Source organism: Ictalurus furcatus, chromosome 22 (assembly GCF_023375685.1).
Source record: "Ictalurus furcatus strain D&B chromosome 22, Billie_1.0, whole genome shotgun sequence".
NCBI lineage: Eukaryota > Metazoa > Chordata > Actinopteri > Siluriformes > Ictaluridae > Ictalurus > Ictalurus furcatus.
In genome coordinates this window covers 15642020-15763915 of record NC_071276.1, presented here as the reverse complement: position 1 = coordinate 15763915, position 121896 = coordinate 15642020, and the positions used below count along the sequence as shown (strand labels likewise).

Genomic DNA, 121896 nt, shown 5'->3' with positions numbered 1-121896 from the left:
TCTACTGACTCTGAAAAACACCAGAAGAAAGATGTCTAGGGTTCCTGCTCACCTGCGTGAACATGCCATAGGCCTGCTGCAGAGAGGCATGAGGACTATGTAAGACTAATGTAAGACGCCTAAGATAGTACTACAGGGAGACAGGAAGGACAGCTGATCGTCCTCGCAGTGGAAAATTACATGTAACCGTGTGTCCCCCTCAGACGTGATCAAGAACTTGAAAATTCCTGGGTGGAAGAGTGGAGGAACATCTCACAGCAAATGACAAATCTGGTTCAATCCATGCGGATGAGATGCTCTGTAGTACTTAAAGCAGCTGGAGGCCACCGCATACTGATTGTTCCTTTTAATATTGACCCCCCTCATATTTCTGTTCCTCAAACGTCTGTGAAACCTGTTCAGTTTATGTCTCAATTGTTGAATCTTTTTATATGAATACAAATATTTACACATGTTAAGAAATTTGCTGGAAATAAAAGCAGTTGAATGTGAGATGACGTTTTTTTTTGTTTGTTTGTTTTTTGGGGTTTTTTTTTTGATTACATATAAATGACCACCCTGGGTTAGTTTCCTCAAAACCTGCGTGAATGACTGAATCCTCCTACCCTCTCCTCGTTACTTCACTACATGTCAGAAGTTCAACTCTGGTCAACTTTTTTCTTTTTTTAAATAAGGCAATCCTCGTACCCTCTCCTCGTTACGTCACTACACGTCAGAAGTTCAACTCTGGTCAACTTTTTTCTCTTCTTTTCAATAAGGCGCGTAGCCTGTATTTCACGCATGGGCACGCACTGGTGCGAAGTGTCTGTCAACCAAGCCCTTGTGAAGGGTGGGGTTAAATATACTCTCTCTCTCTCTCTCTCTCTCTCTCTCTCTCTCTCACACACACACTCTAAAGCTCCACATTGGCCATAGGCACTGGTCCTAAGAAAGGCAGGGCTTTAATAAAACACCATCAATCAGAGTCGAGGGTGTGTCCCATACACACTTCATGATGAACTGAGCTTTCGTTCCTTCTGACTCACTCCATCGCTTCTGTCCTCTTCTCTTCTCTCTGGTTCTCAGAGTAAAGCGACTCTTTGTGTTTCCTCGCAGAGGGAAAAACTTGCAGCTGCTCTTGAAAACTTTTCTCACACTGAAGCGACTGGATATATCGCTGATTTGGTCGCGATGGGGGATTTGATCTCAAGCCACCTGGATGAAGGCAAACGGGAGATCATTACAGGTGAGTGTTTCTGTAGAGGTTTCTTGCATTTCACCAAAACAAGCAACAAACACGCGGGATACTCTGCGTTTGGATTAAAGGTGTGGACGGATTTACATTGCTCTCACATCTAATGCCCAAATAATCTCATTCCGAACACATAATGCACTACTTGGGCTCCTTTTTTTCTTCTTTTTTATTAAACGCTTAGTGTACAGGGCGCGTGGATCCGATTTGGGACCTTTTCAATGCGGCGACGTGGCGCGCGCTGCTTCTCTTCCTTAAAAAAAAAAAAAAACAAAAAAAACAGCACGCGCTGGAAATATATAGTGTTTAATGGGATCTCCACTTATCCACGGGTTGTGTTTCAGACGTTTGCATTGTTGGACACTAAATTTAAAAACAAAACAAAAAACCCTGACCCACTTGCATGAGTCACCTGAGCAGCTGGAGCCACAGTTTCCTCAAACTCTGGCTGCTATAATGAGGTTTCCAGGGTTACCTAATATATATGTTGCTCGTGCAGCATTATTGCAATGCTCTTGGCCTTTACAGACTGCTGCATTATGCAAATCAATCCAAATGTTTTATTATCTGATGTGCTCATCCAATCTAAACCATTCCTGTGGGTGTTTCATGAATCACAACACAATGCAGCACTCATAAACCGTTTTAGACTGAACGAGGTATGTCAATCTTTAACCATGTCTGATCAAAGGTTTACTAATGTGTGTGTTCCAAGGAATATTAATCTTAATATGAAATGCTATAGTCACATTATACCCTGCTTGCGAAATGGTGTCACTTTCAGGTTTAGGAGTACAATGCAGATCTGTACTGGATTTTTGATCTCGCTAGGATTTTAGGGTGGGAAAGAGTAAAGCCTTTTAAACATATATTTAAGACGGCATGTCAGGAATTCATGGATTTACCACTGAGGGAGGAGTGTGTCTGGATAGTGCATCACTGGACACATCTGTTGCAGGGGGTGTTTGGACATAGTCCAAGCACTGGCTTTAAAGGTTCTGCCAAAAAATCCAATTTCAATTGACAGTTTTAGCTTATCAGCGAGGATGTTTAGTTTGTTTCCAATCTAGTTGAGTAATGTTATCATTGAAAGGGTGGCACAGCAGGTGATGTTGTGGTCTCTGTGCTCCAAGGTCCTGGATTTGATCCTGAACTCTGGTTACCGTCTGTGTGGAGTTTTGCATGGTGTCTGCTTATCCATGTTGGTTTTCTGATGGTTCTTACAAAGGTTTCCTCCCACTGTCTAAAAACACTCCAAATTGATCCTACTGTTAACCTAATGTGAGCAGTTGCGCAAATGGGTGTGTCGAGATACTTGGAGATAGACTGCGGTTTCATTGAGAGTGTATCCCGGTCTACCACACACTTTTCCATATTTAGGGAGTGTATGTAACATGACTCTGACCAGGATGAATTAGCATGCCCAATTGTGTCAAACTTTGGCCCACAGGTCCTACCTGAATCTGTGAATGCTGCCAAGCTATGTTCTGACACAATAGGTCATTCTAACTTCCAAGATGTTCCAAGATGGCTGCTACCACTCTACAACTACCTGACAGACTTTTGTCCAATTTTACTGATAACCGTATGAAATACAGTATCAGAACCAACATAAGCATGTATGAGACTTAACTCAAGGTTTCAGGCAATGTACACTGTTTTCATGATGCTAAAATGAAGATTATAAGCTTCCCTTCAAATAGAAAAGATTTGACACCAACATCTCTTAGATGATTGACTACATTTAGGAAGAGAACAAAATAATTTCAACTTAATTTATGGCCCGATTATTGCCTGGTGAGTGGAAACGGCAGTGGGAGGTTTTTTTGGGATACAGCCTCAGAAACCACTTCCTGTCCTTGATACGGTTGGACGATGGCCAGAACATATGAATAAGCCATAACTGAACATTTAGACCAAGTTCTTGCAGTGTTGTCTTCTTCAGTCGTCTTCCGACCACAAAATCCAAGACTAAACAGCAAGAATTATTCATTCTTACCACCCTCTGTTGGCTTAGACGATGAGGTCATCACCTAGAGATGGATAGGAATAGAAGCTGACCCCAACACTTCCTGTGTAGTTGCCCAAGAGCTTGGTTTTGTAATATTTTTTTTTTTTTTTTTTTTTAACACAGCGCTCATTACTACAAGATTAGGCAGAATCTAATTTGGAGCTTGTTACGCTGGAATTTACGTTCATATGCAGCTTTAAAAGGTCACATGTCAAAAATAAGGCAGAGCTTCGACAGGAAATACCACAGTAGTGTGTTTGCCCCAAGGCCAATTTTTTTTTGCATGGCACTAGTGGGGAGGGGGTGTTATTGCTTCATGAAGCAAGACTCTAACTATTTGATACACACAATTCTTGCTAAATGTTGGACATATGCTGCAACATGGTGTTGCATAATGATCATCCCTTCCCCCATTGTCAGTTTTATCAGTGTAGCCCTCAAAGTGTAGGAAAATGGCTGTTTTGTTCATTTTTGTCCAGTGAGCAAATTCTTAGTCACTAACCGGGCTGAATGGAAGTCACTCAAAAATGGCATGCTGTAGACATCCTTGAGCTGGAATGACAAAAGAATTGTGAAAATGTAGCCTCTAAAGCTAGAAAGAGGATTATGAGCAGAAGAAATGGGAACAAGCCATGCCATATCCTTGATAGCGCCTTCATTAATGTACGTCAGTGTACTGTGTTTGGAAGTTTCCGTGGTGAGGTCAAGCTTGTGCTCAGTGGTAGAGTCAGCACTGGTGAGGCTCTCGGGACAATTAGTGCATGTGAAGAGCTCAGCAAATTAACAAGCGAGCGTCCGGACAAAAACAAGGCCGGCATTAAGCAGATGATGAGCACTGGCTCGTGAAATAGTAGAACGATCAGATAGGAGCGTCTCTACCTTTCATTTCTCGTGTGGAATTTGGTGTTAATCTCAGCTTTTACATACCTCTTGGGTTTAGTGTGTCGTTTTGTACATCTTGTAACGTCTATCTTGTAAAACCCAGATAAAAAATTTCACCCAGAGTCTGGAGGTTATGTCCAAAGTCTTATTTTTAAGTATGGTCTTCATGTTGAACGCAACGTTATTTTCTACAGGAGAGCTTCATTTTTCTGTTTCTTTGCTTTACAATAAGACATAATTTAATTGGCGTTCGATTGATTATTCTGTCTGACGGAGTTCGCTGGGAACGCTCCACACATCTGCATCATTTTTCGGTGAATTCTGCAAAGAAGTAATGGTTTTGGAAAATATGATACTAGAGCAGGCAGCAGTAACTGAGCACGCTGGGTTAGAGGCTAACCTAAGGACACTTTGTTCACAGCCTGAAACTTCATTTGGGATTTCCTGCTTGCAGAGAGAGCTGATCTCCCTCAGAAGCGCAGGCTTGGAAATGAATTTAACAGCACATGGATGCTCAGTTTGCTGACTTCAGTAATTCTACAGTATCCACAGGCTCATTATAGAATACCTCTGAATGTCACTTTTAACCATTGATATAATAAAACTGTTTGGTTATTAATAAAATGGCATAAGGGCATCTGTGTCTTTATTCTCATAAAAGAATGTTAACAGCTAGGAATGTACGTGAAAATAATGAGTCTTTATTGGTCACATATACAGTAGAGCACAGTGAAAAATTCTTTTCAGCGCATGCCGCAGCCTGTTAGGAAGCTGGGGTCAGCCATGATACGGGCCCCTTGAGCAGAGAGGGTTAAAAGCCTTGTTCAAGGGCCCAACAGTGGCAGCTTGGCAGTGATGGGGCTTGAACACCGGACCTTCTGATCAGTAACCCAGAGCCTTAACCGGTAAGCCACCACTGCCCCCCAAATAGTATTTGGAAAGACCTCCATGTTCTTCTAGTGTTTCCAGAAGTAGCCAGATAGCTGATGAGCTAGCATCCATTTGTTAATACAAGTGGGAAGTCTGTGAAAATACACCATGACATAGAGCTACTGTACCATTAGCTAAGTAGCAATATTCACTGAATTGTCATGTTCATTTGCATATCAAAACATGAAGATTTCCTGAAGACTCTTCCAGTCATCTTTAGACATGGCACCATACTACTATAATTCCCATCCAGAAAGGAGACAAGAAGCAGTGATGGTGAGGAGTTGGGAAATGTACACAAAGGAAGCAGGGACTGAATAACTTGCTTTTATTGATTGTAAATATCACCAAGATTGTTTAAAACAAAGAACTAAGAAGTGCATTGGTGGGACAAACATTGCTGATCAGTGTTTGGCTGTTGTGAACAATGGTAATCAGTGATCAGTGTTTGGTTGGAGGGAAAAAATGGTGATTAGGGATTGGTCAATAGGATCAAAGATCATCAGTGATGGGTGGTTGGGAACAGTGCTAATTAGTGATTGGTCTTTGGGAACAAGGTTAGTTGGTGATGGGTCATTAGGGACATAGGAACAATGGTTATTGTTGATTGGTCATTAGGAGCAATGGTGATTAGTGATGTGAGCTGGAGAGACATATCAAGTGCAGGGGAGTCTCTGACATCTGCTCAAAAAGTTTCTAGATTTATCTCTAGGCTATTTTTTTATTATTATTTATTTATTTATTTTTTTTAAATAAACTTGTTAAAGGTGTGAAAAAAGTTGCTAGATCTCACACAAGTTGCAAAGGGGGGGGGTTGGTTATGTTGTGTTTACACGTTTGACCCAAACGCTGGTCTATACAGTATAATGACCCAACCCAGAGGAATGTAGCATTTTAACCATTTTTGTGTAGTTAGGACTGCAGGGCGGGTGGGCCAGCACAGTGCTCCAAATGCTGCATAGGTTATTACAGTCTCAGTTGGGCTGATTATTCTATTTTCATAGCATTTGTATAAATTGCGCAAGACACGGAGGTGAGTGTGGGAGCTGAGAACAAATGCAGATGTACAGAGAGAGGATCTGTTTATATGTTAGGATTAATCTTTTTCTCTTAAAACTTCACTTCACTTCCTGTGCTGGAAATGGTCCTTTTACTGCTTACTGGTTAACACTGGTTAGTGTTCGGCAGGGACGGAGTGCGTCAGAGAGTATCCTAAGTATCACATGAAACTAAGTCACTGTGTGGTGTGTGTGTGAGTCACAAAAACACACACACACATTCTCTCTCTCTCATTTAGTCTCTCCCATTCCCGAGGCCCTTCTCATGAACTGTAGTCCCTGCTTTGTAATACTGTTTATTGTTCTCCAGTGCTTTTATAACTCAAACCCTAGTTTGCATTCAACATTCTGAAATGAATACAGTGCCCTATGAAAGTATTGGCACCTTGCATGAAAGCAAGCAAAAACTTATATATGTAAAGAATAACACGTGCAAGAAGTTATATTTTAAAGTAGTAAAAGTACTGCTTTCAAAATGATCTGCACCCTTACCATTAACATTTCACTTTTACTAAAAGGAAACGTTCCGTTGTAGGGTCGAACCTTTTTTTAAAAAGAGTTCTTGTATTGCATTGTAAAGGGGTTCTTCTTGGAACCTTCTCTGAAGGGTTCTTGGCGTTTTAACAGGGTTCTGCTTGGAACTTATCTGAAAGGAAGACTAGTTGTGTCCCAAGTGATGTACTATACACGATGCATTTACACTATGCACTCTACCGTCTAGAGTACAGTATGAATTTTAGAAGGTTAGTATCATCTCAATGGAACACTAAGGTTTTTTATTAACTGGAAGTATAAGGCTTTTCCCAGTCAGTGGCCGATGACGTCATGTTACATCAATGTAACCTTTTATGCCCAGCATGACCTTTTTTGATTCTGAGCAAATTTGAGCCAGTGTCAGCACCCTTCTTCTGCTACATATGCAATTGAATAAGTATGCAATTTGGGACACGCCTTCCGTTCTAGCCATCTAAATGGATTCTTAGCATTTTAAGTTGTTCTACTTTGAGCATTCTCTGAAAGAAAAACTCCACTGTAAGGGTGAAACTTTAAGGATTATTAGCATTCCAAAAGGGTTTCTACTTGGGGACCTTCTCTGAAAGGGAGAAACTGTTGTAGGGTTGAATCTTTGAGTTCTGCTTGGAGACTTATCTGAAAGGTTAAATTCTGAAGAATTCAAGTTCATTCAACTCAGAAATCCTTTTTTGAAAAGGGAACTTTCTGTTGTAGGGTTGAACCTTTTTAAGTGTTCCACCAAGAAGGACAAACGGATAAAGATGCCAGATGGATCACTCTTCCTTGCTGCACTGAGTCCTAGGCCTTGTGTCCCTGCTTTTTGTGTGTTACTGATTGTTTGACTAGCACTGTCAGCGAAGTCCTCAGTCATCCTCTATTAAAGCAGCACTATCAGATAGATGTCTTTAAAAAAACTGCCTAAAACACTGAGGCCTGGTTTTATTCTTAGCTAACAGTCCCATAGCTCGGGGCTCAGAGCACCTGATGTAGAGCTTTTGGAGACGTTTGGCTCTGAAAGCTGTTTGATAACACTGCATTATTTGTCTTATGTGATGAGATTTCATTACTGTAGGATAGCGCTCACCTTAAGTATACAAAGTAAGTCATTTTTGTATAGGATTGGCAGCACAATGGTGGTTAGCACTCAGTACACCGAGCAGACATTTCACACAAACATCCTGAGTGATCACGCTGAGGTATGACTGACTTATCCTTTCAGATGCCTCTCTCCCACTTCAAGAGCATACACACACACTGCATGAGCTTAATGCCATATATGGCTTTGGGTACGATTTCCAGTGTCTTATAGAGGAAATCCTGCATACACCTAGTGTTCTTATTTTAATGTAATAAAAGGAAATTTATGTACTTCATGTTAAAAATGTCATGTTCTGTAGTATTTTGTAGCACCTAGTTTGCATCTATTATCCTCTGCATTTTGTTCAAAATGTAGGGATTTTCTATATTAAAAAATATAAACACCTACATTCATTTTATAATGCTAGAGTTTGGGAGAATTTTTCAAAGAAACCTTTATTTGTTCAGTCATATTTTTATGTCGGCTTTAAAACTTTAAAAAGTTTTTGGTCAGTTTTGTCTGAAAATCTTCAGTGGCTGAAATTTCAGTGCATCCCTAATTTTACGTTATGTATTGAGCCCCGCCAGTAACGCCCCTAAGGCCATGACTTAATAATGCATCGGAACAAGATCGTACAGTAATGTATAGCCACTACATATAAGGCATGGAGATGATCTCATTAAGATAATTATGTCATAGCCACAACTTGGTAACAAGAAGGAACGACATAATCAAGTAATGGCCATGACTTAGTAGTGCGAAGGAATGAGATAAATAAGTCATGGCCATAACTTAATAACACAAAGGCATGAGACACTAACTAATTTAAGTCATGGCCACAACTTAGTAACTCGTGGGAACAACATACTAAGTCATGGCCACTAATGGATTAACACGAAGGTGTGTGAGAATTCAATTATGGCCACGACTTTGTAACATGAAATGATACTGAAATCTTATAGAAATGTAACTTTTATTTATTTTTTTAATCAGAATAAAAATCGAAGATGTCTTTACTTGAAGGCTTTTTTTTTTTTTCTTGTATCATTTTCAGAAATGTCGCAGTGAACTGACTTCAGAACAATAGAGTAGATCTCTTACTGTTAATACATTGTCTATTTTAGGCCATTATTGTAAATAATTAGTGCTATTTGATATTTGTACACTTTTGGGAAGTGGTGTTGAAAAAGGATAGTGATATTTGTACATTGTGGTGAAGTTCGCCTCATACTCCTGCAGCCACCAATGAAACCCTGGTCTCTATGGTAAACGGGGGGGGGATTATGTCGACGCCCCGCCACATCCAACCAATCAGGACTTGGAAGCATCTTTATCTGCTTGTCAAACATGTTTCCCGTCAGTGTAGAAAACTTAGACTGGAATGAAAGTTTGGATTTTAGACTTAACCTTTAAGTTTCTGGTAAAGTCACAAGTCAGGAACATGCAACTGTCATTCTTGTTTATAGTGATCCGTCGTGGTTCTTTCAGCAAAGCTGGAATTAGAGTTTATTATTTTAAAGCTTTTATTTCATTGGACAACTTCAACTTCACTGCATCTATGAATATTTTTTTTAAAGAAAAGTTGTGCTTTCATGGTGCTGGATGTTTGGCAAGTATCTTTCACCTGATGTACTTTATACAGTACATGCTCCATTTTGATGTTTATTATAAATGTGTTTTTTGCCTTAGTGGTGACTCCTCCTACAAAAAAAATAAATAAACAAATAATCACTATATTCTCCGCTATAGTGAGACTGAAGTGAAGAAATGGGCAGTGAACATTTAGTCCCGCTCACGTATGGCCTCTTATAGGTTTCACAGTGCACTTCATTATACTCTCCCGCCTCATGGAGTAAGTATGGATGGAGTTCACATGAACTCGTCATGTCCGAGAGACGTTTCATTATTTGAGCGTGATGAGTTTCAGAGCAGGGGGGATTGCTCTCGACTGTCTGTCTGCCTTAACTTCTGCTTTGGCATTAATCTCTGAATGAACAGTGTTTCATGCTACACAGAATGTAAACGGTCTATGAAGAGAAAGGAGCTGTGGTGGAACCCCCCCCGAGTCCTTCCCTGTTTCACCCTTTCCCAGAAACACCCTTAAATATCAGTGACCTATTCATGTGCTTAATGACTTGAATGTAAATGATAATTTGATGTGAAGTAAATGCTTTCAAAATGTAATCGTTTAAAAGTGCTTCAACTACAACTATAATTTAAGGTTTCGAAACAACGTGCAAGAAAAACAAAACAATGCACGTTGTAAAAATGGCTTGGTAGTAACAAAAAACACAAGTTAAAAGCATGAGGTTTCAGGAATGTGAGGGGGAAATGGCAAGCAACAAGTTTTTTTTTTTTTTTGGACTTAACTAAATCACTTGTTACTGTAACAATTGAGGTCCGTTTCATAGAAACACTGAAGCTCAAGATATTCTTGAAGTGTGTTGTGCAAGTAATAAAACATCATGGGGGTGATGTTATAGCAAAATAATCAATGACTGGTTCAAGTTTTATTCCTTTTATACCACAGCAGTTTGCAAATAATTCAAGAACACGCCATACTTTACCTGTAGTTATGTTTGATGATTGTGGTGGAACGTTCTAGTTGTGACCTTTAGCAATTGTAAACAGTTGTTCCAGTTAATGAGATAAAAATGCAGCATATCACGTTACAGAGAAACCAGAAAGCACAGTTACAGCTTTACCCCTGACTGATACGAAGCACTGACCGTGGAGAATCTTTCCAAAAATGTTAAATAAATGTCTCCTCACAGATTTAAAAAATTGTCCAGGGATGGTGTTATGCGCTGCTGTTCTAGACCATTCATCAACACCTTTTGACCAATCAGAATCAGGCATTCTACAGCGCTGTGGTGTAGGACGTCATGTATCATCGTGTTGATGTTGTATAATCATGCCTGGTAAACCGTTCAACTCGTATAGTGTAAATTTGTCTAGTAAACTCTCCATTTTGCTGTCCGATCATTACTGACATTTCCTGGAACTTACTACTTCATACTTGAAAAATTGCTATCTGAGGACAAAATGTGACCTTGATGACCTTTTATAAGATCCCATCCTACAGACCCCCCATGCATCCAGATTGCAGCTTTGTTTTCTTTCCTCTCTGACCTGCATTCATCATGCTCCTCTCTTGCTGAAGGCATTTTAAACAAACGGACAGGAATGTTCCCTCTCCCCCACGCTGGATCCCCACCAGAGCCTACACCCTTTTTAAAGAATAGTTTCACAAGTGAGGCCCTAAACACAGATTTGGAACGTCTCCCGTGTGAATCTTGTGAAATTTGGCCTTTTTCAGGAAAACAAACCGGTTAATAAAGAGCTGGCTTCGTTCCCAATGCTGAATCCAGTGTTGGCACCGTGACTCATGCATGCGAGTGCCCTGAGCCGTGAAGTTCAAGCACTGCAGACTGTTCTTTTTGATCAAATAAAAAGCGCACAGTGTGAATCACTGGTAATCTTTGTGGATGCGCTAAACCTAGTCGAAGGCATGGATGGTGTTTGTTTGTTTGTTTATTTATTTATTTAATATTTGTAATCCGCATCCTACCACGCAAGGTTGGATATGAGTTAGTGTCACTGCATGACAATTCTTCAAAATGCTCATAATGTGTTTTTTTTTTTTTTTAAGCGTATACCACCACAACGTTGAACTCTTAAATCTTCAATGATCAGCACACTCCTAAGTGTTTTATTTCCACCTCACATATCTACCTGTTCCTTCTATTTAAATTTCATCTGTGTGTGTGTTTTTGTTCAGCGAGGACGGCCGTAGTCCTGGACGAGTTCAGGCGTCTCTACGAGCAGCAGTACGCCGTGGCCCTTTTTAACAAGGTGCGCTATGACGTTGAAGGAGGAGGAGGACCTCAGCCTCAGCTCCTGCACCGCAAGGTAACGGCTCCATCTTCTCTAATCCCTTCTTTTTCAGTTCGCTATGACTTGCTAGAAGTGTTCTCCTTCAATAAACATTTTTACCAGGAAACCCCTGAAGTGCCATCTATGCAAAGTTTTGAGCTGGCTTTCTGTCTTGACGGCACACCAGGATTCACTGCATTGCTGTAGATGTTTCAGGGCTTAATCCTACTGCAGTGTGACTGATTTGTGATTATACAGGTATTTGGTCAGATTGTTCTCAAGTTGAAAGGTTCATAAAACAGAGTTTTTCAGTACTTTATGTTTAAAATAACTTGTGGAGTGCCATGTAGGTGCTTAGCGTGTGGTCTGATGAAAACTGCTGCAGAATCTGCATGATAAGTGGGCTATCTAACTAATTTACCAGATGTTATGATAACCAAAATAGGTTTAGATAGTAATGGTTATATTTTGACATGTCTGGTTAGATAAATTGCTAAGACTTATCGACTCTTATTTAACAAAAATTTGTAAAGTTCTAGTTATGTAAAATTTCGTCCGGATAATCAACTAACATGACTGAAGGGTTCCGTAAATTGCCTTTTAATGTTGTACTATTAATGATTAGTTTATGGCTATAAATAAGATATCTTGTAGTGGTGGTTACCACTGTTGATTAGTGCCATGGGCTCTGAACAGATGTGCTTTGAAATTGTCCGTTCGTCTTTGAACGCTGTTTTCGTCCTTGAATTTTCTCTTTAAACAAGCCATCTTGTCAGTTTGCTAATCAGACCAGAGAGGGTAAATAAAATGGGGGCGGGGGCGGGGGGGGCGCATCTATGAAAGGCTTTGAAAACTCTCCCCCTTTTTTCAGATAAATGCCTCTACGGTAGCTAATCTCTGGTCTTGATTAGCTAAATAATTTACATGAATACATGTGATTGAATAAATCATGACAACACAACAAAGGATCTGCTACAGAGGTTGGTTCATGTTTTAAAAAAAAAAAAAACACACAACTAGAGTCGCTGAACTTTTGGCTAGTTCTTCTTCTTCCTCCTCTTCCTCCTCACCCTAGTCCTCCAGATGATGACCTCTGCTCTAGCAGCTAGCACTGTCAGTAAACACAAGTCACAATCCATTCTCTTGGTCTATCAACAATTCATATAATATGCACATTCATGCATGCTCTTTCCCTAAATGTGTAGATATGTATTTAGGTTTTAGTAACATTCCAAAACATAATAAAGACATTTTTAGCATAGATTAGTTGTAATGATTTGAAATGATCTATTTTGGGAAGCATAAAGATGAAAAGTGTGTACCGTTTATTCCTCTTGAAGATTTGTTCATTTGAGCCAATTATCGTGTGTGTGTGTGTGTGTGTGTGTGTGTGTGTGTGTGTGTGTGTGTGTGTGTGTGTGTGTGTGTTAGTGTTAGTCACATGATTGGATGAAAGTTAAGGGGAAAGTGTCTGTCAGTGGGTTGGTACACATTTATATAAACAAAGTTCAGGCTTAAATACTCCCAGTGCAAATGTCTGTGTACTTGTACTGTATAATTACGGGGGAAACAAAGCATAATTTCTTTTGTAAATAACATTCTGAAGTTCTGTAATGGAGCAGAATGGATTATAATTTACTCTTATTGTGCTCTTGCAATGTTTCCAGGTGCCTCTAGAGAACAAGTCCATCTTCTCAGGGATGCTGCTTCAGTATATCGAGGAAAACAAAAAATGGAGGAATCGTTTTCTCTTCGTCCCAGATTCGTACACGATCAGCTATTATGAAAGCAAACAGGTAACCTGCATTTGGGGGGTGCAAGAACAAAGACAATTTATTTATATACACATACACACAGGGGACAAATGGAAAAAAACACACAAAAAAACACCAAAGGTGTGTTAGTAAGGTGTTTGTCCACCATGCGCTGTGAGAAGACCTTCAGTATGCCTTGGCATATATTCTACAAGTCTCTGGAACTGTACGGGAGTGATGAACACCTTTCTTCCAAAAGATATTCCCTCAGTTGGTGTTTTGATTATGGAAGTGGTGAGTGCTGTTTAAAAAGTCACTCCAGAATCTTCCACTGGATTAAGTTCTGGTCACTGTGAAGACAAAACATAATTTTCATGCTCATCAAACCATTCAGTGAGCCTCTGTGGTTGTGGGTGGAGTCGTCCTGAAGAGACCACACCCATCAGGATAGAATTGTTTTGTTGTAGAGTAAAGGTGATCTATCAGGAGATGTGCAGTGGCACTTCATCCTAAGTGGACTGAAACCATGCCAGCAAATTAAATAAATGCCCCCCCACAATATAACGTTTTTGCTTTAATTTGTCACCTGTCCGTATGTGAAATGTCTATACCGTATCTACCAGGTACGAAATTGTAAAATGTGAAGTCTCAATCATTGTGTTGTGTTTTTTTTGTGTACGTGTGTGTTTTTGCTGCTTCCTGTAACTTAAAACAATTTACAAACGCCCGTTTGTCAAACTTTTCCTGTTGCAACCGGTGTTTCATTAAGTCTAGTGTAAAGACATGTCCCGTTGTTGGCTGCATTAATTCCCATGAGTCATTTTGGGACTCAAAACAAAAACTTTTTTTTTTTTTGTTTTTTTAAAGTATAAACACCGGTTTTTATTCATGTCATAGTCATCCCGGATGCAGCAATGTAATGTCACACATCACTAATTCAACATTTCATTTGTTGAGCAACCAGCTAAGCCAACATGATGCCAATGCCAACTTACCCAGCTGAGGCAATGCTTTAACTCACTTCTGTAAATATTGCATTGTGTGACTTCAGCCTTCATTATTACAGTGTATCAGTGCTCAGTCACCTGTTCTACCCTGTCTTTTCCTCCACTGGAAAGAACACACCATACACAAGCTTAATTTAGGGCTTTGTTTTTCAGAAAAACACAGGAACTGTGATAAATTTGAATACAATATGTCTAATGCTATACAGTCAACTTATTGGAATTATTGGCACCCTTGGTAGAGATGAGTAAAAAAGGGTTGTGAAAATATGAGGGAAATCTAACCTTTAATTCAAGTAAACATAGTCTAAGAAACTATAAAGGCACCATGTAATACTGACTCTATACTGGAGGTGCTGATTCTTAACAGCTAAGTTCCAGCGGTCTAACTGTGATTGTGTTTATTTGTATCCAGGCCCATGATCGAGGCCTTCAACCCAAAGGAAGTATCAACTGTGCTGGTTACAAAGTGCTGATCTCAATGGATAAGTACCTGGAGCTCCTGGACACCAGCCTTCCTGGTAAGACAGTAAGAAATTTAAGCAACAACTCTTGTGGGGGCGGAATGTGTGTTTCCGTCCATGCCTCATAGGACTGACAGACATTCATTAAGCTGATAGTATACGCAAGATTTTATCAAGAGCCCCTATTAGTGGCCAAAGTAGTGTGTCTTGAGTGAAGCAAGCTGAAAATGTGCTAGTGGTGTGAATTGTGGGTAACAAAAGTGAGAGAAATAAGATGAAGGGTTGCAGATTGAGAAATGGGGCACAAGGGAGTGAGAGAAGTCCTGGTAATGTAGTATGTAATCATATGGGGCATGGCCCTTGACCATCCTACACCAACTGAAGCTGTTATAACGATGACAAACTGTTTTTTATTCATTTACATTTCTGTATTTTTATTTTATTTTTTTTCTCCCTTCCTCGCCAAGATGTAAAAGCCAAAGTGGGCAGTTCTCCTTTCCTGAAATGTGCTACACAGTTCCCGGTCATCCTGTGGCACCCGTACGCACGCCATCACTACTTCTGCGCAGCCACAGAGAAAGAGCAGGAGAAGTGGCACGCTGTGTTTCAGGATTGCATCCGACACACCAACAACGGTGAGTCACTGAATAAGATGATGCAGTGTATTTCAAATACGCATGTGGAAAATACAGCGGGACTTTTTTCTTTGATGTGCCTCATTACGTGCCCGAATCTGAGTAATGTCTTCTGTGAGCCCCATGTGCCAAGACTTGGCTTGACTGCTTATCTCATTTCATCATGACCCTTTATGTCTACAACGATGAATCAAATAATGCAGACAGTAGATTACGGTGATAACGCTGGATTACATTACAGGCCACGGGAGTTTTTTGACAGCAGCATTTTAACAGGAGGGAAATGTGATCAGAGCTTTGCATGCCTTTCCTTTCACATGCTGGAGAATAGATAAATTCTGTAGCTCAAGGCTGAGAGAGCGCGAGAGAGAGAGAGAGAACATGAAGATGAGATCAGTATGTACAGTACTGTAAGCATGCAGGAATCGGTGCTTGTTTGAATCATCACCTCTAAAATGTCATTAATGTTACACTAACATTTTAGATTCTGAAACTTTCATTGTTTAATTATTCCTAGAAGACTGACATTTTTTATCCCAATAAACTTTAACTACACACTCACTATCCACTTTATTAGGTACACCTGCACGTTCATGTAATCATTCAATTGGTCAATCATGTGGCAGTAGAGCAATACATAAAATCCTACAGAAATGGGTCAAGAGCTTCAGTTAATGTTCACGTTAAACATCAGAATGGGGGGAATAATGTGACTTTGACCATGGCGTGGTTGTTGGTGCCAGACAGGCTGGTCGGAATATTTCAGAAACATCCAGTAAGCACCACTTCTGGGCATGTCGGAGGAAAATGACTAGACTGGCTCGAGCTGACAGGAAGGCTGCAGTTAATGAAATAACCATTCTATATAACCGTGATGAGCAGAAAAGCATTTCAGAATGGTGAACCTTGAGGAGAATGGGCTACAACGGCAGAAGACCACATCGAGGTCCAGTCCTGTTGGCTGCAAACAGGAATCTGAGGCTAGAGTGGGCACAGGCACACCAAAACTGGACAGGTGACATTTTTACAATCAACTGCTCAGAGTGTGTATTTGAGACTTCCTGTCCTGTCAAACCAGTCTGGTCATTCTCCTCTGATATCGCTCATCAACAAGCCATTTCGCTGGATATATTATGTTTTCCACCATTCTGCGTGAACTCTAGAGACTTGTGTGTGTGTGTGTGCGCGCGTGTGCGCGTGCGTGCGTGTGTGTGCGCGCAAATCCCAGAAAATCAGCAGGTTCTGAAATACTCAACAACCACCACCAACCACACAACGGTTTAAGTCACTGAGATCACTTTTTTCACCATTCTGATGGTTGATGTGAACATTAACTGAAGCTCTTGACCTGTGTCTGCATGATTTTATGTATTGCTCTGCTACCACTTGATTTGCCAGACGGGAGAATTGCATGACTGAGCAGGTGTACGGGTCTAATAAACTGGACGTTAAGTGTATAATTCTTTGGTAAATTCTCATTAATGTAGTTTTTCCATAAATATATTAGGTTAAAAATGTAGCTTTAGGTGGGAAGTTCATGTGTTTTTATAGATACATGTATGTCATTTTATATAAAATGAAGGATATTATTGTTAAACATAGAATAACTGCTTGGTGGGTGGGGCGTCTGAAAGTTATAAATCAAGGCTAATCTGGAGATGGACACAATATTTTGGTCGTATTAAGTTTGTAATCTTATTTGTTATATATTAAATGAAATGTAATTAAAAATAATGTTTGCTTTTAGATCATCGGTGTATATTTCATCTTTCAGATTGAGTGGCACTGAAAAGAGAGCTGTTACAGTTTATATAATAGGAAATGTCAGTATCTCTCCGTGCCACCCTGTCATGCCGTTTGCGAAAGTGATCGTCTTGTCTTGTCTAAACACGGTGTTTGGTGAATCTTGGCCCAGCGTGTTGCAAGTCTTGTTATTGCTACTGAGACGCTTTTCGGAATTGCCTCCCGTTCTCACAGTGAGCTGACTGACAGCAGTTTTTCTGAGTAACACATAAACAAGCCCACACTTGTCAACCATAGGTCTGAATATATGAATCTTTCCCACATTTCATTCATTTATAACTGTTACTTGAAGATATCCTGAAACCAGGATTGACATTTGACCTTTTTAGCTAATGTACCACATCTTATTAAGCACAATTCATTAGTATTAACTATTTAAAAGGTATACAATTTATATTTTTTCTGTAATCTAGCATTAAAATGGAATTGCTTTGCCTTTGCATAATTTTTTTTCTTAATTTTTTTTTTTTTATTTACCGTGCAACATGTACAGATGGTTAAAAAAAAATTGACCAATAGTACGATGTAATATTATCCAATCCAATCAGCAGCATATTTATTGAATTGTATGTTTAACTTTAGTATAACGATCAATTTCACACACTATTATACTTTGCTACGTTCGGCCTTTTATTTGTTATGTTTTTAAATTTTATAAAAATAAAAAAAAATTCAGTTTGCTTCACTAGGGATTTGTTAGTTTATTGGTATCTGCATATCTTTATGAACGAAACCAGTGACTTAGCATCAATGAGGCATCTCTGTCATCATAACTGCTTGTTTTGACAATAAGAATGAGCCTGGATTATGAGTAACATTCTACTTTGGATACTTTCTCGCTCTTAATTGAATTATTGGGATACCTACTTTTCCATCTACTTTTTTTTTTTTTTTTTTTAAGTAACAGAAAATGATAGCAGCCTTTCCACGATAAAAATACGTCAGTGTAAGGTTACATTTTTGTCGTCCATGTCATATTATTTATAAGAAATGTCTTAACATGGATTATATTGGACTTTTTTGGAATCGGGTGACACAGCACCACCGCTGGTCGTAAGAAAAAATACACCGAATGCAGAACCCAGGATTGGTCTGATTTCTTTCTAGCCCAGACTGTAGATTCCTGCAGCCTGTCCGTGACGGTCGTGTGAAGTGATTACACAGAGTGAAACATCCGCTAACTTTGGGCTGATATTTGCATTTTTCAGGCTGCTTTTTTTGACGCACGTCAACAGCAGTGATGACGTAAAATGTCGTCACAAAATACAAATCAAAGTACGAATTACACAAGAGGAGAGTGGAGAGTTAGTGGTTTCAGTTTGTTTGTTTGTTACAACGTTTCAGTTTATCGTGTTTGGTATTCAGAGGAAACATGACATGAACCCAGATGAGCATTACAGACTTTAAACATTTAAAAGAAATCAGAAATCATGAACGTCTATATGCCTTTACGTCTTTGTACGTATTAGACTTAAACTATATCACGATATTTCACAGTATCTTTTGCGGTTATGATATAAATGACTATGAAAATAGTAACATTCAACACTATCTTTTTGGCGACAAGTCACATCGGCATACAGTGCAGTGTTTTTGCTTGTGGTGGTGGAACAAATTTGATGTTTCCACCCTTTTATACGGGTTTTTGACACACTTTACAAATCACAGACGTTTGATTCACATCTAATATTCTTTATCTGAGCCACTTCCATTTTACGGAGGAAGCTCCTTTTGGGGGGATTAATTCTTTTTCGTCTTGGGTTGGAACTCTGCCTCCTGCCGTGCTTGTTCTCGTTCTACGTGCGAGATGCCCACATTGGCTTGTAAACACGTCATCGACAATATTGCAGGATGACAATTTCTTATCACGGGCAGGAATTGGACGATACGATATGGCACAGCACTAGTGTGTGTGTGTGTGTGTGTGTGTGTGTGTGTGTGTGTGTGTGTGTGTGTGTGTGTGTGCGGACGTGTTCGTATGTGGTTTTACCAGATTAATCTTATGTCTTCAATGAGACCTTGTGATATGTGCATGTGACTTGACCTTGTTAATTGTGCCATTAATTCAGACATGAAATAGATTACAGTCAGAGTGAATAGGCTTCAGCCTCCCAGCTAATACCAATCAGTAGCTCGACAATGAAACTATTAGGGCTGAGCAACGCTTTATATGATGTTCTTTGGGCAGTGCATCAGCTGTATTAACGTTTACAGCATGCTGCTGGACTATTATACTGCCTCGTCAAATGTTTGCTGGGAACAGTTTCGGCATGAGAGAAAATACAAGCGCCGGCCTTTCTAGCTTTGTGGCTTGCTGCTCTATAAATTCTAGAGCTAAATGTTTTTGTTTTTTTCCTACTCTGCCTCTCTGCTGGAGTTCAGATTCCTTCGTTCTGTCTGGGTGGGAGGTTACAGAGAAGGGAATGCACACTGGCACTGGGAAAAGTGTGTTTGTGTGTGTGTGTGTGTGTGTGTGTGTGTGTTTTGAAGGACATATTTTCCCAAAAAAGGCCTGGAGTGAGATCTCAATTTTTACCCACCCCCCTTTTTCTATTCTTTTATTGACTTAAGGCTTTTTTGTTTTTCTTTTTTTTTTTTCCCTGTTTGTGCTTCTTTTCACTTCAGTGTTTTTTATCCAGCCATCACAAAAGATGATAAAATAGTCATCATGGCATCCTCTAAGTGTCTGCATGAATCTTTCCTGGATTTCACTCTCTGATTAATTACTGCTGAATCGCTACATGCTTGTGTGAAAGAGGCTTAAGTTCCATTTGAAAGATCTAAATAATGTAATCTAGATCCACGTTTCTGTTGCTGTTTAGAAACTCGTGCCCGGCTCTGATGTGTACACACATGCGCACACGCACTCGGAGGAACTGTGCCAAACTGGCAGCACTAGGCACACTTTACTGAAGGTGCTATGAAGTGAGTGTGTGTGTAATATCTGCAGTGTCTGCTCACCTCTACTATCCCTTAAAGCTTTAAGCTCTACAGCACACACTTGATGCAACATGTTCAGGCAAAAAAAGAGGCAAAGCCCTATAACTCAGCCCTAGTGGTTTTACTCAGTGCCAACAAAAAGGAAGCCCTTTGTTTTTCAGAGTTTTTTTTTTTTGTTTTTAGCTCATCTCCATAGCACTGTTTGAGATGTTTTGTATGACTGACACATAATCATGACTGTGTCTCACCCAGTGATGTCCACTTCCTTTTCTTCTTGTATTGTTGTGGGTGTTTGTTGGAGGATTAAGTCATAATTAAGTTCACGAGTCATGTTTAAGAGCTCATAATTCTGTTGCTTGTGTGAATTACACAGCCGCTCGGACATGCAATGTAGAGCGTGGATGCTTAGGTTGGAGGCTTGCCAAATTAAAATCTGAATCCAAATGTTTTACTTTGAAGTTTTGGTATCAAGCCTACTATATTATTGTGCTACAGACACACCTAACATTAGCTTTAGGGCTGCAGTATAAACTTGTATGACATCAACCAGGGAAGGTGAAACCAAATGCTTTCTTAAGAATAAGTGCAAAATCATTATTGTATCCTTAATTGTTAGATTCAGGATTCAAGATTTTATTTTTCACATACACCATTATATACAGTATATAACATAACATGCAGTGAAATGAAAACCTGGGCTACTCCTCCTTAGACTGTGCATTTAAAAATACAAAATGGATAAGAAATACATAGAAGTCTACGGGTAGTGCAAAATGGAGAGAACCGAAGTATGCTACATGTAGTAACAATGCAGTGTGTGGAGTGTCCATGGAGTACAGAAATAGAAATGTTATGTCTGGTAATGCCTGTTGATAATGAACTAATTACAGTAAAGAATCTCTCTTATCACAGTACTATTGAATTCTCAATTCTGATTGGTCGGAAATTGCAACTTTCAATTTTCCTTCTTGGGAAAGTGTTCAAAATGCTGAACATCACACTCTTCTGGTGCAGGAACGACTATTTTGTAACTTTTATAACCGGAGTCACAACAGGAACACACTTGTTTTGCAGACGTTCCACTATAAACTGTAAATCTATAAAATGTTTGATTTTTTTTTTTATGATCAAATTATCATTGGCAACCTGCTGTGGAATAAGACGTACAAAACACTTCATGATCATCAGCTTGTTGATTATTTTCTTATAACAGCACGTCAGCGTATTTTAATCCTTACATGTCCTTACTTAGGACACGTACTTTGTTCTCTTTTATATATATATATATATATATATATATATATATATATATATATATATATATATATATATATATATATATAAAAATCTAAAAAAAAATTTAAAAAGTCCATTTATTAAATTTTCTTTCTAAATTATTTAAATGAAAAAGTAAATTAAAAAATAATCCAGATGCATCATATCAAGAATTTATACGATTTTTCCACGCTGAACTGAAATCTAATCAGATTCTGTGCTTCTGATGTTCTTACCCCGAATATATACGGTCCCATCTGAAAGTATTGGAACAGCAAGACCAATTCTCCCATGAATATGAGACAGCAGATCATGGTGGGGGGGAATAGAAGGTTTTAGACTGGCCAAGTCAAGTAATAGACCTTAACCTAGTTGAGCATGCAGTTCACCTCGTGAAGAGGAAATTGAAGGGAGAAACCCTTCAAAACAAACAACTGAAAGAAGCTGCAGTATAAAGCTGGGAAAGCATGATGACGTCGGTGGGTCATATTTTCATACAGTTACTGCAAGCACGGGATGTGCAACTAAATATTGTTATTTACTTTAAGACTCTCTGTTCCTATACTTTTGCTCACCTAAAAATTGGACGCCACCAAAGTTGCCATGTTTTAAGTTGATTAACACACTTAAATGTAAATATCTGGAAATGAAAGTTGAAATTCTACTCCATCATCTCCTATTCATCTTTTCATCTCAAACCCAAGTGTTCAATGTATAGCGCAAGCAATAGAATTGGCCTTGCTGTTCCAATACTTTCGGAGGGGACTGTAGCCTATAACGGAGGTTATAGTATTGCTATGGTAAGCAGTATTGCTTTTAGGACCCCCACTTTTTTGTATTTAATTATATGATTGAATTATTAATACAAAGCTTTTAAATAAATCTGAATGTATGGCATTAATTTTTATTTATTTATTTATTTTTTAAAAAGACTTGTCTTTCATCAAGCATTTCTTGGTGAATAAAAACCTCGCAAAGCGCAGTGAGACAGATTTATGCTGCATGATTAAAAAGCAGAACATTTTAAATATGGATTTATCATTTTAAAAGTGTGAATGTCATGAAATGTAATTGAGCAGTGGAATGGTCCTGACAGGCTCTTATGATGATGGGAGTGATTTTATAAACGATCAGGTCGTACCTTTTTAAACGTATGAAAAGTGTTTTATGATGCACATTAAGCTAGTACTGTAGGTTATTAGACAAGTACAGCTGTGATGAGTGGCCCTTATTTAAATAGAAACTCCTGGGAAGTGAAGTTGTAATGCTATAAAATAATAAATGAGTATTTTCTGGGAATTTAATGGGGAAACTGAAGGCATGAATCAGGAGTGGGTTTTATGAGTCATGCAGGTCTGTGTGAAAAATCTGCACAACTGCATGACTCCCCTTGCTTCTCTCTTTAAACACCCGAATGCAATGTGTAACTCAATACATGAAGTACACGCAGTGGAATGTGGCGGTATCAGTCATTCCAGCGGCATGTTTGGCCCGGGCTCGACTTTCTCAGCGGCTCTTCTGAACTGAACAAGGGGTCGTGTTATTGTTGAAATGCAGCTGGGCTTCAAAAATATGCTGGCAAACTTGAGGGAGGGATATCGGAGAAACTCTTGACTCAAAGGATTCTCCAAGTCTAGCACATGATTTCACTCATGATGGTTTGACTATTTGATGAGTTCAGTTGGGTTAAGTGAGAAATGAAACCGACGAGCTGTGTGGTTATAGGAAAATAATCAACGCATTGATGGTGTGATGTGGACTCGCATGAAGCGAAGGTTTTTATTCCTCTCGTAGCACAGCGATTTTTCAATTGTTAAAATAATTCAAACCACATTAAAAACACTGAGGTGAATGGAGTAACATTTTGATTATTTTATTACAATGGCACCTGCTACCTATATTCGGCAGCAAAAGAAAAGTCAGTTCTCAAAGTTGATGTGTTGGAAGCAGGAAAAACGGGCGAGCGTAAGGATCCGAATGCAGCTACAGTCATGAATAATTAGGCATGTATCTGACTTGACCCCACAGCTGAAACACAAAATAAATACATGTTGAAATTTGAGTAAATCTAGTTATGTGCAATAAATTAGGAATCCTATTAAGCCCCTTGATGATCTAATTTTCCCCTTTTAAAATATGTGAGGACAAAGTCAGTTGGTCAGTTTAACTCGGTTGTTTAAAGATCTTTTAGACCTTACAGTAACTTATACAGTATGTTCATTAAACAATTAATAGTGATTCAAAGATAATAAGACCTCGTATAACCTTACTAATTGGTGCATACAATGTGGGCAGTGAGGATAAATAGGATTATCAGCTAATGGTGTAAATGCAAGAAGCCATACGTAATCCCAGCGGACACTAACGTCACCGTTCACGTTTCCATTTCCTGTGAGAGAGATTTATATCCACTTAATATCCATAACATTCATATCCCTTTAACGATTATATGCACCAAATATGGTAGCTGTATCTGTGTTTACAATCAAGGTGTTGAGTAATTTTCCTTTCACAGAGCTGCCAGGTACATGTGTAAAGTAAATAACTCTGGTCATGTGACCACTTGCACCAAAATGATCATTTGAAACCAATATAGCTTATCTTTCAGTAAAAAACAAACAAACAAAAAAAACCAAAGCACATAGAAAACTGGATGGTGCAGTGAGTATTGTTGCTGCCTGACAGCTCCAGGGTTCTGGGTTTGATCATGCGCTTGGAGTATTGTATGTGAAGAGTTTCTCAGGTTCTTGTTACATGTCCGTGGTTTTCCTCTGGGTTCTCTGGTTTCCACCCACTGTCCAAAAACATACTCTACATTGTATTTCGGTGTGTATCATGGATTTCTGCCTCACACCCAGTGGTCCCGGGATAGCCTCCGGATCCTTATCAGGATAGTCAGTACTAAATATTAATAAACATCTTTTTATAGGCTTTACAACCTTTCGTTCAGGTTTATGGCTGGTGGGATTAAACGGGCTAATATCTGTACTTGGCAACAGGAATTTGCTTTGAAAACAGAGTGACAGGAATTTGCTTTGAGACTAACAAGAACTGATAATGTGTAGAACAAACGGTCTAAATAGTGCCTATGCCATGAACCGTGCATCTGAGTTTATGTTCTGTTAGATTGGCAGTGTTTAATGTGACCATGGTTACAATCCCAGTTCTTTTGTAGTTTTTTTTTTATCCAGTGGCATACATTTTATATTTAAAAAAAAAAAAAAAAAAACTATCATACTTATTTGCCTTAAGCATGCTAACATGAAGTGAAACTTTTGTAATAAATGGTAATTAATTACTTAAAGTATATTACTTTTCAGTTTTTGAAATATATTCACTCTTAACAGCTTTACTCGCTCTCTCTTGTGCTCTCTCTCTATCTATCTATATATAAAATATATATTATTATTATTATTAGTAGTAGTAGTAGTAGTAGTAGTAGTAGTAGTAGCAGCTTTTGAACTTGTTGATCTATATAGATCAGTCCATTTTTCCATACCACTTATCCTAAACAGGGTCACATGGGAGCCTGGAGCCAAGGGCACAACTGCGCACACACCTTCATATTCTATTATGAATTCACACACAACAATTTAGGGATGCCACACAGCCTACAACGCTTGCCTTTGGACTGGGGGAGGAAACCAGAGTACCCGGAGGAAACCCCTGAAGCTCGGGGAGAACTCCACACACGCAGGGCGGTGGTGGGAATCGAACCCCCAGCCCCGGAGGTGCCAGGCAAATGTGCACCACCGTGTTCCCCAAATCGATATATTTTTAAAGATGAATTGAATCTGTCATCGTCATTATATGTAAAACCACCCAGATTCTCACTCCTACTTATGAAACCATGAGCTAAATTATTTAGCTGATGGCAGCTCATTGGATTAGAGACGTTACCTCAGAATGGGAAGAGTTTTCACATTATTTCATCATTTGTTTGTTTTTTTAGTGGTAATTTTGTAAACAAGTAATTGGACCATTACTACTTACATTTTATTTGAATACCCCTTTATATTTGCTTTCTTCTCTGCCCATGTTCCGGGATATGCCATTTTGCCATGCATGAATGCACACATACATATACACCCACCCACACCCACCCACCCACACACACACACACACACACACACATACAAAAGCACAGCACAACTGAATGTATGTGTGAGTGTGTGTGTGTGTGTGTGTGTGTGTGTGTGTGTGTGTGTGTGTGTGTGTGTGTGTGTGTGTGTGAACTTCCTGTCTACACTCCTCCAGGCCCCACACCCAGCCCACTTCCAACTTACTTCCCCTCTTTGTCACAAGTCATACACACACACAAGATTGCGAGCTGGTATTTTAATTATGGATATATATTTGCTGTAACCATCAATATACAAAAGCAGTTGAAAACAGTCAACATCTGGAAGTTATTTAATGTCTCAAACTCTCAGTCCTCCAACGAAGGCTGAATTTGCATGTAGACCCGTGGCACTGTTTAGCTGATAATTCCACATGACCGACACAGAGGCAGCAGTTCCCACAACTGGAATGTCCTGTAGTCATGCTATGTAGAATTTTTTTGTTTGTGTGTGAGATTGTATGTGTGATTGTGTGTGCACATGATTTGAGTTAGAAAGAGTTTCACTTTCAGCTATTCATACCAATACACATGTTCAAATACCATTGCTCTTACTTCCCTATTTAGGTCATTTTTGGGAACTAAGCCACAACCTGTTTGAAACATCACCCTGCTCATTATTCCCTAGACACTGTGTAGTCAGGATCAATAAAAGGGTTCCTCAGGGGATTGTGGTGCACTACAATTATTCCATCGAGCAACTCAAACAATGCACAGAATCTTTTATTTATTTATTTATTTATTTTTGTAAGTCTGTAATGTAGGGATCATCATGTAATGGTGGACTCTATTTAAAAATATATATATTTTTTCAATTAATAAAACGGACTGGGGACGTGTTGTCCTCAAAGGTTTCCTACGCGGGTTCTACTTTGAAAGCAAATTCTTGCGTTCTACATAGAAGGGGTTTTTAGGAGTTTCCCCAGAGAACAAAGAAGCCCCTCTGGGCCTATTTGATTTTTTTTTTCTACTGCAGATAAACAACTGTGTGAAACTGCACCTGTTCAAAAGAAGTCGCAGATAATATCCACAAATGCATTATAGGTCAGGTCTTTAGACAGAAAGTTCCATTTAGAAATCCCTACCGTAGGAACCCTTAAAGGTTTAGAACCTTTAGGGTACTTGGAACCACTTCTGACAGTGAAATAGTCTTTTGTAACGTTAGAACTGTTAAAATGCTTGCCTTTTTCTTTCTTTTTTTTTTTTTCTTTTCTTTTTCCCTCCCCCTCACTTAAATAGTGCTAGCTGGAGCATCTTTTGTGCTGATATGGAAAAGGGGATCATGTGATGTGTACATTGTAACCATAACAATGCTTTTACCAGTCCTAGCTAGTATCAGTCAACGAGTACAGCTTGCTATCTACATTAGATTTATTACTAACAGTAATAAGTAAGCTAAAAATGAGAGTTTAGTAAATCAGTTAAAGATATTCAGGAAGTAACTCTGCCAATGAGGATGTTGCTTGCCTTCGCTGTAGCTTAGGAGACAGAAAATCAAGAAAATATGAGCTGCTTGTTCAACTTGATGCAGCCACAGCTGTACCAGTGAACGTCCCAGAATAGACGAGTTGTTTTAACATGTACTGCCAATATTTTTCTTTTCATTGCAGTTCTCTTTTCTTCACAGTGCTGTTTGTCATTTTTAGTGAAATGGCTACGAAATGCATTTTACAGGCTGTAAATAGTTTCCCTTGTTTTGTAATGTTACGGTGTTGTAGTGTTTCATAAGTGTTAAGGTTGTTTGTTGTTGTTGTTGTTGTTGTTTTTATCACCCTGTATATTGCAATGGTGGAATATTGGTAACAAAATATTTTCAGTTCACCGTGTCTCCTCATATTCACTGGAATTCACTCCTCAATGTTTGTTTTTCTCACTTGCCCTCTAACTCCAGGCCTGATTGGTCGGGAGGCAAGAAAAAGAGTTTCACGTGACTGTGCTTTTACAAAAAAGGTGTGGCCAAAAAAACAAACAAGGTGCCCACTTGCTATAGGACTAAATCTAAAACATGCACTGAGGGTTGGGGAGGGGCGGAGGTGGGGGGTGGGGGGGGGGGGGTGAGGAATGGTGTAAACACACCTTTTAAACTTCTTTTTTTAAAAAAAAAAAAAAAAAAAAAAAGCTTTTGAGTTAATCTTTTGAGCCTGTATGATTTTAATCAGGAGTCCAAAATGTCACTCTAATAATCGGACACTATATTGTGACTAGACGGTGGATTTAAACACAGCTGGGTATTTTCAGAAAACTAATAGTGGGGAGGAGATGATGATGATGATGATGATGATGATGATGATCTCATTCTTAAGCTGTTCATTTCTCCATTTCTTTCTCAGGCCTGTCAGAGGAATGTAAGGTTCAGACCCCGGCGTTTACAGATGCAGTGCGACTTTACCGCCAGGCCCACGGCCAGTACGGCACCTGGGACATGATGTGTGGCGTACCTCCCCAGGTAACATACACACCTTCACAACAGTTTTACTATAGTTTTATTTTTGTCATTTGCCATTTTGTTTAGCTTTTTGTTAGTTTTAAGATTAGGTTAGAATGTTCTTGAGCTTCTTTTCCTGTCTGATCTGAGTCTAGACGTCTAGGAGGAGAAGAAGCCTTTATTTGTCACACATACCGTACATTATAGCATTATTATTATTTCTTTGCATATCCCAGCTTGTTAGGAAGTTTGGGTCAGAGCACAGGGTCAGCCATGATACAGCGCCCCTGGAGCAGAGAGGGTTAAGGGTGTTTCTCAAGGGCCCAACAGTGGCAGCTTGGCAGTGCTGTTTCCATACATACACAGTGAATTACATACCAGGCTGACATGGATGTACTCAGGAGTTCTTGAGTGTGAATGTAGAAAGGCATGCTTGTCATTGGTGTTTGGTGTACTGACATATATCAAATGTTCATTTCAGGGATTGTCTTAGGATTCTATTAGTTTTGTTTGTTTTTATTCTTCTTTTTTTACTTCTTTCTTTTTTTTTTTGCCAAATTAATCACAGCACATTTGGTTAGCACCTCCAGGGTTGGGGGTTTGAATCCCGCCTCCGCCCTGAATGCGTGGAGTTTGCATGTTCTCCCTGTGTTTTGGGGGTTTCCTCCAGGTACTCCGGTTTCCTCCTCCAGTCCAAAGACATGCATTGTAGGCTGATTTTAGCATTTCCTAATTGTCCATAGTGTGTGAATAAGCATGTGAATGTGTGTACGATTGTGCCCTGTGATGGGTTGGCACCCAGGAGTTTCCTGGGATTGGCTCCAGGCTCTCCACGACCCTGTGTAGGATCAGCAGTATGGAAAATGGATTAAATATTATATATTGTAATATTGAAAATGGACAAAAAAATCTTTATTATAATTAAATAGGAAATATTGTGTTTATTTGCTCATTTAGTCATTTATTTGTTCAAGAAAGCATGCTTATATAAGAGCTAATTTTCAGAAATTCCTCTACCCCAATCGCTTGTTTTCTGCAAGGTCGCATTTAGTACGTTTTAATGTTGCAATCCAAGTGCATACAAAAGCACTAACTAATCAATTCGTACAGTTTTAAATCTACTATTTTTAAATTAGTTCGTTACGCAGTTTATTTTTCAACTGTGTTAAACCATGGCATTTAGTAACCACTGTGAAATATTCAGTATCAGGTGCACAGATCAATAATCCAGACCAAGCACGTTCCACACCCTGTCCATTTGTTTTTCATTCCTAGTTACTAGATAAAGTGCAGAAGTATTTGCACCATCACCTCACAGTTAAACACATCAAGAGGAAATAAAGTTGCCAGGCTCAAATGCTATCCGCCCATGCCATTTTTTGGTGACGTTGTGTTCCATTGGTTAGTTGCAAGATAAGAACTATGCCTCCTTAATGGTCTACCTCCTGGAAATCCACATTCTAGTTAGTTTTCCTTAGTATGTATTTATGTACTCAACTAGCTAGCTTGCTATGTTATTTACACTACGTTAGCAAGTAATCAACTTCCAGGCAACCAATATTATACTTCAGAAGATAATGTTTGTAGTTCCTGACTTGTACATGAGCATATGGTCTTCTCGGGTTTAGCAGTACATGTACACATGCGCACTCGTTCTGTTCTCACAAACAAACACTGTCTTCTGCACATTGCATTCATACTCCACCATTTCTGTAGGAAGGAAGGGTACGCGGAGGTCACTTCACTCAGACTGCCATAAATCAGGTCCTAATGGGCTAGAAATAAATGTCATTAAAGCTTCTAATGAGCCACATCAAGCAGCCCAGTCCCCCCCCCCCCCCCCCCCGAGCTTTGTGTGAAACTCAGAGAGACGTGAGTGTGATTAAAAGGGTGTGGCTCACTGGTTATCAGGAATTACCTGGGTTTTGTATTTCCTGTATGCACCATGTGATACAGATCCCACCTCCTTTGTGAGGAGAAGTGAAAGTTGAGGCATTTACGGTTTCTTTTGTGCTAATATCCCCACACAGCACTGACCTAAAGCTTCATCACATACTTGAAGCAATATGTTATTTATAACCTATTTGGCTGCTTAGAGCGTGTTTCCCCTTATTGTGAAAGGATACGCTGCATGATTTTTAGTGGGTGAAAGAGCGAGACTGCGATCCCCGCAGGCTCTTTTCCATCAGGGTCAGGATCAGGTCCCTCAGACAAATGTGCAGTTGTGTGCAAAAGGTGTGTTTTCGTGGCTGTGAGAAATGTTGACGCATTTAAATGTGAGGAGTTCTGTGCATTTTATAAGCTGTTAATGGAAGAGCACAAGGTCTACATGAATCAGTTAATGACTGGTCTAAATTGTCTAGTAACAGCTTTCTTATTTTTTAAATCAAGTAGCTTTTAAGCGGTAAAGTAAAGAGTAGAACACTAGAGGGTGTGCTGTTGTAGGACAGTCATCAACAACAGGGTGGCGTGACATGAAGCGAAGCTACTGTTACCACCCTGAAGTTGATTATTTTCCAGTAACGGCACATTTTATTCCTCTTATACCACAGCAATGTGAGCAATTTTTAAAAATTATTATTATTAAAGAACATTTTATAGATACGTTTTAATAAAACAAGTTAGTTTTGGGTTTGTGGTCAGAAAATGCTTGATTTTGCTGCAGCTTTTTTTAAAATTTGGAAGTTTTTTGTGCTTTTTTTTTTTTTTTTTGCAGGAAACTACTTGAATTGGCGAAATTGCAGTTGCACAAAATTTTGTCTTTCGCAGTGGTTTGTTGGTAAATGAGACCTTTTAGCTGTACTCATGTCCGGCGCGCGCATATTGAATGCTTCAAGTTTTGATGACGTCACATGATGCGCCTTGGCCCAAATCTGCGGTAATTTTGAAAAATTGCAAGCTCCTGTGAATATTGCGACATTTTCTTGATTTCGTGTTAATTTCTGCGATCATAAAATCATGAAATCCTGGAAGGACTGATTTTGAAAATAAACTCGTGATTTGAATTACAGCTGGGACTATTGACCGCGCTTCTGTTATAGAAAACTAATTCAACAGCACTGTGGTATTAACTATTTTTGAAACTGGAGTAACAATTCCATTGACAATGTTTAGAAATAATAATAGTATAATATTGGTGTGATCAATATGTGTAATATTTGGTGAATTTTCAGTACTAAAAATACAATATAGTTTCAGCAGTTTGAGTAAAATGTGTCCGGTGTACATCAGGACAATGAGGTATTTATCTGTCAATCGTGTTGTCAGTCGGTTATCAAAGCTCCGCCTCTTACACCACGATGCAGGCATTCCATCCTGGGCAGGATTTGGGATGTTTTGGGGCTTTAAGGAAGAATTTTGAAACTGACGCCAACCAAAACTACTGATTATTTAGCGTTAGCGTATACAACAGAATGTATATTTTTAAGTCTGTCATGTAACGCAGCCTGGTGGTTGGAAACACAATTGACTTAATATTTCTGGCTTCTGATGAATCAACTCTCAAGTCCATTTACTGGTACAGTAAAAATGTCATGAATATAGGCAAATTCCACTAATATGTCTCTTTAATAATTTTTTTTTTTAACAAATGTAAGATTAAGTCTATTTCTAGATTTTTTTTAAAATCATTTTAAGCTTGAAACTTAGCTTATTTCAAAAAGAAGTAAAATTATCTGCCAAAAGTATAAGAAGCTTGAAATTAGTTAAAATGTCTGGGAAATGGTCTAGACTGGTGTCGTACTGCTTATGTAACAATCTCATAATGAGACATTATATCATTTTTCAGATATCAGATATATGTCCACTGAATATCCTGATTATTGTTGTAAAATCCAGTTGTCTAAGACTTTTTTTTTGAAGTCTGAGAGCATTGTGACTCTGATTTTAAGTTATCATGGTCTACATGAGCTCTTGAGTAATCTCTGAGTAACTCACTGTTCTGTAGAAAAACATGCTTGTGGATCAGATATCTGAGCAGATCATCTGATTTTTGATGAATTGTTTTCCCCAAAACTTCAGGCTAGATTAATAAATCCATTGCCATCCTGGTCTTACGGTTGTGAATTGAGCCTCTGTTTGAAGCAGTTGTTTTGTTTCTGTGCACAACGTTATTCTGTTGAATGGAGTGTTCAGCACAGCATTACGCATCACGCAGTGTTCTCCTAACAGCCCTTAGGCATGTTTGTTCCTGCTCTGTGACTGTACCAGTGACCTTATGAGCAAGCAGCAGGTGACCTGTGTGAGTTTGAGCAATTATTTCATACCACAGTGCTGCTGAATTCTGGAATCTGATTGGTTAAAAAGGTGTTGATTTTTATTTTCTATAACAGCAGCTGGCTACAAGGTTTATATTATGTTATTGTTTCTAATATACACGAAATTGTATGGTGGACAGTCCACATAAGACAAATTATAAATGGACTAAAAATAAAATGTTTTATTGAATATTTATGGAAAGAGTCTCCGGTGTCAGTGCTTTCCGGGGGTAAGAGAGAATGGTGAGGTAACAACTGTTTATAACTGCTGTAACATGTGATAACAGAATCTAGATTGTTTTAAATGGAAAAACAGATAGAAAATTATTTTAATTAACAGACACACACACACACACACACACACACACACACACACACACAAAAAAAAACAACAAATTGGTGTGGTGTAAGAAGAATAAAACACGTCAGGACATGCTGTTATAGGGAAAATAACTTTTTTATTCCTTTATATGGTTTCTAAAGCATCTATTATTGTTTCTGTTCCATTCCTACCACACCTTTTTATAGTCTCTTACTACAGAACGAATGATTAAACCCAATCTTTCTACCAAAGAACAAGTTTTTCCGTAGATATTCGGAGGTCCCTGTTGCAAAAAAAGTACACAAGCTAGATTGTTGGATGTACAGGTAGATGTTAGTAAGCTGGGAGGAATACAGGTGTGGTCTTGAACCTCTTCAGTTCAGTTACATAACACTATTTGTTTGTTTGTAGCATGGCTGTAATAAGTAAAGTAGCACTCAGTGAAGAGCCGTTATCCCCGTGGCTTTAACCTGTGGTTGGTGGTACGCCTGAAACACTCAGACATGCAACATGACCTTATTTGCTGTCTGAGAGGCTTATGACATGATGTTAATGAATCATCACAGCTCCTAGGGTGTACACTGGGTATCACAAACCCTTGCATTTACTGTAGCTTCTAGATCTTTCTCCATGCTTTTTTTTCCCCTAACCGGATCAGGTCAGTTTGGTGAGGAAAAAGCTGCAGGTCAGATCATCACGACATGTTAATCTCTAGTATCTACAACATTTTAAATAAGTGCAAACGTAACCGCAATCCTTTGTTTTCTTCCAGCATTTTTGGGGGATTTGACCCTCTGGTGTGATATAACAGTTTGCACTTTTAAGAAGTACAAATTGTTTATTAGTTTGGGAAAAAGACCAAGTGATATTTTCCCACTTTTCAGCTGTCCAGGTTTTGGTGAGCTGGTGTTTACTGTAGCCTGAGATTCCTCTCCTTGGCTGACAGGAGTGGAACCCTAATGTATTCTTCTTCTGGTGTAGCTCATCTGCCTCAAGGTTTGACAGTGCATTCTGAGATGCTTTTCTTCTCAGCATGGTTGTAAAGAGTGGTTATTTTGAGTTCCTGTCAGGTAGAACCAGTCTGGTCATTCTCCTCTGACCTCTCATCAGCAGGGTGTTTCTGCCTACAGAACTGTCGCTCAGTTTTGTCTTTTTGCACCATTTTCTTGCTAACGTTATGGGAGGCTTACAGCTACTGTTTTAGCATTGTGCCTCCTGTTTAGCACGTGCCTCCAACTGACATGATGTGAAGTGAGAGGATGTAGCTTTGAGGATCTGTAGCCCTCTCTGATAATAATGTTATTGTGTAAATTTGTAACTCATGGAAGAAACTTTAATTAGATTAACAGTTCTGTTTGTTTGTTTTTGCACGCTTCTTTTTTTTCAGATCCTGGCTAACTTGGTGATGGAGAAACTGCTTCCTGAGCTGAGAGACCTAATCAGCCCACGCCTGAAGGGAAAGCTGCAGGAAAGGCAGAAGAACTGGACGCTGGTAATTGACCAATTAACTGAAATTAGCAGCACTATTAGAATAGATGGTATTTGCAGTGCTGTTAATATCCACATATATTCTAATGGTTTGTGTGTGTGTGTGTGTGTGTGAGATCAGATTTCGGACGCCGTGTACGGTCTGGTTCAGAGTCAGACGCAGTCCCAATACGAAGCCATAGTGCAGAGCTGTGAGGCAGGACGTCCCCCTCTGGAGGCTTCCATACGCACGGACATGGACCAGATAATCACCTCCAAGGAGCATGTGACCAGCAAGATCAGAGGTACTGCTGGATCTGGAAACACAGTCAGACATTTTTGCCAAATGAATTCTCACTTATCTACCTTTTTATGTGTTCCTTTTTGTAACAATTAATAAATGAATCTTTTTGGCCTGCTACCCCACATTTTTCCTGCATGATCAGTTTGAAACCAGAGCTGCAATACTGCATTCCATGAGTAGTTATGAGGGGGCAGGTTGGGCTACAGTTACCTGTTGGATACGCACTGATTGAGGAACAGGCTGATAATTCAGACAAGTTTAGATGTACAAAATATTTTTTAATCCATTGTTAAAAATGACTGTGCTCTCTGGGTGGGAGGAGCAGGATAGTCATTGCCCCCTCTCAGTCACATCATCACCAGTCAGCCATATGTAAGGCTGTGGTGTCGGGCTGTGATCTGATGTATGCAGAAGAAGGTAGATAGCACTTTTTTTCCTGTTCGAGGACGGGGAGGTCTAGGCGCTGCTAATTATTTATAGTGTACTGCTAATGCATGGCTGATTCACTAAAACTGATGAAAAATGAAGCGTGGAATGTTGGATGCTTTTTGGACTCAGCAGTCACAGTAGAAGGGGTGGAGCCACCAGATGGCACTGTGGGTTATAAATGCCAGTACGCCAAATAAGAAAGCTGCTACATTGCCAACGCAAAGTGAAAGTTTCGAACAAAATTTCAAATCGGTTTTATTTGAACAGTGATTGATTTATTTATTTATTTATTTATTTATTTATTTATTTATGAACTATACACGTCATTACAAAGCAGTGTTACAAAAATCCTTATTGAGCAAGCCAGAGATGAAATTTTGGGGTGGTTGTTCTTGTCATGGTGTAGTGGAGTCATGACTCAAATCAAACATTAACATTATGTACTACTTACTGAGGTGCAGGTCAAAGGTCAGTCCCTGATCAGAGTTAAGATAACGGTCATTTCAAAGATATTGGCTTGAGTTCCAGGTTTTGCAATACCTGGTAACTGCATTTGTTACTGATTGATTTCCACAGAATTTAGGGCATCATAGATCAATCCGGATATTAAGCAATACATTTTCCTGAAAAGTCAAATACATGTTTTGCTTGATCTTAATTCATTCAATTCATTTATTGTATTTGCCCAAGGAATGTTTATCGTTAAAAGAATATTGCTGCCTAATAATAATAATAATAATAATAATAATAATAAAATAAACATTTCTACCCCAAATGTAATGGAAATGTTTGGGGTATAATGTGACGAGATATAGAATTTTCAAGCATGATGATAAATGCCTAAAATGTCAGGTTAATACTCTTATTCAATTAAATTTTATTGTACTCTTCTAGTAAGGAATATTATATTTTCTATATATTTTCACGGTGTAAAGAGCAGCAATCTTGGACAATTGTGTGCTTCCTTAGCACAATTTGCTATCATTATGGCCCTTGGGCTCTTGGCAGATACTTTTGCTTCTTTCTAGAAATAGATCATAGAGCATATAGTATGCTTTATTGTAATCTTGTAATAATAGGAAATACGAGATAACGTTAACTATATTCCAGATAATTTAACTTGCTAAGACATGATTTTCTGCAATGTTGAAGTGAGTATATTGATATCTGGGCATAGACTTCTATTTCCTGTTTGTCTTTTGGCTGTTTTATTAGGTTTGAGTGAAAATTTGAACGTTTGATCATTCCTTTAAGACTCTCTATGCTGACTTTTAGTGCTGGTGCTGCCCAAGGCTGAGAAGCTCCTGAAGGTGAGTATCGAGCCGTACATCAGCTCCATCCTGGAGGCTCTGATGGAACCCACCAGCCGAGGCTTCTTCGAGGTGCGTGATGTTTTCTTCAGGGAGCTGGTAGATATGAGCAAGAACCTGCTGAACGGTGGCAGCAAAGAGAAAGTTGGAGAGGTAAGAGAGACAATCCTGGACATTTTAGTACAATATGATTTTTATTCTAGGACCTTTTGTGTAAAAGAGCATAACGCTGCAACATGGCCCAAAGCACAGTTACTGCTACCACCCCGAAGACGATTACTTTCTATAACGGCATGTCTTAAAGTGTTTTATTCTTCTTACACAACAGCAATTAATCATCCATGTTAATTAAAAAAAATTATTTATTATTGAAATGACATCATACTTTTTAACCATTTATAGTTGCATTTAATGTTATACAATTTAGTTCAGAGAGACAAGTTAGTTCTTGTTACACTTCCATAAATATTAAATAACTCTCTCCTGACAGAAAGCTTCAGAGCTGCTCTTATTGAAGATGAATCATCACCTTGTGATCAAATTTGTCATATAGATTTTATTCTTGACACTTTAACCTGATTGACGAGAAGAGCTTTTTTTTTTTTTTTTTACAGGAAAGGTTCCTCTAGGATGATGCAATAAATGACTATTAATTCCTATTCTCGTACCATTTTTAGTCCAATATTTTTACTCGTTTCCTGATTCAGGTATATAATCTAAACAATTTGATCAATTCAATATTTGAGTCTGATAGAACTGTTCGATGTCGTTTCTCTCTGCAGTATATGGAGAAAGTCTCCATGCTGGCCTTCCACCCGGTGAAAATGCAGTGCTGCTATGAGAAAGTGGAGCAGCTGAGTCTGGAGGGCCTGCAGCAGCGCTTCGACGTCACCAGTCCGTCCGTGTTCGTCCAGAGAGCCCAGATCCTCATGAGAGAGGTGAGTCTCATCCAACTACACGGTGATCCTGTAGTAATAGTTCCATGGGAAAGTGCGTTCATACATCCAGAGCAGCATGTGCAAAAAAATGCATAATTAATCAGCACTGAATTCAAGCTATTTTGGGAATATGATCAAAGTGACAGATTTAAAATGTCTCCATTGTATCTCATGAATTATAGATGGCTGTACATCGTCCAGTGGGTTATATGCTGTTTGATGGGTTCCTCCACCACCACTTTTTGCAGCTAGGGATTCCTTTAACTGTAAAATAAATCCCAGACACCCTTAGTACAGATTTATTTATTTCAGGAAGATTATTTAAACGTGTGTGATGATAGTTTGTCTATTTATTACAGCCATAGATATTTTTTTTTTTATTCCTGATCGTTCCGTTAACAGAACAAATGAGGTCCAAGTTGACGTTTGGAAACCTAAACCCACTCAACTCAAGTGACCAGTCAAACAGGCTAACATTTATTAGAACTGAAAAATAAATATAACAATTTCCTGCGAGTTGAAGCAATAATCAGAAACTGCAAGCAGTTAACTTCTAGATAACTTACTTAAATAAAGTTTCATTTAATTTCCCTTTTTTCGCTCATTCAAAAACCATTGGGGATGCAAACTTTTGCATTCAGTTTAAGACATTATACCTCAGTGCTGTCGAATTCTCAAATCTGATTGGTCAGAAGGTGTTGATTAATTGTCTACAAAAGCAGCTCTGACAATATTGCAGGCTGGAATTCATATAATCATTGTTGCTATATTAACAAATGATACAGGAAGGTTTAGATGATATGGACTCTCCACATAATCTAAACATTTATTTAAGGCATTTACGGAAGGACTCTCCAGTTTCAGTGCTTTGTAACAGCCAGTAAGGTTTCCAATTTCTTCTTAACATGACAAGATTTTGTCATATAATCTTCAAAAAGAACAAGAACGGGGGGGGAATGACTGTTTTAGGTGGTGTGGTGTAAGTGGTAACAGGAACGAACTTGTTTTGTAAACGTTCCACAACATAGTAAATGTAACTGGATTAAAAAAAAAAAATGCAATGCGCTGTTTATTATTTATTTATTTATTTATTTATTTATTTTAAAGCAAATGGCGAACTGCTCTGATGTAAGAGGAATAAAGCACCTTTGCTACTATGGGAAAATAATCAACTTTGTGGTGCTAACAATAACTCTGCTTTGTCCTGGGTCATATCACACCCCACCATGGATTTATTATTTTTTTCTTATAACAACGTGTCTTGGAGTGTTTTATTGTCTGGAGCACCATCATCACCCGGAACATCTCTGACTTCACTGCCAGTGCGTTTCAGTTGTATTTATATTTATATCCCGTAGTAGCGGGAGATTCTTGATTATTATCTTATTCTTTCATGGTATGTAAGTCTAACATGTCTGGAATGAGTACCGGGAGAAAATTTTGTCAATAGAGTGAAAGAACATGGTGTTAGAGCATGGGAGTGGTGACACAAGACTGAACATGCAGAGTGTATAGTTTATCAGGGCAGGATCACAAGTTTCTCACAAGTTTCTCACAAGATTCACAACTGTTGCAATAACTGTGTGAGGGCGCACCCTATTGGTTAAATACAGACGTGTGAAATGCTTTGTGTATTTCTCAAAAATGTCGTATTTTAAAATTATGGTGAGGATTGCACATAGACCAGGATTACTCCTGGTTTTAGTTTTTACAGTAAACTTGGATTAATGTAAATCATAGTGGATCATCAGGCGGATTTCAGGTTTAAACTTGCAGCTTGGTTTGAATTTACAAAATGGCACTATGTTATAAAGCTGGACTGTGGAAAATGGAAGAACATCTCTACCCTTGGTTTTCTGATAAAGCAAGCATCGATTTTAACAAAGAATGTGTAATGACGTTACAGTGGAAATATTGGGACTGCGATAAAACATGGACTGAAATGCAGCTATGCATCTAACTTTTTTTTTTCTTTTTTTTTTTTAAATTTATGCTTCCACTTTATTTCTTGAGGGAAGTTTAACATCTGCAGTTGCAACATGAGCATATGTTTATCTGTCAAGAGTGGCATGGTTTTACTTTAGGTCACATAATTCCATAGTGGCAGACAAACCGAATTTAACCCTGGATTAAGGTCATGGTTTTAACTGGTAATTTGCTAAACCGTTTAAAATATAGTGATGCAACATAAAATGTAGATCAGTAAATAATTAATAAGCCCTAAACACTTATCGTTACTGTACAACTCATTTATTTAATCCTTGTTGGTACAACCGGCACTTAGAAATACGTACGAGTATTCTACAATAATATTGAATACCTATTTTGTCCTCCAGGCATTTCACGTGCATGTCTCTGTCCATCTTTTTTTGTTGCAGCAAATGGACGATGCCGTGTACACGTTCGAGCAGCTGCTTCACCAGAGTCTGGAAGGTCAAGAGGAGGAAGACCTCTGCAAAACTGTTCAGCGGTGCCAGGACCGAGTCATCAAGGTGGGTCAGATGAGGATATCTGTCGGTCAGAGTTGATCAGTTCTACAATTATTGACACTTTTTATACAAAATGTCAACAAACAGTCAACAATTTTTTTTTTTTTTAATCTCTTTTTAGATTTGTTTTTATGGTACATATTTTTCTACAAAATGCTGGTTTCAAAATTTCTGGCACCCCTAAAATGATGCAAGAATAACAGGACTAAGTCTCTATAAGGTCTAACAGGGTTTGAGACGCGTGTAGAGGATCTCTGACTCTTGTGCATGCTGAAAAATTCTGGCTGCATTTATTATTATTATTATTATTATTATTATTATTTTTTTTATTTTTTTAAACATTATTTTTACTTTATTTATTTATTTATTATTTTTAATATTACATTCAATATATTTTGTGTACCAATAATTGTGCCTCTTTTCAGACAAAATACAAAACTTACATTTAACTTGCATTTAGCGGATGCTTTTATCCAAAGCGACTTACAAATAAGGAAATACAAGCAAAGCGATATATCAAGCGGAGAACAATACAAGTAGTGCTACTATACAATAAATATTTAATTAAGTAAAACATTCTTAATAGAGAGAACTTTTTTTTTTTTTTTTTTTTTTTTTTTTTTTTTTAAAAAGGATAACAGGTTTTACATTTATTTTTGATATACAGTCATATCCATAAATATTTGGATATTTTATTTATTTATTTATTTTATTAAAATCCGTCTACCACAGTGTATTGGAGTTACTTTTGCACTTTACCCGATTTGGATGTAAATATCCTCATCGCATACAGCAAAGCATACTCATTATTTAATTTCAACTCCGATGTACTGTGGTAGACAGCAAAAATAGAAATAACTTGTCCTGACTGTATATATTTTGGGCTACAAATAATTTTTGCCAGTTTTCAGAGAAAATAAGAAATTCTAATTAGAATGAAAAGTGGAATCATATGTTTATCATTTTTGCTAATTCTATTTTGAATGGTGCCGATAATTTCTGGAGCTGACTGTGCAAGCGCATCATGCTGTCCATGCTGTTTCATTTTAATGTTTCGTTTTTTTGTTTTTGTCCCCCCCCAACAGAAATATGACTATGATAGCAGCACGGTGCGTAAGAAGTTCTTCAGAGAGGCTCTTTTGCAGATCTTTATCCCCTACATGCTGAAACAGCTCTCTCCGTCCTGCTCTGCTGTAAGACACGCACACGTTTAAACACTCTCTACACATATATTTCATTGCATTGGTATGCTTATCTGACGTCTGTCTGTAGGACCTTCCTCGTTTCCAAGAGCTGATCTTTGAAGATTTCTCCCGTTTCATCCTGGTCGAGAACATCTTTGAGGAGGTGGTGCTTCAGACGGTCATGAAGGACATCATGATGGGTAAGACGAGACTCTAAAGTTACACACAAACTAGATAGAGCAAACTTGGTTTGCCTTTTCTGTTTTAAATTTGTTTTTAAATCTGTTTATGTGGAGTGTCTGCCACACAAGTCCATCTGAGTGAGGAGGTACTATAGCAGTTATGATGTATTGCAACTGGTGCATTAATATAAACACTGCAGCTGGCACGGTTGTTTGAGCTGCTGTAAAAGAAAATGAAGCTGCATCTTCTGACCAGTCAGACTCGGGAATTCGACAGTGCTGTGGTTTAAGGAGAAAATTCTGTAAATGTATACTGTAAACTTTTACACAATACATGATATCAGGTTTGCTAACAGAGTGGCATGTTATTAAACATCTACATAGGTGAGTTATTTAATAAAGAGCAGGAAACGGTTGTTACAAAAGGATCTTATTACCTGGTCGGCTATTTGTTCTTGTCTATAATGGCGTTACTGGTTGGTGTTAGAAAAGTACAGATGATAGCAAATTATATTTTGATCTAATGATTATTGAAATTTGTGAAGCTAGGAGCTGGGAACAATAGCACTACCGATAGTTGTAAGAATATTTGATTGTAATTTAAGCTGTGATGGATTTTTCTTTGAAGCAGGACAGTCACTAGTAAGGAAAAGCGTAATGGCATCCAGTCTTCAAACTGTATTTAAAAGTTTTATTGTAAAGCAGTTAATGGTGATAATGCTGCGTGTTTGCTGATTGGCCACAGGACAATGTACTTTGTTGTTTTTGTCAGTCAGCTTCCGTATTTCTGTAAAAGTAGGCTGTTCTTTGTCAGAATCGGTGATTAAAAAAGTGCCGGACGCTCTTGCAGATGCTTGAACTCTGTTTTGTGAGACTACTTATTACCTGACGTAAGCCTTGTTGCCACAGCTGGATGGACAATGAATGGGGAAGAAGTGAAAGAGGCTTCAAGCTTTCTAACTCCTTACTTCTTCTTTCCAGCTGTGAAGGAGGCTGCCGTCCAGAGAAAACACAACCTGTACAGGGACAGCATCGTGCTGACCAACAGCGACCCCAACCTCCATCTGCTGGGTGAGAACCCATCCATCGACTGGGCAGGAGAATATGGAGAAAAACAGGAAGTGGACGGAGAGCACGAGGGTGAAGAAGGCGATACAGCAGCCCAGAAGAGGCGCAGGATGAAACAGGTGGTCTCCATGATCCAAGTGGATGGACCCAACACAACGCTGCCCAACGAGTCCTGCTTGGAGGTTCCCAGTGTTCACAACATCCCCGAAGAACAGGGTGAGGGAGATTCTGACGCTCCGTCCTCTTCTGCATCTGAAAAGGCAGCACCCATTAAAGAGGAAGTATGTGGGTCGTCGTCTAAGGAAACGGCACCTGATTTACCCAATGGCACTGCGCTGAATCTTGATAAACAGGAAGCTGCACCAAAGTCTCCACAGGACTCTGAGAGCAAGCTGGCCATTGAGAGTGCCATCCAGCAAATCGAGGACGCAGTCCAAGGAGAAGATGGCGAGCAAAGTCCAGTTGGAATCGCCCCGGAGAAAACCGAAGTGGCCAAAGAGGATGCAAATGTTACAAGTCAAAAAGAGGAGCAGTTGGCACCACCTGCAAAGGAGGACAAAATTCAAGCACCATCCAGCACAGAAGAACCTGCAAAAGTTCAAGAAACCATCACAAAACCAAAGCAAGAAGAGCGAACGGATGCCGAAGAGAACTCATCAGACTTACGCTCAGAACCCCAGCAGCACAGCACCGACACAGACAGCGGCTTCCAGTCACCAGCCAATGAAACAGCTGAGGAGGAAGAGCCGCAGGCTGACACGGCAACGGCGGAGCCGAGACAAGACAAGCACAATGACTCTGAAAAGGGAGGCGAGGATGCTGCGAAGGGAACCGACACACTGACAACGCAGACATAGGCATCAGTAATTTTGTTACTTATTATGGAAAACGCTAGAAATGCCAGCCCACTGCTCACAGAAGTGATAGTTTTACAGAAGAGGGTTTTTACGGTGGTTGGTTTGTTTACACATAAAACATCTCTCACACTTTCTTTACAGTTGAGAGTCTGTTTTTTGATTCTTTAAAACAAAATCAGATCTTACCTTTTTTTCACATTTCAAAAAATTTTTCTTTTGCACATATATGAATTGCTGTCACTCAGATGGGCGCGGTCATAAAAACGTCATATTTGCTCATTTTTATGTGGATTGTGCTGATGATCTATTGCAAAGTGCTGAGAAATTGAATGCTTTTGCCAATAAGACTGCTTAACCCTATATAACTGACTCCATGCCTTCCTTTATAATAGTCCAGTATGATATCGTATGCAATTTTTATTGTCTTTTTTTTTCTTTTCTTTTTTTTTTTTTTTTATACAAGTCTTGCTTAGACCCAAACTGAAAACACTGAATTTTATTAGATTTTTTTTTTTTTGTAGTCCTTTTTATATAGTTTTATTTCTGTTGGGCCTAACCTATTATTTTTTGTGAATATCCTGATATTTCCTTTACCCTAAATGGTTGAATCCGAGCGAATTTAAAATATAAAATCTTATTCAGCATTAAGTTAAAAAGTCACCTTTCTGTATACTCAAACTAAACTCCATTACTGTCGAATTGTGATATGTAGCACGTGTTTCTGGTCTAGTCTGTGTTTCACTCCGACTGTGTTCAGGCTGAATGCTGTGGAAACTGGAGATTTCGAGTTCGGTGTGATTCAACCAGAAACATTTCTACATTATAGCATAAACTGTAGTAATACACCTGCAAGTGTTACCTTGGGGTTTGTGTTTCAAACTGAAATGACAGTCCAAATTGTTAAAGGGCAAATATGTAATTATTGCATCTACCTATTGTTTAATATGTTTATTTATTATCTGATGCACTTCATTGCCTTCTTTATGTTTCATTTAAAATGATTAACAATAAATCAATTCAATTTGACACTGCATTTTCTAGTCATTATTATTATTGCCACAGTCTTGTGCTTCTTATACAGTATTAACACGAACACTAATAAATATTAATATTGATTCCTGAGTGGAGCTCTTCTGCTGTTGTAGCTCATCTGCCTCAACGTTTGACATGCTGTGTGTTTGGAGATGCTTTTCTGCTCACCATGGCTGTAAAGAGTGATTATTCAACTTATCCAAGTCTTCCTGTCAGCTCGAAGCAGTCACTTTCTTCTGAACCCTCTCATCAACAAGACGTTTCCACCCACAGAACTGCTGCTCACTGGATGTTTATTTGCACCATTCTCTGTGTGTGTGTGTGTGTGTGTGTGTGTGTGTGTGTGTGTGTGAGGAGATCAGCTGTTACTGAAACCAGCCTGTCTGGGAAACATTGATGTACCAATTCCAAAAAAGTTGGGACGCCTTGTAAAATGTAAATAAAAACAGAATGCAATGATTTGCAAGTCTCATAAACCCATGTTATTCACAATAGAACATTTGAAAACATTTAAAATGTTTAAACGGGGCAAATGTACCATTCTAAGAAAAAAGAAAACGGGTAATTTTGAATGTGATGGCTGCAACACGTCTCAAAAAAGTTGGGACAAGGGCAACAAAAGGTTGGAAAAGTAAGTGTTACTAAAGATGTGCTGGCTGCCCATTCCATAGGCACTAATGCACCCCTATACCATCAGTGTGTGAACCTTTTTAAAATTTTCGATATTTCTGCATAAATATGACCTAAAACATCAGATTTTAACACAAATTCTAAAAGTAGATGAAGAGAACCCAGTTAAACAAATGAGACAAAATATATTTGGTCATTTATTTAATGAAGAAAATGATCCAATATTACATGTCTGTGAGTGGCAAAAGTATATGAACCTTTGATTTCAGTATCTGGTGTGAACTCCTTGTGCAGTAATAACTGCAACTAAACGTTTCTGGTAACTGTTGATCAGTCCTGCACATCGGCTTGGAGGAGTTTTACCCTGTTCCTCAGTAGAGGACAGCTTCAACTCTGGGATGTTGGTGGGTTTCTTCACATGAACTGTTGGATTAAGGTCAGGACTTTGACTTGGCCATTGCAAAACATTAACTTTATTCTTCTTTAACCGTTCTTTGGTAGAATGACTTGTGTTTTTAAGGGGTCGCTGTCTTGCTGCATGACCTACTTTCTCGAGATTCAGATCACAGACAGATGTCCTGATATTTTCCTTTAAAATTCGTCGGTCTATTTCAGTATTCATTATTGCATCACTGATGGCAAGTCGTCCTGGCCAAGATACAGCAAAACAGACCCAAACCATGATACTACCACCACCATGTTTCACAGATGGGATAAAGTTCTTATGCTGGAATGCAGTATTTTCCTTCCTCCAAATATAACGCTTCTCATTTAAACCAAAAAGTTCTGTTTTGGTCTCATCCTTCCATAAAACATATGATCTTTACCAAACCGTAGATGGTCAGCAATGTTCTTTTTAGAGAACAGCAGTTTTCCTCTTGCAACCCTGCCATGCACACCATTGTTGTTCAGTGTTCTCCTGATGGTGGACTAATGAACATTAACATTAGCCAATGTGAGAGAGACCTTTAGTTGTTTAGAAGTTACCATGTGTACACAATCTGTCAGACTGTGGATTGGTAGACTCCAAACTCTTTAGAGATGGTTTTGTAGCCTTTTCCAGCATGATGAGCTTCAACAACTCTTTTTCTGAGGTCCTCAGAACTCTCCTTTGTTTGTATCATGATACACTTCCACAAACATGTGTTGTGAAGATCAGACTCTGATAGATCGCTGTTCTTTAAACAAAACAGGGTTCTCACTCACTCACACATGATTGTCATCCCACTGATTGAAAACACCTGAGTCTAATTACACCTTCAAATGAACTGCTAATCCTAGAGGTTCACATACTTTTGCCACTCACATATCTGAAATATTGGATCATTTTCCTCAATAAATAAATGACCAAGTATAATATTTTTGTCTGATTTGGGTTCTCTTTATCTTCTCTTTATCTTTTTTTAGGACTTTTATGCAAAAAATATAGAACATTCTAAAAGGTTCATAAACTTGCAAGCACAACTGTTTTTTTTTTTTTAAATATTATTTTTATTTAGGTATTTATTTATTTATTTATTTGTTTATTTGTAGGGTTTTTCCTTAATGGACTGAATCCCTGTATATTTATTTATTTATTTATTTATTTGTAGGGTCTTTCCTTTATGGACTGAATCCTTGTGTGTGTGTGTGTGTGTGTATATATATATATATATATATATATATATATATATATATATATATATATATACATTATTTGTATTTATTTATTTACTTATTTATTTATTTGTAGGGTTTTTCCTTAATGGGCTGAATCCTTGTATATATATATATATATATATATTTTTTTTACATTATTTGTATTTATTTATTTATTTACTTATTTACTTATTTATTTATTTGTAGGGTCTTTCCTTAATGGGCTTAATCCCAAACAACCATTTAGACCACTAGACCACGTATAGCGCACGTGCAGTCGTTATATGAGCCATTATTTATTCCTTGGTAGTGAACTTAAAATGAGTGCTCAGGCGTTGTTTGGGACGCGGCCCCTGTGTGATGTGACGTGGCCTGGGCTGTGACGTGAGGCAGGAGGTTTTTCCCCGCAGAGGGATCCGCCGCCGCCGCGCAGGTGGAAAAAAACAGCAGCAGCAGCAGCATCAGGAGGAGGAGCAGGAGGAGCAGGAGGCTGACAAACAACACGAGCTGAGCATCACTTGCGGAGATGTTGAACTGATCGGTCACGTTTGTGGACGTCGAAAGAGCGCGTGTCTTCGTGATTATTCCTCCTCCTCGGGACGGAGGGGGGGATGTTAAAGCCGTTAAAACCCCTAAAGCCCTTCGAGCTCTCTGCGCTACTTCTAGAGGGATGCCTTCATCCAGGAGAGGAGAGGAGAGAAGAGTGTGGGCCGCGCTTCTTCTTCTAGCCACCATCACCATCAGTACCACTATGGCAGGTAAAACATGATGGACACTTTATTGATTCACCATAGTTTACCGCAGCTGATGTTTAAACTGCGGTGGTGTGTGTTGTTTAGTGATCAGTGTCAGATTTCTGAACAGTGAGGCGACTAATGTACAAAAATACATGGTGGGGAATGTTACATGTGCCGTCTCTGATCCATAAACACACTCAAAATTGCAGTGATTTGGATGCGCAGTTGTGCCATACTCAATACCAGGAGTGCATACGTGTGATGCATGGACTACTGCAAGTCCTAGCTTTGAGATTCATGTCATTTTACATAGGCTATTAGAGCTCCTATCTTTGAGATACGTGTAATTTTACATAGGCTATTATAGCTCCTATGTTTGAGATACGTGTAATTTTACATAGGCTATTATAGATCCTATGTTTGAGATACATGTCATTTTACATAGGCTATTATAGATCCTATTTTTGAGAAACATGTGATACATAGGCTATTATAGATCATATCTTTGAGATACGTGTAATTTTACATAGGCTACTGTGAATCGTATCTGTTGTGTTACATAGTTTAATGACATACTATCTGTAAAAGATGCATGTTGTGTTACATAGACTACTGTCAATCCTATCTTTGAGATACATGTCATTTTACATAGGCTACTGCAAGATGATGTTAGATACATCTTAGATGCATGTTGCATTACATAGACTAGTTTAAGTCCTATCTATCATATTCTTGTTGTGTTACAAACCCTATCTGTTCTGTTACATAGTATACTGCACGTACTATCCGTAAGAAACATATGTTACATGGACTACTGCAAGTCCTATCTTTGAGATACATGTTGTGTTACAAAGGCTAATTTAAGTCCTGTCCCTTAGATACATGTTGTGTTATATAGACTAGTCCTATCTTTAAGATCTGCCATCAACTCTCCTTGCTTTTCTAAACCATTAGTTTAAATTAGATTGCATGGACATGCTAGGACAAGTGTATGCAGGCCGGATCCATTTGGCCAGGGTTAAAACTGATTATCAAGTCGTGTGTGACGCAAGCGTGGGAGATATGGACCCTCTGATCTGTCATCACCAGAAGCTCATAGCGACCATTATGGCTAACACACACACACACACACACACACACACACACACACACAGAGTATTGCTTTCAGTATATCACTTTAACAATTCCTACTGTTTCTCAGAACTCGAAGCAATATTGTGATAATGTGCGCTTCCTGGCCTCCGTTTAGTGATACACACCGAATGAAACTGTCTCCTGAGAACATGATAACACAACCCTATAAACGTCCAATATCCAGCAAACACCTTGTAGTGTTGCTCTTTTAACCTCTTCACCAAATAGAAGCCAGCGCAGGACGACACCGAGCAACATGTCAGCAACACGTTCTTTCTGTCACTCAGGCATGCTCTGGAGATAGCAACAGAATACACATTACATGCACTGACCCATCGAATATCCACCACTGAAGCACACACACTTCTACAGTAGTGCTTGAAAATTTGTGAAGCTATTCTACAGAAGAATTTTCGATATGTCTGCATAAATATGACCTAACACAAGCCCTAAAAGTATATAAAGAGAACCCAATTAAACAAATGAGACAAAAATATTATACTCAGTCATTTATTTATTGAGGAAAATGATCCAATATTACATGTCTGTGAGTGGCAAAAGTATGTGAACCTTTGCTTTTAGTATCTGGTGTGACCCCCTTGTGCAGCAATAAATGCAACTAAACATTGTTTTCCTTTCTTGTTTAAACCAAAAATTCTGCTTTGGTCTCATCTGTCCACAAAACATTTTTCCAATAGCCTTCTTGCTTGTCCACGTGATCAGCTAGCAAACTGCAGAAGGGCAGCAATGTTCTTTTTGGAGAGCAGTGGTTTTCTCGTTGCAACCCTGCCATGCACACCATTGTTGTTCAGTGTTCTCCTGATGGTGGACTCATGAACGTTAACATTAGCCAATGTGAGAGACGCCTTTACTTGCTTAGATGTTACCCTGGGTTCCTTTGTGACCTCGTGGACTATTAGCCATCTTGCTCTTGGAGTGATCTTTGTTGGTCTGCACTCCTGGGGAGGGTAACGATGGTCTTGAATTTCCTCCATGTCTACACAATCTGTCTGATTGTGGATTGGTGGAGACCAAACTCTTTAGAGATGGTTTTGTAAACTTTTCCAGCATGATGCCTCAACAACTCTTTTTCTGAGGTCCTCAGAAATCTCCTTTGTTCATACCATGATACACTTCCACAAACATGTGTTGTGAAGATCAGACTCTGATAGATCCTTGTTCTTCAAATAAAACATTCATACCTGATTGTCACCCCATTGATTGAAAACACCAGATTCTAATTTCACCTTCCTTCAAATGAACTGCTAATCCTAGAGGTTCACATACTTTTGCCACTCACAGATATGAAATATTGGAGCATTTTCCTCAATAAATAAATGACCAAGTATAATATTTTTGTCTCATTTGTTTAATTGGGTTCTCTTGATCTACTATTAGGACTTGAGGGGAAACTGGACGAAGCTTTAGGCCATATTTATGCAAATATCTAGAAAATTCTAAAGGGTTCACAAACTTTCAAGCACCACTGTACATTCTGAGTAATGACTTCTACTGACATTTATTTTACATCTGCTGTTATCATCGTTTGTATAATCAGCTCATTCAGTCTTATCTCTCTTACACTGCTGCTGATACTCAGAACTCAGCGGTGTTTACGTTTCCATGGCGCAGGTCCTGAGAGGGTGTTCTCGCTACCACCATGTTCTCTTGCCTATCAGGAGATCTTTACTTAACTCATTGTTAGCATGCTGGAGTGTAAACAAAAAAAAATCATATCTACGAATAGGTTGTTGATTTAGGAAAGTAGGTTTGGAAAGTTGAGATGGAGTGGACATGCAGGTTTGTTCTTCATTTGCTTGTTTAATTGATAAAACTGTGACAATCAGAGGAAGTACAGCAACATCAGAACAGTTGCTCACTAACCCACAGGTAACCACTTCGGCTTGGCCAATCATAAACGTAGGATATTTTAGTTCTCTACGGGACGAAGTCAATAGGAAGCAACAAGTCGTCAGTTTGCTACAGAAATCTCATCTTTCCATAAATAGACCTTTATTCAGTGTCCTCAGTGTGCCTCAAACAATTAACATCCCTAGTAACGTGAGTTATACATTTTTCTTAGTATTTTATTTATAGCCAGACCAAGTTTTCACTAGAAATTGGTACTTTCCTGCGTACTTTCATAGAAAGATCCGATTTACTGTGAATGAAAAGAACTCACCACATACCATTTCTGTAGCATGCTGGCAGACACTGAAGGATATCTTGCTTACCTTTGTTTATCTTGTTCATATCTTGTTTACTGATGTGATGCCGTAAAATTTCCAGTGACTCTTTTGTGCTTAGAAAAAGCTTGTTCTTTCACGGTGTTGAAAAGTTTGTTCTGCTATTGATAAACCTTCACATCAAACTGCAACCCTTGAGATCCTGAACCTTGTGGCCAGAAAAGCGTGCACAATATTCTCTCCATTGCCTGTGAAGCATGCGAGGCTGAGGCGTAGAGCTTGCTCTAGAGTCCTCATGCCACTGTTTGATGGCAGATTTCTTTAGGTTAACATTAATAAATCCCAAAGAAAAGAAAATGGGAAAGTCCTGCTGGTTTTAATGAACAATTTTATTTATTTATTTATTTATTTTTTAAGTCACAGTTCCTAGCTAGTCTCGTTCCAATATTACTACAACACCTGACACAAGCTGAAAGCTATCGGTGTAAGTTAAGGTGCTCAAAACATTGTGTCTGTCCTGGATTCATTTCGTGACTGCTGCGAATTAAACACAGCAGCATGAAAAGCGGGTCACGATCAAAGCAGGAGCTCTGTAATCTGGATGTCGCAGAATGAAATGCGCGGAATATCGGTAAATAGACAAATCCACTTTGAGCAGTTGCCATGGCATATAGCGAGCTGTGTGAGATGAACCATTGTGCAGAGGCCTGATAGATGAGTGGTCTGTTCCTCTGCTGTAGGAAAGCTGTGAAGTCAGTGATTAAGCCAGGTTTGGATAACCACTTTATACCACTTTCATGAAAGAGAACGTTATATGCAACCACAAGAAGATATCGATCATTGGGTTGGATTGATCATTGGGGGTGGAGGATTGTGGTATGAAACCTAAGGAGAGTAATAGGAGTGTTTTGGATCTCCAGGCCAGTTACGACGCAGTTATCGGTAAAGACGTGAAATACTGGCACGGCAAAATTTGTTGCTGAATGCCTAGAAATTTGGAAGTCTTATTTTACACACCCAAACCGTTGTTCATTTTCCAGTCTAGCTAACTAGCTTATAATAGTACTGTTAGAGCACTGTTCTTCTCATTGTACTTGGCTTAAATACTGACATTCTACACCAATCAGCCATAACATTAAACCCACTGACAGGTGAAGTGAATAACACTGAATATGTCATTTTAGTGGCACCTGTCTAAGGGTGGGATATATTAGGCAGCAAGTCAACTCTCGAAGTTATTCTGCTGGAAGCAGAAAAAGTGAATGAGGTCAATAATTCCTCATTAGCAGTGGCCTCTTTCAGCAGGATATGGTAAATGGTAAAGGGTCTGCACTCATATAGCACTTTTTTAACCTTAGCAGTTCCAAAGCGCTTTACACTGTGTCTCATTAACCCATTCACACACACTCTCACACACCAGTGGTAGCAGAGCTGCCATGCAAGGTGCTAACTTGCCATCGGGAGCAACTTGGGGTCCAGTGTCTTGCCCAAGGACACTTCGGTATGTGGAGTCACGCGGGCTGTGAATCAAACCGCCAACCCTACGATTAGTGAACAACCCGCTCTACCACCTGAGCCACAGCTACCCCTAATGAGGCTAATGAGGATAATGCTCCCTGCCACACTGCAGAAATTGTTCAGGAACAGTTTGAGGAACGTGACAAAGAGTTCAAGGTGTTGACTCGGCCTCCAAATTCCCCAGATCTCAATCCAATCAGCATCTGTGGGATGTACTGGACAAACAAGTCCGATCCATGGAAGTCCCACCTCACAACTTACAGGACTTAAATGATCTGCTGCTAATGTCATGGTGCCAGATACCACAGCACACCTTCAGAGGTCTAGTGGAATCCATGCCCTGACGGGTCAGACCTGTTTTGGTGACACAAGGTGGACATACACGATATTAGGCAGGTGGTTTTAATGTTATGGCTGATGAGTGTAAAAATCTTACTTTGGTTTAACTTTGTTATCATTATACTTATTTGAATCACACTTTTTTTTTTTTTCTCAGACGTGCGATACGATATGCTTGTTCAATTTGTTTCAATTATGTTGTTTTATCATATTCCTTAAGATCTTTGGAGCAGTAAGAATAATTAAAATATGAACCAGCTCACCTGTTGGACTACTGATCAGAAGGTCATGAGTTCAAATCCCAGCACTGCCAAGCGGCCACTGCTGGGCCTTTCAGCAAGGCCTTAAATGAGATAAGTCGCTCTGGATAAGGGCATCTGCCAAATGCCATAAATGTAAATGTATTGCAAAAATTGACAGTCGCTAATTCATTTCAGTGCTGCACTCTGTGATCAGTAGCTAAAATATCAAAATACAAGACTGAATAATGAATGAAGGCAAGTATATAATGAACAATCTCATTCAGGCAGCATTTAGGGTCAAGGACTAATGAAACCCTCATTCTCACAGAAACATCTGAATAAAAGCTGAAGGTATGTATTTCAAAACCCAGCAAAATCTTCCCTCTGTGACATTCAAGCTCACATGTCATGGATTAAAGCTATTTTTGCAACTGCAACCCAAGAAGCGCTTGATAAAAAAAATTCCGTTCGTCACGCTGCACTCGTGTTATGAACCCTGTATACCTTCGCGTATGCTCGGCTGTTCTGTGTGTGATAATCCACATGTTGCGAGGTCACACGTAAGCTTCTCTAAAAGAGATGGTGGCACTGTGTCTGTGCCGAGTCACAGTGTCAAGGTTAGACAACAAGCTCTTGCGATTATCTGATTATCTATTGCAGTTTTCTTTCCATCCTTCTTTGTTTCTACCAGCATGGAAACACTGCACAATTACAGTCCCCTCTGAAAGTACTGGAACGGCAGTGCCAATTCTTTAGTTTTTGCTATACGCTGAAGACATTTGGGTTTGAGATCAAAAGATGGATTTGAGACGACAGACGAGAGTTTCAGCTTTCAGTCAGCTTTCTATTTACATCTAGATGTGTTCAACAGCTTTTGTTTTTTCAAGTGATCACAAATATTGGAACAAGTGACTGACAGGTGTTGCCCAGGTGTGCCCTGTTAAATTGATTGTCGAAACAGTTAATAGATCTGAATGTCAACTCTTGGTTTGAGCTCCGGGTTTCGCCAATGAAGACTGCATTTGTTGTTAAACCAACATGAAGACCAGAGAACTGTCTATGGGATAAAAGCAAGCCATTTTTCAAGCTGAAAAAAGAGGGAAAAACAAAACCATTGCACATTGGTCATTGACATAGCCTATACAACAATTTGGAATGTCCTGAAAAAGAAACCACTGGTGTACTAACAGCAATTCTGATCCTATCATCTCATATTCATCTTTTCATCTCAAACCTAAATGTCGTCAGTGTATAGCAAAAACAGAAGAATTGGCCTTGTCGTTCCGGTAATTTCGGAGAGGACTGTAGTGCTATTCGACAGAGCTGCAGTCCACTCATCCTCTATAATATTGTTTATACCAGTGCACTGTTGACGTCTCAAATCTGATTGGTCAGAAGGCGTCGATTAATTTTCTGTACCAGCAGCTCGGACTGTTTGTAATTCAAACCTCAGGCTTATGAATGCGCGCCTTCTAATACGTTATTGTTTCTATAGTAACAGCTCATTTGTAGGGACGTGTACGACGCTGCACATAATTAGACGGGTTAAAAACAATGTTGTTTACGAAAGAAAGAGATGTTTATTTAACATTTATGGAAGGAGTCCTCAGTGTCAACGCTTTGTAACAATCATGACAAGCTGCGTTTTTTTTTGAGAAATAGACGCTGGTGAGGGAGTGACTGTTTATAGCTGCTATATCGGAGTGATAATACGAACTGGCTCGATTCTTGGATGTTCCATGACATTAAATGTGACTCAAAACAGAAAAAAAAAGCATGACGTGTTGTTCGTTAATAAATTCAAAATGGTAATCATTGGATGCTTCATGTCAGGCTGCATCACACAAACCCAGTGTTGATTCTTTTCCAATGACAGCGTGTCCCATCATGTTTTATTCCTTATTATCCACATGACTCATATACAGCGTACGTGTACATGAGCCATGTGGATAATTTCACCACTAGTGTGTAGAAAGAAAAACTGTTTACTCAGAGAGAAAATGTTTATTCCTTTGATTTCCACTTTAGTCACCATGCTGTTAGTTCTCTATTGAAATGAGACAAAAGTGCGACACTGACTGAGATGCAGCATTTCTGTGAAAAGGTTACAGCTGCCACTCATGTGATGCTTGATGCAAATGAATCATCTTGAGCACTCTCAAGTTCTTCTCTCTCTCTCTCTCTCTCTCTCTCTCTCTCTCGCTTGCTTTCTTGCATCATTTTTTTTCTGCTCGTCCTGCTTTTTTCTGTCATTATGATGCTGGCTGTGATTTTGCACCATTATCTTTCTGTCACTTCTTTCAAGTTCAAACAAAATGCTGCTGCTGTTGGGTTTTTGTTGTTGTTGTTGTTGTTTTTATTGAATTTTTTTTTTTTAGATGTGAGAAACATTTCACGTAGCCTTTTGTCAGCTTTTGTATCGCATCATAAATTGCATAAATGGATAAAGGTATCTTTGATTTCCGTTTTCTTTCACAGAAATGACAGTGCTTAGCATATGTGTGGCGGCTCGTATAAACCCAGTCGGCTGTTGATGCGGATCATTTCTGGAACAGAGCAAAAAACAACTTGAAACATCGAGTTTTGAACAACAATGTGTTTTTCTCTCTATAAAAACTGTGACATCCGTGCTTGCAGTAAACATTCATATATTTTACCAGAATTATCCATCCATCCATCTTCTATACCGCTTACTCCTTTTCAGGGTCACGGGGGAACCTGGAGCCTATCCCAGGGAGCATCAGGCACGAGGCGGGGTACACCCTGGACAGGGTGCCAGTCCATCGCAGGGCACAATCACACACCCATTCATACACTACGGACACTTTAGACACACCAATCAGCCAACCATGCATGTCTTTGGACTGGGGGAGGAAACCGGAGTACCCGGAGGAAACCCCTGCAGCACGGGGAGAACATGCAAACTCCGCACACACAGGGCCACGGTGGGAATCGAACCCCCGGACCTGGAGGTGTGAGGATACCGTGCTAACCACTGAGCCACCGTACATTATTATTAATAGGCAATTTCAGCACTGATGTTAGCATAAACAGAAACTAGTTGAATGAAGAGATGATGATGATGAGGCTCGTGTTTAAACGCTACGAGAGACTTTTATCTCAGGTGATGAAACAGAGACTCATGTGGATGATGCTAATAATCAACTTGAGAATTCTTTCCCCTTGTAATTTTGTAAAATCTGGCAGTAATGGGTTTATTTTTAATAAGTTCAGGGTGTCCGAAAAGTCTCCATACATACGAGGCGATCTCGGTCGGTCCGCAACACTTCCAGTCTTTTTGCATGTGTTAATAAGTTTGGTAACAGTGTCGTGTGTGTGTGATGATGTGCTTGCAGTGTTTCCTGTTAAAGTCCATCGCATCCTTGCGACAGCTTCCCGATCCAGCCATGAGAAGGATTTCAATACGTTCTTCTTTTGTCAAAGGTGTTCTTAAAGGCTATTGGGGAAAAAATATAATATAAACTAAGTATGGAAAATTTTGGAAGACTTTTTGCTAAAAAAGTGTTCATTTCCCGTATGTATGGGGACTTTTGGGACATGTTGTAGATCAGGCTATAAATGTAGAGGTAAGCACAGGGTCTTTGTGGAATCCAACTTGAAAATCTTGAAAATGTGATATATATTTTTTCCTTTTCTTCAGATTTTAAAATGCTAGAACGTTTCTTCTGATTAAGATAAATACATACAGACAGTTTGTCAGTCCAGGAAAGATTATAGATGTCAGACTTCTATAGTATAAAATGTACAATTCTAACGGGTTCTAGTTTATCCCTTGCCAGTTTGACTATAATGGAGGAGAATGTCTGACAGGCAGCTTGTGCTATGTAAATGTGATTTCTCTCATAAGCAGTGATCCATGGTGTGTGGTTTTAAAAGAGATCTGCACAGAGTGCAAAACTAATTCTAATGAGAATCTTGTTGATATTAAAGCAAAGATAAACTTAATTTAACTTCAAATAATGAAATTATTTTATGCAATCAATTTTTATGAAAGGTGCCAAAAATTCTGCACTGTATATTACAATATATTTAAAATACATTCATAGGAAATGTACATACATTAACGTGTAGAAGTAATTACATTGCATAGTATTTTCATAGTATTACTTTCCTGTAATAATTCGTGCATGTTTTTCAGTTTCGCCCATAAAGTCTTAGGAAGATTAAAGGTAATAATGTGTTCTCATGACTCATCGTTCCATCTTAAGTCCTCAGAATTCTTCATGCAGAGGCGACACTTGGCTGGTTTTCACAAACAATATTATACAATAGTGTATTATATATCACTGTATCGTGCACATGGTCGGCTGGACGATTCACGCTATGCAGGCATTGCCGAGGCCGGTTTATTTATCATCAGGTCATCAAGATAGATGACTTCGAGGAGCTGCATGCTTTTTCCTGTAGAAATGGAAATTGTCATGAAATATTAATAGCGCCACCTGGAGTACTGGAGCACCCGTATATGATGGTCAGTATGAAATTGAAGAGAGAAGGTGGTTTCACCTTTGCCCAACCCTTGTAGATGTCTTCTCCACATTAAGTATGCTGAACCCTGTAGGAACACCAAAGAAAGAAGTGGTTAATGTTTAAAAATCGATCAATTCATAGCTTACTCCTATATAGGACTTGAATATGTAACAGTATCTTTCTGGATGCGATTTGTTTGCATGTACATGTCATACAACTACTCAGTGCTTTGGCTGCTGCACCTTTTCAGACAGTAAACAATCATAAGCAGATATCCTGATGACAAAAGGTTAATCATATTCAAATTTAGAAGCCCCGATTCCCATTTAAGATCTGTTTCTTTATAAGGAAGCACTTGAGAGTGTCAGCTCCTGGCTAAATTGGAACCCTGACAGACTGTTCACTCCCATTGTGATTAACAAGATAAATGGGTTCGTGCATTGCAAAATACCAAGCGGATCAGGAAGCAGACACAAATATGAGCGGGTGACGAGGCTGAAATAGTTCGCGTCGCTATTTTTCACATTGATCGGTATTCCTGGTGACAGCTCCTGCTCTGGACCTGCTATTTTAGGCTCCTGAATTTTTTGTTAGATGTTCTTTTTCTGTTCTCTGGGAGGTGCGATGAACGTGTACGCACATCCTGATGGGATTTGTAGACTCTTTAACAGAAAGACTGGCTCTACTGTTAAAGACTGGCTTTATTAGAAAAGACTAAAGTTAATTAGGCAGGTGACAGGTATTTTACACTAGGGGGATGAACCGACCCACATCGTGATTCATTGCTCATTTCCCATTACTGAAAAAGCAATGTTTTATATTGAGCTATGACATCATGCACCAATTTTTGTCTCAGGCATAATTTCTATTAGCGTAATTAAGATATTGCTTGTACCACTGAAGCACATGATTATACTTTATATTAAACGATGATGTTTTTAGCTTTTCTCTCTCTCTCTCTCTCTCTCTCTCTCTTGCTCTCTCTCAAACACAATTTGTTTCCATAAACCATTTGTGTTCAGTCATAGGCAGGCAGATTGAACAGAGAAACAAATATTCGACTCTGTCTCAGAATGTTCAACATGGAGCACATCTGTAGAAAGTAACTCAACAGCTGATAAGAATACATGGGGTTATTTATTTCTCATTCATACTTCATTTATTCATCCTCTTTTGGTATATAGACATGCTGTGATCTTCCATTCCTTACCAAAACCTAATGCAGCAAATAAGCTAAATAAAAATAAGGCTTTGAATTGAGTCAGTTAGAGAGGAGATCATTCTTTTTCCTTTGATCAGAGATCATCAAAGGTTTTTTATTAGGTGACTTGCAGACCCCCTATGGGTAGATCAGAGTGAATGGGTGGTCACAGTGAAGGAAGAGTGACTCATGGGAACAGAAAGTCCATTCTTCCTGCTCCTTGTGCTCCTGTAAGGCTAGGTTTGTACTTTATTTTAACTATGTGTACACAAGATGGTGGCCTCACGTATTCATCACTTGCTGTGTTGATTGTGCATCTGCTGCAAATAGTATAGCATGTGGTAAAGCAATGTCTGCAGCAGACTGGAATAACTAGAGTTGTGTCTCAAATCAGATATTTATGTGGAACCTTTTTCAAGTATTAACACTAACCAATTTCGCTATTATGATTGGTGTTTGAAATTTGATCAAATTCTCACGTAACCAACAATCACAATGACACCAGCACATTATAAAGGTAAACTAACAGACCTCTTTGGTGTGTTTATCATCTCCATGTTGCTACACCGAAATAACTATGGCAAGAAATCGCTTGCAACTTTACATTTTGACATGGAAACCTGTCAAACAGTGATGTTTTGGCTCTGGTGTGCCCTCTAGAGAATTTTACTTTTGCCTCTCCGGATGTACGTTAGGTACACTACATGGCTAAATGTTTGTGGAAACCTGACCATAACACCCATACGTCGGCCTTCCCTAAACTGTTGCCACAAAGTTAGAAGCACACAGTTGTATAAGATGTATTTGTATGCTGTTGCATTACAATTTCCCTTCACTGGAACTAAGAGGCCCGAACCTGTTCCAGCATGACAATGCTCCTGTGCACAAAGCAAGCTCCATGAAGACATGGTTTGAGAAGGTTGGAGTGGAAGAACTCGAGTGTCCCGCAGAGTCCTGACCTCTACCCTAAACACTTTCCGGATGAACTGGAACGCTGACTGCACCCCAGACCCCCTTGCCCAACATCACTGTCTGACCTCACTAATGGTCTTGTGGCTGAATGATCACAATTCCCCACAGCCATGCTCCAAAATCTAGTGGAAAGCCTTCCCAGAAGACTGGAGCTTATCATGAGGGGACTAAATCTGGAATGGGATGTTCAACATGCACATATGAGTGTGATGGTCAGGTGTCCACATACTTTTGGCCATGTAGTGTATGTAGGCGAGTCATTTGTGTTGTCACTGTGTCCACACATTCACACGTATGAAATAGGATATAAAAATCCAGTTTGGTCTGACCAAAACACAATTGGTAGACCTTCTTGGCCAGCTGGTAATTGCTAGTCAAACAGCTTAGCCAAGTTGTTTGGCCCGATGTAGGGGTTAAATTATGTGACTCTATGCACTTACGATATATAATCTCAGTTTGGATACAAATACATACTGACCCTGACTGTATTTTCCAGCGTTGTTGTAACATCACTAAATTGTGTTGTGTTCTCAAAAGGATTATATTAGATTAGCATGTTAAGTGTCAGACTTTCAATCTACCAACACTGACTATGAAACAGGCTAAACATGTCTAACAACTTGAAAATCTCAGCCTGTATTTTGAGACCTGGTATCTGATCAGACCAAGTTGGAAGTCCATACTATTTATTATTGTGTAACAGTGAATACCCTACAAAGTGTACATACCACAAATGGCCCATGGCTCTGACTCGGATAAGGTGCATGCTGTGACCACCATGGCTAGGTCACCTTGAGTTTCGGAGAGACGGTCTCTGGCTCATCTGACCTTTTCTGGAGCTAATGTGTGTGTGGGTGGCTGGCTGCATGTGTGTAACTGAGTGTTATGCTTAGGAGCTGTCTGACCTGCTCGGTCAACAGGAAGTTACATTAGAGCCCTTGTCTAGCATTACAGGTTGAGCTTAACTGAATAAAAAAAAATCCAGACAAAAGTGTGGCTGAACCTGCGCTAAAGCAGTCACAGCTCTTGATAGATGTATAAACATGTCTACACTTCCAGTCTTTCATTGGAAGATATTCTGCATTCTTGTGCAGTGTGAAAACACTCATCATTCTCACTGCAAGTATTAACTCAGCTAGCTAATGTCAGTTAAAAGATGCTAATCATCAATGACCAGATTTTAACAGCCTCAACTGTTAATGGAAATGTTGGAAACAGAAATATCATGCATAAACACGTTGCATTGTTACATAGCCAACACTAATCACTCCTAGTTGTGAAGGAATTCTTCCATGAGGAGTTTTATGTCCCTTAATTAGCTTGAACACTCTTGTTGCTAAGTCACTGTCAACAGTCCTGGACATGTACTTCAGCTTCACTTAGCAATAATGAAATAAAAAATCTTTTGCTCACAGGCTGATGTGATGAGGTCAGTGTTCCTGAGGTAAATAATTGACACTTGGATATTGTGGGAAATATTTTTAGTCATTTAAAACATGGTGTTAACAGGTGTTAGCAGACCATTAAATGAGCTAGCTAGCATAGAAATACATTAGCTATGCATAATTATAGCCACGACTGACATGAAATATTATATAATGCTAGCTGGCTGGTGTTATTGAGGGGTTATAACTGGAGTAAAGGGCTAAATATCTAGCTTAACAGTTAGCTCTGTAGCTAATTTAGTTTTTACATTTTTACCAGAGAAGCCACAGTATAACATTACATGGGGTTGTCAAGGATTTGTTTATAAGGATGACTAGATGCCCATTTAGTACATTGTATGCCATCTCATCTCTCGAATAGATATTTGATGGAGGATATGGATTTACTTTTCAGTAATCAGATCACATCATGTGCCTGGAAGCTGAGTATCTGATCATGAGTATACACTTTCAGGGCAGATGATGTCTGATCAAACCTAAAAAACTACACAGATTTTCGGTTCACCTAAACACTATTATATCCTTTTTGAGAAACTAGCCACTGTTTTGAGGCGAGTTTGTGAGGATTTCAGAACTCTGTATGCATTATGGCAATTGCTGGGGTTTTTCTTTTATACCGCAGTGCTGCTTGATCAGATTAATTGATTAATTTTCTATAACAGCTCTGACTGACTGTAATAATGCAAACTGTAATTCAAATTACAGCTTTATATTAATATGCTTGTTCTAATACCTTATCATTTCTATAGTAACAGCTCATTCAAATGGTGCATAGTCTACAAAAAAGATGAATCTATTTTTATCAGCTGTTTATTATTATTGAGTCACTGTATACTGCTTGGTAATTTGATCAAAATAGGGCTACGTAATAGAAAAAAAAAAACGATATGGTGAAGATTTCTGTGAGGAGACATTTATTTAACACTTATGGAAGGAGTCTCCCTAACCCTTGGCTTGCGTTATGCTGTGCATCCCCAGGTAAAAAGCAACAACATTTGTGGTAATTTGGAAATTTGAATATCTAATTTTTTTTTCGACAGATCATTCTACAGTATTGATTTTTCCCAGTTCAATTCAATTCAATTCAGTTCAGTTTTATTTGTATACCGCTTTTAACAATGGACATTGTCCCAAAGCAGCTTTACAGAAATAAATAAATTCAGGATATAGATTTTACATGTATGAATTTATCCGTAATGAGCTAATGAGCAAGCATAATTTTGGTAACGCGTGTCGTTTCAGTGAAAATGGCACTTTTTGTTGTTTTGAGCATTGGAACATGTTTTGTGAATCGCTGTAATATTTTTTTTGTGTGTTAAGACATCAGTGCCTGTATATCTGCTTACCTTGTAAATGTACATAATGTACATAATGAATATTTTATTGTGTCCGATATCATATATTTAAACTCTTTGGCTCTGAGTGGGTCTTTACAATAATTCATGTATAGTGCGGTAATAATTTAATATAATCCAAATGAAATCCATTATTCAGTCCATGATAATTATAACTGGTTGATTGATTGATTATAACTGTGATGTGTGATAACTACTAAAAAAAATACGAAAACGAAAATAAAGCTCATTTTTCTATTTTATAGTTAAAATGTAGACAGGGGCTTGGAAAACTGTTTTCCGTCTTCATTAGGACACTAAATTTGGTCTTTTCTTCCCTGTTTAATGCCAATCTGTCCCAAAAACATCTGCACCCCCAGCACTCTGGTGACTCACCCCTGATGATGTCACGCGCTCTCAGTTGCCATGGCAGTCGTTATGGCAACTGCAGCCAAGACACTGGAGGTGAAAGCCATTCACAGGTGCAAGTCAAGGGTTAATATCGATAGCTCGGCTAATGCTAATTATGCGCTTCGCTCTGCATGCAAGCAGCAGCTTTTACTGCATGTTCAACTTTCACACACTCCTCCACACTCCGTGCACCGTCTTGGTTAGATGTTTTGCTCGGTGAAGAAGTGTAAGAAAAACACTCAGCTCGTGGCTTGGAGATCGCATGCCAGCTGGTTGCTGGCAGATCTCTCCCTCCCACTTGCCCAGCGTGGAGACTAGTGGAACTAGTCCTGTGTTTCTGTCTCTGAGACATGATATTTCATCAGAGGGTGTTTTTTCGCACTGGCCTGCTGTGTTATCTGCACTCCCACCTGTTCACACACGGTGCATGGTGGCGAGGTGACAGCACCGTGACCACTGTCACAGATCGCTGCTTTGATGGCAAAATGACTCAGTGCCTCTTTGTGTCCTTCAGAAAGATGCTGTTTGGCGGAAAAGTTTGCTGTGAAAATAATAAAAAAATCAAAAATGTATTTTAATCTTGCCTGTGGGGTTTGGGTTTGTTCCTGTTCCGATGTGACTAGTCATGAAGTCACCTAGCAGTGAATCAGTGATGTTAAATCCGTATTAAACAGCTGGTTGCAAAACTGTGTGCCCTCCATGGTCATTGAATGAAAGTCTTGGTAGATGTGAGCCAATAAAATAATATTTGTGTTATATTACAGTAGAGGGATGAATATTAGTTAAATAACTCAATGTTTTTCTAACAGAAAAATGGAACATCTATTGGTTAAAAAAAATCCATGCCTTTCATTCATGTTTGTTTTTTTTATTTGTATTTTTTAATTGTTTATTTTACTATATTACTAAATATTATATTTCTAAATAGTAAGTTTCCTAAAATAAAGTTAAAACACTTTTAGTTTTAGTACTTTTTTTTAATTAACAATAACAATTGCGAAGGGGGGATGGTGGCTTAGTGGTTAGCACTGGTTAGCCTCACACCTTTGGGGTTGGGGGTTCGAATCCCAGAGCTTGCATGTTCTCCCCATGCTCCAGCTGTTTCCTCTGGGTTCTCCAGTTTCCTCCCCCAGTCCAAAGGCATACGTTGATTAGGCTGATTAGCATTTCCAATTAGCATAGGCTGATTAGCATTTCCAAATTGTTCGTAGTGTGTATTTGTGCCCTGCGGTATGCCCCAAGTTTCCTGGGACAGGTTCTAAGCTCCCCCGTGACCCTGCATAGGATAAGTGGTACAGAAAATGGATGGATGGAATTTATATCATCTTTGCATGTTCATTCATTTGTCTTTAGTAAGTGCTTTATCCTGGTCTGGATTATGGTGGAGTTGGAGCCTATCCTGGGAACACTGGGTGCAAGGCGGGAATACTCCCTGGATGGGACACCAGTCTATCGTAGGGCATCATAAACACTCATTCACACCTAGATGTAAATTAGAGCCATTTATCAGCCTACTGAAATGTTTCTGGGAGGCGAAACTGCAAAACCCTGAGGAAGCCCATGCTTAGAGAGGAAAGAAAGAGAACATGTGGAAAAGCCTGAGCTCAGGCTCAAACCAAGGACCCTGGAGCTATGAGACGAAAACACAACCCATTGCACCACTGTGCTTTGCATGTGATGTTCAAAACATTTCAGAATGTTGTTTACTGTAGCTTTAATTATAGTAAAACCCAGTCGGCATTATAAACAAAATCTACAAACAATTAAAAAAGTGTGTGTTCTAAACAGTTAATGCAAGCAACTGAATTATTGATGCGCTACACGGCACACAGCTGGCTTGTTTTCGGGTTTCCATCTGCTCCTGAATTGGTGCTGAATTTAAAATAAGACCTTTTCTTTGACGTAACAGCTGCTCTGCATTGTACTAGCTCAGTTTAAACATCTAAACAATCTTTTTAGTGGTAATATTTTTTATGTTTTGTGACAGCTAACTTGCTGCATCATGCATTTGTTCCCTAGGACGTTCTGTATTTATTAATCATAGTGAAGTCACGTAAAGTGTTTGGTCATTTACAGTCATAGCAGTGTAAAGTCATTGTTTATTTTCTTCAGATTTGCGAGAACAGTGTACATTCGAGAAGCTGTAAATATACGTTGCGTCACGTAATAGATGTAGTAAGCATTTACAGCTAGTCAGTAAAGTCAATTGATTTTTCTTGTCTACTTTTATTGCATAATGAATAGAATCTATAATCTTCGGCTACTTAAGGTACTGAGAAGTCTGCCTCATTGTTTTTTGCTTCATTGACTGACAGCTAAAAGTTATATTTATATGGATCTGTGTGTGTGTGTGTGTGTGTGTGTGTGTGTGTGTCTCAGCAGTGGGCCAGTGCCCCCGCAGCCTGGACTGTGCCCGTGAAGGACGTCATTTTTGCCAGCCTGGTTCATCCCACTGCGGCCCCTGCCTGTCTCCGCTCATCGAGAACAAGCGAGGGAAGTGTGTGGTCAGGAGACGGAACCACATCAGTAAGTAACTGTAGAAGTCCACATCAGTGTGTTTTTCGAAGGTTTTCACTCACCCAGGTCTTAGCCTTGAAGACATTTCACATCCTTGGAATGGATGAAGCCCCTGGAATACATTTAGTTGCCTTACCTTACTACACCTATTACTACAATTAGACGTGTTAAAGCCATATCTGTGACCAGGAGGATGAGAGTGGAGGCGTCCCTATTAAAGCGCATGCTAACATGATATATTTAGCGAAGTCCAGTGCTAGTAATCATCTTTAAAGGAGCAGACGGTCTAAAAATTGTTAAAAACATAACCTTCTTAGTCCTTAACTTTTTTACCAGAGGCCAAAACATTTGGGAGTTCCCGTGTTCAGCACTGAATTTATTTGTGATGTCACACTCAAAAGAAGTAGTTGATGGATCGTATGAATGTAGACACTCAGGGCTTTAAGAATTTGCAGTGTTTTTCATAAGTATTTCTTATTTTTACCTGGCCTACTAGGTTTAAATGTTATCATTGTATTGTGGTAGTTCTATACAGTGTTTTACTATCAACAAAAGCTTTAGATGTGGTGTCTGTTTTATCTCTGTACCTCTCCAATGTCATTGTGGAGAGGTGTGAATTGTTTGCCCAGCAGTTATCTCACATCCCTCACCATTCCCATCGTCTTGCTCAATCAGCAGCTGAACACAGAGTCACGATACTCTACACACAGAAACCCAACAGTGTCCTGACTAATCTTACAACAGACTCGCGGCAATAAAATAATTCATTCATTTACACTGATTGAAAATGTCCGATAAGTCAATTTCCATTCCGCCAGGATAAAGTGCATTCAGAATGCATGAGTAAAGAATAAAACACTTCGCGCCATGCTGTTATAGGAAAAATACTCAACTAGAGTACGTGGCCAGACGTTACCACGAAGTGGATTATTTTACCCTAGCACATCAATTTGTCACCAATTACTAACAATACTTTCATTTATTAATGAACAACATGTGGAGCGTCCACAGAACAACTTATCACTTATAGCAGCTACACACAGTCGTTCCCTCACCATCCTTCTCTCCTTTTTTTTTTTTTCTCTTTCTTGAAGTTAATAAGAAATTATACTGCGGCTTGTCATGTTACTGAGAAACCACAAACGCGTTCTCCCTAAAGTTACAGCTTTACCTCTGACTGAAACAAATCGCCGATACCTGAATGCCCTTTCAAAAACAACCAAATAAACGTTTCCTCAGAGAAGAACTTCACCATGTCCATGTCGATGTTTACAATTCACACTTTTTTAAAATCTGTTTACCACACTAACCCCCTGTAAATGAGCTGTTATTATACAAACGATAGCATGCAAGAATGAGCACGTTAATATAAACCTTGTAGCCGGAACTAACATCAGAGCTGCTGTTATAGAAAATGAATCGACACCTTCTGACCAATCAGAATGGAGAATTCGACAGCACCACGGTGTAAAAAGGAATATTAGACTAATATGCTTTTGCAGTTATTCCTAAATGCCAACTTTGACTGAATTCTCCCGTAATATATGCGTAAGTTTGTCATTACGATCATCACCATCGTCCTTGTTACCGTCATCCCCCTGATGAGACACGTCTCAGTCATGTCCAGTAGTCACTGTCATTATTGTAACCACATGCTTTTAGATCTGACTCATTTTTTCTGTGGCTTAAATGCTCTGTTGAGCTCGGTAGCTGCGTAGACATCTGAGCCTCCACTTTAGGTAAAATTGGGATGTCTCACTAACACCGATTTCATTTCTGGTACAGTCTGTGTGATTGCATGTCTGAAGTACACGGTGGTATTAGGAGTAATTTAGCTGCGTAATGGGGCTTTTGGAAAGAGTGCAATGACGAACATTTGAGTCAGAGAAGAGATGATGATTAGGGGTCAATAGTTCCGGGGTCAGTCATTTGCTCTCTATATTTCGAGTGGAGAATCAGCATCGAATCCCACTCAAGTCCTAATGACCACCCACTCGTCATCAGCGTTCAAACATAGCAGCGTATTCTCCGTTGTCTTTTCTTTCCTTCAAGCTTTTCTTTCCACATGTCTCTCTCTTTCTCTCATGCCCCGTTCGTCAAGCCGTCCTCGCTCTTGCCTCGTCTCGCATCGTTTCCTCCTCCTCCTCTCTCACCCACGCAGCGTTCACGATGCAACAGGAGACGTGAGAGAGAGGAGGAATAAATCAAACACAGCTCTCTGCTGCAGTGCCGAGCGATCCAAAAGGAAATCGCTTTCATCAAACACGGCTGGTAGTAAACCCTAGCTCTCTTTCATTATACGTCTGTTTAAGGAGGGAGTAAATAAATAAATAAATAAATAAATACACAGCTCTCTGCTCCAATCAAGCTCCTTCATATTAGGTGGAAGAGAAGTTGGGGTTGTCCATAACCTTGTGAATTATAGCGCGAGTGATCGTGGTGTGGGATCAATACGGAGCAGCAGGCAGAGCTAATAAACACTGCAGCAGTAAAGCTTCAGCAATCCGTCCATCCCCACATCTCGGTCTGTCTGTTGTTCTCAACATCTCGTGCAGTCAGTGAAGATACTCTCACTTTGAGATTGCTTGAGGAGTGACGGCCTGATGCTCAGACACGTTCTCTGATTGTGCCAGAACATATCGATCAGCCCGACAGCCAGAGTTCATCACTTTTGTGAAAAACGTTACGAAAAAAAGAATCAGACGCTAAAAATATGCGAGGATCAACCGGATCACCAGTCCGGCACTGATCCACTGTGACTGATTGACACAAATCCTCCTCATTCTGAAAAATGTCATTTCGAAATGAAGAAAAAAAATAATAAGTCATTGGGGGGAAAATGTAGTTCGCACATTCTTCAGAATTTTAAAAGTGGAAATAAACGAGTAAATAAACATTGTGAAAAGAAAAAAATGTTCATTTGGACGACTTTTGTTTTTAAATTGCAATTTCAGAATATAAATGATCTCATTACAATGAAATCAACTGGTATTTTACAATAAGATTATATGAGCTATACATTCATTTAATTATTTCTGTTTGTTTGTTTGTTTTGTGGTTTTTTGAGCCGTTTTGTTAACCATACAAATTTGTTAACTGCTACTAATCTCTGAATTGTCCTGTTGTCTCTCAGTATTGGATTCTCACAGTGTTTAATATTGTTTTTGCTTAACTAAGATGGATACATCACTGATCTGTGCTATATGTTAATATGTGTTTTGATTATTCTGGCCTCCATTGTTTATTTTTTAATAACAGGAAAATTCAGAGATTAGTAGCAGTTAACAAATTTGTTAACAGGAGTTCTATCACTGTTGAGCCAAATTACCTGTGATTAAAATGTAGTATGCTATCACAGTGCGGTGGACAAATCATAAATCCATTAGCTAGCACACAGCGCAATACAAACAGCATGTTTTGGTTGCCCAGAAACCTAATTGATTTGGCTAAGCAGTAGTTGATAATATTGAGGTGCATTTAAAAAAAATAAATAAATCAGAATATCATGGAAAAGTTCATTTTTTTCCCATAATTGAATTCAAAAAGTGGAACTTTCATATATTCTACATTCATTACACATCATGTGAAATATTTCAAGCCTGTCGGTATCCTATTTGGGGAAAATCAATAGCGAGCAGGGTTTCTTTCCTGGTTGTTGAACAAGAGAAGAAGAAAATGCTGGTGACCTCTAGACTGTGAAGTCCACCAGACAACGATGAGTTAAAAACACGTAGCCAGGATGTGTATTGATCTTGTTCGTGTTGATTTGTGCAGCCTCTTACACCAGCATACACACTAACATACACCCGTGTATGCATATGGTGTAGTTGCAACAGGGTACACCGTTAAACCTTAATGATTAGAGTTGCGCACAGGAGATAACTTGGACCTACGTTCAACCGTTGCCGACAAAAGTCCTTTAAAACAAATGGGGGAAAAAAAACCCCTTTGCATGTTTAGTAGCTGTGGAAATTTAACTTTAAATTTGCCTCACATTGTTAGAAACTGAACCTTTATGCTTGGTACATGGAACATTCCAGTAAAGACTGGGACTGATAGCCATTTCTTTTAGCCTGACATTGTTTTAAATCCTTCAGTCTGCCTGCTGCATCCTTGGTGTGTATTTATTCCCTTGTCCATCGGTTGCCATGGTGATGGTTTTCATTCATGACTTTGACGAGACTCCTCCCTCAGTCCTCAACTCTCACATAGACAGAGAAGCACTGCGGGGCTGGCGTACTGCCTTATCCACCCACCCACTCACACACACACACACACACACACACACACACACACACACACACACACACACACACTGTGCATATATCAGCACGTGACACCCGCACACGCACACACAAATTGCAGCATTTTCATTTCTTCCCTCTTTTGATCTCTAAGCTCTCCACATTAACTCCAGTGTAGCCATTTTTTCCCATTGTTTCGATGGCAGCAAAGAGTCAAGCACTTCAGCTAATGTATATTCCTTACAGCGGTGTCCATACAAATCAGTATTCTGTGATTTTAATATACTAAAATAAATCAATCAGGTCAATGCAGGTACAGCTTTTTCTCTGTTCTGTACTTTTACGCAATATGTTGTTGTTTAGAGGTCCTCTGGTATATTCAGTGGCGTGCAAATAACCGATTTATAACACAAACTCATGTAAAACCTTATAAATCCAGCATGATAAAGCTGCACCTACATTCTATTGTAAATAAGCCCATATAATCCTGTACTCAAGATGTATAAAATGGCCTAGTGTAGAGGGGGTTTTCGAGTGGTAATCACATATAAGGTATATGACAAAAAATTATACACAAGGCATTATGAACGTTTCCCAAGCTATTTAACAACAAAAAAAAACACCTTTCTTTCTAATGTACAGAAGAAGTGGATATGCATCCTGAGCTAGATGAAGAGATCGACTTCCTCTCTTCAATCATAACCAAACACAGGGAGCCTGAGATGAAACACACAGGTAACATATTTTGTTATTTTCAAGCCACTCATCTTTTATTGTCCTTTATATTTATATACACCTGATTGAAGAAATCCAGATTGTATGAATTTGCATGCATGAACGTGTTCGATCCAAGACTTCCTCTGATAAACTGGTGTTAAATGGCCTGTATTTGCATGTACAGCAACATTGGCTCTTAAATGTTATGACACACCTGTCATGTGTTCAGTACTAGTCTTAGCCACACTATTTATTTTCTGGCCACAAGCTCCAGAATCTTGAAGGTTGAAATCTGGCTCAGAAAACAGATCTGAACGCTGTGACCCAAGGAGCTTTTAGATATAGTTGCTGTACTGCAAAAAAGTTTACAGCATTATGTCTAAACGTTATGAGCGAGGTTGGTTTGAGGCAGTTATTGGTGAGTGAATGAATAAGATTTTGACTTTTTCCTATTGCCCATGCCAGTCACAATTGAGGCTTTCTGTGAAATGATGTATTCTTGGCCGCACGTATACTTTCTACCGAAGTCCAGTTTGTGAGACTATTGCAGTAGAGATTTTATTCCAAGAAGATTTTTAGCTTTGTTTAATAAAATAATGTCGCAGCAAGACCACTTTTTTTAATCATAAAATACTTTAATACAATTCAGGGTGGCTTTAAGAGAAATCACACACACACACACACACACACACACACACTTATTTAATAGATATATCATATATATATAGATATAGATATATTTATAGATAGATAGATACGCTGTAGTATCGATGCCTTATTTGTATAATTTAAGTCAAAGCTTTTCAATTTTTTTTTGCACCCAGGGAATTGACCTGTGAAATAAACTCCCTTCAGGATTGATTTATTTATGAAGATAATCCAACTATTCAAGTATTAGACTAATTCTTTAAATGGGAAAAATAATATGACTATTTTTTATTATTGAATAATAATTACCCAGATGAGGATGGGTTCCCTTCTGAGTCTGGTTCCTCTCAAGGTTTCTTCCTCATATCATCTTAAGGAGTTTTTCCTCGCCACCATCACCACCGGCTCGCTCAATAGGGATTAATTCCCACATTTAAAATCTGTATCCTGTGTTTATATGTTTCTGTAAAGCTGCTCTGAGACAATGTCCATTGTAAAAAGCGCTATACAAATAAAACTGAACTGAATTGAATTGAATTGAATAAGAGGATTTTTGAGCTAGTGAGGTTTGTATGCTAAAAACACAATAATAAACTTTATATAATAAACTGTAAAAATGATGAGTTGTGATTTCCACTCGTGTAACAGAATAATATAATCACAGACCCACTGGAGTTTGAGAACCACTGGTTTGGGAGATTGAACTGGTTATTTTAAGTTAACACCTTTGCACTGCTTTTTAGCACCCTCTCAGGCTGCCCCTCATATCAAAGACGACTCGGCACGGCCAAGGAGTCACCACAGAGAGGAATCCTCTCCCAGCTACGATGCAGTGGGACAGCCAGTAACACACACTCTGACTACATCATCCACTACCACCAGCTCCAGTGCCACCAGCTCTGGTCCCAACACTGTCAGTCCTCTGCTATCAGCCATGCAGAGTGCCCCGCTCATTGTGCCCTACCCGTCTGAGGACCACTCTTATATCGGTATGACTTATTTGTGTACTCTGTATTGTCAGTCCCTCCAGGATTTGCCGATCGCAAGAACTCCACAGTTTCCACAGATTTGGGCCAAGACACATCATGTGACATCATCACAACTAGCATCCATCCATACATACATACATACATACATACATACATACATACATATATATATATAGAGAGAGAGAGAGAGAGAGAGAGAGAGAGAGAGAGAGATAGCTAGATAGATAGATAGATATAGATAGATATATATATATATGTGTGTGTGTGTATATATATATATATATATATATATATATATGTCTATAGATAGATGACGTCACTATGTCGTTATGTAAATTAGTGGGTGGGATCTAGTGGGCGGGATACTCCTATCACCACTCGTTTTGATGTTGCAGGATAGTGCCACGAATCAGACGCAGATTTGTTCATACGCCATTCTGTGCGCTCAAATCTAAGCTTGTTCCTATGCACCTTTGATGAATAAGTATCACTAATCATCCATTAAGATTTATATTATAAGGATGTTTTCGCATACAATTAACCAGTGGGCTATTTCTGTCTCCTCTCTCTTTCTCTTCCTCTCTTGTGCTGTTTCTCTCTCTCAGTTACAGCAGGAGTGTGTGTTATGTTGGCTTCAGTGGCTTTGGTTTTGGTTGGAGTGTGCTGGGTGAGGTAAGACTCTCATGTGCAGTGTTCACAAACATCACACACAGCATCGTTTGTTTTCCGAGCCAAGCGTGACTGATTAGATCTGTTGGAACTGTAATTGAACAAATCAGACTGAATGAGCTGCTCACGTTGTGTTTCCTGCGACAGAATGCAGAGAGGAACTCGTCTGGCACAGAAAGTGGACTACCCAGCCTTCGGGGTGATGAGCCCCCATGTTTACGACAGTGCAGCTGTGAGTGAAAGACACACACACATACACATACACATGTGGAAAATTTGAACATATTCGTTCTTTTCATACTGTTATTTGTGTTTTAGTCTGGAGATAAAAATCTGGCCCAGAGCGCTCAGATGTTCCATTATCAGCACCAGAAACAGCAGATGTTGTCACTTAAGTGAGTAGATCTACATCATCAGGCCAGCTGCACTACCTCATATTTCATTTCTAATTCATATTTATCTAATCATATCCTTAATGGTATTTTGGCTGCTTCTGTTCTATTCTGTGCTTAAAATAAATCCTCCTCCTTCCCCATGTATGGATAAATATGCTGTCATATGGAAATAATACACGCAGAGGTGGTGTGATGCAAACCACAGTTGCCACCACAGCGTGTATTATTTTTATAACAGCAAGGTCAAAAGTGTGTTATTCCACGTATACCAGTATACACAGTAATTTTCCAGAAGTATAAATTTTCAATTTATTAATGAACCCACTGCTCTTTTTAATGCTTTATAGGTAGAATGAATGTTTTGGTACGTCCATGAGACAAGTTAGCTCCTGTCCTCGCATACATTATAACAAAGATATATATTACCTCAACATCATCTCAATTCCTCTGTCCTGAAGTTAATGGGGGGGGGGGGGGTTTGGTTGGAGGAACACAGCTTATCATTTTACCCAGAAACCGGACATCATAAACTCGTCTGTCTGTCCTGAAGACTTTCTATGCTGGGAAACTGTCTGTTATACGAGACCTCCTTCCAAAAAATGTTAAATAAATGTCTCCGAACATAACACTCCACATCGGCGATTATACGTTTGTCTTTGTTAAACAACACCACGTTTTTGTTTTTTTTTTAAATCGTTTATTATTAGTGTTTCAAGTCCCTGTGTATGAGCAGATACTATAGAAATAATAATGCAGTAAATTTCAGTCCGTACAGGATTTTTTTCTGATTGTTGCAGCCAAAAACGCTTGATGTTGCTGCAGCTTTTTTTTTTTTTTTATATTTGCTTTTTTTGCAGAAACTATTACTACTTTTAATATTACTATTACTACTTTTACTAGGAGCTACTTTTCTGCAAAAAAAAAAAAAAAAGCACTAGAATTGTCAATTGTAATCGCACGAAATTGTTTTGCACGGTCTCACAGTGATGTTTGTTGGTAAATGAGACCTTTTAGCTGTACTCATGTTCGATGCACGTGAACGTTCGACGCACGTTATAAATTATAAAGAATGTATTGTATGTAATTATAAAATATATATGTACTTTATCATTTTGCGTGAAAGGACTTCTATTGTCTTAATACAAATAATAATAATAATAATAATAATAATAATAATAATAATAACTGATGTTCTTTGTATTCAGACAAAGAGATGAACCCAAGATCCCTGAATCAGCAGCTACCTCGGATGAGGAGAATGAGGACGGAGACTTCACTGTGTATGAATGCCCTGGACTCGCCCCGGTAAGCAGCAGTTCCCTGTGTGGTGTGTGTGTGGTATGTATGTGTGTGTGTGTGTGTGTGTGTAGATATCTCTCAGGGTGGTCTAACATAGGGCACTTCCCTGCAGGTCAGAATCAAGGGTATTATGTGCCACCTACAGTGTTATATCCAATGTGTATCAGTGTTGTTTTTGTGGTGTCTGGTGTTTGAATCTCTCTCTCTCTCTCTCGCTCTCTCTTTAGACTGGCGAGATGGAGGTGAAGAACCCTCTGTTTGATGACTCCACCCTTCATCTTCATCTTGACCTGCAAAAAAGCTACAACTGAACCTGGACTGTCAATGCACGATCACATCAAAAACCCATCCACAATCTTACACCGAGGTCAAATCCCATCTGCGATCCATCATGAAGACGCCATGAAGGAGAGGAAGACGTGGGAAATTCAAGGAGGAAAGAGAAGAAGAGGATTCGGACTGCGCAGATTTGACTTCACCTAGTCAACAAGGGCAGCTCCGGGTGTTCCTAGTCGCTTTCCGTTTTTTCAACCTTCCTCTCCATCCGTAGTTCATTTCTTGACTGTTACATTGTGTGTGTAGAAACTGGAAGCAAGTTAACATATCTGCCTAAACAAGTGATTTGCCTTTAAGCATACAGAAACAGCTATGGTCCTATACACACGTGTACACTCTCCTGCATGGATTGAGCATTTCCTCTAATACTCAAACATACCTTTGGAGGAATGATACGATATGCTGGCAACAATTTGAAGCAGTTCATCTTGGTTGTATTTATTTATTTATTTATTTATATAATTATTTATTTTTCCCAGTGGTAATGATTCATCTCATATTTAAATCTTTTGCACACACGTTCCTGTTATCCCTAGCCTTGCTGAAATTGTCCACTTCCAGACGTTACCAGCGTACCATGGCCTTTACAGTATATGCACGCATCAGTATAAAACATGGGGTGCATGTCAGCTCCTGTTTTCCACACCACTCTCTCTCTCTCTCTTACATGGTAAAACTGAGGTTCTAGTATCTGATTTCACCCGGGATTCTTAACTGGAAGCCTTCCTTTAGCAGAAAGGCTTTATACTTTGCACGTTCATGATTTATCTGTGCCCTCCCAGCACTAGGAGGGGTTTATTGGTACCAGCTCTGGGTTCATATTGAAGTTTCTTATATTCAGTTATGCAAAAAAGCATATGGGCAGCACGGTGGCGGAGCATGTAGTGTTGCCGCTTCATGGTTCCTGGTTTGATCCTGAGCTTGGGTTACTGTGTGGAGTTTCAAATGTTCTCTCTGTGAGTTTCCTCCGGTTAACGCCCACCTCCCAAAAACATGGCTTTATTGGCATGGATTGCCTACACTAAATTACCCTTAGGTGTGAAGGTGTGTTGCGATGTACTGACGTCCCATCCGGGGTGTATTCCCACCTTGCACCCGGTGTTCTGGGGATAGGGTCTGGATCCACTACTACCCTAATCAGAATAAAGCATGTTCTGAAGATGAATGAATGAATGAAAAATGCACACGATTCCGTTTACTTGGTTAAATTAATCAGTGGTGGTACAATCATCAGGGCTCTGGATTACTGATCAGAAGGTTGTGAGCTTGAATCACTGTTGGGACTTGAGTTGCTTGGGACAAAAAGCACCTGCCAAGTGTATAAATGGAAATGTTTTGAGCAAATGATGGGTTCCTGAGTGGTGGGGCAACAGAAAAGTGTCAAGAGATCATGAGATTCAAATCCAGAACAGGAGTTTGAAATGCAGGTTCGAATCCCAATGATACCACAACTATCCAGAGAGCAAAATCGGCCATGATCTCTAGGTCGAATGGCATATGCTCTTTCTCTCCCCTGTCAATCACAGCAACGCTAACCAATCATGGGTATCTGTGAGCGCATGAGCTTTCCTCCAAATGGCTGACACTGCCCTGTGACGCAGCATTTACAGTCTTGGAAAAGAAGTGAACGTTCCCCGATCACCACTGGAGATTCTTTACGCATATGATCCCAGAGCTCAGGTCCAATATCAGGCTCAGCCATTGGATCTGCCTTTTTATTTCTACGATATTGTGAATACTGTGCAACGGAAACTGAACTTAAACATATCAAAAACACCACGTTGGATTTCAAGAGCTAGATTGTAAAATACAACCGGCTGTCCACTCACACGACACGTGATTTACTGTATGTACCGAAAAGCCACACTATATGATTTCTAGACGTCATGATGTTCCTTTCTACCAAAGTAGAGTCAGTGATGGTATTTTCTAAAACTCTAGTCGTGGTTTTAATATTTTCATAATTGTGCACATATGAATAAGCCTAAATGATATAATGTAGCCTTTGTATAGTCTGTATTGGTCTTACTATGCATGAGCCGAAGCTATGAAATGATCAAGGGAGTCCGTATGCGTTTTCAGCATTGCTTCATGACCCTACGCGTACTTACGCCCTGCTGAAATGTACCCTTTGAGTTGTGGTCCAAACAAATCTGAGAAAACTGACACAGCAAACTGTGAAAATTGGCAATCGTGCGGTGAATGTGAGCTGACCGCTGCTCGTCCTTACGATCTGTGATGTGCCCTGTTGTATATACTGTAACTGCAGCTGTGTATAGAGAAGACTTGAGGCCTGCCTGCTCAGTTTGCTGTATTTGTACAAACCCCTGTCATCGCTGCAGTAAATCTCGCGTTGCGCCTGGCGATTTGACGGTGTTGCTCGGAAGTATTCGCTCTTTGCTGCTGGTTCTCAGGAAAACTGCCAACAGTAGCAAGACCTTCATTAATCTGTATCCTGTCCTATTCGTAAATAAACCCCATGACGGTCTTTGGAGCAGATTTCTCTCAGCACATCTACGTGCTTCAGTATGTCGACTGTCGTTTTTAATCTTGCGGATAAAGAAAGGATAGGTGATCCGCCCTTCTTTTAAAGAAGCCTTTTTAAACATGTCACCTGGAAGTCTCGGTAGAAGCTGTTCTCAGTGTTCTCAGTGATTTTTCCACTTTAGTAAAGGAAACAGACTAGCTCTAAATATAAAAACAAAAAAACACTTCCCAACAACTCCAGCCTTCCCTGTGTCATCCAATCAGTAGGCTGATAGACATTACGGAAAGCTGCATAACATAAATTCCTTCCCGTACACATCTCGCTGTGTATGTTGGTCTTGAATAACTCTTTTTCACCTAATGAAATTGTTTATCATGCATGTAAAGATAGGATATTATATAAAGAAGGGAAATAAATATTTATATTATATCAAACTCTTGTGACATTGTGTATTTTTTTAAACTAAATCTTGGTGCCTGGATCATTCACATAGGAGTGTGTGTGTATTAACGATGAGATTTGTGACGTGGCTAAATAACAACGGCCTACTTTTACTAACCTGACAGCAAGAAATGCATTTTTAGCGTTAAAATACGCAGCCTCTTTTGCCAAGAGTAACTTGACATGCATTTATGAGATGTATGGAAAGACTACTGACTAATTCACTACTGAAGCTTAATAAAGCGCAAGGTGGACTACTGCAGCTTTACAGATTATAGAGTATAATAAACAGCTGATGTAATCATTTTTATTTATTTATTTTTTAAATGTAAACTCACTACTGCCATCTGCTGACCAAAAGGAACAAACCACTTCCAACTTGCTTAGGAGTAAGAATCTTAAACCAGATCCTGGTCTGATCTACTAAATGAACATGTTATAATGTTGTTTTTAAATGTACAGGACATGTTGTAGATTATATTTGAGATTTTTAGATTGGTGTTTTTTTTTTTTGTTTTGTTTTTTTTCTAGAATAACTTGAATCCCCTGTACACAGGATGTTTGTTGTACAGACACTCTCTATTCAGCACACTTTTCTCCTCCTGTTCACGAACACTCACTAGCTACAAAGGCCCTGAATTTGATCAGGATTGGCATGATCGGTTTAGTATGTGTTCTGTGAAGAATAAAACACTTCATGATGTGCTGTTATGTAAGCAATATTGCATGATGTACCGAATATCGGTACGGCTGTGATTCGCCACAGACACGAGGTCATAGCTAATCATAGCCGTGCCGATATTCAGTAGAACCACATGACTGCGAGTGCGATATTGCTTTTATACAACAGTTCTATGAAAAAGAAATTTATATTGAGTAGGTGACGTTCAGCACACAATATGACTAAATGTGCTTGCAATATAGATTTTTATTAAACCAATTAAAAATGCTGGTTGTTCATATTTTTGCAGTCAGGTCCCCCAACACACACCATCTCATCCCATCCCTACCCCCTCTTCGATCACTACAACCCTGTACGCTATATAAGAAACCTAACTGCAGAGACACATTTTTGTTTATTACTGACGGACCTCAGAATTCGCTGGATTGACAATTTTCCCTATAAATAGGACATTGTTTGTTTTTTGGTCAACGATAAAGATCAGAAATGGCCGATTAAATTCAAGCGTTTCACTTATTCTTGCAGAAAGGAGCGTGATGCCTATTCCAGTCACTGCTGTTGCTTCGGCTCCGGCTTCATCCACATCTAGAGTGGCTTTGTGTGCAGCCTGAGGACAAAAGAAGGACAAATCTCCAATTAATCACATATATAATGAAATAATCTCTCCATATGCAGTAGTCAGGCTAATCTTCAAATTTCTTAGCTGTTTGTCCGTATCTAGCTAAAACTGACGGTGATTAATTACATCCGTGCCATGGCTTTAGATTAAATAAAAACATCAGTGCTGTACAAAACTAGAATTAATGCAACATGAACATCGAGAACAAGCACATCTGTCACCATTTTGTACAAGTAGCATTCTTACCTCAGAAACTAACAAGTTTTGGTCAGAAATCCCAGAGAAGTTAGCTTTAGCTGTAAACATATCCTTAAATCCCATTTCAGACAGAATGCTGTTCAGGGAATATGATGTTTTTAGGGACAGTTTAGGGAGGTAGATGCCATAATTACTGGAGAAAGAGAAATGCAGGTGTAGTTAATAAACTAGTTTTCAAGGTAACATACAATTAAATTAGTTTAGGAGTTAGATAATGATCCTTTGGAAGCATTTTGTGTTTTGCGTGTGCATTTCTGAATCGTTCATTAATTCGCTTCTCTACATTATTTAAAATCAAATAAAAATAAAAATCAAGCCAGAATACAAGTAGCATAATAACTACAACTGAGTGCTTTTCAAGTACTTTTTTTTTATTTTATTTTTTTTATAATTGAGTAATTAAAGCACCTCGTGTAGATATTACATAAACAGGTCATATAGCAAAATGTAAGGTGATGATGTTTGTCTTCAATAAACAACTACAGAACCTCAAAGAATATTAATTCTCATTCCTAACATTTCATAGATCATAAGATAAATAAAGATGTTTTATTGAACCAGTAATATATGTGGAGAAATGCCACAAATTCAGAATTACCGTTCTGACATCCATTTTTGCCACTTGGTTATGTGGTGTGGACACAAAGCCTCTTCCAAAAGTGTAATATTAATTTTTTTATCAGGCAGAGCCAGAATCATGGAGAATGAATCGTTGTAATTCAAACGAAGGACTCTGACAGACAGTTGATGATCATAATAGCTGTAAAAGTCATCCTTCACAAACATCATCTGAACTGGAACGGTTGTTTCTTCATCCACATGGAATTGAGCTTCTCTAGTATGTTTGGGTTTAAATGGGACGGACCATTTACCTTGAGGGGAAAAAAATGCTCTATGGTACTGAAAACAAAAGCAACGCCCATGGAGAGACCACGACATAATGAAATGAGCTTACCCTTAAAATATATATAGCTGAGCAGATACATGACGGTGCTTGGATCCAGTTTTTCAATAAACTTGCTGATTTTGCCGTGTGTCTTTTCACTGACATATTTGTTGATTTGATTAGAGGTCTCTGTGGTCTTCGTAAAATCGACAGAGAAGCCATCGGAAAGATAGAAACGCTTAAGTTTCTCCAGAAATTCCGGATGAGGTTTAAAGGTGTCGTTGACGTAGACAGCAGTGCCCACATTCAGATCTACCCCTGTCCTGTGATTGAGGTTTTCGAGGAGATCGAGGAAGGCTTGGTGAATCTCCTCATTGGTGAAGACAGAATTGCTGAATCCGAGGCCACTGAGAAGCTGTTGATGAGTCTCTCCACCTGCTCCTAAAGACAGTGCAGCCAGTGCTGTGGACACACTCAGTGGAGAGAAGAACACGTTCTGGGACTGAGCACCAGACACAATGCTTTTGTACAGGCGGAAAGCAAAATCACTGTTCAGCTTGTTCAGTGCTTGTATTTTGTTTTCATGGTCATCAGAGTCGGAATGTTGTTCTGGACTTCCGTGTACACTGGTGTACACGAACACCAAGGAAAAGCAACACCACAAACACAGGACACTTCGAGCCATGGCACTTCTAAAAAAACAACACACAAGTCTTATGGCATAAGAAATCTTATGGACAATGAGTGAGTGATTAAAGAATGATCAGCAAGCTTTACAAAGTAATTGAGCTTCATAATCTTTTGCATTAAATTTAAACTATCACTCTTTCGGGATTTGGGGAAGTTTCTATGGCAGGACACTTCACACTACAAGTTCGAACTGACACTGATGTTCAAGACAGCTACAAAGTCTCTCAACTGGTCTAGGATGGCAGAACGTCTTCAGAATGCCAGTTTTGAGTGATGTGCTCAACCTGGTTAGCAAGCATTAGAATTTCCCAAATGATTGTTGCTATTATCTCCAGATTTTCCATACCTAATTTCATAATTTCATCCAAAACACCAAAAAGTCCCTACCATCGTTTTTTTGATTGACAGATGCATCTCATTGACGCAGAAAATGCTAAATCAAATAAGACAGTAAAGGTGTTTATTTTTGGCCCAGTTGTTGAGGTAATGAGACAATTTCTATGACTTTTTTAATATGGCAGAATCAGATCAGTTTAGACATTGAAAATAAAATAACACTATTGCATTTCAATAACGTCTCATGCTCACATTTTCATATTGCAAAAACATTGAGTACAGTTTTTTAAAAAAAAGCTCACCCAGCCATCTTCTGCACAGTCTCGGAGCTCTGTCGAACATGTGTAAGCACTGTTCTTATACGTGCATAGACACCAAACTTTGCCCATTTTTATTGATTTATTTTATGCTAAAGCCTTCCTAATTATTAACTGCTTTCAAACAGAGACTAAGCAGTGGACATTAGCACATATTGATTACTTGAATGTTGAGCTCACATCAGCATTTTCCAGTTCTGAACCTGGGGCATCATTGCACCACTCAGTTTACTTTCCTTGTTCAAACAAACCTGTTATATTAGCAAACTCTAAAATACAGTTTTTATTTGAACACACAGAGTACAGTAAGGCATGCACTTCTAGAAATCTACCAGGTTTTAAGGATTACTTAGCAAAACAACTTGAATGTTTTAAGAAGATGACGGTCATTTTACTTGTCAGCATCTGCATTTAAACAAGACAACAGAGAACAAAAGAACAGACTAGGGCGCAGAAGAGAAGAGAAAGTGTGTAGAGAGAGAGTAAGACAGTGTGTGTGTCCTGCCTCGGTCGCTTCTTCCCCATCTTCGCCCATTAACTTCCAGGACTGAGCTGATAAATAAGTGAGTGTTGTGTCCACAATTCAGACCACTGCAGTGTATCATGAGACTCATGATCTCATTATACATGATATAAACTAATTATTAAACTACATTTATTCATTAACATCTAACATCTAACATTTAAAAGTTCACATATCTCTGAGCCACATTCCTGATCGTGTTAATCTGACCAGTTTTAAATCTGACAATTTAAAAAAATAATAATAATAATTTTTACATGTATTACAGTGGTTCTGGGATACAAATAATACTTTCATGACAATTTAATAGGGTGCATGAATAGTTATGAATTTATAAAAGGCATAGACTTGTGAATAATGACTTAACATAGTGTTTACAGTGGTGCTTGAAAGTTTGTGAACCCTTTAGAATTTTCTATATAGCTGCATAAATATGACCTAAAACATCATCAGATTTTCACACAAGTCCTAAAAGTCAACAAAGAGAACCCAGTTAAACAAATGAGACAAAAATATTACACTCTGTCATTTAATAAATAAAGGGGTGCCAACCCACCACATTGTACAATCGCACACACATTCACATACCATGGGCAATTTGGAAATGTCAATCAGCCTACAGCGCATGTCTTTGGACTGGTGGAGGAAATAGTAGTACTCAGTGGAAACCCTTAAAGCACCAGGAGAACATGCAAACTCACACACAAATGGTGGCGGATTCGAACCTGACTAAAAATTATATATTTAATTTAGTATTATCTTTTATTCGGAAATATTAGAAAGTTTTGAGATTATTTGACTTGCTAAAATAGATATTTCTTTTTGCAATGCATGGAGCCACCATCCTCTCCATCACCAAAACACTGCCTGTACTGTACTGTCCTCAGGGTGGAAGATGCCACTGCTGCCAATGGCTCCCTGCACCCTAGGCATGTTTTCACTCAGCAAGCAATGGTAATGAAGATAAAGAATCTTGAGAGCTAACTAGTTGTTCCATGGGCATACGTGTGGAATTGGGATGTGGAAGTGGTTCTCGGCAGTTAAAGCATGCAGCGTGGGGTTTGCACTGCTTTTCCTGCCGACGCTCTTCAAGGTACAGTACATCGCATGATAATGATCAGACCTCGCAACAGATGAGATCCTGCGTCCTCTCCTCTTGTGGATTTTCCTTCTGAAGCATCACTCGACAATACCCTGAAGATCATGTTCGACCATTGCATTGATTGACGGGAGAAATGTGCAAACTGAGGCAGCGATGAACGATTTTTATTTATTAAAGAATAGCATGTCCTGCTTTTGATCCATGTATATTTCTACTTTATCACCACACACAACATGGATGGCTGTGAAGTACACAGTGACATCACCAGTGGCAGCTGGATTTCTAGCTGACATTTCAATGGGAAATTCTCAAAATTGAAACTAAAATATATGTGAAATATTATATCTTTTATCAAGAACAAAAATAGATGGCTTCATTCTTGCTGAAAGCTCTCCTAAAGGCAGTTTGAATTGAACTCAGGCTAAATCAATGCTCAAAAAGTGTTTGGAGAACAAGTATGAAGACGTATGTGGAATAACAAGCACTGTAAAAATCTACAAAAGCTACAGAAAGAAAAATGCTTCCATATCTCATTTTATAGTTTGAAAACCATTTGGATTATTATTCAGTTATCTCAGATTTTTTTGGATTGACAATTTTCCCCATAAACAGGATGTTCTTTGTTTTCTGGTCAATGATAAAGATCATAAATGGCTTATTAAAGTTCAGAATTCTGGGTCCAGTACGTGCTGTAAAGCGTATTATAGTCAAAGCTGTTGCAGTGGTGCCGACTTCGTCCACATCTAATGTGGCTTTATGTACAACCTGGGGACAAAAGTAAAATTTCCATGTAATTGAGTGCATGAGTCATGTTTTTCATCTCCACCTGGAATTTTCTTTCTTTTTTTCACGAAAACTAAGTCACAGCTGCATTCATGTAATGGCTTTAGATGATATAGCTCCAAAAGTACCTACATGATGTTTAACTACCAGCAGTATGACAAAGATCTCTCCGTTATGTGTCATCTGCAGTTGGCAATTAGCTTCCTTACCTCAGAAACGGATATTTCTTCGTCAGTAATCCCAATGAAGTTAGCTTTATCTGTAAACATGTCCTTCATTCCAATTCCAGTCAGAATGTTGATCAGGGAATATGACATTTCTAGGGACAGTTTAGGGAGGCGGATAATGTATTTCCTGAAGAAAGAGGAATCACAAATCACGGTATTTAAATTATACTTGCATATAGCATCAGAGTATAGCAGGTCATAAAGCAAATGCAACAAAATGCTGCTCATCTTAAATGAAAGACTCCCTAATCTTAAAGACTGTAAGAAAGAACATTTCTGATTTCTTGAGCTTAATTACTTGGGACAAGATCAGACAAATTACACAAAACATAAAAAACATAAAGCTTAAGGAGCCAGATGCACTGAGGTACAAACAGATGCTGGGGGTGGGGGGAGGGACTTAATATATGTATAGAACAGCTCAAACAAGACATCTAAAAAGACTCTCAGGCCATGAGAAACCAATATTTAACATTTTGGCCTGAATGCATCTGGAGGAAGCCAGACATGACCAGTTAACCGAACAATTCTATTCCTAAAGTGAAGCATGGTGGAGGTAGCATCATGCTGTGGGGATGTTTTTTTTTTCAGAAGCAAGGACTGGGAGGCTTGGCAGGAAAAATTGCTCAAGAATACTCAGGACCTCGGATTTATGGTACAGTGGGATTTCCCATCCAACCTGAGACGTTCTGCAGAGTAGAACAGGAGACGATGCCCAAATAAGGCATCATATACGAAAAACGTTATGGCAATTACTTCTGCCAAGCTGCTTCAACAAGTTTGAGTCATGGGTCTGTGTAAATGTGATAGCATTTGTCAAAATGCTAAGAGGAAATAATTTACATTTGGTCAATTTAAGAAAATTAATATTATCTATGTTTAAATGAATATTTTCTAAATGGGCTGAAAGTACATTAAACAAAGACATTTAAAGAATCAATTCTGAACTTTGTTGACATTTCAAATCCAAATAACCTTTTACGCATCAGTCCGTTCCAGGTAGCTATGTGGTGTGGACGCAAAGCCTCTTGCAGAACAGAGAGATCATCAGATAGAGCCAAGATCATGGAGAACGAGTCATTGTAATCCAGACGAAGGACAGTGGTAGAGAGTTCTGGATCAAAGTACGTGTAGAAATAATTCGTCTTTTGCATCATTTGAACTGGAACAGTCGTTTCTGAATCCACATAGAATTTCATCTCTACAGTATCTTTCGGGTCAAACGGGATGGACCATTTCCCTTGAGGAAAAATTCAAAGTGCTGTTATAGAACACAAAAGCATGCCCATGGAGAGACCATGACACAAAACAAATCAACCATATTAAATAAGCTTACCCTTAAAATATATAAAGCTGAGCAGATACATGAGGGTACGTGAATCCAGATCTTTTATAAACTTTGTAATTTTGCCGTGCGTCTTTTCACTGACATATTTGTTCATCTGATTAGAGGTCTCTTTGCTCTTGGTGAAATCGACAGAGAAGCCATCGGAAAGATAGAAACGCCTCACGTTCTCTAGAAATTCCGGATGAGGTTTAAAGGTGTCGTTGACGTAGACAGCAGTGCCCACATTCAGATCTACCTCTGTCCTGTGATTGAGGTTTTCGAGGAGATCGAGGAAGGCTTGGTGAATCTCCTCGTTGGTGAAGATAGAATTGTTGAATCCGAGGCCACTGAGAAGCTGTTCATGAGTCTCACCACCTGCTCCTATAGACAGTGCAGCCAGTGCCGTGGACACACTCAGTGGAGAGAAGAACACGTTCTGGAACTGAGCACCAGACACAATGCTTTTGTACAGGCGGAAAGCAAAATCGTTGTTCACATCGCTCAGTGCTTTCATGCGGTTTTCATGGTCATCAGAGTCGGAATGTTGTTCTGGACTTCCGTGTACACTGGTGTACATGAACACCAAGGAAAAACACCACCACAAACACAGGACACTTCGAGCCATGGCACTTGTTCTGTGGATATAAAGAACAGGTCTTACAAATTCTTTCTCGTAACAAGTTTCATGACAAATCTTTTCATAATGAGGACATATAAACTCATGTACTCATTTACTCATGTTCTCAGTTCCCTAGATCTGTTCAACTGTCTGAACAGTTAGAGCTAAGAATTTGCAAAAAATTCATACACAACAAACTCACCCAAATATAGCGATCTTCCCCAAACTCGTCTAGCGGCTTGCTTGTATAGCCAAAAGCCTCTACCCTATTTATTTTTCATCCACAGTCCGAATCAATTCTAATCATTAACAGACCCTCACCAGTGCAAGTTGATGACATGAGAGTAAATACTGTATATTGATTATCTGAATGTTAATAGCGAACAGTGTTTAGCAGTTCTGGACCTCGAACACCACTCAGTTTACTTTCATGACTTTCACATACTTGATGCATAAACAAGCTGAATGACGTGTTCGACTCTACAGCCGAACACTATACTGTATTTAAGCCCAGTGCACACAGTTGCATTCAAAATGATTCAACCCCCATTGAAAATCAGGTTTATTGTCAAAATGTACAAACTTTCACCTGTTTGGAATGAACAAATCAAACCAATTTGATTAGTTGAATCAGGTGTGCTTGAGACAACACCTGTTTTGCATATTTGTGCTGTTGTGAGGGATTCTATTCAAAGGGTTGAATAATTTTGGAACTGGAGGAGTCATTATAAGTTGCATTTTCAGTTGAATTTGGGGAAACCACTTGAAGCCTTAGTTGTGTTTAACTATTCCAATTGCTTTTGTTTGATTCGTTCATTGCAAACATCTGAAAGTCTGTACATTTTGACAATAAACCCAATTTGCAATGGGGGTTGAATCATTTTGATTGCAACTGTAATTCGAATGAATAGCATCACTTAAAACAATAGGATTCAAGATTTTGGTAGTGCGATGTTATTGTGAGCTACATGTGGAGGACAATATGCGGCATCCCTCTCCACCATGTGGATAAATAGCAATGACACTATAGGTGCACTAGCATACTTTTTTAGTTGAGTTGGGTAGAATGTGGCTTGGGATGCACCCCAAGCAAAGTGTTTCACGCTTAAAGTCCAGCAAATCCCTCAATTGCCTCCTTAATATAACAGTGCTTCAAATGCAATTCGATTCAGTGTTATTTTATTTATATAGCGCTTTTCACAACGGACACGGTCACAACACGCCTTTACAGAAATCCGAATAGACACTTTATATTGATCCCTAATGAGCAAGCCAGAGGCAACAGTGGCATGGAAAAACTCCCCGAGACGACAGAAGGAAGAAACCCTGAGAGGAACGAGGCTCAAAAGGGAACCCATCGTCTTCTGGGTGATGCTGGATAGTGCTATTACAAATAATTTCTTTCCTATAACTGTATACTATAGAGTTAAATGCATCCACTACAAACACACCAAAACACTAGATTTAACACACTAGATTTTATGTTTACTTTAAGACATAATATGTAAATATATAAACAAATGAATCTGCAGATAGAATACAATAAAGCAAACATAAGTGGAAGTGGTGGCTTACAAACACCACAATATTCAGAAATTGGCAATATTCGAATTACTATTGATTCACGTAAGCGCCGCAATCCGATCGTCCGATTCAGATTGGGTCAGTTTCCGATTCCATAAATTTTGATTCCCACCCCTGGAATATACCCATTTTAATTGGAAATTTGTTGCAGGTAAACACCTTACTCGTAATAAACTCCACTGAAAGGAATTGTAGGTGCTAACAGATGCTTAGCTGTAGGCTAGGTATTTAGGAACAGCAACTGAGGCATACAGTACTTACAGCAACCATGTATACAGGAATATTCCGATGCCTGCAAGCATATAAACATCGTATTCGGAATATGGCTGCAACCCGAACATAGACCTTAATAGACCAGAATTTGATGTGCTTGTAAACATAGTCAGTGTATGAAATATAAAAATACACACAACTCATCAAACACACCCTGTACATACGCAGCCACTAGCTAAAACAGCTTTACAACTGGCTAAGTATACAAATTCCGCTAGTCAGAACAACTTGCCTGATCATTCACTTGATTCCCACCAAAACACAGAATAAACTGCCTTACCCGTTCAACCAAAACAGGCCTGAATACTTCGTACTCTTGGACTCTTTCACTCTTGCCGTGTAGCCGAACTTGTTTCAGCTGGAACGTGATGCCGTTGGAGTCACCCGAGCTGGAGTATGCAGACAAATTTCCAGGCAAATCTGATCACATTAATTTGACACAGGACTGTGAATGATTGTTACAGGATTTAACAAAGGAACGTGCGTGTGTATTTTTGGTTAATGAATCCGGCTGAAACTATCAGGCAGATATTCTTACACCATGTGATAAGAAGGAACATACACTTCTTACACTGTGCGATAAGAAAGAACATACACTTCTTACACTGTGCGATAAGAAAGAACATACAACCCCTGGCAAAAATTATGGAATCACCACACTTAGAGGATGTTCGCCTGGCTTTTATATATATATATAACAACACAAAAATTATTTTGTGTTGTATCTGTGCTTTGTTTATTTGCTAATAAACAAAGCACAGATACAACACAAAATAATTTTTGTTTAATAGCTGAACATTCTGGCTTAATAAAACATACCTCAAACAAATTAAATTGTTTTAATTAATGGCTTTTTTTTAATCACTCAATGTTAAGGACAAAATTATGGAATCACCAAAAACAACAACAAAAAATTCACAATTAGTATTGTGTTGCTCTTCCTCTGGTGTTTTATGACGAACTGAATTCTTTTGAGGCGTGGACTTCACTAATAAAAAAACAATATTCTCCATCAAGCTGGTTCCAACTTTCTCAAATAGTGGTTGACAGATCAGCTTTGCAAGATGGAGCCTGGTCATGGAGCAATTTTTTAAATTTCCACCATAAATGTTTAATCCAGACTGTTTGCTGGCCAGGCCATTGAGTTGATCTGCCTTTCCACAAGCAAAGCTTTAACACTTCATCACCACCAAAGCTATTTTCTGTTGATGGAGTGTTCAAAATTTCATTGTACACCTGTGCATTGACTGTTGAGGTCTGCTCTGGTCCTTTACCCAACATGTAAACCCATATCATAAATGAGTGGGGAAATGTGATTGTTTTCTTCAGGCAGTCAACTTTATATGTTTTATTAGAACGGCACCAGACAAAAGTTCCAGCATTAACTCCTTGGCCAATGCAGATTCGTGATTCATCGCTGAATATCACTTTCATCCAATCATCCACACTCCATGATTTCTTCTCATGATGCCCATTGTAACCTTGCTTTTGTTTCTTTACGTGCTAGAGTTCTTTTTGTTTGGCTTTTCTATACGTAAATCCCATTTCATTCACCTGACTTTTTACAGTTCTGTCACAAACATGGACTCCTGTTTCCACCCATTGGTTTTTCCATTTGTTTCATTGTGCATTTTCTATTTTCAAGGCATATTCCTTTGAGGTTTCTATCCTGACACTTTGACGTCTTCATTGGTCAAAACGTATGCCGTGCCATTTTTTTTTTCTTTTTCTTTTATAGCTGCATGTCGTGACTGTGCGATACCATGCACTGATCAGCCCCAAATAATCTGGACCAAAATCAGTTCCAGTTTTACCATCAATCAAGCAAATACTGCAACATATATCAAAACGCCTACACTTGTACTGAGATTAACAAACTGAATTTGTTAGAAGGTTTATTAGCATATTGAAGGATTTTGTAATAAATTGCAATAAAGTCAATTATATCACACCAGTGTTGCAAAAATGATATATTCCTAGTTTTTATCTTGATAACAGACCGCACCAGTGTTGCCAATTTTGAGACATATTGAGCAGTAAACTGAGCTGCAGCCGTACGTTTTCCTTTCATAACCTTCCCATTTTGTTTATACTTGCAGCAAACTGCAAATTTTAGACACAGCTGACAGGGAACAACTGACAGCTTTTTGCCACACTCCATGCTGGATTTCCTTCTTGGAAGAGTTTTATAATCCTTTCCATTGTTTCAACTGACAACTCTCTTGTTGAGGCCATCTTTCCTTTCAAAGTCCAAGGTTAAAGTCTGTAAGCACGCTCTTTTAACTGCAGACTAACTTGCATTTTTAGACTTGAGCTGGTGTTTGTTTTAGAAATGCAAATTACAAGGCGATTCCATAATTTTTTCCTCAACATTGAGTGAGTCCATAATTTTTTCCCCCCTCTACTTGTTCTGGAAAAAAAAAAGATGCCATTAATTAAAATAATTTCATTTAATTTGTTTTATGTATATGTTTCATGAAGCCAGAATCAGTTCAGTTATTAAACTAAAATATCTGTGAATTGTTTATTTGCTACGAAGTAAAAAAGCCAGGTGACCATCCTGGTGATTCAATCATTTTTGCCAGGGGTTGTACAGTTCTTACACTATCTGATAAGAAGGAAATTATGTTTGCTTGGGTGTGCACAGGTCTTGTACTTGCTACACACACACACACACACACACACACACACACAAAATACATGTAGATCATGTCTCAAGTAACAATACAACAATCTGGTACTGAGTATTATTAGTACTGACTAGAGGGAATTTCCTGATTCATTTCTGCACCATATTTAAGCCATGAACATGTAGTGTTGACTGACATGACAGATCATGCATATAATATAGGACACAGCTTGTCTTAAAGCAGACCATCGCACATGTGACATTCTGCATCACTTGGCAACAAAAACTCCAGAAAGGCAGTATTGTTACTAAGAACATGCTAGTATCTACTCCCTACTGGTGTCAGTGAATACTTAGATATCATACCAAAAATAGAAAAATGGGCTCAGGTCATCCCTACTCATACAGAAGAAAATGACAAACTAGGATGGAAGATTTTATTATATCTATAAAGCATTTTTCAAAAGAATACGAAAAGTTTACACAAGTTGATTGCCTCAGCTTGGATTGATCCTCAAACCATAACGTAATACACAGTATGCAAAATAAAGGACAGAATTTAGCTTAATGCGTACGAATGTATTGTCACACTTACAGTATCTCAGAAAAGTGAGTACACCCCTCACATTTTTGTAAATATTTGATTATATCTTTTCATGTGACAACACTGAAGAAATGACACTTTGCTACAATGTAAAGTAGTGAGTGTGCAGCTTGTATAACACACTAAATTTTCTGTCCCCTCAAAATAACTCAACACACAGCCATTAAAGTCTAAACCGCTGGCAACAAAAGTGAGTACACCCCTAAGTGAAAATGTCCTCACATTGTACACCCCTACAGTGAAAGTGTACTCACTTTTGTGAGATACTGTAAGAAAATAGAAAAAGCTATAGTGTCCTTCCAGTTCTGATAAACTGAAAATATTAAAAGGAGCTAAAAGTATTAATTTTTTTTAATTCTTAAAGAACATATATACAGGAACAAAAACAACAAACAAATTTTAAACATAGTGCAACAAAAGTAATTTAGAAGAAGAAGCTATGAATAATTTTTGGACATAGACACAAAGACAAAAGTATACACACCCTCTCTCCACAACACACGCACACACGCACACACGCACACACGCACACACGCACACACGCACAAACTGCATTTCAACATTAATTAATCTGAGCCATCTCTCTTCCACAATGATTAGAGAAGCCGACACACTTCCTACTCTTCCTCCTTTTCTTTTTCAGTGTTCTGCTTCTTGGGCACCTGGAGACATTTTATTCATTATAGTGAATCAACAACGTACAGATACATAAAGGAACAAATATGGTAAATTTTTCATTGAAAACTTCACCTTGAATTAACATCAAGGTAAATCGGCACTTGTAATTAATGCACGACTGTGTACAAGATTTATAATTTTTTATATATAAGGAATTTCCTAGTTCGATTTTTGTTCTTGTTGTTTAAATCTATCAAAATGGTGAGTGAGAAAAGTCGTTTAAGAACACTGAAAAGATTTCGCTTTCTATTAAAAAACAATTTCTTTTATTCTGGCATGGTTTAAAACAGTACCTTTGACACTGCGGTGTTCTTTTGGCAGCGTCGACCCTCTGCTCTGTCTGAAGATTGAGGCCTGTCATGGGGAATACTAGAGGTCTATGATGATGTTTATGGTGAGGGGAAAATATTTCAGTAGATGCAAACATCGCAAAATTGTGAAAAGTTGGAGTATAGAAGGTACAGCACAGCGAACTGGATTTGGGTTACAGTATCCCTTAATCGGACTATTCAGCAACGGATGTTCCATTAAACCAGACAATCTCTTTTGAAGACCATACATCTTTAGATGGAACAGATAGCTTGTTGGGTTCTTTGCACATTTATACCTTCACCTTTCTATGAATATGCAGAATAAATCAATACAAAAAAAATAAATAAATAAATATCAACACTACCGGCTCCTTCTTCTCTCCCCCAGGTGTAACACTGACTACGTTTACATGGACAGCAGTAATCTAATTATTGACCTTACTCTGAATAAGACAATATTGTGATTAAGGTGTTGACGTGAGTGGCTTTTAGAATACGCCTTTCATGTTCCTGTTTTACATGTTATACAATATAGATCAATTAACAGCGCACGTCATCATGTCACCGCGCCACGCCGTCCGACGTCCCTCCAGAATTTCACGTATTGACATACAGTTGGTCTTCGTTATGGTACCGTATACCAGGGGTTCCCAAACCTTTCCAGGGCAAGGCCCTCCAAATGGCATTAACATTTAACCGAGGCCCCCTTTTGCAAGAGGTCTTTAAAACACATTAAAAATACAGACTTCTGAATATATCCCCCTTATAACATGTTATAGTAATGCATATTATATATATAAAAATCATGTATTTATTTATTTTTCACACCAAATTGTTGCGGCCCCCACTTTGAAAACCACTACTGTACACAGTTTTGGGTGTTTTTATTTTTAATTTTATGAACGCTTCAAGTGCAGTTAATTATTTGTCGTGATATACGTGCAAATAGATGACTGCTTGAAGCCATGGGCTGTGTCTGAAACCGCGTACTTACCTATAACAACTACATAGTAGCTGAGATACATGTCTTGCTCCTACTACATAGTAGGCAAGTACGCGGATTGGGACACAGCCGTGATCTCTTGTATGCGATAAAACGCTTGAGCACTGCCGTGTGTGATCGTGTCCTGTCGCAAAATGCGGTGAAAACTCCCACACAATGTTAATAATGTGATTAAGGTGTTTACATGTCTGTAAAGCACGTTGATAATGCGACTAAAACAGGAATACTCCACATGTCTTAATTCAATTTGTGTTTACTTTGAGTATGACTTTAATTGGATTAAAGTAATAAAAATTGCTGTTTACATGCTAGTTTCTTAATCAGAGTATTGTCTTAATCAGATTAATATTGGATTATTGTTCTCCATGTAAACGTACTGACTGTCTTCATTTGCATAAAGTATCAACTCTCATATTTTAAGTTGCAATAACACTGACTCAAACAAGATGCAGTAACACTGCTGTGACAATTTTCCCCACGCAAATAAATTCTCCTGAAAGGATTTAAATCACAAAACCTGAAACTTTATAAATCGGAGGCTGACTTGAAGGCCCTACATTTGTCCTCGTTCTCAATGATCAACCAACTTGTGGATCAACTTCACAGACAGTAACTAAGCCCAACCCCAGCTGTGTACTTACCCAGAAGACCCTGCAGTGCTGGAACTGTAGCCTCCGCTGAGAGGATCGAAGTGAGACGAGTGGGTCTCCGTGCCTTTTCCCCACAGACTCCTGGTCTGTCCTTGCAGCTCTGAATTGGTGTTCTTCCCGGCGATGGAAATACTTCTGAAGGCAGACGGCTTCCTCAGGTCTATAGGAGACATGTGGCTTGGCCAGCCATGAAGAGGAGTTGGCACGAGGAACCCCTCAGCAGGATCTGCTGCATGAAACAAAAATAAAATAAGTGCAAACTAATCAGTTTGAATCAGAGGTAGATTTTTGCACACAGACCATGAATTAATTACTTATGTAATTCTCTACATAACTTCTCTTATGTATGCAATTCTTGCAAGATCCCATTATATATAGTTCCTTGTAAAGTTTAATTAATGAATTATTTGATTCATGAGTGGTTTTGTCTAGATCCAGGTCAACAGTTGAGTGAAGCTTTTCAGATGAAGCTGCTCACTTATATACAAAAGAATATTTAGAGCTTGTAATGTGACAGTAACTTTCAAACAAACACGAGTGTTAAGCTTGGATCATACATACTGTATACTTGAAGTACTTGAATCATAACTAGTCTGTAAACAGCTATTAGGCTTGACTAAACATGCTAAACACTCTGGGCAAATGGCCTCAGGTCCCAAAAATAAAAGTATGTGCAAGTGTCATGCCACCAATGTTTTGGATGAGAAAGCATGAGCAGTGGCTCACCCTGGTGTCTTACTCTCCTTTGTCTTTCCGGTGAACTCCTCCCACAACTCTCATTGGCTGAGAGGATGGGTTTCCAAGGCGATGGCAACGCTCCATCTGTTTGATAAGCCGTGGCAGGACGGAGGTCACACTTATCCTAAATGTCAACGTACAGATATAAGGAACACAGAACGAAACTGAAAAGCCACAGAGTTATCCATACACACACTCTATATTCCAAAACACAAATATCATATATAGTTTAATTTATATATAGATTATGCCAAGTGCACGCGGTGCGACTACCTGATGGTGAAATACAACATTTTCCTCCAGGGTAACTCCACAGAACTCACAGGGAATGAGAATATCACCCCCTAGTGGGCTTGATGGAGGGCTGTAGGAAAGAGGGGAGACCGAGTGGGGGAGGTTGGGAGGACTCGGGGTGCGGGGAGTGATGTCATCGTAGGTGAAAGGCTCTTCATGGTGCACAGATGGAGGCTGCTTGCTGAATGAGGCGAAAGCAGTTGCAGGGCTGCAACCCGTCTGGGGAACAATAACAAACAAGCAACTGAAGTCACTAAATGCATTATATAAAATGCTTCAACTCAAAATGCTTCAGTGTTGTCAGACTGGCAATTACTGTTTAATAGATATAGTTTAATAGAAAAAGAAACTTTTCAGTATAGCCCTAAATGTGAACAATAGTATTTTTAATCACTTATGTATGCTTATGCCCATTGCCTGATTTTGTGTTGAAAGTTCTTATATATATATATATATATATATATATATATATATATATATATATATATATATATATATATATATATATATATATATATAAAAATAAAGAACTTTCAACACAAAACACACACACACACACACACACACACACACACACACACACATATATATATATATATATCTCTCCATGGTAATGGATGACAAACGGGTTTTACATATGCGCAACCTCATATTTATACTCCAGGGAAACAGGACATGGTTACAAGCAACAACAGAGTATATAAATATTCCTAAGACGTGACAATCATTTTGGCACATATATTTTTTGGGAAGGGGAAAGAACTATTATTGAAAAAGTAGCTCTAATGAGAACGATTTTGTTTATTAGAATGAAGATAAATAGTTTCTCCTATTGCTTGAGTGCAAAATGGGTTTCAATAAATATTACACAGAACAACAGAAAGTTGTTCTGTGTAATATTTATTGAAACCCATTTTCTTTTAAAAAAAAACAAAAAAAGTACCAATAACTCTGGAGGGCAGTGTATTATGGGCAGTGTATGAGTAATAAAAAATTCTATACATAGGTTTTAGTTGTCAAACAGATTCAAATAAAAATATTAAACTATTTAGCATTTTCCATGCACCCAAGAGTTTGAATTCCAATGTCCTACAGCATGAGTCATTAACATGAATCAATAAAATGAACTAATCGATTTCTAACCATTATAGAACTTTTTGTACATCTTTTGTTGTATCTAATATTTTAGACCATTGCTGTGTAATTTATAGATGGAAATGTTATTGTTTGTTATGTTAATCACCATTTTTTCTATTTATCTTCCTCTGACTTTCTAACCTTAATGAAATTGCAAACTCATCTCTGAAACTACTGTTTATCATTTACAAGGATTTATGATAGATTTATTTTCCCTGAAAAAAAGAAAGAAAGAAAGGGTTTGTCTTTTACTATGATGGACACCTGTGTACACAGATACCATATTTTTTTTTGTTTTTTTTAAAATACTAATTTAACTGGTAATTAAATCCTGAAGCTACAGTCTATTGCTAAATGCTCGACTCTGACCTGGTGTAAAATGAGGTCCTCTTCAGGAAAGAGCTCTTCGCAGAACTCACAGGGGAGCATGATCTCGGAGGATGTGTTAGTGCTAGCTGGAGTGTTGTTATTATTGCCAGAAGAGATCTGGGAGCTGAAGGTGCTTGGGGCAGGTGCTCTGCCTAAACGTCGATCCCAGACGTCGGTCCACAAACCCTGCTGAACGCCTGGCTCCTCTGTATCTCCATCACTCTGCAGACTCAGGGCCAGCAGATAGTCCAGGCCGGAGGAGTCGGAACCTGGCAGCTGGCTCAGAGGCCACAGCAGGCTGTTGTTGTTGTTCTCCAGCTCGGCTTCCTGATCTAGCACTGAAGAAACAATCGCATTCAAATAACTGTGCAAATTGTGATCAAAAATATGAGATCATGACACATAAGGACATTTCTACACTAAACAATACATGGGTTTGTTAGAAAAAGTAGTTTACATATACTTTTATTTCATGTCTACAATCCCCCCCCCCCCCCCCCCCATAAAATTCTAATTGTCATAAAAAGAACATTTACAATTCCGGCAACATCTCAGAAAATTGTATTGTAAATTTTACCACAGCGCTCTTCCAATTCTATAATCTGATTTATTTATTTATTTTCTAATAACAGGAGACAGTATTTCCAGCTGCAACATAAAATCATACAGTGCTGTGAAAAAGTATTTGATTTCTTTTGTTTTTGTATACCTCATACTAAACAGTTTTAGATCTTCAAACAATATACAACATAAAACAAAGGCAACCTGAGTAAACATACAAAACAGTTTTTATTTAATTTATTGAAGCAATAAAAGTTATCCAACATCTTTCACCAATGTGAAAAACTAATTGCCTCCTTTAGCAGCAATAACTGCAACCAAACGTTTCTGATAACTGGAGATCAGTCTTTCACTTACTTCTAGGACTAGGATTTACTCCTATGCTTTGGATCATTGTTCAACTTACGGACTGAAGACCGGCCATTCTCCTTTAGGATTTTCTGGTAGAGAGCAGAATTCATGTTTCCTTCAATTATTGCAATTTGCCCAGTTCCTGAAGCAGCAGAGCATCCCTACACCATCACACTACCACCACCACGCTTGACCATAGGTATGATGTTCTATTTGTGGAGTTCTGTGTTTGGTTTACGCCAAATGTAACGGGACGCCGGTCTTCCAAACAGTTCCACTTTTGACTCCTCAAGCCACAGAACATTCTCCCAAAAGGTTTGAGGATCATCAAGGTGTGTTTTGGCAAAATTCAGACGAGTCTTAATGTTCTTCTGGGTTAGCAGTGGTTTTCACCTCGCCACTCTTCCACGGATGCCATTTTTGCCCAGTGTCTTTCTGATAGTGCAGTCATGAACAGTAACCTTTATTGATGCAAGAGAGGCCTGTAGGTCCTTTCATGTTGTCCTTGGCTCTTTTGTGACTTCCTGGATGAGTAGTTGCTGTGCTCTTAAGATGAATTTTGGAAGATCGGCCATTTCTGGGAAGGTTCACTACTGTGCCGAGTTTTTCCGTTTGGAGATAATGGCTCTCACTGTGGTTCTTTGGCGTCTCAGAGCCTTTGATGTAGCTTTGTAACCCTTCCCAGACTGATGTATTTCAATCACCTTCTTCCTCATAATTTCTGGAATTTCTTTCAGCTTTGACATAGTGTGTTACTGGGTAAGACCTTTTAACCAACTTCATCCTGTTGAAAGTTCTATTTAAGTGTTGATTTGATTGAACAGGGTTTGCAGTAGTCAGGCCTGGTTGCGTCTAGTCCAGCTGAACCCCATTATGAATGCAGTTTCATAGATTTGGGGAATTAGTAATTATGGGGCAAAAACATTTTCAGACAGACCCAATTGGTATTGGATAACGCTTTTGCTTCAACAAATAACATCGATTAAAAACTGTATTTTGCGTTTACTCAGGTTGCCTTTGTTTTATTTTAGATTTTGTTTTAATTTCAAAAACAATTTAGTACAAGATGTACACAAAAAAAAAACAGGTAAAAGAAAAATACTTTTTCACAGCACTGTCGGTTAAAATGAATGCTGTTCCAGTAGATTACAGTTTCTAGTAACGGCTCATACAGAGGGGTTTGTACAACACATGCTCCACATATTCTAAGGCTTATAATAAACCAATTTTTTTTGTTGTTTTATTGTAGCTATTTAACAAATAAAAACATATAACTGCTGATATGGTGAAGCTTTCTGTAAGCAATGCATTTACTTAACATTTATGGAAGGAGTCTCAAGTATCATATTATATAAACGTGAGATTTGCCTTGCAGGTGGAAGTATCATCAGAGCTGCTGTTATAGAAAATATCATAATAGAAATTTTTGCCTATGTTGTCAACCACCCAGATGATAGTCATGGTTGCGTTGGCAATTTTATGATGGCTACAGTATGAAAAACACTACGGCAGATTTGGTGTAGTAAATGAATAGCATCTAACCATTCTTGTACTTACAGCGAGCAAATTCATTGTTTCTCTGCGCTGCGTTTCTCCTGGCCCCGGTTCCCACTGCTCCTCGGGTGCTGTTGTGCAGTCTGCTCTCTAATGGCCGTGGTGGGCCTCTGCGCTCTGTTAACCCACCACTACTGTTATTATTATTGCTCCTTTCTTGCCCCCTCAACAGGTTGTGGATGGACTGTGTCTCAAACCATGCTCCAGGATCCTGGGACGCCATCCTCCTCTCCTGGGGAGGTGTGAGGCTCCCGCACAGGGCCGGATGGATGGCTTTCTCCCTCAGCATGATGTTTAACTTGCACACGGGGCAGGGTTCGGTACGTGTCCCACAGTACTCCTCATGCTGTATGGCTTGGCTGAAGACCAGCTCCAGCTCGCAGTACTGACATGGGACCAGACGCTGGCTGCAGTCAGAACTCTGTGAACACAACTCAGTGCGAATAAGTGCAGTAAAGAAGAAGCACGTCTACATAGACATCATTGATTTTCAAGATTACTACCACTAGAGATTCAAAAATGACTAGTATGCACAGATAAGTCAACTCTGCCATACCTGATGGCTCTCCATGAGCCTCTTTTCAATCTTCAGTCCACATTTGCATTGTTCCTGGGGAATAAACAAACAAACAAAAACAAGGTGTAAACTAATTACTACATTCTTTAAATTCAGTATAATATAACTTCAAAATGAAGTTACTTCAGAATGATATAATTAAAGTACATGATTATTGCAGGTCTAGATAATCTTTTAAACATGACTAACTGCACTTTTAAATCACTGTCTGCAGCCAGATTTGTGCAGATGTGCAAACTATTGTGGAGTGCTGTAATATATTTCTTTTGGAGCATTATTCTGGTCAGAAAGGAGTAGAAAAATTGGAACAAGGTTTGATCTCTGCGTCCCTAGACGTCACCTACTATCCGCCCTAAATAGTATCCGAGATTAAAGTCAGTGCGTCCCAAATTGTCGTACGCTGCAACGGGTTTCCCAGATGTACCCGGATGGTTACTATTTCCAGTAGATTTTCAAAGTGTGGCTCCGTGGACACTCTTTCAGCCAACATTGCCCACAATTCCTTGCGTGACAGAGGAGGAGTCTGCCGTGACGGTTTGCTTTGACGAACTCAAGAACCCGTTTTAGAGAGGTGTAAATGAAATGTGGAAAAATACATCAAGGGAATGGAAAATTCAATAATATAGTATAAATTATAATCAGGAGTAATGAATGGAGAAAAGCCGAAATGCACCGAGGAATTTGTTTACATTGACGGCGTTGGTCTTCTCTTCCAGGCACCAACGTTAATAATAATAATAATAATAATAATAATAATAATAATAATAATACCACCTTAGATTTATATAGCACTTTTCTAAACACTCAAAAAAAGCTGTATACATAATGGGGGGGTGGGCGGGATCTCCTCAATCACCACTAGTGTGTAGCATCCACCTGGATGATGCGATGGCAGCAATAGTGTGCCAGAACACCCACCACACACCAGCTATTAGTGGAGAGGAGAGACTGATGTACCCAATTCAGAGATGGGGATTATTAGGGGGCCGTGATAGAGAAGGGCCAATGGGGGAATTTTGTCAGGACACCGAGGTTATACCCCTACTCTTTACGAGAAATGTCCCGGGATTTTTAATGACCACAGAGACTCAGGACCTCGGTTTAACGTCTCATCCCAAAGATGGTTCTCTTCCATTAAATGATGTGTTAGATTGTCCCAAGTACTTGCATACTCTTTCTTCACAAAAAAATAAAAATAAATAAATAAATAAATAATATATATATATATATATATATATACATACACACACACATACATACATACATACATACACACACTTTTAGTATACAGTATAAAAGTAGGAAAATTGAGATGCAAGGATAGCCTGTTCTCTAAAATAAATAAATAAAGAAATAATAATAATAATAATAATAATAATAATCTTTTAATAATCTAAAAAACAAATGACAACACATGAAGCCATGCTACTGTACATTAATCATTTTACTGTAATCAGAAAACATCTGGTGCAGGTCCCCTTACCCAAAGCAAGCTTCAATACATGCTTCGAATTACTTAAAAGGTTAAACATTAAAATCTTGTTTCTTTAATGCCTACAACACATCTGCTCAATTATGATTAATCCGATATTACCGCATATAATGCGATTTTAAATCTCCTGGTTTGGTAGTCAGAGCGGTGTATTAATGTTACCTGTGAATGCTCCTGCTCTTTATGATGCAGCAGCTCAGCTCGGGGAACAGGTTCCTGGCACACATCACACAGGGCAATATTGCGTCGACAGTGGATCTCGTGTGTGGTGAAGTTGGCTTCGGGAATGTCATGTTTGCTGCAGAAGCACACAGAGGATGAAAGCGGTCATGAAAGCAGGAAGGGTGGACTGTAGAGTAGCTACACAAGACTGTATAGGAGGAACAGTGGTGAGGAAAAGCTTTACCAGTTAGAGCAAAGCTGAGTGTTTTCGTCGGCCATAACCAACCGCCCTTTCGATAAAAGAGACAAGCTGTTAATAATCACAGTCGAACCATGATGCCACAGACTTTTTCGACGTGTGGTCCACCTTAAAATGATGAAAATAAATACACAACATGAAGAACACATACTCAGTGTTGAGATTAAACCTATGTGCACGTTTACTTTTCTATACAGCGCACGCTTTTCCTGCAAAACGCTGGTTTCAAAAGTAATGGCACTCCCATAATTTTTTTTTTTTTTACAGAGGAAAAGAAAGTAGTTTGTCCACCTGAGTGGAAATGCTGAATTGTTGTATGTAGATTTAATGCCTGTCGCACTTTCTCTTGAAGGGGTGCCAATAATTTTGGATCCTAAGAGTCTGAGAGAAAAGAAACAACAATTACTACAAAATTCATACAGTAAAAACAAGAGAAATACAAACACTATGCTGATGCTGATAATATCCTACACAGTGTGTAACTGAAGGCAGGAACTAGCTGTACCCGCTCTCCTGTTGCTTTTAGCCTGTTTCCACCCATAATAAACTCTTATCGGCTCACCTTGCTTTTATTGAAGCTTAGTGGAGAAACGTTTTCCTTAACCTTTCGAAAGAAACGAAACAGAAACACGAGTGTCGATTAATTAACGTTGTTTTCAGTCGATCCCTTTCTTTCGTTTCCTGTGGAGAAGTAGCAGCTAGCTCGCTAACCAGGCTTTATAACTCGCTTATCGGTGGCTTCCCAAATGACGTCCCCACAGAAACAAAGTGCACTAGATAGGCTGTACAATCCACTATTTTATACCCTATGAAGGGCACTGTTACAGGGAGTTTGACGCTACATAGAACACAGCCTGAGGTATCTAGCTAAGAGACAGACGCAAACAAATACCGATTCTGATGTCATTAAAAAAATAAAAATAAAATGTAATTTAAATTTTTTTACGTAACTGTTATAATTGTACAAGATAAATATTAAGAAAAATAAATACGTGTTAACAAAATAAACAGTAATAATAGTATTAATAATAATAGTTAAAGTAGTAGTAGTAACAATAACCATAACAACAACAATAACAATAATAATAATAATAATAATAATAATAATAATAATAATAAACAACTAACAGAATATTGAACTTTTTAAAGATGTGGAGTTGTAGTTCTTTTCCTCCCCGAACAGCAACCATTCATGACTGGACGCAGCAAAACGGCTAACTTGGCTAAGTGACATTAATTATCTTGCTAGTTTAATCATCCGTATCTGTTTGCGGCAGTGCAAAAAATAAATAAAACGGTAAAAAAAATATTTTTAAAAGCTTGACTATCTTTTAGTTGATATCGCTATGCTGAACAACTAAACGAAAGTAGTAAGCCTACAGGTTCGGTGACGGAATTAGGAATTTTAGTCCTGATATCAGGACTGACTTCCGTTCAGGTGGAACAACATATTTCAAAATAATTTTAAAGAAGATACAGCGAGGATGAAACGATTCAGAAACATGATATATGAAACACGTAAAACTGGTATTTCGTAATGTAATTAATATTTATAGTAAAGAAAAAAACCCATTCAGAATCAGTGTTAAGAATACACATTTATTTATTACAGGCTTTTATTATATACATATATATATATTTATATATATATAAAAAGCAAACGCGTCCGTGTTTGCAGCGCACCCTAGCGAGTAATACCTATCACAACCCGAGAGAGTTCAACTGAAAGAAATCGATTCGGAATCTGACTCCATATTCGACAGAATGTTCTCAAATATCGATTAAAAAAACCAAAACGCACAGAAAACGAAGAGAGCAATGATAATTATTAAATACATAATACACTGTCATGTTAATAATGATGACAAGGAACCTTAGCACATCTATTAACTGCAAAGAACCAGTTTTATGCTGTAGTGCACTATTTTGTCAATTTTTCCCCATATTAGTACTGTCTCAGAATACAGTACTGATCTCTGGGTATCGATAAATATCCATTCAATCCCCTAATAGCCGCGTGGAATCGACTCTAAAGATGCACATTGCATTCAAAACAACAATTTCCAAAGCTTTTGCATTCGACTCTCCATTCTCAGTGCGTGGAATAGGTGAATCGACTCTTTTTTTTTTTTCCTCCGGAACTGACTCCTAGCTGAAGTGAGAGTGAGAGACAGAGCACATCGCGTACTTTTTAATTTACGAAGCTGGACGTCAAAAAAATTAATATATACTTTAAAAAATATACAGCTGTATTTAATGAATTAGAGAAAAAGTGATGTAGCGATGGTAGTTTTGGGATGCTCAGGCTTCGTCAATAATTTGTTGGAACGTATGATGGTAGGTTTTTTTGTTGTTGTTCTTGATTAAAAAAAAGATATAATAAACATGTAAATTCTTTAAGGAATTAGTCAGGAATGTAGAACATTACTTAGAAAATGTGTGCAAGTAATATTTTGGTGTTTTCGTGAAGATAACGGAAGTTATTTAGCATATTTTGTTAATGTGGGAATGTTCTCTTGTAACCTTGGTTACAAAAGCCTCGCGCATGAGCAAATAGGTTCATAATAATAATAATGACTAAGCGTTAGGGTCTGGTAAATAACAGGATGTTTGATATAGCCTAGCCGATGTGTTTTTTATTTTTTATTTTTTTTTCAACCCAATGCACTAAGCTCGGTTTCATTTCCCGGCTCGGCGTTAGGCAGGTCACATGCTCGCTCGGGAATAATAATGGCTGCACAGGAACCGTCCCCTCCGTCTTCACTGGAAGGCAACAAGCCGGGCTTCCCGAGGAAAATCCTGGCCAACAAGCTGGAAGAAAAGCATCTGTGTAACATCTGTCAGAAAATCCTGCGGAGGCCGTTTCAGGCGCAGTGCGGACACCGATTCTGTTCATACTGCTTTAACAAAACAGTGAGGTAAGCGCTCAGTCCTCTGGAGCAACATGCTAACGGTGACACTCTCACACCTACCTACAGTCCGCTAATATCCCAATATTATCACCTGACACACCTCATAAAACCTTCATACACACTGCTGGGTCGTTTATCTGACGTTTTTCCTCAACGAGCTGTGAGTAAAACGCGTGTTTTTGAGGCAAGACGAACAAAAGAAAGGGCTTGGGGTTAGCTGAGTTAGCTCCGCTGCTGTTCCTGTTCGTTCCAGTCATTGTGCGCTGTTGTTGCCAGGCACATTAGATTTGTACTGATACCCAGACTGAGCGTCAAAAATTCCGGCAGAAATGTGAAATAACATCAAATTTTACAACATTTTGTGTCTCCTGTAACACATTTTCCTCATCTTTTTCTTTCCAGTTCTGGTCCCCAGAAATGCAGTGCCTGTATAAAAGAAGATATCTTTGAGGAGCCAACGTCGATTCTGAAACAGGGCTGTGTGAGTTATTCCACACCAAGCCTCATACTACAGAGAGGAAAACATTCTCCTTTCATTAACTCACTTTAACATTTACAATTATTATTATTATTATTATTATTATTATTATTATTATAGTACACATTGATAGTCAACAGCATTTTTCTGAATTGAATGATTTATTTTCAATATGAGTACGTTTAGTTTCAAGTAGAATAGTGTTGATGGGCGTGCATAGATTTATTTAAAACGACAGAATATTTAAAAATAAATACAATTCCTAAACTATCAGGATATGGAGGTTATTAAAGTCAACATAAATGCATACGGTTAGGTATTTGCCCTCCGTTAATATTTGCACCCTTGGTAAATTTGAGCAAGGAAGGCTTGGGAAAATTTGTCTTTATTGTTTAATCTTTTGTTTTAAAGATTTTCACAAAAATACTTTGCTGTCATGGATATCAAACGATTGCAAACACAATACAGGTTTATGGAAAGATGAAAACAAAATAGAGTTTTTTGGCAATAAACACCAGAGGTGGTTTCAGTGCACACAGAGAGATAGTTATATGGAAAAGTACCTCATGCCCACGGTTAAAAACGGTGGTGGATCTTTAATGTTTTGGGGCTGTTTTTCTGCCAGAGGACCTGGACAATTTTGTTGGGGATACATGGAATCATGGACTCTATTAAATATCAACAAAATATTAAATGAAAACCTGACTGCCTCTGCTTCTGCCAGAAAGCTTAAGTGGGCCGTGGTTGTATCTTCCAGCAGGACAATGATCCAAAACATACATCAAAATCAACACAAAAATGGTTTACTGACCACAAAATCAAGGTCCTGCCATGGCCATCCCAATCCCCTGACTTAAAACCCATAGAAAACCTGTGGGGTGAACTGAAGAGGAGAGTCCACCAGCGTGGACCTTGAAATTTGAAGGATCTGGAGAGATTCTGTATGGAGGAATGGTCTCAGATCCCTCGCCATGTATTCTCCAACCTCATCAGGCATTGTAGGAGAAGACTCAGAGCTGTTATCTTGGCAAAAGGACATAGCACAAAGTATTGACTAAAAGGTTGCCAATAATTGTTGCATATATATTTTTAAATAAACCTTTGTTTTGTTTGCAATTGTTTGATATCCATGAGAGCAGAGTATTTTTTGTGAATTTTTTTAAACAAACGATCAAAAGGTTAAACAATGAAGACAATTTTTCACAGCCTTCTTTGCTCACCAAGGGTGCCAATATTAGTGGAGGGCATGGTATGTATGCAATAAAATAAGGTAATGATTTAAATAATATTTTTTCTTATGAGATTATTATTATTATTACTATACTCAGGAACATTAGCCAGTGAGTTCTCAGCATGTGTGGGAAGATCTTCATGAAAAAGCCTTGCAGGCAGCTCCCTCATCACTCCCGCAAGAATGTAGAAACATGACTTCTTCAGGAATCTAAACTATGAGAGTTTTAGTTTCGTTTTGTTGTTTAAAGGAATGTTCCAGCTTCTTCCGTTTGGTTTTTTTTTCTCCTCTTATTTGGCTTGTTGGTAGTGTACGTGTGATTACCACACACAGGAAATTTGATACTCTGTACTGAAGAAAGAACAGAAAAGCTGTTTACTCAAAGCTCATTACTGTGGAAGTCTAACAGCAGCTGTTGAGGCAGTTTCTAAAAGTTTTCCAGTAAAGGGAAAGCAACCCTTTGTTTTCCAATTTCAATACAATGTCAATATTGGAGATCCTGGTTTTGTCCTAAATAAAGATATCTGTTTAAAGATACCATCACAGAACGCACAGCAAACCTCTGGAACTCATACAAAATACAGTTGAGGTCATGCGTTTACATACGACTTGCAGAATCTGCAAAATGTTAATCATTTAAAGAAAAAATAAATAAGAGGGATCACAAAAATGTAACTGTGTTGTTTATTGAGTCCTGCCCTGAATAAGCTGTTTGACATATCAGACGTTTACATCTAGTCCACAGGACACAATAATAACTGAATTTACACCAATGAACCCGTTCAAAAGTTTACACACGCTCGATTCTTAATACTGTAGTTGTAATACAATAGTTATAAAAACTATCCTTGTATTTGAAATGTTTCAACCACTCCCCTTAGACCTTTTTGATTTCAGATGAATGAGGTTTTCTGTTATTTGAATGATGGATAGAAATTAGATGGGGGGGTGGGGGATTCTGATGTATTCCTTTAATATTGACATCTTCATTAGATACTGTATTAACAGTGAAGCTAAACAGAACTACAGGATGAGCAGCAGGCTGAACGAGGTGGAAAGGCTGTATGAAGTTAAAGAGACTTTGTAATAGCATGATGTCTGTAATATCCTGCAGGCTTTTCCTGACAATGCTGCTAAACGAGAAGTCGAAGCCCTCGAAGCTGTTTGTATTAATGAAGGTTGCAGCTGGACAGGAACCATCAAAGAATATGAGGTGCGTGGAAATCATCCAGTCTGAGTATTGTTGAGATTTTCATCCATCTAGTGTATATAAATTTGAACAAGCCGAAATGACGACGGTGTTCGATATTTGAAGAAGCGGAATATAGATGTAGGAAAGTTTTAGTCATTTAAACGGTATCTATCGTAGAGAGGGTGAGGATGGCTGACCTGAGCGCACACAGCAGGATCAGCGAGTATGGTGAGCACAAGGTGCCATGAATTGTAGAGGTCGACCAATTGATCAGTTTTGCTGATTTTAATCGGCACCGAAGACCGATTAACAGTTTAAAAAAAAAAAAAAAAAAAAAAAAAAAAAAGTTTTCCCGGTTTGTCCATTGCGGAGCGGCTGAGAAGGGTCCACCGTTGGTATACAATACAAGAGCAGCCTCTAGAGGTTAAAATAAAAACTATCACTGTTGTGTTTTTTTTTTATTATTCATTTTGGATGAATATCTTTTATTTACTATGTTATTTACTATTGTTTAATATCTATTGATAGTTAATATATACATTTAAAAAAGTACAGTACATTTTCATGGTACAGTCAGTACTGTTTATTTTTGTAATAAGGTTCAGCCGTGTTTTATTTTGAGTGTTATGTTTTCATTCTGTATCAAATTTTAAAGCCTATCGGTTGATTAATCGGTTATTAGGAGTTACCGCCCAACATGGTTATCGGTATCGGTAAAATCCAATATCGGTCGACCTCTAGTGAATTGCATGCGCACAAAGATACTTGCGATCATCATGGCATCACACACAAACACCTCATCTCTGCGAGCACTGAGCCCTGAGACCCACACGTATACTTTGTCTCACTCACCCGAGTCTACACGAGTCATGTTCATTTTTGAGAGGCAGATAATCAAAGCAAGATTGAAAAGTCAATAAAAACATACCCTTGTTGTTTTGGTGAACTATATGTATTAAGGGTTATTATTATTATTATTATTATTATTATAACATAAAATTGTTATAAGCAGGCTAAAATTTGATTTTCTTAAAATTTGATTTTGAGTGAATTCAGCCGTGGTGATTGGTTTTCCCCCCAGACACACATTTACGGTATACTTTATCAATTTAAGCTAGAACATTTTCCAGAACTGTGCAGTATGGTGGTGAACAATCATCCCTTAACAAGACACTGTTCTGCTTCGCTCATTTGATCGTCAAGTTGTTCTGTCACAATATTTCCACAATGATGCAACAGTTCACATGCCATCCTATTGACAGTTTGGAAATTTGCTGAATGTTTGCACAACATTTGGGTGAAAGGTTCAGATGAATGTCTCATTCACATGTTATTGTACTCTTCTGTATTAACCCCTCTACCCTTTCCCCAGGCCACCCACGAGGGACAGTGTGATTTTATGATCATCCCGTGTCCGTCCTGCAAAGAGCTCTTGAGAGCCAACGAACTTGAACGTCACAATGAGCGGGAATGTCCCGAGAGGACTCTGAACTGCAAATACTGCAAAGAACCTTTTCATTTTAAAAATATTAAGGTGAACTGTCTTATTTGTTTTTACGGGATAAGTGTTAAATGTGAGCATGATGGTGGAGCAATGCCAGAAGGTTGACATGTGATGAGGGGAGAAAAAATTCTGTGCCTTGATCTTTAGGCCCATGATGAGATTTGTCCAAAATACCCAATGATTTGTGAAGGCTGTGCGAAGAAGAAAATTCCCAGAGAGAAGGTGAATGAATGTGGTGTTGTTATTGTTGTTATTATTATTATTATTATTACTATTATTATTATTATTATTATTATTATTAATAAGCATTACTTGCTGAACTGATATGATGTTCATGATGTTTCTGTTTTTTTATGTGTATGTAAGTATGTGGATCACATCAAGCTGTGTACCAAATTCCGGACCCCATGCAGATTTCACGTTGTCGGCTGCGACATGTCTGTGAGTACCCCTGTATATCGCTGTTCTAGCTTAAAATGCAGACAGTTGTACAGCCGTGCATGGTTTAAATCGAGATTGGCCGTGCTTTCTGGGTGGGAGGGATGGATGACATACTCTCTCTCCCCTCTGTCAGACACTGTGACATTAGCGACGCATGACCATCTGTGAGCTCATGTATGTGGAAGAGGGCAGATAGAGCTTTCCTCCAAGTGTGTTACACACGCTGTGATGCAGTATGAGCTGGCTTCACGTGTCATGGAGGAAGCATGTTAGCCTTCACCCAGCTCGGCTGTTAATTGTCATATGATCAGGGAGAGCAGGCATTATGGAATTAAAAAGCCACTAATTTCCAGATCTAAACATTCTGAAAACATCTGTTATTAAAATATGAAAATATTCCAAATAAATAAAGACCCAAGACACTTATTCTTTGTGTTATTGCAGAGATTATATTTCTTCTTTTCATGGTGTAGAAAATGAATAGCAGTTGACGTAATTTCCACTGAAACGGGAAGTCAGGGTGGGACATATCGAGTGGCTCCTCCCCCTTTTAGATAGCCAATAATGTTTAGCTTACCCCACAGCCCGGGCTAAGCCGTACTTGACAGTACCATGGATGGAAGCTGGCACAAATACCTCCTTCTTATAACCTTACAGTTATAAAACGCTCGCATTCGAACAGCCAAAGACACATTTATTACCCACACTTCCTGATATTTCTCTCGCTCAACAACGGCAACTTCGGCAAGGTGATATTTATGACGTTGGGGGCGGGACGCGGCAGATTCTAGAGAGCATTTGATTGGACAGAACATCTGATGAGAAGCTGAAGTGCAGAACGATGTCATCAAAATTGTCGGTCCGTATCGGTGGTAGAGAGAGACAAAATTTTGAACGCATATATCTTCTAAATGCGAATTTTGTGATTGGTTTGGAACACACACTCGCTTATAGATAACCTTAAGACTAACATATTCATATTAAAAGCCACAAAACTTCGATTTTGATTCCATTTGGAATCAAATTAACAGCCTGGAATATTTGAAACCCTGGAACCAGTCTTGTGTTGTAAGTGTGCATTTTTTTTATATGAATATCCTAACTGGAGTCACGCTCTCTCACTTCCAGGTGGAGAAGGAGAAGATCCACGAGCACGAGCGGGCGTGCTCATACGAGCACCTGAATCTGCTGCTGCACTTCATCATGGGCATCAAGGTGAGCGTGGAGAGCCTGCAGCCGCAGGGCCTGGAGCTGGCCAGCCACAAGCTGGAGGAGCTGCAGCAGTCTCTGTGTGAGCTGGAAGTCAAGCTGGGCCAGCTGAGCGCTGGGGCTCCCGTGCAGGGGCCCTGCGTGCCGTGTGCGCCCGCGCCTAATCCTCCACCTCCTGCACTGCCCGCGCCCACCCTGGCCACGTCCTTCACCCCGCTGCCCAGCGCTGTCGGCGCCGCCCTCGAGCTGCAACTGCACAGCGAGAAGACCAAGGTGGCCGAGCTGAGCCGTCGCTGCCAGGACCTCGAGCTGAAAGCCAGCACCTTCGAGAACATCGTGTGCGTGCTGAATCGCGAGATGGAGCGTTCGGCCACCACCATGGAGGCTTACAACCGCCAGCATCGACTCGACCAGGACAAGATCGAGATCCTCAACAACAAGGTGATGAAGGGCTTCGAAAAAAGAATTTAAAATTGAGGAAAGACCGTCAAAGACGAGTGATGTCTTTTTGTCTGAAGGCTGTTTATGGTATATGAGATTATTAGCACGCACGAATATTCTTATATTTTTCCACTCTTACTTCCTGAGCACGCCATGTGCTCGTCTTTTGAAACAAGTTGTGGATATTAACCACCTGACCACATGTATTTTAGCCTGGACTTGCCACTCAAGCTGTGATAACTTTCAAAGGCATCACACGTTTGCTGTCTTGCGAGATTATCTATAGTACTCGACCGTACACTACTTACATCTGCCTCTGTGATCCGTCTTTAGGTTCGTCAGCTGGAGAGGACGGTGGGGCTGAGGGATCTCTCCATCGTGGAGATGGAGAGCAAGATGAGAGAAATGTCAGCTGCCACCTACGATGGCGTGTTTGTGTGGAAGATCTCAGACTTCGCCAAGAAGAGGCAAGACGCTGTAGCAGGACGGGCCCCAGCCATGTTCTCACCTGGTACAGAGACAAGGAGTCCATTGTTTTTTTTTTTTTGTTTTTTTTTTTAAACTGCAAGTAAATCTAAACTGCTCAGAATACCTGCTGAAATACATTTGTCTGTTTTGCAGCATTTTATACAAGCAAGTATGGCTACAAGATGTGTTTGCGCATCTATCTGAACGGGGACGGAACAGGGCGCGGCACTCACTTGTCTCTGTTCTTCGTGGTGATGAGGGGACACAGTGATGCCTTGCTCAAGTGGCCTTTTAACCAGAAGGTATTTCTCATGTTCACATATTCATCTGACACATGGCTCAAATACAAAAGTGATGTTAACAGTATTTATTATGTAACTCTGATTCATGTTGGGTCACATCACTCCACTTGTCAGATTTTCCTGTAACAGCACTCACATAGTGGTTTGTTCCTCTTATAATATTCTTGCAGCTCTGTGTTTTTTATGTGCTCGTTTTCTTGTCCAGTAGACTATGTAGAGAATTATCAGCTGTGTGTGTGGCCAATTTAAATATTCAAGTAGGCCTAATTCTGGCCATAGACACCGAGTTGATTTAAGCCTGGTCGAGTAAACATGGTTGATTTAAGCCGGGTTGAGTAAACATGGTTGATTTAAGCCGGGTTGAAAAAGCCTGGTTGAGTAAGCCTATTTGAATAAGCTTGGTCGAGTAAACCTGTTTGATTTAAGCCTGGTTGATGAATTGAACTTCTTTCGAAAGAGATCTGAAGAAACACATAGTGGTTTTTGCTTTAAAGCATTGTCCATAAAATAAAGCTGTAACCATCAAAACTTGTCCAATTCTACGCTCGCAGGTCACACTAATGCTGCTGGACCAGAATAACAGAGAGCACATCATCGACGCGTTCAGGCCAGATATCTCGTCCTCGTCCTTCCAGAGACCCGTCAGCGACATGAACATCGCCAGCGGCTGCCCTCTCTTCTGCCCACTCTCCAAGCTCGACTCCAAGAACTCGTACATCCGTGACGACACCATCTTCATCAAGGCCATCGTTGACCTCACTGGCCTTTAAGGCTGTAAGGCAGCTCTTTGCACTCCTCCAGCCTGCTGCGTTCGGTTTTCAGTGCCGTTCTGAGGCCTGAGACCTCCTAGCAGATCTCTGATGGGGGGGGGCCTAAGCACCCCTGAATGACTCCCATTCCCAGGGCCATGTTACTTTACATCGCTCTACATTAATGTTGCCAACCCAAATTGTGCCTGGAGTTGTGTGCAGTTTTGCTGTAATATAGTCGGAAAGTTCTCTCCTTCTTCCCCACAGCGGGAATAGCTGTCAGCAGTGATTGTAACGTAACTATCGGTGCCCGTTGTGGCACTTCTGCCTTTTCTAGAGATTGAGAGAGGACTTTTACTCGCAGGATAGAAGTCATTTCACCTTCAGGAGCTTTGCTTGTGCTGTGGCCAGTGTTCGGGGATTGGCTTTTACGTTTCCGTGTTTGAACTAATTGCGTGTTTCTTTTGCATAGACAGACGTGGAGTTTCAATAACAACGAATGATGCTAACGAATTCTTTTGCTATACCCTATATAGTTCCTTAATCTTGCTTAATCGAATATCTAACCACTCTGAGTGTATACATCTTCTCGCATCTCCTCTATGTACGTAGTGGTGAACATCGCTCGAATTCCATGAAGTCCGAGAATTTGGGTTTTATTTCCCCCGACCCGGCTTGTGTTTGAGGTATGTGTTCTGTGCAGGTCTCTGTTTCCTTCCTTACCATTTTTTTGGTGTTCTTTGCTGTATTAGTTTGCATGTTGGATCTGTGGAAGATACATTCAAGTTAGCAAAAGTGCAGGTTTGCACCACAAACCTGAGAAGCGAAGGCAGTTTCATCGTAACTCCCTGTCAGCGGAAAAACAACACCACACCGATGTTAGTTAAACGCTCAAATTTTTTGCCTCTCATGCCTCAGTGTAGCCCATCATTTCACTACGAGCAGATAGGATCATCCCGAGAGCAAGGCAGCAAGGCATCTGGGATTTACACGCACACCCTAACCGGCAGCTTTTTAGCCTAATCTGAGTGGAGACGTAGACTAGGACAGAAACTCGTGCTTTCTTGTGGCGTGAAAGGGCTGGTGTTGAATCGTACTTTGGTGTTTTCTCGTTCTGAGTGTTCTCTTGATGTTGTGCTGCTTTGGGCAAAAGTGATTAATGGCCCTCCAACTATAACGTACTCTGTTAACTAGAATTAGCCAAAAGGGACTATTCTTTAGTCACTCCTGTTTTGTCGCTATACTCTAAAAGGTTCTCTATGGGGTTTTACACTTTGTGAACGTACTAGAAACATGTGGTTGTTTAAAGGAGCTACGTGTTGTGTAAGTGGTAATCATAAATCGCTTCAAAAGATTGCAAGCATTAAAGAAAACTCACAAATTTACATTCGTTACCATAGCTCCTGTTGTCCCAGGCGACTTTGTGAAATTTGTTTAAAAAAAATAATAATAAATGCTCTCAACATTGATGTTTGTCATTAAACGCCACGGCGCGCTAACAGGACCAAGAAGTCGGCTCGAACATTCGCACGTTTGTACTGCGGATGACCGGAGCTAACTCTGGAAGCTAACTCTGGAAGGACTACTAATTATTAATTAGTAATTACAACTGCTAATCCTACCTGTAGCACCTTTAAGCCATCTTAAAATTAGATAGGTTCCATAAAAGATAGCCCAACCTCGTTTTCTACACGCGATCACCTCAAGAAAAGCGGTAGTGGTTTTTTTTTTAAATTTTAGTTTATTTATTTATTTCTTTATTTTAGGAACCACAGAGAGCATCGCTACACCTATATACAGTGCATGACTCTTCCATCCTAAGGGCTTACAGCATACAGTACGTCTTCCATATGAGGTTTCCGCTCTGATCCTTTCCTAGATGGAGTCTGAGATGCTTTTTATTTACATTTTTTTTTTTTTTTTTTGGGGAAAAAAAAAAAAGAATTAAAAAAAGATGCCTTCATGCTACCGAAGCACCTAGACCCAGCCTATTTTCAAACCAGTTCCGACAGACATTGAAACCTCTCTGTGCATGAGATGTTTCAATAAAGAAAAGAAAAAAAAATCAAACACACATATTGTAAAGTATTGGTTTACTTTGTAGACCAACATTTTATTTGTATTGCTTTTACTTTATTATCTGTTGAAATGCGGTATATGACGGTTATAAATGTGAATGTGTTATATTGCTTATTTAAGTATAAATAGATATACTATTATACGGTGCACACAGTCGTCTGACTGTACGCTGTGCATATAAGGAATATTAATTATATATCTAATATAGATTCTATTAAGTAATAATATATGTACTATTTCCTGTTGGGATGGTTTAAAAATGTGTTCGGGCGCTATTTTTTTTTTTTTTTTTCCGTTTGGGCTTTAGCAAGTTCTCCACTTTGTGTCATCCTACGAGGAAACAAGTCTTTTTGAAAAGATCCGTTTTTTTTTCTTTTCTTCTCTCCCCTCCACTGCAGTATTAATTTGGCAGTCGAGGTTTTCTCAAGCTTGCTCGTTTCGCCCCAGTGACATTTCAGCGCTTTTTATTTTGTAGATGGGTGACGTGCCTCTGTAGTATAGCTCATATGATGCATCCTCTCTCTACATGCCAGTTTAAGCAACCACTGCATGCTGCAGATGTGCTGTATCGTGAGTCATATCTATAACGTTAAAGCTTTCAGTTACTTACACGAATAGCATATATTACACTATAAACACTTTGCCTTTTCAATTGACATCGCATTATTTGTCGTAATGCACACATTACAGTTTAGCTTGTGCACTTATACAAGTGACCTTCCTATTGTTTGAGTGAAAATTCTAGTGTGTTCATCCGGGTGGTGGGTTGGATGATTTTTCAGTCCGAAGGCTAGGCTTCGCTAGGCACACTACATTTTGCAGGAGTTCGCCTGCAGCCGTTTAAATGTAAATTATTTAGCATACGCTATACTGAAGTGACGGTATTTTCTTATGTTTTTACATTTGAATCAAAGCTCTAAAGGCGTTTATTAGATTACTGATCTACAACTTGTACTTGTAATTTGTGTACATTTTAATAAATTGTGTTGCTGGTTTATATCCTTGTAAGACGTGTGTCTTGCAGTGCCATAACCTTTCTAATGCAGTTTACTTTGGGAAAACTTGTGAAGACCTGCGACTAGCAGTGATGTGTAAAGGTACCGTGATTCTTTTCTCCCTTTATCATGGTTTAACCCTCTTAACATCTTCAATAAATGCTTTTCTGACCTCACCTTGATGAACGTGTGCTGCTTTATTTTTCCGCTCACCACATGATGGCACTAGTGTGACGTAGGAGATTGCATGGTACACATTCTCCAGTCCAGTGCTGATACTGCGTGCACACACACACTGCTCTAAAGGAAAGGCAATGGAAATCTGGTGAAATGGCCTACACTGGGCTGATGGCTTTCACAGAGTCCACTGAAGCATGCTCAATTTACTTTGTCCGGCTCAGCACTTTTCTTCTCTGCTTCCGTTCAAACCGTTTCATAGTTTAAGCAAAATTCAAGGCAATTTCTTTTCAAAAACTCTGCAATAGAGAGACGATCACGTCATAGTAAAACATCTGAGACATTTTCAAGCTTATTCAAAACATTTCAAGAAATCTGCTTCCCTTGCCTTTATTGTCTTCTGACAGTCCTTGTAACTTCAACTCTGACCTCCAATCACATCTTTAAGAGCGCTATTAGTCCTATGCGTCAATGACGGAATGATTCTCTGTACTGAGAAAAGTACAGGGGGCAGTTGCTGAGTAGTCCAACTGCCCTTCTACTTCAAATAGAAGTCCGTTTCGTGTAAACAGGCTTTGACTTTATCAGTACAGGGAAATGTAGAAACGATTGTTTTTTTTTTGTAATTGCACACTGCAGGTGTAATGGTAAATAAATTCGCTCTGAACAATACTAATGGCTTCAATTTAATTACATTTTTAATTTAAATTTAATTTTAATGGTGAAATTAAAAATACTCCTGTCTTAGATCATCAATATAATGTGGCAGGTATTTTGGCCAAACCTCCATCCATCCATCCATTTTCCATAACGCTTATCGGTCGCAGAGGAGCCTGAAGCCTATCCCAGGGAACTCCGGGCACAAGGCGGGGGACACCCTGGATGGGGTGCCAATCCATCAGAGAGCACAATCAGACTACGTACAATTTGGAAATGCCAATCTGTGTATAATGCATGTCTTTGGATTGGGGAGGAAACCCCCGAAGCACGGGGAGAACATGCAAACTCCACGCACACAGGGTGGAGGTGGGATTCGAACCCCCAACCCTGGAGGTGCGAGGCAAAAGTGCTAACCACTAAGCCACTGTGCCCCCGTCCAAACCTCTTCATTATTAAAAGCTATAGGCTAACTATGGAGTCAAAACATTAAAGCTAGTATGTGATTCATTTTGTACAAAGGAACAAATCAGATGTTCTCCAAATGCAACATTTTGCTATGCTATACATAACTAACCATGCTCTTGCTCCCCTTACTGTGAATCCATGTCTAAATCCTGCTGCAACTGCTTCTCTTTATTAAAAGTTTCCACCTCCAATTAAGTATAATCCCCCCCCCCGCCCCCCAAGGTAGACGAATGACCTACTTTTATGAGCGCAAGATAAACAGCAGATTTTAAATACTAAATTTCACATCAGTTACCGCTTACTTTAATTACGTTAGACACAATAGCATGTGTGTCTGACATCACCTAAGAGAAAACTGAGACAAAATGTCAGCCAAAGTGCAACAATGATGTCATTTCCCTAAGTACACTTGGAAACATTTGAGCACTCATTAGTTATACTCTGCCTAGTTAATTGAAAACCAGATACAACACATGTTTAAAATAAAGCAAGTATTTGGTCTCACTTCAAACACGAGCAGTTATCCCATGGGAATACTGTCGAAAGTTTTCAGGAAGTGGCAACAGACCAGGATTGACCAGCTTCGGTAGCAGTTTTAAAAGGTGAGAGGTGAAATATTACCTCATGCTTTTAGGAAAGGATACCGGGGTTTTTTTTCACTCTTTACTGAATTAGTAAGCTGCTGAATGTAATCCATGATGTTATTGAACTAGAATGGGTTTGAATGTACAAGAAGGCATATAATCAGTTTCTGGTGAGAAATCAGATTCCATCAGATTTCAACACAGGCATCAGTATAATGTGTTGTTTGGAAAGATGCCATTTATTCCCAAATTTGGCTTCAAACACTAGCTGCAAGACTCAGTCATATATAGATAACCTGCACAGCAGGAGGGCTTTAGTATTCATATTATGCTGGTGCATGGTGCATGCCTTTTTTTTTCTTCAGGGCAAATCTGCAGCGCTGTATCAGCGTGCACAGACAGCGTCTAATCTATGGATTAACACGAGGACAATCCTTCTATCGGAGTTTCTCTGTGCGTACCAAAAAGTGTGTCAGTAGATAGGAGGGGCCTTTTGATGAAATGCACTCATATCCATTACTAGAGTTTGGCCATTTAGATCGGTAGTATAGGTGGGAAGTGTTTAGCCTCTTATACTGAAGAAAATATTACTACATGGCTTAGAGGAAATGTTCATTTCCATTGAAAAATGCATTTAATGGCAAATAGCAGACGCCATTATCCAGAGCAACTTACAGATGCGCTTTGTTAGCTCCAACAAAAACACATCCCCATGTTAGAAGAGATAGGTCAGGGTCTGTGAATACCATTAAAGCTACAAATTGTTAGTACAACAAGAAATGAGTACAGCAATGGAAACCGTGCAAATCAAGTGAAGAGGTGGGTCTTTAGTCTTTGTTTGAAGACAGCCAGAGGAAGTTCATTCCACCACCTGGGTGCCAGTACAGAGAAGAGTCTTGATGTCTGTCTTTCTTGTAGATGGTACAGAGAATGGTTTTATGATTGCCTTCAGGTAGCTGGTCTGTTGTTGTTTTTTTAGCTTTGTATACTAGCATCAGTGTTTTAAATTTGATGTGGGTAGTTCCAGGAAGCCAGTGGAGAGATCACAGCAATGGGTGAAGTGGGAGAACTTGGGAAGATTGAAAACAAGTCATTCAGCTGCATTCTCTATCAGTTTCGTGGGTGTAATGGACCACAGGGGAAGACCTGTCAGGAAAAAGTTGCAGTAGGCCAGTGTTGATATGATAAGGGACTAAACAAGCATGCGAGTGGCCTATGGGGAGAGAAATGGCCAGGTCCGCCTAATGTTGTAAAGGAGAAACCAACATGATTGAGTCAGGTTAGCAACATGAGGAGAGAAGAATAGTGGCTTGTCCAGATCTCAACCAAAGATGCATGCATTTTCAGATGGTGTGGTCCAAGAATTATCTTGGGGGATCACAAGAGCATGAAACAGGGATACATGTTGAGAATCTAAAATCTGCATGACTGAAGGAGGAAGAGCATGGGTATAGATAGAAAATGGAAGAATACCAAGCACTGAGCCTTGTGGGACACCCATAGAGAGTCAGCATGGAGCAGATGTGGATGTCTTCCATGTCACCATGTCACTCCAGTAGAAGGCAAACCACTGCTGGGTTCCTACTTCCAGGATTTGTGAGGATAGACAGGAGTGTCTTGGGATTGACTGTGTTTTAGGCTGCTGAAAGGTCAAGAAGGATCAAAATCAATGATAGATTGGCGGATATAGCAGTATGAATAGTCTCTCTAACAGCAACAAGGGCTGTTTCTGTGGAGTGTGCTGCTTTAAAGTCAGAATGGTTAGGTTCCTGGAAAGGGGGTTAGGATTGCTGGACAAGAATCTTGGAAGCTGAGGAGAAGAATGTTAAAGAAATGGAAAGGGAAGTGGGATATTGCTGTGTAGGAATCCAGGAAGGAGGAAAAGATCTTCTTATTAAAAAGGTGGTAAAGCCATCAGCAGTTAGGATGTTTGCATAGATCAGATGCATATCTTTCCGGCGTCCCCTTATAGAAGGATGTCATGGCAGCCATTACATCAGAGATAAACTACTGTATGAGAAGTACAGGGTACTTAGAGTTCAAAGTATAGTAGAGTTAGGAGAATTGAAGCTAGGGAGGAAGGAGAGATGGAGTGGAGGTTGCAGCAATTAGGAGAGGGGTATGAGTTATTGAAAAGCCAGGTGGAGAAGTTCAGGTCGAGAATGTTTCCTTGATTGTGTGTCATAGGAGGGCAGTTGTTGAAGATCAGGTCAAAAGAGTGCATGAGTGGGAGGAGTCAGGAAGAGAGAAGTCTCCAAGGAGAGTGAATGCCAGAAGTGATTTCTTGCTCATCTATTAAGTTGATTAGTGAGCCAGGTGGGCGATAGATAACAATAATATGAAGATTAATGAGAGAAGTAACAGTAACAAAATGGAATTTATATGAGGAGATGAAGTGAGACAGTGCAAGAGGTGTGGAGCTCCATTTCTGGGACAGATGCAAGCCTGTGCCACCGTCCCTGCCAGATCCTTGTTGCGTGTGAAAGAAAGCATGGACAGGGCAGCCAGTATCTCTGCAGTGATCCAGGTCTTACAGTCAGTGGTCGATTGTAAATCATTTTGAAGGGGGACATTTTAAATAACACAGAACCCTCTAGTCATACCTGTGGGATGCCAAAATCTAGCTCTGGTGAACAAAACCTACATGAACTAGTCATTCACCAAAGCACACAATAGTCTAATTATTGTCACATAGACATACACATATACATTTCTGATAGCACTGCATTACCAGCTTCATTATGAAAAGTGTGCCTGCCTGCTTTATCCATTTCAACTTGTGTCATGAATGGAATTGATCATTTTTATCAATCCCCCATCATCAAATTGAGCCCTACATATATGCGAAAAGGATTTACATTTTTTTGTTTATGCCTTATGTAAAAGTGATACTCCACTTACTTAATATAAAAGTAACACAACACATCTCCTACTGCAAATAGACACCCTCTCCCCATCTCTACCTCTACTCCCTGAAGAGAAACAGCCATAAAACTCATTTCTCTCCTCATTCTCCTGCAGTCTGATCTCATTTTAGGCCAACTGTTTCCTGGAGGCTTTCATTCGCCCATCATGCTCCCATTTCCCATAAGTCCCTCAGCCCTGAGGATGGCTGCTGAGCCTCAGCTCTGGTTCTCTGTAAGTAAACAGCTTCAGATCCCTTGGTAACAAAACACTGTTGATTTATAATGGTGCTTTCCACAGGTGAAGATTCGTTCTCATATCTGAATGCTACCCTGACTTCTTTGTCTATAACGTTTCATTAAACACCGCATTAGATCGTGTGTGTTTGTCTGAATGTGTGTATGTTTATATGTGTGAAACCTTTCTCTCTCTTGCATCACAAAGGGTGGCCCAAAATCTCCTTCTGTCTTGGCACGGTCTGTTTTTATCTAGCTCAGTGTTGAGATGCATGTAAAAATGTTTCGCTCCCTTGCGTCATTGTGGCAGGAGCCTGCTGGTAAGTGTGCTTAGTTTATGGCTCCTGGTGAGAGATGTTTGAGGACTGTGTTAGAGGAAGGTGGTTTTAGGCCAAATGGATCTACCTGCTGAGAGCTGGTACTCAAAGCGAAAGGCGCCGTGCTGTGAGAGACTAAACTCTTTATCCCTTGTCTTTTTCCATGCCTTTGATCATTGTTTTAATGTGTTTGTGACTAGGAGCTCACATATGCAAAGTGGAAAATCTGGGTGTTCTGCTTGTTCTGTTCTTAGTGGGCTATTGGCTAATGTAATGCTAAAGTAGCTTGTTAGTCATATAGACCCATTTAGCCATTACAGTGTACTAGAGCTCATATGAGGTCATATATATATATGAGAGAGAGAGAGAGAGAGAGAGAGAGAGAGAGATCTAATAATAACTGGACTGAGTACAGTAAGGTGTACTGTAAACATTTTTCTTTACTAAAAAGCATTTGAAAGAGCCATCATTTCCAAAAAAAAAAAAAAAAAATGAAATAGAAACATATATAAGATATAAATGAGAGTACTTTAAAATGGACAATACTTGATGAAATGAGCCTTGAGGCAATTCTGTGGGAATATACACTGGAGCTGAAGCTACACTGTTTACAACTGCTATCAGATGCCTTGTAAACACTAATAGAGATGCATTTGAAAGCAGTGTTTTACAACGTACAAAAAAAACCCCCAACATTGTTTACCTCACAAGAGAGGTGTAGGACGTTCACACTATTTCTGCCAAGCGGTTTGATGTGTTGCATACCAGCTAAATGTCTACACTAAGTGACAGTAATGGCATTGAGCATGCAAAGGTCAGTGGTACGGCACTGTACACAAAGTAATAACTCTTGCATGCAGGACAGCTGTGTTTATATTGCACACAGCTCTGGTTAATTTTAAAAGAGTGACAAAAAGGGACATTGCTGCAGTCATATTAACTCGCTGTATAAACAGACTAAAGTATTTCAGACCAGATGAAGCCAAATCTAAAGTCAGTGCTTGCTTTAATCCTAGGTTTGGCAGATGCTTCTTCATCACAAGTTAAAAAAAAAAAAGAAAAAGAAAAGAGGATGTATGTTAAGACAATTGGGAGAAAAAAAAATACAATGAAAACAGTGATATCCATATCCAACAGTGATGGTCAATAAATATTTGGACATTAATAAAATGCATTGTTATTTGATCTGTCTACCACAGTACATTGGAGCTAAAATGAATGAATTAAATGAATGAATATGACCTCAAAGTGTATGACCACTGTCAGCTTTAATATGAGGATATTTACGTCCCAATCGGGTAAACAGTATAAGAATTACAGCACTTTTTATATATGCCCCAACCCTCCTTTTAAGGGACCAAATGTAATTACACAAACGAACATAACCATAAATTAAGTTGACATTTTTAATACTTTGACTGCAAAGGACTTGCAGACAAGCGAGACTCCCTGAAGTCTGGAACCCAAAGACATCTCTAGACCTCAAGGTTTCTTCCCAGATGCTCAGGTAAAAATGCATGCTCATTTATTTCATCTCAGCTCCAATAACCTGTGGTAGACAGTTCAAATAACAATAATTTTGTCAGTGTCCAAATATTTATGGACCTGACTATATGTACATACAAGTACTGTCTAATAATTTTGTATGACAGCCTTTGCCTTTATAACGGTCTCTAATGCCTTTCATATTTTCTGTTCAGATCTGAGTCTTTCTTTTTCAGATAAGAAGCAGACCCAAAGGGTCATGGCAAAATTCTGGCTCCCTCCTCAAAACAATCCTGTCCTTCCTGTTCATTTTCATCTTTTTGGAATTTTATTTCTTTGGTAGATACAGGGTAACTGTCAAGGATTTGTAGAAGCGGCAGATGCAAATGCAGATTAAGTTTATTAATTGACACAACACAAACAATACAGACAACGTAAAGCTTAGACACATAGGCATGAATTATGATCTCAAGACAAAAACATAATTAGACTAGAGCAGGGGTGGGCAATCTTATCCAGAAAGGGCCGGTGTGGGTGCAGGTTTTCATTCCAACCAAGCAGAAGCCACACCTGAGTCTATTGAAAGCCAAGATCAACTGAATAAACAGCTGGAA

At 39.1% G+C, this 121896-nt stretch overlaps 6 protein-coding genes across 12 annotated transcripts; 3 read left to right on the top strand and 3 right to left on the bottom strand.

Annotated features, from left to right (window-relative positions):
- The first annotated feature begins 869 nt into the window (after nucleotides 1-869).
- Nucleotides 870-43836, top strand: niban2b (niban apoptosis regulator 2b). Its single transcript, XM_053610638.1, has 14 exons — nucleotides 870-1225; nucleotides 11485-11615; nucleotides 13247-13375; nucleotides 14753-14858; nucleotides 15269-15436; nucleotides 27905-28020; nucleotides 33965-34069; nucleotides 34187-34349; nucleotides 36053-36240; nucleotides 36870-37025; nucleotides 39404-39517; nucleotides 40600-40707; nucleotides 40787-40898; nucleotides 41862-43836. The coding sequence occupies exons 1-14, from the start codon at nucleotides 1171-1173 to the stop codon at nucleotides 42803-42805; spliced, it is 2595 nt and encodes an 864-aa protein (XP_053466613.1). The 5' UTR covers nucleotides 870-1170; the 3' UTR covers nucleotides 42806-43836.
- Nucleotides 43837-46175: 2339 nt separating this feature from the next.
- Nucleotides 46176-74418, top strand: npdc1b (neural proliferation, differentiation and control, 1b). The gene is made up of 9 exons (XM_053610648.1): nucleotides 46176-46863; nucleotides 64495-64641; nucleotides 69519-69611; nucleotides 70985-71230; nucleotides 71836-71902; nucleotides 72047-72131; nucleotides 72218-72294; nucleotides 73500-73599; nucleotides 73821-74418. Exons 1-9 carry the CDS (start codon nucleotides 46776-46778, stop codon nucleotides 73902-73904), a joined length of 987 nt encoding a protein of 328 aa, XP_053466623.1. The 5' UTR covers nucleotides 46176-46775; the 3' UTR covers nucleotides 73905-74418.
- A 2733-nt stretch (nucleotides 74419-77151) lies between these two features.
- LOC128599181 (serine protease inhibitor 2.1) lies at nucleotides 77152-81529 on the bottom strand. Its single transcript, XM_053610646.1, has 5 exons — nucleotides 80632-81529; nucleotides 79373-79995; nucleotides 79016-79289; nucleotides 78406-78550; nucleotides 77152-78147 (listed from the first exon to the last, which is right to left on the bottom strand). The coding sequence occupies exons 1-5, from the start codon at nucleotides 80637-80639 to the stop codon at nucleotides 77938-77940; spliced, it is 1260 nt and encodes a 419-aa protein (XP_053466621.1). The 5' UTR covers nucleotides 80640-81529; the 3' UTR covers nucleotides 77152-77937.
- Nucleotides 81530-81684: 155 nt separating this feature from the next.
- Nucleotides 81685-85693, bottom strand: LOC128599182 (serine protease inhibitor 2.1). Its single transcript, XM_053610647.1, has 5 exons — nucleotides 85430-85693; nucleotides 84618-85243; nucleotides 84257-84521; nucleotides 83264-83408; nucleotides 81685-83036 (listed from the first exon to the last, which is right to left on the bottom strand). The coding sequence occupies exons 2-5, from the start codon at nucleotides 85231-85233 to the stop codon at nucleotides 82833-82835; spliced, it is 1230 nt and encodes a 409-aa protein (XP_053466622.1). The 5' UTR covers nucleotides 85234-85243; nucleotides 85430-85693; the 3' UTR covers nucleotides 81685-82832.
- A 4443-nt stretch (nucleotides 85694-90136) lies between these two features.
- Nucleotides 90137-101908, bottom strand: trafd1 (TRAF-type zinc finger domain containing 1). Of its 6 annotated transcripts, none has more exons than XM_053610644.1 (13): nucleotides 101582-101898; nucleotides 101016-101057; nucleotides 100745-100834; nucleotides 100439-100561; nucleotides 100195-100330; nucleotides 98520-98573; nucleotides 97967-98384; nucleotides 95498-95835; nucleotides 93971-94210; nucleotides 93686-93821; nucleotides 92951-93188; nucleotides 91289-91364; nucleotides 90137-90979 (listed from the first exon to the last, which is right to left on the bottom strand). In XM_053610644.1, exons 4-13 carry the CDS (start codon nucleotides 100471-100473, stop codon nucleotides 90935-90937), a joined length of 1716 nt encoding a protein of 571 aa, XP_053466619.1. In that variant the 5' UTR covers nucleotides 100474-100561; nucleotides 100745-100834; nucleotides 101016-101057; nucleotides 101582-101898; the 3' UTR covers nucleotides 90137-90934. The 6 variants fall into 6 exon arrangements, with proteins under 6 accessions (XP_053466619.1, XP_053466618.1, XP_053466615.1 ...); XM_053610643.1 differs by having other exon boundaries at nucleotides 100439-100484; XM_053610640.1 differs by lacking the exon at nucleotides 101016-101057 and having other exon boundaries at nucleotides 92951-93185; nucleotides 101582-101908.
- Nucleotides 101909-102475: 567 nt separating this feature from the next.
- Nucleotides 102476-114630, top strand: traf2a (Tnf receptor-associated factor 2a). Of its 2 annotated transcripts, none has more exons than XM_053610124.1 (11): nucleotides 102476-102790; nucleotides 103126-103371; nucleotides 103768-103846; nucleotides 106189-106287; nucleotides 107639-107800; nucleotides 107918-107992; nucleotides 108137-108211; nucleotides 109340-109861; nucleotides 110195-110372; nucleotides 110483-110631; nucleotides 111183-114630. In XM_053610124.1, exons 2-11 carry the CDS (start codon nucleotides 103184-103186, stop codon nucleotides 111399-111401), a joined length of 1746 nt encoding a protein of 581 aa, XP_053466099.1. In that variant the 5' UTR covers nucleotides 102476-102790; nucleotides 103126-103183; the 3' UTR covers nucleotides 111402-114630. The 2 variants fall into 2 exon arrangements, with proteins under 2 accessions (XP_053466099.1, XP_053466098.1); XM_053610123.1 differs by having other exon boundaries at nucleotides 102477-102790; nucleotides 103155-103371.
- The last annotated feature ends 7266 nt before the right edge of the window (nucleotides 114631-121896 follow it).

What these genes read in the sequence shown, in the direction of transcription:
- niban2b (XM_053610638.1), top strand. Translation starts at nt 1,171, where the DNA reads ATGGGGGATTTGATCTCAAGCCACCTGGATGAAGGCAAACGGGAGATC. An exon ending in TGTGACCAGCAAGATCAGAG is followed by an intron (nt 34,350 to 36,052) that starts GTACTGCTGGAT and finishes GCTGACTTTTAG; the next exon opens with TGCTGGTGCTGCCCAAGGCT. An exon ending in CATGAAGGACATCATGATGG is followed by an intron (nt 40,899 to 41,861) that starts GTAAGACGAGAC and finishes TCTTCTTTCCAG; the next exon opens with CTGTGAAGGAGGCTGCCGTC.
- npdc1b (XM_053610648.1), top strand. Translation starts at nt 46,776, where the DNA reads ATGCCTTCATCCAGGAGAGGAGAGGAGAGAAGAGTGTGGGCCGCGCTT. An exon ending in CATCAGTACCACTATGGCAG is followed by an intron (nt 46,864 to 64,494) that starts GTAAAACATGAT and finishes TGTGTGTCTCAG; the next exon opens with CAGTGGGCCAGTGCCCCCGC. An exon ending in CAGCAGATGTTGTCACTTAA is followed by an intron (nt 72,295 to 73,499) that starts GTGAGTAGATCT and finishes CTTTGTATTCAG; the next exon opens with ACAAAGAGATGAACCCAAGA.
- LOC128599181 (XM_053610646.1), bottom strand. An exon ending in CAGCTATATATATTTTAAGG is followed by an intron (nt 79,290 to 79,372) that starts GTAAGCTCATTT and finishes TTTCCCCTCAAG; the next exon opens with GTAAATGGTCCGTCCCATTT. An exon ending in AAAACTTGTTAGTTTCTGAG is followed by an intron (nt 78,148 to 78,405) that starts GTAAGAATGCTA and finishes TTTTGTCCTCAG; the next exon opens with GCTGCACACAAAGCCACTCT.
- LOC128599182 (XM_053610647.1), bottom strand. Translation starts at nt 85,233, where the DNA reads ATGGCTCGAAGTGTCCTGTGTTTGTGGTGGTGTTTTTCCTTGGTGTTC. An exon ending in CAGCTTTATATATTTTAAGG is followed by an intron (nt 84,522 to 84,617) that starts GTAAGCTTATTT and finishes TTTTTCCTCAAG; the next exon opens with GGAAATGGTCCATCCCGTTT. An exon ending in AAGAAATATCCGTTTCTGAG is followed by an intron (nt 83,037 to 83,263) that starts GTAAGGAAGCTA and finishes TTTTGTCCCCAG; the next exon opens with GTTGTACATAAAGCCACATT.
- trafd1 (XM_053610639.1), bottom strand. Translation starts at nt 101,643, where the DNA reads ATGGTTGCTGTTCGGGGAGGAAAAGAACTACAACTCCACATCTTTAAA. An exon ending in ACTCAGCTTTGCTCTAACTG is followed by an intron (nt 100,331 to 100,438) that starts GTAAAGCTTTTC and finishes GTGCTTCTGCAG; the next exon opens with CAAACATGACATTCCCGAAG. An exon ending in GGCTCATGGAGAGCCATCAG is followed by an intron (nt 98,385 to 98,519) that starts GTATGGCAGAGT and finishes TTGTGTTCACAG; the next exon opens with AGTTCTGACTGCAGCCAGCG.
- traf2a (XM_053610124.1), top strand. Translation starts at nt 103,184, where the DNA reads ATGGCTGCACAGGAACCGTCCCCTCCGTCTTCACTGGAAGGCAACAAG. An exon ending in GAACCATCAAAGAATATGAG is followed by an intron (nt 106,288 to 107,638) that starts GTGCGTGGAAAT and finishes CCCTTTCCCCAG; the next exon opens with GCCACCCACGAGGGACAGTG. An exon ending in AGTGGCCTTTTAACCAGAAG is followed by an intron (nt 110,632 to 111,182) that starts GTATTTCTCATG and finishes CTACGCTCGCAG; the next exon opens with GTCACACTAATGCTGCTGGA.